A 144,179-nucleotide genomic window follows, 5' to 3' on the forward strand; every position below is an offset into this window, starting at 1 on the left:
AACTGCCCAAGTCATAGTAAAATTAGAGCGGAAACCATTAGTCCATTAGTAGAAAGATTCCTTGGAAGTTCAAATAAAATCAAACTTGATTATCTTTTGTCTGATCGGAATCACCAGACACCACATCAAGTAGCAAGATTCTGTGCCCAGGTCTACAAGCAACGTAAATCGCATAAGGCAGCTTAAACTACTAATTTATGATGATCTTATTTTTTTACTCTTATATTTATTCATCGTTCTTCCCCAGTATCCAGTCTCGACTGTTTTTAAACTGATTTGCAAATGGTTTTATATGTACTGGTCGCAGACTGTAATAATAAACTTGACTTGACTACCTCTGCACTAAGAACAGCAGAAATACCTGAACCTACTTCATGGGGTGAATTATCCTAGCTACCACCAGAAGAAGCTGAGAAATGGAGAAAAGCGGAGGGTGTGGTGTCAGTGTTGAAGAGAATGATAGCACATTGAAAGAGCTCCGTCTCTCCCATGCCTGAAATTTAAAATTTATGTTGGAAGGGTAAAGTAAAAATATTTCCCCTTCCAACGTAAAGATACACTAAGAGATCCGAAACGCAGATTCATATTTATTAAAGGCACTATAGAAAACCAAACTTACACATTTGGCTCAATTTATGCCCCAAACCAAAACAGCCCAATGAAATTCTAAAACAAAGTTCATTAGAATACACATGTATCACTTAGTATAATGTGCTCTAAACCATATTTTCATGACAAACCCACAGAAACAGCAGCAACATAATCTAAGAGTGTAATGGAAAGCAACAAAGGAACAGAAGGATTAAAAGTATCCTGCTCACTAGGTTGGAGGCAAGTTCTGACGACAACAGGGCCAACAACAAAGATTCTCAGGTCAAACTCCATGGTCAAGTAACAGATTCCCAAATCAAAGACTGTGACCCACCAAGGCTCAGGCAGCCAGAACCACAGAGCTCACCAACAGCCAAATCCAGAATACCACAATTGTGACTAGCTAATCCCATGCTAGCTGCAGCCTTATAAAGGGAGTTTCTCCTACAGGTGAGGCTGGGTTCATTAAGCTTCTTGCTCCAAGCTGGCTCATCTCTGCTACTCAGGAGGAGTAGATCAGATCCTCTACTGGCTCTCCTGACATTTCCTCAGCAGGGGGAAGGCCGTGGGCTGCCAGGCATGTGCTCCTGTGCTTGGTCCATGCCTCTGCCCTTACCCTCAGCCTTCGCTGCTCCTGGGGTTCTTTGGGAGACAGTGGCAGTTCTGGCAGCAGGAAGGTCCATGCTAAGGCCACCTGGCTTGATGACACTGTGGTTGCCAACCCTCCTGGAGATCCCCACAAATTACAACTAATCTCCAAATGACAGGTTTTAACATTCTCCGAGACATGGAGACTTCTTAGGCTGGCCTATGTGGAATTATACCCCACATAGGTACTACCTGACAATTGATGCCAACCCACCTAGAGAACTCCGAGAGTTACAAATTATACCCCACTGAGGACCCTCCATATTATGATTACCATACCTGGAGATCTCCTTCCATTTCAGCTGAACTCCATATGTCCTATTTTACCTAAATTGGAGACAATGTTGGTATTGGGTATTGGCAACTGAGTGTCTGAAGCACCTCCTTACAGTAGTTGCCAACTTGGGGGTTCAGGGGGCTTATTCAGGGGGTACTAAATTGGCTCCTGAGCGTAGGAAGAAAGTGCAAGGCATGTAAGTGATATATAAAAGTAATATATAAAATCCTTTTTCTTCAAATCTATATCCATAACTCTTGTAGGGGACAGTCTCTGGAGTTCAGGGGTATGTGATTTGGAGTGATCCAAAGATTGTTTTGGGTTTCAGAGAGCTTATATTTTCACCACTTCCTTATTCAAAGCCATGTCTAATACAAGGCGCTTGGAGGGAGGCCACATTCGAGGTCTTACATCCAGAACCAGAGAATGGATCAGCACCAGCACATGTCCTCTTGTAGGGGACAGTCTCTGGAGTTCAGATCTGTGTGATTTGGAGTGATCCAAAGATTGTTTTGTGTTTCAGAGGGCTTATATTTTCACCACTTCCGTATTCAAAGCCATGTCTAATACAGGGTGCTTGGAGGGAGGCCACATTCGAGGCCTTAGGTCCAGAACCAGAGACTGGATCAGCACCAGCACATGCCCTCTTGTTAAGTGCAAAATTTTGCACCTTTGTGGTTCATTCTCCCTTTTCTGACCAACCACAATAAAAATTAAAATAAAATCCAGGAGTCCTTCTTGAATTGAAGCAAAACAGATGGTTTTTATTTACCCAGTGGATGAGCCCTTTTTCTTACACAGAAGTAGACAGTCTCCTTGTGTGTAAAGGTTCAACCCCTTACAATAGAAGCGAAGAGCAATTAATACTTTCAGATAATCATAACAATATTACAATATTCTAATATTTGTTATCTTATTGGCTCATAGAGTATCTAGGGTTAGTTCTGATTTGAAGATGCAATTCTGGGTTGGCTCTTCTACTTGGGGGAATTCCAAATCCTGCAACCCCTTATCTTGTCCTCAATTTAGAAGGACACCCTCTAACCTCTTACCTACTTTCTTCTGGGCATAATACTTTCAATAGCGCCAATACGTCTCAATCTAGCAACCTTGATACCCTCTGATAACTGAAGTCTGTTGGTAGGGGATGTTTTTTCCCTCTGTGCCCTTTCCCCCAGTTCCTTCTCAGCCTTAAGGAAGATACGGCCACAGGTGGCCAAAACCAGCTTGCTGCATCAAATCAGTTTTCTACAAAAGGCTCTCTGGTACTGATTCCTATTGGAATCTTATAGAATAATATGACATATGCATAATATTTTATAAGTGCAGCTCTACAAGCAGTATATTATTAGTTCTCAGTTCTTGCAGAGTTTCAGCATACTTCTCTTGGTCTTCTTGTTTCAAGTGTCATATTCTTACAGGTTGCATTACAAGTACTAAATTGGCTCCTGAGCGTAGGAAGAAAGTGCAAGGCATATAAGTGATATATAAAAGTAATATATAAAATCCCTTTTTTCCCCCAAATCTATATCCATCACTCTTGTAGGGGACAGTCTCTGGAGTTCAGGGGTGTGTGATTTGGGGTGATACAAAGATTGTTTTGGGTTTCAGAGAGCTTATATTTTCACAACTTCCTTATTCAAAGCCATGTCTAATACAGGGTGCTTGGAGGGAGGCCACATTTGAGGCCTTAGGTCTAGAACCAGAGAATGGATCAGCACCAGCACATGTCCTCTTGTAGAGGACAGTCTCTAGAGTTCAGGGGTGTGTGATTTGGGTTGATCCAAAGATTATTTGGGTTTCAGAGGGCTTATATTTTCACCACTTCCTTATTCAAAGCCATGTCTAATACAGGGTGCTTGGAGACAGGCCACAAAATCGAGGCTTTAGGTCCAGAACCAGAGACTGGATCAGCACCAGCACATGTCCTCTTGTAGGGGACAGTCTCTGGAGTTCAGCTGTGTGTGATTTGGGGTGATCCAAAGATTATTTGGAGTTTCAGAGGGCTTATATTTTCACCACTTGCTTATTCAAAGCCATGTCTAATACAGGGTGCTTGGAGGGAGGCCACATTCGAGGCCTTAGGTGCAGAACCAGAGACTGGATCAGCACCAGCACATGTCCTCTTGTAGAGGACAGTCTCTGGAGTTCAGGGGTGTGTGATTTGGGGTGATACAAAGATTGTTTTGGGTTTCAGAGGGCTTATATTTTCACCACTTCCTTATTCAAAGCCATGTCTAATACAGGGTGCTTGGATGGAGGCCACATTTGAGGACTTAGGTCTAGAACCAGAGACTGGATCAGCACCAGCACATGTCCTCTTGTAGGGGACAGTCTCTGGAGTTCAGATCTGTGTGATTTGGGGTGATCCAAAGATTGTTTTGTGTTTCAAAGGGCTTATATTTTCACCACTTCCTTATTCAAAGCCATGTCTAATACTGGGTGCTTGGAGACAGGCCACATAGGAGGGCTTAGGTCCAGAACCAGAGACTGGATCAGCACCAGCACATGTCCTCTTGTAGGGGACAGTCTCTGGAGTTCAGATCTGTGTGATCTGGGGTGATCAAAAGTTTTTTTCTGCTGCAGTTGCTGCCCCTTTCTTCTTATTGAATTGTTCTGGGGGCATCCGATTTTGAAGCTGTTTACTTAAGATCTGGGTTTTGTAGGATGATCCAATATAGGTCAACTTAGAGTGCTGAGTCTTCTGAATCTGGAGGTATATAATATGTGCCCCTGCAAACTTCTTTTTGGAGTTTAGAGCTTTTCAGTTTTCCCACAATATTTTTCTTTGGCTTTGCCGCTTTGCGAATAAGGAATAAGGAATAAGGAACTGCGAATAAGGAACTGGGAACTGGGAACCAACTTCAGCTTCATCAGAGTTTCTGGGTATGAAAAAGGAGGCTCTGATTCAGAAGTGCAAAGAGTTAAATTTACCTCATAAGGAGAATAGTGTCGAAGAACTGAGAGTTATACTGATACAAAGCAGTGTGGAGCCTAATAGAACGGCAGAGGAGAGAGACCCTGAGGGACTGCAAAACCGTAGTCCAGAATATTTAGAGTTTCTGAGGGAAAAGTTGAACGTTGAAACAGAACAAAAACAGTTTGAGAGGGAAAAGTGGAATGAACAAAAGCAGATTGAAAAGGAAAAGTTGAACGCTCAAGCAGAACTTAGAACTCGAGAAATAGAACAAAAACAGTTTGAGAGGGAAAAGTGGAAAGCTGAAATGGAACTTAGAGTTCAAGAGATGGAAAGACAAACTAGTTTGAAAGCAGAAAGATTACAACTAGAAAGGGAGAGACTTAAGAATGGGGACAAAAAGGAGGGAAACTCTGAACCCAGAGCTGATTTACCTCGAGTTACCCCAAAAGATTTTATGGTGTATGTGTCAGGAGAAGATCCACAAATTTTCCTATCCACTTTTGAAAGGTCTGCTCAGAACTGAGGAATGTCAGGTTCAGTGTGTATATGAGCTGTACTGACTCCATTTTCTAATGCTTCTAGTGTCTAAGTGCTTTCTCCACAGGTGCACAAGTTTCCAAGCAGACTTCTCACCAAAAGAGATTGTTTTGTCTAACAACGTTCCACCCAAGATTGGCCTTGAGAGAGTCCAGCTTCCCAAGTCTGAAAGATGTTGTTTTGAGAACTGTGGGGGGAGGCTGGTTCAGCTGGGAACTGTTACTTTGTACCTCATGCTTTGCCCTTCATTGGTAACAATGCTCTTGTACCATCCTGAATCTCCTATTCAGGACAGTGGACTATAATGAACCATTTCTGCAGTAAAGTTTCCTTATTCAAACAATGGACTCTTGTTTGCTTGTAAAGGAGAACCTGTAGGAAGGACATTATCTAGCCACAGTCTGACAAGGAATACCAGAGACTCAATAGATGAAGTATTTAGCCAGTTTAATTAGAGGGGAATTGGCTGAGATCTACAACACATTTCCCTCAGATAAACCTGTTTTTTATGCTGAATACAAAGAGGCAGTATATGACAGATTTAGGCTAGGTGCTGATTACTTCAGAAAGAAGTTTAGAAGTCTAGTGCCTCAGAAAGAGAAGTCATTTAAGTTTTTTAGTGCCAAACCGACAGACTATTTTGATAAGTGGATTTCATCTGCCAAAGCTAACTCTAAAGAGGGAATAAGGGATCTAATGATTTTGGATCAGTTTTTATTTCAACTTCCTTCAGAGACCAGACTTCTGGTTAAAGATAAACTTCTAGTGAATGTCAGCCAAGCATCAGAATGAGCAGATAAATTAACACTTAATAGAGGAGGTTGGGATCGCCATGAAAAGAAAGACTATTGTTATAAAGCAGAGTTTAAATCAAGTAAAGGACAAGAGGGAGAAAGGAAAGGAACACATGAGAGTTCTGAGATTATAAAAGTCAGGATAAAAATACAGAAAGAAACCAAGATGGATACTGGAATTATAGAAGATGTTTTGTATGTGATCTGAAAGGGCATTTAGCTTACAAATGTCTAAAGAACCAATCCAGGCCAACAACACTTGAGCATGTATGGAGGGTCACTAGAACTGACTCAGATGATCAGCTTAAAGAACCTAGAGACTCCAAAAGCTCAACAAACACAAATAAAACATCTAGTAAGAACACTGCCTTACCCATAAACACTGAAGAAACAGTTTATTTGTGTGGGGTAAAGATAGATAAGGTTGCACAGGATACTGAACTGAGAGAGGTGGTACAAATAAATGGGTGAGATGCTTTAGCCATTCTAGACACAGGAGCCTCAGTAACACTGGTCAGGGTGGATTTGGTTGATAAGAAAAACCTGATTCCAGATAAGCAAATATCCTTGCAAGGTGTGTGGGGAAATTCTAAAAGAGTGCCACTAGTCCAGCTAGAAATTAACTGGAAAGGAAAGGAAGGATATTTTCCTGTAGCAGTTATTAAAGAACAGAAAATACAGGTAATATTGGGAAGAGATGTAATGGGAGCAAAAGCAAGAATTCAAATATGCACTGAGTCCGATGATTTTCTAAAAGTTGAAGCCAGGGGAGCAAAAGACAAGCCCCTAGGTATCTTGGCAACAGACACAATTGATACATTGAAGGAGGGAAAAAGAGAGAGACAAACTCTTGTCAGTAGTATTACTGCTGAAATGTCCCAAGAAACAAATATGAAACAAATATGAGTAGGGGGTTTTGCCATCAGAGTAATGGGAGATGTAAACTAAGGCAGAGTTTTAGGCAAAGACCGGAAAGGTGTAACTCCCAAGTACCTCAGCCAATGGGGAAAGGGAGAGGGAAATTGCGGACGAGGATAGGATGCTTGAAATCTGTCAATTATCAGTGATGATTTACAGACTATAAAAATCCTTGTTCAGGAAGCCTCTGGGTTCCTCTTTGGCACCTACAGGCCTGTATAATTCTATTGCTTCAATAAAACGGCTTGTTCCTCTCAGAGCCTCGATCTCTCTCTTCTTGTGGTTTGAAGCGGGAAGGGTCTAGTCAACTGGCCCAGCTGCCTTCAGGCAACAGCTTTCTGGTGCTGATGCCCGGGAAACTCTCTTCCTGGGGACCTCACTGCTCTCCCACTCTGAGGCCATCAGCCACCCTCCCGACTCTTGACCTACGGTGAGACCCACGGACGACTCGCCAGCCGGCACACGACCCCTTGCTTCATGGGCGCCTCGACCGCTCGTCTGTTGAACTGGACCCTATCTCTCTTTGTGGTTTGAAGCGAGAAGGGTCTAGTAGTCTGGCCCAGCTGCCTTCGGGCAACAGTCCAAGAACCTTGTATTAGACATTGCTTTGAATAAGAAAGTCAAGAAAATATAAGCCCCCTGCACCCCAAAATAATCTTTGGATCACCCCAAATCACACACCCCTGAACTCCAGAGACTGTCCCCTACAAAAGGACATGTGCTGGTTCTGATCCAGTCTCTGGTTCTAGAGTTGAGGCCTACTATTTCACCTTTCTATCAGAACCTTGTACTTTACATTGTTGTGAATAAGGATCTCAGAAATATAAGAGCCCTCTGCACCCCCAAATAATCTTTGGATCACCACAAATCAAACAGACCTGAGTTCCAGAGACTGTCCCTCACAACAGGACATGTGCTGGTGCTGATCCAATCTGTTTCCGGAGCTGAGGCCTCCTATTTGGCCTGCCTCCCAGAACCTTCTATCAGACATTGCTGTGAATAAGGAACTGGGGAAAATAAAATCCCTCTATGCATCAATACGATCTTTGGATCACCTCAACTCACACAGACCTGAACTTCAGAGACTGCCCTCTGCAAGAGGACATGTGCTGTTTCTGATCCAGTCTCTACTTCTGGAGCTGAGGCCTACTATTTCACCTATCTCCGAGAACCTTGTATAAGACATTGCTGTGAATAAGGAACTGGGAAACATAAGAGCCCTCTGCACCCCCAAATAATCTTTGGATCACCCCAAATCTCACAGCTCTGAACTCCAGAGACTGTCCCCTACAAGAGGACATGTGCTGGTTCTGATCCAGTCTCTGGTTCTGGAGTAAGGCCTCCTATGTGGCCTGCCTGCAAGAACCTTGTATTAGACATTGCTGTGCATAAGGAAGTGGGGAAAATATAAATCCTCTGAACCCCGAAACAATCGCTGTGAATAAGGAAGTGGGGAAGTATAAGCCCTCTGAAACCCAAAACAGCACTGAACTCCAGAGACTGTCCCCTACAAGAGGACATGTGCTGGTTCTGATCCAGTCTCTAGTTCTGGACTTAAGACCTTGTATTAGACATTGCTGTGAATACGGAACTGGGGAAAATATGAGCTCTCTGCACCGCAGAACAATCTTTGGATCACTCCAAATTACACATGTGCTCCAGAGACTGTCCCCTACAAGAGGACATCTGCTGGTTCTGATCCAGTTTCTGGTACTGGAGCTAAGGCATCCTATTTGGCTTGCATCCAAGAACCTTGTATTAGACATTGCTTTGAATAAGGAAGTGAGGAAAATATAAGCCCTCTGCACCCCAAAATAATCTTTGGATCACCCTCACGCACCCCTGAACTCCAGAGACTGTCCCCTACAAAAGGACATGTGCTGGTTTTACAGTATATCTGACTGAGAATAATAGGAAAGGGGATAAAAATTAACATTCTAGTCCTGGCTCCAAATCTGAGCAGACCCGAGACCAGGGCTGCTTTGAGAGAGAAACTGTTCCCAATACAAGCTTCTTGGAGGCAGCTGAAAAAGGAGGTCACAGCTCCAGAACCACTTTGTGGGGCAGAGGGCTTATATTTCCCCCACTTTCTTATTCAAAGCAGTGTCTAATACAAGGTTCTTGCAGGCAGGCAACATAGGGGGCCTTAGGTCCAGAACTAGAGACTGGAAAAGACCAAGCACATGTCCTCTTGTAGGGGACAGTCTCTGGAGTTCAGGGCTGTGTGATTTGATCCAAAGATTGTTTTGTGGGGCAGAGGGCTTATATTTTCCCCACTTCCTTATTCAAAGCAATGTCTAATACAAGGTTCTTGCAGGCAGGCCACATTTGAGGACTTAGGTCCAGAACCAGAGACTGGATCAAAACCAGCACATGTCCTTTTGTAGGGGACAGTCTCTGGAGTTCAGGGATGTGTGATTTGGGGTGATCCAAAGATTGTTCTAGGGTGCAGGGGGCTTATATTTTCTCAACTTCCTTATTCAAAGCAATGTCTAATACAAGGTTCTTGGAGGCAGGCCACATTCGAGGCCTTAGCTCCAGAACCAGAGACTGGATCAGAACCAGCACATGTCCTCTTGTGTGGGATAGTCTCTGGAGTACAGGATTGTGTGATTTGGGGTGATCCAAAGATTATTTTGGATTTCAGAGGGCTCCTACTTCCCCACTTCCTTATTCACAGCAATGTAAAGTACAAGGTTCTGAGAGAAAGGTGAAATAGTAGGCCTCAACTCTGGAACCAGAGACTGGATCAGAACCAGTACATGTCCTTTTGTAGGGGACAGTCTCTGGAGTTCAGGGGTGTGTGATTTGGGGTGATACAAAGATTGTTTTGGGTTTCAGAGGGCTTATATTTTCACCACTTCCTTATTCAAAGCCATGTCTAATACAGGGTGCTTGGATGGAGGCCACATTTGAGGACTTAGGTCCAGAACCAGAGACTGGATCAGAACCAGCACATGTCCTCTTGTAGGGGACAGTCTCTGGAGTTCAGGGGTGTGTGATTTGGGGTGATCCAAAGATTGTTTTGGGTTTCAGAGGGCTCATACTTCCCCACTTCCTTATTCACAGCAATGTGTAATACAAGGTTTTTCTAGCTGGGCCACATAGGAGGCCTTAGGTCCAGAACCAGAGACTGGATCAGCACTAGCACATGTCCTCTTGTAGGGGACAGTCTCTGGAGTTCAGGGGTGTGTGATTTGGGGTGATCCAAAGTTTTTTTCTGCTGCAGCTGCCGCCCCTTTCTTCTTATTGAATTGTTCTGCGGGCATTCTGTTTTGAAGCTGTTTACTCAAGATCTGAGTTTTGTAGGATGACCCAGTATAGGTCCACTTAGAGTGCTGAATCTTCTGAATCTGGAGGTGTATAATATGTGCCCCTGCAAACTTCATTTTGGGGTTCAGAGCTTTTCAATTTCCCCCCAAGATTTTTCTTTGGCTTTGCGAATAAGGAACTAGGAACTGCGAATAAGGAACTGGGAACTGGGAACCAACTTCAGCTTCGTCCGCATGGCCTCTCTCCTTCCCCTCACATGGAGCCAGAGGAGGCAGCAACGGTGGGCAGACAGCCAGTAGCAACGGTGGGCAGACAGCATGGACACTATGGTTGCCAGCTCCAGGTAGGGAAATTCCTGATTATTAGCTAGCATACACTTATTTCTGTTTTGTATAGTTGCATGACAGTGCCTATGTCTATAGGGTGAATTAAAATGGGCACAACTCTTTAAAAATACTGTGTTTCCTACATCTCATCTTCTTATTAGTAAATATGCTGTTTTAGCTATGTCTGCTTGAACCTGGCATAGTTTGGTATGGCTTTTGGATTATGTATACAAATCTGATGCTGAATGGAGTTAAGGAGGCTACATTCCTAATACTTTTCTGCAGTGAACCCTTTTGAATAAAATGGCTTACTTCAAAGCAGAAGTGTTTAGGCTTGCTCCCAGAGATACTCTGAGAAAAGATCTTATTCTGTTGATTTAAATGGGTCCACAAATTTTCAGAACTCTCAATATTTGCTTTATTATGCAAACAAAATGTTTGAATCAAAAGTTGTAGTTTTTTCCTGTCTAGACAACATAAAAGAAGGATGGAATAAAACTGAAAATTACAGTGTTACCCAGAATAGAATTACAAAATCCATTAATTTCAGTAGATTTAGAAAAGTGTCACTTTTCTGTGGTCACTTAAAATAAACATTATTTGGCATACACATTTCCATATAAAGCTTGCATTTTTGTGTTGACATCTTTGTTTGTAACACTATCTTTTGAATAAAATCAATCTATTCATTTCACTGCAATGGATAGGCTAGGTACAGTAATTACTGTTTATCCATATCCATGCTCCTGCGCATTTGCTAGGGTTGTTTCTCAGTAAACAAAAAGGCTGTACCAATTGTGTATTCAGATAACATAATAAAGATGCAATTTAAATATAGGTTTTCTTTCATGAACTGGAACACTGGGATAGTAGTCCTAAAATACCGCGGGTGTGTAAACATATACAAACACACATAATACATTAGACTTGTACATTTCTTTTGTTATTAAATACAAAATGGATTCTGGTTTTGGAAAAGGCGCGCTCACAACTTGCAAGTTGCTGCTCACAAATTGGATTTCTGGCTCACAACACTGCACTGCTTAGAGGCAACATTGCTTGTGAAGTATTCTGTTCAACACACAAAATTTACCTCAGCTTCCCTTTTACTGCCTATCTACATACCAATCCTGCCTGTTGAATAAACCTGCTGTTATCTTTTTGAACTTTGCTTAGCCTCTAGTGCAATTTCATTTTAAAGAAGATGTGGATTTCTGCTTTTCCCCTACTTAATTTGGGCTGACATATAAACCAAATATTTATAGCTTTTTGAAGTGTGGGACAAAAGGAATTCTAAGTTACACCCAAATACACACTACCAGAGGCTTTCCAGCTCCAGCAAACAACCGCGTCAATTTTGGAGGGAAAATCTATCTCACAGTGGGGGAGTGAATGCAAAACTTTATAAATGACATCCGTTCTCTTCAGCCTTTCTTCATTAGGAAAGTGCCCAATTTTGATTGTCCTTTCCTAAAGCTTTTCTAATACTGCAATATCCTTTTTGAGACAAGCAGTATACAGTTCTAAGTATAGCCAGACCATAGCCTTTGAGGAAAAGCAGGCCATAAGAGTAGGAAAGACAGGAAGGGGAAGAGGGTATTTGCCTGATTTTTCAGGTGGACTTTGTTTTGCCATGTTCACTGTAAATGAAACTCAGTGAAGACTATAAGAAAAGGAGGACTAACGCTGTCCCTTACTCAGGTTTCAGAGGGGGGCAAAACAAAGAGAAAGATAGAAAGATCAGGGACCTGTTTCCCCTATTGCTCTCAGCTGCCCTGGCACTATGCTTTGATACATACATACATACATACATACATACATACATACATACATACATACATACATACATACATACATACATACATAAACTTTATTGCATTCGCTCATAGCCTTAGCAAACAACACCAGGAGAAAACTGTAATACAAACAATCTCAATACCAATTCAAACCCTTAAAATGTCCATTTAAAATTAAAATACATAATAATTAAAATCATAGCAATAAAATAAAAAATTAAAGGCAACTTACTGTTCCTGTATTAACACATCAAACCCAGCATAGTACTTCGAGTTTATCCATCAACCACGCTAGCAACAGATGGTTTTATCACCCATGTGATAAACTTTGCCATTTGTGATGTTAACCATTTATTTTTGTCAGCAAGCAACATTATAAGTCTGTTTTGGTCCGATCTCCCTGAATATCATGATAAAATATTCCCAAGATATCATTCACGTTCTACAAATCTTGGCCACTGGAAAACCACACGGGCTAGGTCTTCAATCGATTTCTGGTCAAAGGGGCAAACACATTCATTATATGGGGTCCCATTATAATGACCTCTTAACATTGCCAGTTGTAAAATATCCAAACATGCTTCGGTGAATGCTTTTCTAGGTTCAAAATTTAATAGATCAGTAAAATAAGATGGAAAGATTAAAAGGAAGAATGTAAGCTGCCTGTAGAGAGAAGCTGTTCTCAGGGTACCCAATAATGTAGCATCCAGCTGAACACTTACATCCAACAATCTTTGTTTGGCTGCAAAAAAGAATGCCAAAAATGACCTTTTCAAAATTCTGCTTTGCATGTTCATTATGTGCTGACCAGGAACCAGAAATATGAAAGACTACTTCAAGATATTTAAAAGAGGTCACTTGCTCTAATGAATTCCCATCCATTGTCCACTTATGAGGATGGGCCCTTTTACTGAAAACTATAATCTTTGTTTTATCATAGTTAACGTTTAGTAAATTATTTTTACAATAAAAACTAAACTGTTTTAAAAGCCTTCTAGGCCAACTTGTATATGGGATATAAGTAATGTATCGCGTAAAGAAGTATTGAGATGGGCTAACTGGAAAAAATTGTGCTCCAGAAATTGGTTTCTGGAAATTGATTTCTGAGATCCACCTTATAAAATATCTTCTCTTGGTATTGCATAGTACCAGCATGAATCTGATAACTCCATATTGAATGTACTTTTGGATGAGTGAAATACTGTTTTTGTAAAAAATGTATAATAATTTCACTTAAAACTGATAGCTGTAATATATTTCCTTTTACAAAATGGCCTCCAATTTTTGATCCATCTGTATGGACCAAAACTTTGGCTGCTGTATTCCTTGTAGAAAGTAGATTGAGCATTCTGTTGTGGTGAAGGACCCTGACTGAGTGGAGTACAAGAAATTATCATGTACAAAGGATTTGTTTTTGTGCAGAATAATATAAAAATCTCATCTAATTAGTCCTATGTGGGGAATTAATTCCCAGGAGACTAATAGATGTGCATTTAAAAACACACATATTGTAAGGACTATGGGCTGCTCTTCAGTTTGTGCAATAATAAAAAAAAACTGCACCATTGAAATATGTTTCAGCTGTTTCCTGTTTAGTCTGCTAGGGAATATTTCTGTCAATAATTATTTAGTGAATTAATCCATCAACCATAAATATATTTTACAGACCATCCCTTCAAGATTCCATGGTAGCAAATGAATGATTAAAATGAAGTGCACTATATGTTATGAACATATGATCTATTTAACACAATGCCACACCAGAAGTTTAAGTTCAGCCTACTGGTATTGCAAGAAGATATGCTACTAAATTTTTTAAGGATCAGTTGGCTGGCTGAAAGGGACAATTTTACTATGATATGTTCACACATGGTTGGTTACAGTTCTTTTGCAGCCCTGTTGCAAAGTGGGGAAGCAGCCATCTTTTTAGAATGTGGTAAATTTAGTAGTGGATAGATGATGATGATGATGATGAATAGGGAATCAGCTACAGTAGGCTCAACTCATCCTGTTAGGATGGTTCACTACATGCACTGTGTTGTATTTCTTTAGACATTGTACTGAAAACAAAATGGAGGGGATCTGAAATATCATCGACTACTCATATTGAAGACTGATGTAGAGATTGAAGACTGAAGAGAAACTGGGGGCATGGCATCAGAATCATCGGGGAGGGATGCCTGTTGAGTGAGCCCTATCTTCTCCAAACCCAAAATCTCAGCTAAAATCACCATAACATTTTTGTTACTCTCCCTAATGTGGGTAAACTAATTGCTGAAAAGAAGACATCAATGAAAGCTTCAAAAAAATTGCAAGAATTTTTTTCAGCAACAAATCAAGCTGTGTCACAGAGGGAAACCACTGTGAACAACTCACAATGGCGGATGAGAAAGAGAATGATGCCACAACAATACTAAATAACCTTGAACCAGCCTCAGCATCACAACTGGCCAGGATGGAACTTAAGATCCTAAATCAAATGACTTCTTTAATACAGCCACTTGCTGACCAACTAGCTGAAATTAAAATAGGCTTAAACAAAACGTCTCAAAAGGCTGAGAGTGCTTTAAATCTTAGCATCACCATGCAAAAAGAAGTGCAAGATCTTCAAAAAAAAACTGTTCTAACTTGCAAGAAAGAATCCTCAACCTGGAGATAACAGACCAGCATCAGAATCTTAAATTTAGAGGCATCGAGGAAGTACTAACAAATAATGAAGATCTTCCATCCTTTTTGGCATCATGGCTGGCAAAGATACTTCAATTGGAAGAGGGTGTGGCTCCAGTAATATTGAAGGCATTCTGAACAGGATCGTAAAAACAACTCAAAAGAAATAGTCCACGAGACATATTGGCAGAGTTTCCAGATCAAAGAACCCAGAAAAAGATACTTGAAATGGCTAGAAGCAAAGACTCGATCTCGCTTAAAGGTATGCCCATTTATGTATTTACAGATTTACCCAGCAAGGTTCTCAGCAAAAGGAAAGTGTTTAAAGCAACAACGGAGGCCCTGAGACAAGCCAACATTCATTACAAATGGGTGAACTATACCAAACTTCTGATCATACATCAAGAGAAATCTTATTATGCCACCGATCCAGAATCGGGAGCTGCCTTTCTGCAGAATATCCACATAGAGTCACTGATGGATTTCGATAAGACAGCGCAGAAAAGGAAAATGGTTCAGTCACTTTCTCCACGTAAGAGAAGAAAGATCCCTTACAATTAAACTGAGCAAAATAAGTGGTTTATATAATTCCAATCTGATATTCAATCTGTAGCAAAAGGATTGTTATGGTTTGATTTATATTATTTTAAAGTTGCTTCTGGGATTTGGGGAGGGGTAAGAACAGATCTCCTAATGTTTGCTCTCATCTTTTTAACAGCTCTATAGTATTGGTGTGAAACCAACTGCCCATGTGTGGTTCCAACCCACCTGTTCCAGTAAGCTGTTATATCTGCAGTAGATAAATAGTATAGTATATTTTGAAGGGAAGGGAATAGAGGGGGGGAAGAGTATATAAACATTAGTATTCACATATTTAATAAATAAGGAGGGAAGACGGAGAGAGTAGGGGTGGGAAAAGAGATTTTAAAAACCAGATAAAAAACACCTATAAATAAGGAGGGGAGGGAGGGGGAGGGAAAGGGGAAAGTTGGGAACAAAGTCGTTACTGGCAACAAAGTGCCACTGTTAATATAATTGTCAATAATCATTTAGAATTCATTGTCATAACACTTCTAGCATAAAATAGGATAGTTAATAGCACTTAAGTTATAGCTTACAATGCTATGTTACAATGTTAATATATCAGAATTTAAATATATAGTTAAGATATTTGTATCTAAAGTAATATGATTACTTCGTATTTGATTGCACTTCAAAATATTTGTATTCAAACTCAAAAAAAAAAAAGATTGAGGAGAAACTAAAGGAAAACAATCCGTGGGGGTGTCTATAGAGCTAGAGCCAGTTAACACATCTAGTTCAGTCTTTTGAAAATATAAGAACATAAGAAAAGCCTTACTAGATCAGACCAGTGGTCTAGTTAGCCTGACAACCTGCTTCACCCAGCGGCCAAACAGTTGCCTAGAGATGGCTAAGAAATAAGGCACAGAGGCCTTCCTCGATGTTGTTTCCCAGCACTGATATTCTGAGGTTTGCTATCTCTAACTATAAGGTTCCCTTTGATCACCATTCTGTAGCCATTGATGTACCTCTTCTCCATAAATCTGTCTAAACCCCTTTCAAAGGCATCTGTGCTAGTGGCCATCACTATACCCATTGGCAGAGAATTCCTGAGTCTAATTACTTTTTATTTTTTATTTATTGTTATTTATTTGTAGTCTGCCAGTGTCATTCACAGCAGCCAAGTACTGAGTTCAGCTAGTGGGGAACATCACAGAACCGAACCAAGCAGTACCCAGCCACAAGCACAAAGCATTACTTTGCTTCTGTTTGCTTCTGTTGGACTAAGTTGCAACAGTGTCCCTTGCTTCAGTTCTGTTTTAGTGGAATGGATGTGATTCTCTGATGTGATGCTGGTCCCCTTGCTTCACATTGGTTTGTGTGGGGAATTCTATTCCCATGCGACAGTTTGGTTCTATTGGGTTTTCTGTGGTATGAGCTCAGCTTGCATTTGAGAGTGTGCTTTACCCGTGGCAGTCTTGCCCCAGTGTGTTTCTGCATTGGTAGTCAGCTTGGACTGGGGGAGTAGCTGGGGGCATCTTTTTTGAGGGCCCTGGGGTCCAATATTCATGAAACTTGGGGAGTCTTTAGATGAAAAACAGAAGTAGATCTTCTGCAAATTTGGTAAAGTTTTTTTGAAAAATGCCATCTGGATAGGTCCCAGATAATTTCACCATAGGAAATAATAGCAAGTGGCTGGGGACACCTTTTTGCGGGCCCATACAATTGGCTCCCAGGGTCTAATCTTTATGAAACTTGGGAGTCTTTAGAGGACAGCCATTAGATGATTCCCTGAAAATCTGGTGGAGATTGGTTGAAAAGTGACCCTCCCAGCCCACCGAATAGCCCTCAACTTGAGTTTCCCATAGGAAACAATGGCCAAATTTTACCAAATTTCTGCTAGAATACCGAACCAAACTAGAAACTCAATTAGGTATTCGGGGAATACCTAATTTTTTCTCCGATTTGGTATTTCCAGTTTAGATTTACTGAATTTTTTTGTGAGATCCAAGGAGGATTATACAGTGCAAGTGAAAATACACTATAATCAACAGCTAGGACATTCAGTGAGCAAAGTACAATTATGAACAACAGTTAGGACAGTTAATGAAAAGAGAGAATATGGTATGGTAGCAGAAATTTTGAAAAACAAGCATAAAGACAAGGATGGAGATAGAATCTTTCTGAAACAAATCATAACTAATTTTCATGGCATGTTTAGTAATGTGGAAAGCTCCCTAGTAGGTGTATGTCTATATCAGCAGACAGTACCCAACAAAGTAGCATATATTCCCTCATATAGTAGTAACCTGAGGAGGTTACTTGTACTTGAGTATTTGGGTAAAGAAACATTTCATTGGGTCTGTCCTCAATCTATTTTCTATCAACTTCATTGGGTGCCTTCAAATGCATTAAGAAAGAGAGAGAGAAAAAGTTTTCTCAATCAAATTTATTTACCATATGCATGTTTTTATAAACCCTTATCATTGAAAGTCCCAGTCTCTTTACCTCTTCCTCACAGGAAAGGTACTTCACCTCCATAATCATCGGGGTTGCCCTCTTCAAAACATTTTCTGGCTCTGTGATATCCTTTTTTAGATACAGCAACCAGAACTATACAAAGTGTTCCAAACAAGGTCACACCACAGATTTATACAAAAGTATTAACAATACTGGTTATTTTATTTTCTGTTTCTTCCCTGAAAAACTTCCCTGCATAGAATTTTCTTTTTCACTGCTGCCACATACCAAGATGCCTTCCACGTGGGGACAGGCTTGTGGAGTTTTCCTGTCACGATTGTGCAACTGCCGATCCAGCTGTCCACTAAAATCCCAAGATCTCTCCCCCCCCCACCCGCCCCCAATTCTCAGCCATTTCAGTCACCAACAGAATCTATAGGTTAAAGTCAGAATTTCACACTGAACTTCATTGGTACCTTGGGAATGTTTTTTGAAAAATGAACACACACACATATAATACACATGTTCGTATAAGTAAAACAGCCCATCTGATTTACAAGGGAAGAGGGAAAAATGAGACCTGAAACATTTCCCTCCCATGGACACCAGGGCCAGTTGCTGACTTGCTGCTTGTCTGTATGTTTATCACAAACTCTGCAGGTCAATGCTGCTATGATTGCAAAGTCTGCCTGCTCCTAACAGGGTCAGGCAAGACAAAGTTTGCATTTTCCTACATTTTAGAGAAGGATGAGTCAGAAAGAAGAGAAGCTTTTGCAGTTACACCTTTCAAAGGCCATTGAATTCAATCAACTTACTAGGGTATAACTCAGCTTAGGACTGTACTGCAAACTGTGAAGTAATGGATATGGAAATAAACTGTATTTTTCTGGGCCACATCTTCCAAAAAGGAACGATTGCTCCTCCTGAACTTCATACTTGTTAGAATAGGTTAAACACAAAACATTGCTGTTGTTTTCAAAATATCATGATTTGCTTTGCAGGTGGATTTAGGTTTAAATATATATTTATTTAAGACTTCCTTTACTCTAACTTCTGTACAAGGCAAAAGCTATACAGTGTTTTACTCTCTCTGACAAAAATGTAATGGCGCAAGATTTTAAACTCAATCATTTCTATGCATCTTGAGCAGATTAATGGTGATTATTTCGAAGTAGGGTTTGAAAAATATATGCTGTCAGAATTAAGTAAGAATCCTTCTGTGACACATTATTGATTTATAACATCCCCTTCACAGCTTTCAGGATGCTGCGGCATAATATAAAAGGTCAAATTAGCTGTGAATGAGCAAATGCATTTTATGCTTGCCCTTTAAAATACCGATCAAATCTATTTGAACAAATAGCAGGAAATATATAACCAAAATTTACTACTGGACAGGAAATTTGACAAATTCATTTCAAATACAAACAAGCTATACTTGCATGCACCAGTGGATTCCCACTAGGCAGTTGGCTGTCAGTGCAAATACAAACTTCATGTTCTGTACCAGCTTTGTCATAAAGCATTTTGTTTTTTTACTGGACTGCAAACTTTTGTGAGCCTAGATCAAGAAATTCATGAAAAATCAGATGAGTTCTGTTTTTGTCTAGCCACCACTCTGTTCTAGGATTCTTTACACAGGCTCCTTCAAAAAGGCTTTTTATGCAAAATCTTGCAAGATGAGAAATTAACAGGAAATGGGTATTGCTGAATGCATACTCTCCTGGGGTCAAAAAAGTCAGTTCCTTCTTTCCACTTTCCCCTATCAGCAGCAATGTCTCTCAGCTGCCTCTGGCCACCAACACAAAGCTATAACTCCTTATTTCTGTGTTTAAAAGTATAATTAGATCCAAATAGAAATAAAAAGTAGCAATGGTACAAATACATGGATTATATCAGTCTGACAATGATGAGAGGTTGCAGTCATACTTAAAGGGAGCCGATGGTTCTGATGTTTAAATAAATATGCTTGAAACTACAACCTAACCTAAGTGGCAACGGCCTCTGCTTGATTTCTCCCAAATTCATATTATGCTGAAGTTTAGCATTTATTGTATTTTGATTACCTTTGTTCACATGAAGCCATTTAACTAGGGATGCCAGCCTATAGTAGGGCCTGGAGATCTTGTGGAATTACAACTGATCTCCAGACTACAGAGGTCAGTTCCTCTGAAGTACATTGCTGTTTTGGAGGGTGGACTCTATGGCATTATAACCTGCTGAACTCCAGTCCTTCCCCAAACTCTGCCCTTCCCAGACTCCACTCCCAAAATATCCAGGTATTTCCCAACCCAGAGTTGGCAACCCTACATTTAACTAATTTATTACACTGCAATGACCTTCTGGGTCCTCTCACTTTTTCTTGGCTCTGTAAATAAGAAGGGCCCCCCAATTATATAGGGCCCCTAATAAACAAGCTATTTAATAGACCTGTACTGTTTCATTAGACAATAATTCCACCAAACTCAAATGTTGAGACACTATCTTGATCTTCTACACCATATATGATATTGAATGCCTTAACAGGCTTGTGTGTGTACATAGTCTGTACATTCTTCCTAAATCAGTCAAGCAGAAGATACCTATATAATATTTAAAGCATTGCCTTTCTTCTACAAAAAGGCAATGCTTTAAATATTATATAGACATCTTCTGCTTGACTGATTTAGGAAGAATGTACAGAATATGTACACACACAAGCCCATTAAGGCATTCGATATCATATATGGTGTAGAAGATCAAGATAGTGTCTGCTGGCCCCTCTTGCCCCCTGCCTGCATGTGAAAGCGAACCCCTAAAAAACAGCATTCTGGAGTGTACTAATGTATACAATGGAGATGTTTGGCTGTACATGTGAACGTCCAGAGGTAGGGCAAGCAGGTGCAGTTCTTTTCTCTTCACTTCTGAGGGAAGTTTACACAAGTTAGAAATTAATGCCTGAACCAATAATCAGTTTGTATAATGAACATATTTTAAAACGCTAAATGTGACCTCTTTCTTCATTTCAGTAAAAATCATCCTTAGAATGCAATGTCTTAGAAAACAGTATTTCCACTAGTAAATTTATCTGAGCAGTTATAAACAGGGGCGGCGCAAGGGTTTTCGGCGCTCGCAGCCAGCCGGCCGGGTGCCCTCCCCGGCCTGCATGATGACGTCACATGTGACATCATCACGGGAGCGCGTGAGCCACCGCCAGCCTTATCGCTGCAGCGGGTGGCTCTGATGGTGCGTGGGTGGCCTCCGAGCTCTCCCGCTCGGTTGCCTGCGCCGCCGCAGATATCTGCCCACGGCGGCTGTGCCCAGCAGGGGGCGTGTGCTGGTGGCGGTGGCAGCAGCACAGGGCAGGAGGGATAGGAGGCTGCAGCTCTGTGGCGTGTGCTCCTGCCCCCCGCACCTCCTCCAGTGCTCCCTCTGGCACCCCATGCCTAGGCCACCGCCTACCTGGCCTCAATAGGCGCACTGGCCCTGGTTATAAATATGTTACTGTGGGGGATTTATAATAAAATTACATTTCAACGTAACGGTCACTGTGGGTGTGACAGTTTTAGAAAATATTCCTTTTAAATCCTGTATAAAATTTCTGTAATCAGTCTCACTGTGATGTTATAATTAACAACAACAAAAACAATAACATTTGATTTATATACCGCCCTTCAGGACGACTTAACACCTACTCAGAGCGGTTTTCAAAGTATGTTATTATTATCCCCACAACAAAACACCCCGTGAGGTGGGTGGGGCTGAGAGAGCTAGAAGCTGTGACTGACCCAAGGTCACCCAGCTGGCTTCAAGCGGAGGAGTGGGGAATCAAACCCGGCTCTCCAGATTAGAGTCCTGCACTCTTAACCACTACACTAAACTGGCTGTGGTTACTCAAGACAGAATATAAATTTTGTGATAACCTAGGATTTTAAGAAAATTACTCAACATGAGCAGACAGAAAATAACGTGTAACTTTTTGGTCAACCATTAATGAAATACAAGGCAGATATCTCTTCCATAATCGTATAATAAAATGCTGTTTGAACTGGGAGGCATTAAGACAGTCAGAAAAAACTGCATGGCGTAATAATCATTCTATTGCCAAAAGATAAGGCTGTTCCCGATTACAGTCACTAAATAAAGATGGTCAAAAGACCATCGGGAAGGAAAATTCCACAATACTATAGTGCAACAGTTTATAAATCTTTTCAAGTGATTTTAACAATAATACATGATTACATCATATTACATATCATTTCTCATATCATTTCTCAACATTTTTCAGCAATCTTATCATTCATAATACACAGAAACAAGAGTCCTCTGCAAGAGGACCTGAGGGTGTGACGGCAATGCAGCAGGAAAAGTCTTTAAAGACTCAAAATAACGTGTCTTCTTTAACTTTTTTCTTTTTTTCAAATTTTGCCTCTGAACATGGAGATTTTTCAGATAAAAGCAACTGATAACCATCTATTCTCCATGAATGTTTATAATCCTTCTTGAAATCATCTATCTATCTAGAGCAGTTAGCTATGTTAGTCTGTAGTCACGAAACAGTAAAGAGTCCAGTAGCACCTTTAAGACTAACCAACTTTATTGTAGCATAAGCATTCAAGAACCACAGTTCTCAAAAGCTTATGCTACAATAAAGTTGGTTAGTCTTAAAGGTGCTACTGGACTCTTTACTGTCTGTCTGTCTGTCTACAAATCAACTTGCATTAAATAAAAGAGAAACATATATAGAGCAGGAAGAAGAACGCCTATGAGACTCTATTAAAACTGACATTTTCTGATTCATGTACCTATGTAGTTTAAAATTCAGAATCCCCATACTGAACAAAATCAAAAAGAGTCCAGTAGCACCTTTAAGACTAACCAACTTTATTGTAGCATAGGATTCGAGAATCACAGTTCTCTTCGTCAGATGCATGGAGGGCAAGAAGAAACTGGTCAGATATATAGGTGGAGAGGGGAGGGCGGAGTAGATGCAAACAGTAGCTTCTGATATGGAGATCAGTTTGCTTCTGTTAAGGAAGTCAGTTACTTCTGATAATGAGATAACCATTCATAGTCTCTATTCAATCCCAGTTTGACTGAGTCAAATTTACATATGAATTCCAATTCAGCAGCTTCCCGTTGGATTCTGTTTTTGAAAGGTTTCTCTTGAACTATGGTGACCTTTAAGTCCTTGATGGAATGTCCTGGTAGATTGGAGTGTTCTCCCACTGGTTTCTGGATGTCACCATTTTTAATGTCAGATTTGTGTCCATTTATTCTTTTGCACAGAGGTTGGCTGGTTTGTCCAATGTACAGAGCAGATGGATATTGTTGGCACATGAGGGCATATATCAGATTTGAGGATGAGCAGCTGTAAGAGCCAGAGACAGTGTAGTTGACGCCATTGGGTCCTGTAATTGTATTTCCTGGGTAGATATAAGGGCAGAGCTGGCATCTGGGTCTGTTGCAGGGCCTGGTACCTGTGCTGGTGACTCTGCTAGCCGATTCATGATTGTAAGTGAGAAGTCGTTTCAGGTTGGGGGGCTGGTAGGCAAGGAGAGGTCTTCCACCCGGGGCTTCTGAGAGAGAGGCATCATTTTCCAAGATGGGTTATAGATCACTGATGATACGTTGGATGGGTTTGAGCTGGGAACTATAGGTGACAACCAGTGGTGTTCTGTTGTTAGTTCCTTTAGGTTTGTCCTGGAGCAGGCTGTTTCTGGGTACTAGTCTGGCCCTGTCGATTTGTTTCCTCACTTCATTTGGTGGGTACTGTAGTCCCAAAAATGCTTGTTGTAAGTCTCTTAAGTGGGAGTCCCGATCAAGAGAATTGGAGCAGATACGATTTATTTATTTATTTATTTATTTATGCATCTGACGAAGAGAACTGTGATTCTCGAAAGCTTATGCTACAATAAAGTTGATTAGTCTTAAAGGTGCTACTGGACTCTTTTTGATTTTGCTACTACAGACTAACACAGCTAACTCCTCTGCATACTGAACAAAAGCAACATTAAGTACATCTACTTTGTTGAAATACAAAATCCACCAAAATATGCAGCAACACAGAACACTGGTGCAATTACTGTCCAATTTCCACTTTATTCGGATTACACAATGTAAGTCAGTGCAATCATTAGGAAGAGACATCTAATAATGTAATAAGACTAGGATTGCAGAAATCTGGAACAAAGCATAAATCTGAGCAAAACGTAAGTATTAAACATGACGTTAAATGAGCAGCAAGTATTGCATATGTAGAAATACAATGCACTGAGAACAAGCTACAGCGAAAAGTAACATATATTGTTCGCAGCAGTAAAGTCCACAGACCTGTTTGCTTTGTTGAAACATACATTTATTTATTTAATTCTATTTATACCCAGCCCTCCCCACAGATGGGCTCAGGGCGGCTAACAACATTAAAAAATACACTAAAAGTCACAAAAACATAAAATCAATAATAATTTTTAAGTCATTAAAATAGTCCAGGAACAGGCTATTTAAACAAATATTGGGAGTCCGTATACAGGCATAGTAGATGGCTGAGGGCAGCCCCAGAAGAAGTGATGGTCTTAGATGGAAGAAGGGGGACACCCGCAGGCACTCAGCCAAAGGACCGGCGGAACATCTCTGTTTTACAGGCCCTGCGAAACTGTAACAGGTCCTGCAGGGACTGTATCTCCAGTGGGAGAGCATTCCACCAGGCCGGGGCCAGGGCAGAAAAAGCCCAGGCTCTGGTTGAGGCCAGACAGATGTCCTTTGGGCCGGGGACCACCAGGAGTTGTTTGTCTGCAGAGCGCAACACCCTGCAGGGGACATAATGGAAGAGGCGGTCCCGCAGGTATGCAGGTCCCAGTCCATGAAGGGCTTTAAACACCAAGGTTAACACCTTGAATTGGATCCAGAACTCCACTGGGAGCCAGTGCAGCTGGCACAACACAGGATGAATGTGCACTCGGATTGGCGTTCCAGTAAGGATGCGTGCCACTGCATTCTGGACCAGCTGTAACTTCTGGGTCAGGCCCAAGGGCAACCCAGCGTAGAATGAGTTGCAGTAGTCTAGCCTGGAGGTGACTGTTGCATGAATTACTGTGGCCAGGTCCTGGGGCAAAAGATAGGGTGCCAGTTGCCTGGCCTGTCGAAGATGAAAAAAGGTAGACCTGGCAACAGTCGTGACCTGGGCCTCCATTGAAAGTGTGGCATCCAAGGTCACACCCAGGCTCCTCACCATTGGTGAAGGTTTCAATTGTACCCTGTCGAGGGCTGGGAGCCAGGTTCCCAGCTCGATTGCCCCATGATCCAGGCACAGAACCTCTGTCTTCAGGGGATTCAATTTCAAGTGACTCTAATGTAACCATACCGTCACAGCCTCAAAACCCTTGGCCAAGGAATCCAGAGTGAGATCAGACTGGCCGTCCATCAGCAGATAGAGCTGAGTGTCATCCGCATACTAGTGACAACCCAGCCCAAAGCTGCGGGCTAACCGGGCGAGGGGGCGCATATAGATGTTAAATAGCATTGGGGAAAGAATCGCCCCCTGAGGGACACCGCATACCAAAGAATGGCGAGCGGACATCTGTTCCCCGAGTGCCACCCTCTGTCCCCAGTTGCGAAGGAAGGAGTTCAGCCATTGCAGGGCTGTTCCACAAATCCCCACATTGACAAGGAGGTGGGTCAGAAGATTATGATCGACCGTGTCGAATGCTGCTGTAAGATCTAGAAGTATCAGCAGTGCCGACCTGCCCCGGTCCAGGTGTCGCCGCAGATCATCTGTGAGGGCAACCAGAGCCATCTCTGTACCATGGCCGGGCCTGAAGCCAGACTGGAATGGATCCAGGATAGAGGCATCATCCAGGTATACCGGCAGCTGTTCCACTACTGCCCTCTCAATTACCTTACCCAGGGACGGAAGATTCAAAACTGGGCGGTATTTGGCTGGATCAACAGGATCCAGTGATGGTTTCTTTAATAAGGGCTGCACCACTGCCTCCTTCAGTGAGTCTGGAAAAAACCCAGAACTCAGAGAAAGATTAATGATGTCAGCTAATGGTGCCTGAATCCCATCACCGCCAGTTTTCACCAGCCATGATGGGCACGGGTCCGGTGGGCACGTGGTAGGTTTCACAGCATGCAGGACCCTGCCTACCTCCTCCTGGGATAGTGGCCTGAATTGATCTAATATCAACCCTGAGGACGACCAAGGGGCCTCCAGTACACATACTGCATCAACTGTGGTGGACAGATCCCGGCGGAGTGACACGATCTTATCCGCAAAATAGTCTCCAAAAGCCTCACAGCTTATTACCAAATTTACATTTTTATTTGTCCCATGTATGAGGGACGTTAAAGACCGAATCACTCTGAAAAGTTGTGCTGGGCGAGAACTAGCAGACACAATGGAAGCTGCATAGTAGCCTCTCTTTGCAGCTTTCACTGCCATCTCATAGGCCATAAATGTCCTATAAGATGTTCTAGTTACTTTGTCACGGAGTCGCCGCCACACTCGCTTTAGCCGTCTCAGCTCCCGTTTCATTTGTCGTAGCTCATCAGTATACCAAGGAGCTACTCTAGTTCAGGGGCGGAGAGGGCGATGGGGAGCGATCTCGTTGATAGCTTCAGAGAAACGGGCATTCCAGTCCTCTATCAGCTCATCAAATGAGCCACCAGGGTCTGAATATCTTCTGAACCATTCCATTCTAACATAGCCCTATTACCTTTGTGCCCTGACCTGGATAGCCCAGGCAAGCCCAGTCTTGCCAGATCTCAGAATTGGATGGGCGGCTTCCAACAAAGTCCAGCGTTGCAGAGGCAGGCAATAGCAAAATACCTCTGTTACTTTCTTGCCTTGAAATACACAGTAGGGGTCACCATAAGTCAGCTACAACTTGATGGCACTTTCACCCACCATAATAAACTTTAACAATGCAACAAAACTGCCTTCTGGTAGCTTCTGACACCACTAGATCATTAGGTTATTAACAGACACTGTGACTGGTGGGATAAAAGGCGAATAGAAGCTATTACTGAAATAGTTCTAGTTTTTCCAATCAGGGAGCTCCAAAAGAGTAATTTGCATATCCCCCTAGCAGGGCCGGCACGCACATTGAGGCAGGTCTGGCCCCCCGCCTTGAGCGCTGAGGCGCCCGAGGGGGTGCTGTGGGCAGGGGCGCACACCACAGAGCTGGCGACGGCAGTGCTGGCGGCTGAGAGGGAGGGATGGGAAGCTGCTCACGCGCTGCCCCAGCAGCCTGTTGTGCCTGGTCTGCAGCTGCTGCAGCCTGCCAGCCCTCCCACCCTGCGCTGCTATCGCCACCAACACATGCCCCCGGCTGGGCACAGCAGCCGCAGGCCAGGCGCGGCAGGCGTCCGGGGCGGTGTGCAGAACAATGGAGTGGGAGGGCTGGGAGGACGCATGTGCACCTCCCCAGCCACCTGCCTCACCCAACTGGGAGCGTGGGCAGCCTCCACGTGCCATCCTAGCTGCCCAACGGCCAATGGGGCCGGCTTGCTGTGTAATGACATCACATGCAGTTGTCAGGTTTTCCCCTGGGCACTGCTGCGTCGGGCGCCGGGGCACCTGGCTTTGAAATCAGGATGCCGCAAGGGATTATGTAGGATCCCACAAACATTCAAATGAGGACAATGCCTAAAGGTATTTCATTGGACAGGAAGCTCGCTTACAACGTGTGAGAGACTGTCCAATGAAATACCTTTAGGCATTGTCCTCATTTGAATGTTTGTTAAGGACGCTCTCATCTGGACTCAACACTCCTGGTCCCCACTGGGGAACTCGTCATTACACTCTGCAAAGTTTATAATGTATAGAACAGTGTTTCATGAATTATTGTCTGTATGCAACATTGTATGATTGAATAATTGAAGACAATTTCTTTTGGAAAAGGTTTCATCCTGTATTGATTGATTAGGTTTTTACACCTGTATATTTATCATAGAGCTTGTGGTGGGTTTTTCAAAAAAAAAAACCCCATTTTTTTCAGACCACTACACCACGGCTGGCCCCCCTTTTTTGGTAGGGCTCTCTTGGCTGGCTGCCAAGCCTCCTTTGCTCCAAACTTCAGGCCCCTGGGCAGCGACAGCTGTGCTCTCTTGGCAGGCTGCTAAGCTTCCCCTGCTCAGAGCTTCCAGCTAGTCCCTCCTCCCTGTTTGCAGGTTGGGGCATGGCCCTGGGCTGTTTCTGCTGCCTTTCTTCCTCTGCCGGTAAGGTTGCTGTCTGGCTGGCTGATGGATGGCTGTCCCTATCTCTGGGGCCTTCTCCCCCGGCCCTGGCCCCCTCTTGGCTGTCCTTACTCTTCCTTCCAGGGCTCCCAGCCTTGCACCAGAGGGTGTGACTGGCTGGCTTCCACCTACTCCTTCTAACCCTCTGAGGCTTAGGTGTCTCTTCCCTTCCCTCTGTGGCTGGCAGGTTCTGGACCTGTCTATCTGTTGGGGCAGTGGGGCATCTGTCTCCCGAGGGTCTCCCATCTTCTTCTCCAGGTAAGTCCGGGGGCTGGGCTGCAGACCCCGGACAGCAGTGACATCATCATGCAGTCCGGGGTGTGCGCATGCGCATGCACTCTGTATGCATGCGTAGGGGCAGCCTCAGGTGCCAGCAACCCTGGTGCCACCCCTGCTCCCTAGTTTTCTCTGCAAGGATGAAGGTGGAATCTTCCCATTCAGGTTAAACTTACTAGGTAAGATAGTGAAGCAATACTATATCCAGAACATACTAAAACAAGTAGCACTATTAGAATACATTGGTTCATTCCAAATTCACATATTGGAAAGAATTAAAGGATAGGTGATTGGTAATGTTCGCAAATGGAAACAAAAATGTTAACCACTGATTTTGTTTGGAGACCAATATTTTAATAAATAAGAAAATATGAACAGGCTGATAACATTGAGCCATGGTCTTCTGTATTGTAATGATGGTCTGTCTGATTGATTGTGTGAACAGTTATAAAACAGTGTAAAACAGTACAATACATGCAATAAACTGGGTTTTAAAAATAGTAGGAGGAAATGTAATAAAGACAGGATTACACAATGAAGTTAAAAAGCAAGATCCGGGTTCAATAGCATCTTACAGAGGGATGTACTAAAAGGAATGACAGGATTGACCATTGAAAATAATGGGAGAGGCTTGAATACCTATTGGAAATAATGGGAACCAGGAATGCCCATTTACTTGCATGGGCTCCATTGAAACACATTACAGCAAAAAGAAAAAAGGTGCATAGAAAATGTGGAGCGTATTTTGAAGGAAGGTCTCTGGGCCCAGATAGACTATTCAGGGACTGGAATGACAGGCCACTGAGTGGAATGATGGCCCCTGGGTGTAACAGAAGGGGTCTGGGACGGGAATGACAGCCCCCAACTGGAATGACAGCCCCTGGAGGTGACAGAAGGGCTCTGGGACTGGAATGAGAAGCCCCTGACTAGAATGAAAGCAGCAGGCTGTATCAGAAGTGCTCTGGGACTGGAATGACAGCCCCCAACTGGAATGACAGCCCCTGGGTGTAGCAGAAGCACTCTGGGACTGGAATGACAGGCCCCTGAGTAGAATGACGACCCCTGGAGGTGACAGAAGGGCTCTGGGACTGGAATGAGAAGCCCCTGACTAGAAGCAGCAGGCTGTATCAGAAGCGCTCTGGGACTAGAATGACAACCCCGAGTGGAATGACAGACCCTCAGTGTAACAGGACTCTGAGATTGGAATAACAGGCCCCTAACTGGAATGACGGACCTTGGCTGTATCAGAAGGGCTCCAGGAGGGAATGACATGCCCGAGTGGAATGACAGACCCTGGGTGTAGAAGACAGGGTCTGGGACAGGAATGACAGGGCCCAGAGTGGATTGATGGCCCCTGGGTGTGACTGAAGGGCTCTGAGATTGGAATGACAGGCCCTGGAGAGGAATGACGGCCCCTGTCATTCCTGTCCCAGACCCCTTCTGTTACACCCAGGGGCCATCATTCCACTCAGTGGCCTGTCATTCCAGTCCCTGAATAGTCTATCTGGGCCCAGGGACCTTCCTTCAAAATACACTCCACATTTTCTTAGCAACTTTTTTTTTTGCTGTAATGTATTTCAATGGAGCCCACGCAAGTAAATGAGCATTCCTGGTTCCCATTATTTCCAATAGGTATTCAAGCCTCTCCCATTATTTCCAATGGGCAATCCTGTCATTCCTTTTAGTACATCCTTCTTTGGAAATCTAGTTTGTTATTAACCTGCCATCGGAGCCGGATCTTGCTCTTCGATGGCAGACCAACCCGGTTGCCCACCTGAAACTGTAGTTAAAAATTTCCCCAGACAGTAGAAGCTTTTATTTCCTTTATAAAAAATGTCTTCTTAAACCATTCCTATTTTGCACTTCACCCGGTGTCGTCAGCATCTCGTGGCTCTTGACCCCGCTAGCTACCCCCCCCCCCTCAAATCTATTATAATTCATAAAGTAATTGCTCGAAGATCCACATTTGAAGAACCTGGGTCCAGTCTGTACTGGAAGAACTGCATGGAATAAAATGCAGTTGGTGTTTAAAGCTTTAAGATCCCTTTTTTATAGCCATTGCTACATAGGCACACGGTTACATGAAAAGCTACATTTCCCCCACGCTCCGCGGCGCGCTTTATTGCAAACGAGAAGGCAAAGGGGGCGCGCGGCGTTCTTTCCCGGCGCACGCGCAGTCCGCCGAGATGACCTCACCCCCTTCGGCAATCTCCCCCTCTCCTTCCGCCGCCTGCTTCTCCTTCCATGTCGAACCCAAGAGGGCTACGACCGCGCGTGCGCAGTGGCGGTCGCGGCCGGGAATTGGTTCCTCGGCGGCGGCGGCTGCCGCTGGTAGCGCGGCGGGCTGAGGCGGTCCGCGGCATTTCTGGGGTCGCGGGAGCTGCAGATGCTCGGCGGTGCCTGCGCGCTCAGTTGCCGGTCGCTTCCTCCGTTCCCCGCCTGGGATGCTGAGTAAGGGGTCGTTGCAGCGCCTGCTGACTGCCGTGAACCGGAGGCGGAGGATGAAGCTTCTCATGGGGCTCGCCCTGGTCGCCTATGTCGCCTGTGAGTGGAGGGGGAGGCAGGGGCAGCACTCATTCGTTCGGCTCAGCCATGCCGCTTGGGAAGGGTGGGGGGCTCTCACGCCGCTTTCTGGCGGCGCCTTCTTTTTTTTTTGCTTGCAAGAGTGGCGTTGCACCAAAATCAGTCGGGAGAAAGGGTGTGCGTTACGTGTGCGAGAAAGTGATGGCAATTCTGGGAGTTTGTAAAAGAGGTTGACCGTCCAAAGCGGTGAAGTTTACAGGTCTCCCTGCAATAAAGTTACTTGGGGAGAAGGAAGGAAAGAAGGAAGGGCATCTGTGTTCCCATATGTGACCATCTTTTCTGCCGCTTCGTATTTTCGCGGTGACTTTAGAGAGTCTAAAACCCTCCAGCCTTTTTGACCCTGACGCTGTCACCAGGTTAGGCCTTGCCTGCGTATTTGGAAGCTGTGACAGTCGTCGATTTTGAGGCGCCAAGGGAAAAAACTTCTCCAGGCAGTAAACCATCTTATGCGTATACAATTTAGATTTGTAAGTCAACATAGCTATGAGTGTTTTTTAAAAAAGATCTTTGTTCATAGGGGAATCCAGGTGTGTTGTTTTTCTTTCAGTGGAACTGCCCTGTGGCAAAAGGGTGTCTGCGTTGTCCTATGTGTTTACTCCACATGCAGAGTTTGGCATTTAGTAGCTGCTGGAAGGCATCCATTCCTGGGTGTTGAGAATGCATACTGGGAGGTGAATCAGGCTTATGGCCAGGGGTAGCTAAGACTGGCTGAGCGTAGGGAGGTTGCCGATTCTTCAAGTGTCTTTTTTACATTGATCTTGAGATCTTGATTTTGGGTGCCTTTGCAAACTCTTTTATCTTTGTGAAGTATGGTAATGTCTTGTATCTGAATGAGATAACTAAGATAACCTGCACATGCATGAAACATCTACATGGGTTTCCTTGACCTTTAACAAGATTCTAATCTATTGGTCTGATTCTGTGGCTGTTTTCCTCCTTGTTGCTATTAGTAACAAAGGACCATTTTTTATATTATACACGCTGTTTGATATCTTGGCATAATTCACAACTATTCTTTGTCTTTGCAAAGGGGGAGCACAAGAGCTATAACATAAGGGCTGGAAAGCCAAGGAAATTGGCCTGTTATCCTGGCATCAAAAATCATGTATCTCACAACTGTGTGAAGCCTCACTGCAGTGTCCACACACTTCAACAACTACTATAGAGCTGATATAAAGCAAGGGCCCGCTGTTGTCATTAGGTGACAAGCTTCACAGCCGTAGATGTGATGGTGACAAGGTCAGAGGAGGTGTTGAAGTCTAGTGAGCTGTAGAAGTTGGTGCTTTTAAGAGTGTGTGGAGAAAGCCGTGCTCAATGTTTTAAGGGTTGATATTGCAAGGACATTTTGGAACACCCAGGCAAACATATGATGTGGGAATTGTCGGTATTTTATTTTAATTTTACTGCTTCTGGATGCTTAAGGTTTAATTTTTCTGGAATAATTTCCCCCACTTTTGAAGTTAACACTAGATATGTGCATGCACTGCTGCATATGTAGATGGGGAAGAAATGAGTCTCTGACTGTTCTTTTAATCTGCGCTGATCTTTATGCATATAGAATGGTGGCTTTTCCAGGTAGTGCGGATGGTTAACAGGAATCATTCTGAATGTACAGGGAGATCTTTGGGGGGGCTGGGACACAATGTATGAGCCTGTCGGTGAAGTACATGAAAATTGTGTGTCCGCTCTTGTTATGAGTATTCAAGTACACATGCTGCAATCTGTAATGATACCTTGAAGGCAAAAATGGGCATTGCCAGGTAAACCATCCTGTTAATGGTTGAATACCGTTTTCTTGCTTTGTTGGTAATGCACAAGACATGTGTTAAGAACATGGAAATAGGGTACTGAGATATTCAACAGCAAATAAGGAAAGGAGATCACATCAAGTAGACAGAAGAGTGTATCATGATTAAAGACATAGATCTCCCATGTTATTGTATCCTAATCCATTGTGTGTTAGTTATTCTGTCTATAGTTTGTATCGGGTAAACAGTTTTTGGTTTTTTATGTTTTGACAGTATTCTTTTCCAGAATTATCAGAGTCTCTGGTTTTCCTATGGACTTTAGGATTTTTAGTAGCTTTTGGAAAGCAATGTGTGTACCTTGATTCCTTTTGCTTGCTTAATAAAATAGTGGGGTTTGTTATTATTTTTACCACCTCTGGGTAGCATTGTTTTAAGAAGCTGTTACCTATGTCCTCATTCTTAATATACTCAACAGCATCAAAGTCCCCCAGTTTCTGCAGAAATTTTGTCTCTTTTATCTCCCTTCACTGTTTTAGAAAGTCAGTGCAGACATTATCTGGTGGTTCGTTGTAAACTTCCACTCTGCTTATCTGTATTAGCTTGAATGCTGACAAGGTGTAACTATACTTCATAGCTGTGAGCTAAATAAGTATCCTCTCTTCCTTGTGCCATGCAATAGTTCTTGGGTTTCCTTATTAGAAAGAGAGTTAACTTGTGTTCCGTTGTGCTTGGAAAATCCTGCATAATTATGTTTTGGTAATGTAGTGGTGGGATTCTTTATTTTCCGTAGGTGCTACACATAGACTATGAGAGAGAATGAGCATGAAAGTGTGCCACAAATGCATTATAGCCATTTGACATAGTGTGAATGTTGTGAAGGATAAAATGAGATAGCCATGCCAGCTTTAAAAGGATCCAGCTAGCTCTATATCCCTCTGGAACTGGTACAGTATGAGAAATTGGCGAACATTCCTAAATCAAAAGACTTCATAAAATGGTGCAGAGACATGAAGAGGGTGGAGCGTTCTATTCCTTGGCACTGGGTGTGTCAGTAAGTGACTAGCAGTGCAATCCTGTGTGGAGTTACTCCAGTCTAAGCCCATTGACTTTGTTCTGCTTATATTGGAGTAACTCTGCTTAGGGTTGCATTGAGACACCCAAGTTACTCTCTTATACACAGCTATAGCTTTGCATATGTAAGCTACAAAATAATGGGTTTTTCCTTCTCCTATCCAAACTAATACCTAGCCAGTCAAGTATTGCCACAAGTCATAATCCTTTATGGATGCAACTTGAAGCGCTGGATAGTCTGGTCTGGTCAGTTCTTAAAAGGAGAGGCTGTGATAAGTACCCTACTGTTACTGCTGTTTGTGTTGGTCAAAGGGGCTCATGGATTCCAGGCAAGACCTTGCATTGTGGGGTTCATGTATGTTCCTACCAAAGGTGTTCAACACAGCATCAAATGGGGACAGAGCTCAACTCCTGTATGGTGTAACCCTGTTTTAAACAAGGCAGAACTATGGAACGTGAATGTGTCTTTTCCCATCTCCTCTGATATAGCACAGGATTAGATGCACACATAATATAGATTCTGTGTTTCCACATGCTTCTGTGACAGTGCTAGGCATTTATTTTTTTAAGATGAGGCACTTTTCATCTCTCTCGAATTTTTCTCTCTAAACTTTTTTTTTAAATCCCTGTTTTTCTTCTAACTGATTCCGCTATGTCTGTCAATTATCTTCCATTTCTGAAACATCATATCTTGTTCCAATACTTTCAAGTCCGATAATGCTGAAGTGAAAAGCTTTTAGCAGCTAGATCGATCCACTTCTGCAGGTGCACGTACAGACAGTATCTGTCTAATGCTTTCCTATGAAATGATTAAATGCTTTATTTAGTAGCCACATGACCTTGTCTGTCTTCTTTCTTAAAGCATTTCCATTACTGGAATAGTCTTCTTTCTAACTATATATTGTGAAATGTTAACACTGACTTTTAAAAATACTTTGTAGTAACTGCTGGTATAAAAAGGAGACCTTATCCTGATTGCAGTACCAGCAGTTACTACAATTCCTGTTATAGATCTTCAGGATTCTAATTGGTGAAAGATGCCATGGAACAGCTATTCTGGATGTAGCTCTACGTATAGAAGGACATTAGCCCAAGAATATATTCCTTAATTTGAATTTCAATATTTTATTTATTTTAGAACTTGTGTGCAAACTGGGTTTTTTGCTTGCAAAGAGAATACGATTTGTTCTAATATAACAGGTATTTGGATTTTGCTTGTAAAATTCATAAATAATTGCAGCTCAGTTTTTCTTTTGAGCTTGCTGTGTCTTAAGAGACAAGACAATGTTGTATGTCACAGCTGCTGTATTGTTTTGACAGATATTCTTTCGGAGAATGAGGTGGAGCTTCACTCTTGAGATGTTTACCTTTTCAACTTTTTCTGTAAGATCACAGTTGTGCTAAATGGAACATTTGATTAATTATGTTATGTGAAAGGACCTACAGAAGCTTTAGTCTAAAGCTTCTGCCAGGTCATTGGATGCACAGCTGTAGATCCAAGCATGCTTTTCTGTGCGGAGGGAGAGCATTGCTGATGTATAGTGAGCCATTTATCTACCAGTCTTGTAGGGAAAAGGAACATGTTATTAGCAGTAATCAGCAGTCAGATTTACTCAATTCATCTTTATTACCTAGGATGAGAGAGAAACTGTCTGTAAGCAGAATGATTACTCTTGGATAAAATGGACTTTCCTTGCTCAGCCAGTTGCAAGTGAGGTAAAATTTCTGATTCAGCTCTCTGTAACACTTGGTAGCAATTATAGCATTCAGAAAAAGTTTGGCTCACCTTTTGGATTAGTAGACTATTCAAAGTCCTACTTCTCAGAAGTCCTACTTCTAACTCTTCCAGGGCAGAAAAGAGGCTCTCATAGAAACACTTGATTACGTGGCTAAGGCTCCACCTTGGAGATGTTGCTGTATGTGGTCAAAAAGTGGTGGTGCCTCCTCTCAACAGTGTTTCCAATTGTAGTAGGTTTGTTGTAATCTATAAAACCTGGCAGGAACCACTAAGAACTGAGTTGGTTTCTATCTTTGTAACCCTTCCCTGAGTTTTTGATCTTTCTAGAATATGAGAACCTAGGAGCTGTTTTTTTAAAATAAATTATTTATTAAAATATTTATATCCCAGATTTCCTCCCTCCCCCCAGGCTCGACGTAGTTTACCATAGTATGCCAGCAAACCATACAGTAGCAATTAAAGCAACCAAGATAAATACAATCACAATGAGTAACAACAGCTACAGATAGACAAAGCCCAAGTTAATCAGCTGTGCTCCCCCAAGTGATCGTATCAGTGCATTTGAAATAGGGCAGCCTTGTGTTTCTTTCTAAAGAGTGAGCCGGTTAGTGCCCTTCTTTCCTCCTTGGGCAGGCTGGCACCTGCACACAGGCAGAAGAAAATTTAGCAAATCTAGAGAGAGGGTATATTAAGTGGGAGATGATCTAAGAAGCACACCTGGTGTGTTCTTTCCGTGATATGCTGTTTAGCTGCCAGTACCAAAAAATAAATCCAGCCATGTTGTTCGGGGTCGAATTTTGTGGCCTTTGTAAATCAGTATGGATTTCAACTTTCTTATAATGATGCATTCCTTTCTCTACCTTCCTAATAGGGTGTATATTCAGTATCATGATTATCAGTTCTTGCTAGGTTTTGGCTTTGTTCATCCAGTAACATTGAACCACGAGAATACTTAAGCACATGGTGTGAGTACACCATGTACTGTATGAACATGTATGAACATTTTATTGCTTGTGAGAGCTCACTGTGTATGAAAGTTATGGGTGTGTTGGAGAAGCTGAAATGGTGGGAGAGAGAAATCACATCTTGTTGTCTTTATTTATAATATTTTTAGAGCCCAGTCATCTGGATAGATTACTGTCAAAATTAAAAGCTAGAGCAAAGCAATAATGCATTTCCATAAGGCATTTACATAAGCAGTAATTGCCATTACAAGTTTCACAAAAATGAGTACTACATCAGAATTACATAACAAGTACTTGAAAGTTTAAAATCCAAGTTCCCTGTGGAAGAACACCATTTTAACTTAGCAGTGGGAAACCAGGAAAGGGAGAAAGATTAATGGCACATTGGCACTTGGGCATATGTTCCTTAATTGTGGTATTGCCACCAAAAAGATCTCATTTGTAACCATGTGGACAGACTTTTCATGTTGTACCTAAGGTCTCAGGTGGGTTTGTGTGGGAGAAAGTGGTTGTTGACAACTTGGTCCCAGTCCTTTAGTATAGTGAAAGCCCAAAACAGCATTTGGAACTAGACAGGAAACTAGCTGAAAGCTCATGTTGTTGCTGTCGGATCAGTATTATATGCTCCAGGTGGCTGTGCAGTATCAGCCCCATGTAAAACATATAACAGAATTGTCTTTTGATTCTAATCTGTGATGGTGCTGTGGTAAAAAGCATTTCTAAAGCTTTTACAACAGCATTTCTCCTTTGCTGCTGTTGGCCAGGTGGAATATTTCAGTCTTATTTTTCATTATAATGGAGTACTTGTTTGTCAATACGGAAGTCACAGGTGTTCTATAAAATGCAAGATATTGGCTAAACTTTAACACTAATGATGGCTGGTTGTGCCTAGAAAAGAAAAAAACAAATTTGATCTTGGCCTTCCCAGTAGGTGTATTTGCACCATAACATAGAATGACATGGTAAAAAATGTCATAAATTTTAAGAGGCTTAATAATATGAAACTGCAGTTAAATTGGGACAGGGCCAGTTGGCGTATTGTCTGCTGTAATAAATAGTAAAATGAAGGTTAATGCCATCTACAAGCAGTGTTTTGGATGCCCTCCTCTTGCTAAAGGCAAGAGCTTAAGGTGACTTTGACGTTTTTTGATTTTGATCACGAATTGCCTTTTGTTTATGGAATCTAATAGAGTATTGTGACGGAATATCAGTTTGATCACAGTAACGCTGCCGCTACATTAATTCAAGCTTTGTTTCTCATATTTTCTGTGAAACAATGCACATTCATTTGGGCATAATGGTGGTGCTGGAACAAGAACAAGGCTGTCTCGTTTTCTCTAGACCAACTACAGTATGCAAATCAGACATTATTTTTAGAATCTTTGATGTTGTTCTTATGAATGACTTGTTGTCCATTGTTCTCTCACTTTCTTCTTTTCAAGTTGCAAAATTATTGTTTTGTTAATTAGCTGGAAGGTAATCTACAATCAAGCCTGTTTTTTGAGTGTTGCCCCATGTGGTTTCTCTTGTAGTGCTTTTTTACTTACTCTGTTTACCTTAAAAGACTAGGGGTTTTTTTCCCCTTGTGCCATCAAGAAAAAGAGGGGGCTATCTTAAATTCTCATACAAGTTACAGATGTGTACAGTAATAACCTTTCTAAAAGGATCATGGTGGTTTATCTAAAGTTCAGGGTTATCTCTTTCAGATAAGAACGGTATCATGGGGGTAGAGCCATTTTGGCTTTCTTGGTGTGTACAAAAATGACATGTTGAAAAAATTTCAGTGATGTTTGTACATAACATCTTGTCCCAGCAAACATGATCTGTCCACAATAGTCAAGGTGTATCTGATTCCACTACGCAAACCAGTTCTCATAACTTTCTTCACCACCTCCCTTAACCAGAAGCATGGAATTCATGAACATGAGTGTGTAATAATGTCGATGTGAATTGCAATGGTGCTTTCTACTTTAAATGTCATTCTCTGAGGGAATGCAAAGCAGGGTAAAGCGCTTGAAAGAGAATACTTAAAACATTCAGATTCTGCCTTTTGAAAGCCACCTATAGTTTGCTGTGTTGAATATTTTTTCAATTAATTGTCACAACTGATTTTTCAACTCTGTTTGGAGGACTATTTATTTTGGTTTCTATCACCCATTTCTGATAGTATTCTAGTAAATTGATACATATTGTGTGACTTTTTTTAGAATAGCCACTCATTAATTAGTCTAGCTTAATTTAGATATCTAAGATGGATGTATTTTGAAGTACGTCAAATTGCTGAGCAATGCTAATTCATTCCTTTTCTCTCTCTTTCTCTCTCATGCAGCTGTATGGGGAAATGTTCTCAACATGAGGTAACTTTTTAAAAACATTTGTGTGGACATAAAGTAGAACCGTTTTCCTTACTTGAACCAAAAAAATGCATATTTCCTCTTTTATCCTCTTTTTTGGAGAGGAGATGAACAGAATAAATGGTAAACATCAGAGGGATTTGTCATGCTAAAGCTGGCCAGCCAAAAAACCTGGGAGGTGATTTTGGTGAGAGGGCAAACAGGAAACAAGTTTTGGTTATTCTTTATATTTCATCCAGTTTTGCAAAAGAGATGCATATAGCTTGCCAATTACTCCCTTGAGACTAATTGGCCGGTAGTTGATTGGATCGGTTTTATTGCCTTTTTTATATATAGGTATAATCAGTGATGTTTTCCAAGTATCTGTCATAATTCTGTCCCGATTTACCAATGTAAATAAAGGTGCGAGCATTTGAGCCCAAAAATCGGGCTGTTTTCAAAAGTTCAGCAGGGAATCCATTAGGGCCAGTCAACAAAATGATTAAAGAAAAGATGGAATATTGGTTTGTAAGAACTACAACAAGTTGACAAATTCAGATATCTAGGAATTGTGTACCAGTAAATTCTTGGTCCAAGCATATTTAATATCTCAAACAGAAAATCACCTGAGCTTTGTTGGCTTTAAGGAAGTTCTTTATCCAAGAAGCTGAATATGTGCCAGCACTTTTTTTTAATTATTTAAATAATTTTTATTGGATGGGTTAATATACAATCAAATTAAAGACAAATACAATCCCTTTCATTTCTCATAAGTATATATTCCCCACCCCCTCCCCTCACCCTTTCCAATATTGACTTCCAACAGCACTCCCACCCCCTGTTATTATTATCCCTCTATCTCTATACTATATTTGTTCTTGTATTGTTACTGGTAAAGATCTCAACTATATCTTATCTTACTTAATATCCTTAATACCCTTCCAAAGACCATAATTGTCCTTTAACATCCCATTTCTTTTCCATATATTTTTTCAATTTTTTCCAGTCTTCCAAAAATGTCTTTGGATCTTGATCTTTCAAATTTCTTGTTAGTTTGTCCATTTCAGCCATGTACAACAATTTTTCTTGTCAATCCTTCAATTTCAGGTGTTTCTTCTTTCTTCCAGTATTGTGCATATAATATTCTTGCTGCTGTTATCATATAATATAATAATATCTTATCCTTTCTATTAACATCCTCTAAATGCAAAGATGATAACATTTCTGGATTTTTAGCAACATTATACTGAAGTATTAAAGACATCTCAGTACATATTTTAGCCCAAAAGTCTCTAGCCTTGCTACAAATCCACCACATATGAAACAGAGAACTTTCATGTTCCTTACATTTCCAACACTAGGGCTGTGCAAGCCCTGGTCGCTTCGGGTTTCCCGCTTCGGGTTTACCCAAACTGGGAAACAGCTTCGGGTAAAGTGTATTTCCGAAGCGGCAAGCAGCTTCGGAAATACAGCTTCGTAAAGCTTCGGGTTTGCCTCGGAAAGATTCGGGTGTCAATTTCACTTCCGGCTTTTGGGTGCCTTGGGAGGGGCAATTTCTTTCCGAGGCAAACCAAACTTGGTGGGGACCTTCTCCTACCTCTTCTCTAACAATCCCCCAAGTTTCGGGGAAAGTTTGGACTTTGGGGGGCATGTTATGGCCCCCCCAAAGACGGTACCCCCATCCTCCTCCATTCGCCATTATTCCCTATGGGAAAAACAGACGACCTTTCTAGGTTGCTAGGGGTAGCATTTTGTAAGCAAAATGCACCCAACTTTCAGGGGCCCTTCTCCTACCTTTCCTCCCACCCCCCACCAAGTCTCAACCAGCTCCCACTGGGTGGGATAGGTGCCCCTATCCTCGCCTTCTCCATTATTTCCTATGGGGAAAAAATGAAGAGGTTTGTCTGGCTAGGGGTGGTAGGGTGGTAGGGGACCTCTCCTACCTGTCCTCCCACCCCCACCAAGGCCCAACCTGCTCCCACTTTGGGGGGCCATTTTATGGCCTCCCAAAGAAGTTGCCCTTAGCCTCCCTCCTTTTATCCATTATATCCTATGAAGGGGGAAAAGAAGAGGCTTGTCTGGCTAGGGGTGGCATTTTGCACAGCAAGAACACAACACCGAGGGCATCGCAGCCGCCCCACCCCACCCCACCCCACCCCAAAGGAACACAACTCACTACACACCAGCAAATCTGAAAAACACAGTTACATGCAAAAAATCTTTATTTCCTGTTGTGATTCAAGTTACACAGCAAGAACACAACACCAAGGGCAGACACACAGACACTCACACACACACACATACACACACACACACCAGGAAAAACTCCTCCCCCCTCTAACCACACACACATACACAATGTAGAAATTAAAAAAAAAATTCACTCCCACTCAGTCAAGCCCCTAATCCTCCCCTCCACTCCCCACACCCACCAAGACAATCCCCCCCAAGAAAACTTAAAATACTTTAAACAGGTACAAACCCCCTCCCCCAACCAACAACAGTAAAAAAGAATCAAGAAAAAATCTGAAAAAAATTATTTTTTTAAAAAAAAATTCACTCCCACCCAGTCAAGCCCCTAATCCTCCCCTCCCCTCACCACACCCACCAAGACAACCCCCCCCCAAGAAAAACCTGTGAATCACTGACTCGCTCACCACTCCTGCAGTCCAGCGATGGTCAGGCGACAGGCAGGAATTCAACGGGGGAAGTCCTTCTCCACAGCAAGACTGCAGAGACGAGATGCTCGACCAGCCACAGCAGCAGCGGAAGTCTCTCAGTCTCTAGGAAAGAGCAGAATGGAAACTGGTTATTAAATAAGTATATTAACTCTTTAAAAACTACTTCTAAATTCTAACCCCTCAGTCCCAAAGTGTGAAAGCCAGAGTAAAAAACTAGGCCAAAGCCTTGGCGCACACCAGGGAAGCCACCCACTGTAGAAATGAAAGGCAGGCACAGTAAAAAAAAAACTTTAAACAGAGCAGCAGTGGGCCAGCTTCAAGTTAACCCGCCCCCCCCCCCACCACCACCTAGGCCAAAGCCTTGGCACACACCAGGGAAGCCACCCACTGTAGAAATGAAAGGCAGGCACAGTAAAAAAAAAAAACCTTTAAACAGAGCAGCAGTGGGCCAGCTTCAAGTTAACCCCCCACCACCACCTAGGCCAAAGCCTTGGCACACACCAGGGCTGGGCATGAGTCTGCCCCTAGGAAGCCACTGTTAAATTTAAAAAATAAAAATGAAATGCAGACTTAAAACAAATCCTTTCCCAAACCCTTTGCCCCCCAACCACCCCCTCCCCCAAAGATCAAAGAATCTTGTGAGTCAGTGAGACTCACTTACCAGTGAGATGCAGGGCCAGTCAGCAGCACTCCGCAGCAGGGTCCTCCTCTTCCAATTTCTGTCCAGGCAAGCCGCTGTCTCAGTGTCAGGGTAAATTGGAAGATTCCTAAAGGGAAGCCTCCAATTTATAGCCCTGCACTGCAGCATTTTAAAAAAGGCACTCTCCTGCCAGAGAATCCCCATTGGCTGGGTTGGAAGGAGAATGCTACTGCAGGATTGGCCAATCCTAACCCCTCCTCCCCCTTGCACTCATTGCAAAGTCTGCAAACAGTGCAAAGAATCCCTCCAAATGTGCAGGTTTCCTTGCTGCTTGCATTGGCAATGATCAGCAGCAGCAAGCAAAAGCTCCCGCCACTATTTCAGGGATGGGAGGGGGAAGGAGGAGGTTGGAGTGAGTCACTCACTCCTCCTCCCCCTCCCCTCTCCAAAGCCGGAACTGGAAGCCTTGAATAGGCTTCAAAACTGCCTTTTTTTTTTAAGCAGGGGAAGCTTTTGCTTGCTGCTGCTGATCTTCAAGCAGCTGCAGTAGAGATCAGCAGTAGCAGCAAGTAAAAGCTTCCCGTGCTTTAAAACAAAAAAACACAAAACCCGCGCTCGAGTGGCTGCTCCGAAGCGATCCGAAGCAACCCGAATCGCTTCGGATTGCTTAGCGTCGGTATTTCCAAAGCGGGGCCATCTTGCTGGCCCCGCTTCGGGAAATTCCGAAGCTACATGAAGCGGGTCGCTTCGGGTAACTTTACCCGAAGCAAAACCCGAAGCGACCAGCCCTATCCAACACTTATTAGATAGCTGTTTATTAGCTATGGCTAACTTTTTCGGTGTTAGATACGATCTATATAACATTTTATAGCCATTCTCTCTAATACTGGTACATGTTGATATTTTTAAGGTATTTTTCCATAATTGTTCCCATGCTTCCATCGTTATTTCGTTATTACAATTTATCGCCCACTTTACTGTGATCCCATCTGGTCCTGGTGCTTTCCCAATCTTTGTTGCGTCAATTCCTTGTATTATCTCTTCTTCTGTTATTGGAGCATTTAGTCTCTGCTCCATATTCACTGACATCTTTGGTAAGTCTATTTTCTGTAAATATTGATCTATTTTTCCCAGAATTACTGCCTTCCTTTGAAATAGTTTCGCATAATATTTGTAAAAGGCACTGTTAATTGTTTGTTGTTCTTTTAATTCTTTCCCTTCTTCAAATATTCTGTTAATTATTTTCTTCTCTTTTTTTTTCTTCAGTTGCCAGGCTAGGTACTTTCCTGGTTTATTTGCTCCTTCAAATGACTTCTGCTGAAGTGTCCTTAATTTCCATTCTAATTCCTTATTTCCAGTGGCTTTTACTTGTTCCTGCAGTATTTTAATTTCTTGTCTTATTGATTCCCCCCCCCCCCGGTTTTTTCTTTAGTTCCTGTTCTTTTTTATATAGTTTCTCCTGTATCACTTGCCATTTCTTTTGTTTTCTTGTCCTTATTGTTTAATGTAATTAAAATTCCTCTTATTACTGCCTTGTATGTGTCCCATACCATCTGGGTAGAAACTTCATTGTTATTGTTAATTCGAAAGAATTGTTTTGTTTCTTCTTTTATATAATTCATATTTTCCTGATCTTGCAATAAATCTTAATTTATTCTCCATCGTAGTTTTTTCTGGCCCATTGTAGCTTTCCATAATAGTGGGTTATGGTCTGAACTCACCCTTGGCAAAATTTCCACTTTTTTTGTCCATAAAGCTAATTCCTTTGTTGTCCAAATCATATCAATTCTTGAAAATGATAAAATGTCTCGCGGAGTAGTATGTAGAATCTTTACCTCTGGGGTTTTCCTTCCTCCATACATCTTCCAGTTTTTCCTGATGTATTAATTCAAAAAATGTTTTTGGTAATTTTCCAGATTTCTATTTACCTCCCTTTATCTTTCTATCCATTTGTAAGTCCACAACTCCATTAAAGTCTCCTACCATTATCATCTGATCATATGAATCTTGATCCAATTTGTCTGTTATTTCCCTATAAAATTGGTCTTTTGCGCCATTAGGTGCGTACAGACCTAATATCAATGTTTTTTTAATATGCGCCAGCACTTTTGAAGGCATCCAAGGCTCTTGTGATACTGTGCATACTGTATGGTTCCCACATCTGGTTCTTGGACCCAATAGAACAACTCAATAGACTCTAGCTAACCTGCTTTTGCAAACTATTCGCTCTACCACCATATATAGCTTCTGCAGTCTTACAACTCAAACTGGGCCTTTCAAATATTTGAAATATTTGAACATTGATCCCATTCCTGGATACCTTGGTCATCCGCAAAGCAAACTTTCAGTTAGGTCACAAGATCTACAGGAAACCAACTCACATGGATCGGTATTTACACAAAAACTCCAATCACCACCCCCGACAGAAAAGAGGCATAATGAAAACATTAGTGGATCGTGCAAGATGGATATGTGAGCCGCACTTTCTCAGTGAGGAAATTAATCATCTAATCCACGCACTTCAGGCAAATGGCTACTCCAGAAATGAAATCCAAAGAGCAATCAAACCCAGGATGAATCAAACAACCAAGGAAAAACAGTCTCCTACAGGAAAAGTGTTTTTGCCATATATCAAAGGAATTACTGATCAGATGGGAAAGCTTATGAAAAAGCATAACCTTCAAGCAGTATTCAGACCCGCCCGAAAAATACAACAGATGCTACGATCAGCAAAAGACAGTAGAGACCCCCTCACCTCTGCAGGAGTATACCGTATACCCTGCAGCTGTGGACAAGTGTACATCGGGACCACAAAGCGTAGCATCCAGACAAAAATAAAAGAACATGAAAGACACTGCAGACTTGGACAACCTGAAAAATCAGCAGTGGCTGAACATAGCCTAACTCAAACAGGGCACAGTATCTTATTCCAGGACACCAAAATACTGGACAACACTTCCAACTACTTTGTCAGACTGCACAGGGAAGCCATTGAAATTCACAAGCATAAGCAAAACTTCAACAGGAAAGAAGAAACCTTAAGAATGAACAGAGCATGGTTTCCAATTCTGAAAAACACCAGGCTAACAAAACACTCTGCACCCGACAGTAGCCCTGCAGAGAAGATTAGCACATCAAGCACCAATCCATATGCAAAAGAACCTCCTCAGGATACAGTGAAGCCTCCCGTCATTAGCATTCCACACCCTGGGAAACTTACAGGATGACTCAGCTCAACCCCACCCCTCCTGAGTAGATATAAATGACCTGCCAACATCTTTTCACATTGTGACACTGAGAGATCTCTGTCTTTTGGTGCTACACCTCTGAAGATGCCAGCCACAGCTGCTGGCGAAACGTCAGGAACTACAATGCCAAGACCACGGCAATACAGCCCGGAAAACCCACAACAACCATTGATCTGGAAAGCTATAGTCAGCTTTAAGTTCAAGCTGCTAAATTCTGAAGATCTCCCAGTTTTTACCAGATCAGCAACTCATGACTGCTGTTGTTCAAAATGGAACGGAACTGTGGATATGGAAATAAACCGATCAAGTCCATGGAAATCAAGGAATCTAACTGAAAGAAGACAATCATTACTTATATAGAAGCTGCTTAAACAGGACAGGGACTTCCTCCAAAAAGATGCTGCGTGAAAATGCTTCCCACTCCATTTGAGAATTTAGTATTCTACTCAGTTTGATCTGCCTCACTGTCTTAATATGCTGGCAGTTCCAAAATTGAGGCGGTCATGCAGGATCGCATGTTGCAATGCGCTGCCAGCAGCCCCGATGTAGGGCCGTTTCCTTAAGACTCTTCCAGATCAGCACTTCTGTGACTGTCCTTTGGCAGTGGCTGATTCATTGTCCCATGCCTTTTTCTACTGTCCAAAGTATGCAACAGCCATAGCCAGAGAGATATTTGTTAGGAGATGGCTACTGAAGTATGCAGCCATCCCTGACACTTCAGGTTTAAGATTACTTCTGGGTAGCCCGTGCAAAAGCTGCATTGTGGATATGGCAAACTTTTGTCTTACTGTGATCTTCAATTCTTAAATTTTGTTACAGTGTATGGCCTATGGACTGTTGCTCTTCACAGTAGCCTTTTCTGTGTAGAGCTTATGGTAGTATATACTAGGTTTTCCATTTTATTCCTGTACCGCAGCCTATGAAATAGGTTATGGTAAGAAACGACTGCTAATTCAGTTTCCCCTGCTGCTTCATGCATTGTTGGAATTTGAGCCAAGGGCTTGGATCCTGCAGTAAATTTGTGCTAATGGAAGGATGGGTCGATTTTTCATTTTGCCATCTCCTGTTGCAGACCTCCAGTTCAACCCCCCCCCCCCTGCATTATTCCTAAGGGATCTTTCCTTGGGGAGAAGCATATTGGAGGGCATTTAGGACTGTAGCAGAAGTAAGCAAGGAAATCCTGTTTGGTTAACTGAAATGCTGTCTATTAACAGAGATTTACCGTGGGATCTAAGTCTGCTCCCTGCTGGAGTCTCCCTCTCCGAGTTTAGTATTGTGTCCACAATACTGCAATGGCTTTCTTACTTCCTGTAATGACTAGTTCTTTTTCTACAAGAGGGATTACTATATGCTGTTTCACATCTTCAAAAGCTGGTGATGCATTCAGGTATCTGGCCTCTTAAATTCCAGGTGAAAGATTTAGCTGCTTCCCTTTACCTAAAACTTTTCTTATTAAAGTCAACTTAAGGCCAAAAGTTGCCCTTAAGTTGCTGTCAGGAAATCATTGAAATGAGTGATGGCATTGGATTCTGATCCATGAAAGTGCTTTGTTTCCTGATGCTATTGGTGAGTTCATGGGAAGGCAACTGAGAGCTTGAATATTCAAAAACAAAGTTACAAATGTCAGTTGGGAGATTTGTGTAAATAAGAGTGTATGTGGTAATAAAGTTTTGCAAATAAATGTGGGAGGAATTGTTTACCTGATTTCTCACACACTGACATACGTGTATCTAATTAATAAAAGTCCTTCTGTTACTGAAGGTGTCCCAGCCATACAAAAAAGTAAAAGAGTCCTGTTTTACCTGAAATAACTTCATTTTAGCTCTGGAGCCTCCTGTGAAAACCCTCAGGATGCAAAACACATTAAACAGTTCCTTTATTTTTCCATTGAAACTCATTTAAAATGAGATGCTCAAATAGATTGCGAAGTCACCCAAAAATAGGAATATAAGCTTGGTGAGTGCAAATTCTACTTATGTGATTATATTGTCAAATTTCCTGTTAGCAGAAATCCTCTTACGCAATTACTTGCAAAAGAAAGTGTTTGAAATCTGTGCATGAACTAATTACATGCTGTTTTTAAAAATCAACCATTCTGGAGTAGTGTAACAATCTCTGAACAGAATGTGATTTGGGTAGATTGCCTCCTATGTAGTCTTGATGTAAGGGAATATGGAATAGCTGTTGCTTCTTCCTCTGCCTGAAGGCAAATTAAGAAACAATAGCAGCCTAGATCAGTCCCCATTGAAGTAATGAGAAACACTCAGCAGCATTTATGCTGGAATTAATATAGGAATAGACTGCTGTCTGAAAAATGTCATCCAAATGAACTGAACAGTTGACCGTCTTTAATTACCTTTGGTTGGGTTAGCCATGCAGAACTCTTCTGAAGTTTGTCCAAGAGGCAAGTTATTGTTCTGCATAAGCCATATTCTTGAGTTTCCCTTCTCTACCTTTCTTAATATTGATCAGAGAGGAGTCATTTTGTATGTTTTCCAACTGACTTGTGCATGGAATGTCTTGCATAGGTAGTCCGTTCATATTAGCAGTGTGATATGGGGATGGGGCATGTTGAACTTTGCCGATCTTCCTCTCTGAACAATTTGTACAACTGTATGTGATAAAAGTTATAATAATTCTTCTCAAATAAGGCTTGTTCTTTATATTTAAAAGAAAAATCCTAGAGCAGTAGAAGTAATTAGATGAATTGGTTGCATATTCTTGTACAGAAGAATTCCAAAAATATTTATAAAATGTAAATTAAAAAAAAGAATGAAGCCTCTATATTTGGAGGTAGGATGATCTTGATTACTAGGTTCTGGAGAGACCAGGAATTAGGTATTGAATGGATCGTCTTTTGTGTCCTCCTTATGACTTTCAGGGAGTATCTAGCCATTGTTGGAGACTTATTCTTGGACTAGATGGACCTTTTGTCTGATCCTGCAAGTCTATTTTTACATTCTTCTGTTCTCTTGTGGCTTTATACCAACAGGTCTATCCAGGATAACAGTGATCAAAAGGTGGAAAACAAGATTGAAGAGGTCAGTACACTAATTATTTAATATTAGATTGGCTTTATTGTATTCTCTCCCACAAACTTGAAATGTTTACCCTCATTTCTCTACCAGATATGAGTGTGGCCTCTTTTCTTTAATTCTGTCTATTGAATGGATCTTTATCCTTTTATTTCCTTCCGCTGTAATGTTGCTGCAGTTTTTGAACTATCCATTCTAGTATGGCATGCAGTTTAGCTGGGCTTCTTGCCTATTTATTCATACTGAGAATCTAATTCATTGGCAAATGTTTTCTGGAATATTATTTATATATTTATATCCCAACTAGTCCAAGCTCTTAAGGTGGATAACATCTACATCAACAAAGATGAAAACAAAAATCTATTAATATACAATCAAAATATATTCCTGCTGCTGTTCGGACACTGAATATCTACCCCCAAGGATTGCATTATATATGAAATGGCTTATGTATGTTGTTGGATTTTTGGTCGCCTACTTAATAAAAAATGTAATGTTGCTAAAATACAGATATTTCAGGGGCAAGTCTGGAATTCATTATGTATCTGTAATAACTATGAGTAAATGGTTCATGTTGATTATCAAGTTGAACTGCACAGGCTTCCAGTCTTTATTGTTACGGCTTTTATAAGGGATTAATAACGGGCTTGGAGTAGAGTTCACAGAAGGAGTATTTGTTGCCTCCCCTTCCTATTAAAGTCCTCTGAGGCACCTCTGCCAGCTCCTGTGGGTCACGGTAAAGTTACCAGCTTTTTAAAATGGCCTACTCCTGTGCTTTTTAACAGCAGCCTGACTTAAGCAGTGTGCCAATCCCTGAATCCCTGCCATGTATGCAAATCTCTAGAGTTTCTAGCCAGTGGGAGGCTGCAGATTTGACAGTGAGAAAGGGGTAGGGGAAAGTGAGTGGGGAAGTAGACAGTAATGGAAAATTCCTCAGATGTGGCCCAGGCATCAGTAAAGCTGGATGGATGGGGCTCAGACATCGATAGACAGGCCGGATTAGGTTAGGAATCCTGTGGTTGGCTCAAAGAAATTGCATGGTAGTGACTTGTGCAGGGATTAAGAGAACAATCCTGATAGTCAAGTTAACACTATTCAAGGACCTGAGATTCCTTGGTTTAGTGAGCCATTCCAAGTAAAATCCATCCGTATCTTTTCCCGGCAGGAATAGGCTGTCATTTCTGTAACTTTGAGGGTATGATACTGCAGCCCTTCTAAAGTGGAACTTTAGCTCCCCTTCTCTGTAAAGAGTTACTATGCTGATATACCCCTTTGCTTGCCCACCTAACCACTCTTTATAAACTCTTCTAAAGATAAGACAATGCACTTATTCTTGTATTGTTGAAAGAAGATGTTAGTGTGAATCACTCCAAGAAAGGGGAGGAAGAGTAGAAATGATCTTGGATGCTTGTGCTACCCAACCCCCAACCCCAGTCCAGTTTGTAACTGCAGTATGTTGTCCAGCACAGTTGTTTTCATATTTAGTCTTATTGACCACTCCCAAATACACCCAAACCCAAACTTGCTTGGTCACTGAGCCAAGCTACAAGAGACGAATTCCACGGGGAGGAGCACATGAAGGGAGTCACAATGTTACCTGGGAAGCTGAGATTTAAAAGAGATGGGAAGGCTCTGTCAGTTTCCCCTCTCTACAGTGCCAGGGAGATGCTGCTCAGAGAGTTTGTTTATTTCCTCTTGGCCTCTTAGAAAAGGAGGTGAAACAGACAGAGCCTTTGGGAGGCAAAGAGGAAATTAACAAACCCTCTGAGCCACAATCTCCCTGGCTCTGTAGAGAGGGGAAATTGACAAAAGCTTCCCATCTCTTTTAAAACTCAGCTTCCCAGCTAACATTGCAACTCCCTTCACATGCTCCTTCTTGTGTAATTCGTCTCTTGTAGCTTAATTCACTGTTGCAGGGTGTGTGACAGATGGGGGGAAACTGAGGCAACACCTTGCTGTCACAGAAGCTTTTCCGGAATGTATGTGAAAAGCTTTTCCTGCTTAATGCATGTACGACAGGCTACACAGATGCAAAGTCGGTAACTATGCAGGAAATACAGGAGTATCTTGCCTTCAGTGTGTCAGTTTGTGAAGAATGAGGCAGATCTCTGCATTGACATTTGGGAAGCCTAGGAACAGCTATCTCGTTAAATAGTTTTCAGTGTCCTCTTTTTTAGGCATTATCCAGTATTTAGTTATCAATTAATAGTTTTATTTATGTTATTTATAGTCTGCCTTTCATATTGTATTATTTTTGTTTACATTAGCCAATTTGGTGTAGTGATTAAGAGTGGCAGAACTCTAATCTGGAGAACTGGGTTGATTCCCCACTCCTCTGCTTGAAGCCAGCTGGGTGACCTTGGGTTAGTCACAGCTCTCTCAGAGATCTCTCAGCCCCACCCACCTCACAGAGTGATTGTTGTGAGGATAATAATTAATACACTTTGTAAACTATTCTGAGCGGGTGTCAAGTTGTCCTTAAGGGTGGTATATAAATCAAATATTATTATTTATACTCCACCTTTCTTACCAAGACTCAAAGCAGATTTACACATTGTAAATCAATGCAGTCAAAAGGATGATATGTCTAGTAAGCAGTATCATAGGACTACTAATTGTAGAAATTTGAAATGGAGATGTATGAACAAAGCACAAGTATTAAACACAACATGTTAAACAATTCAGAACATGGTATTACATCAGTAAAAAAACAGTGCATTTTTCTGGGCTAATCTGTTGTGATGTAGTCCTATTTCCTTTACAGAAATACCCTGCTAAACAATTCTGTTTTACTTAGTTTGCGAAATGCACAGAGCGTGGGAGCCTTCTTGACCTCCTCAGGCAGGCCATACCACAGGGTGGGAGCCACTACAGAGAAGACACAGATATGGGCAGTGATCGATCTTGCCCACCTGTAGGGTGGCATCTGCAAAAGGCCCTTCTCAAATGAGTGAAGTGGCATGAAAATGTGAGACAATTGTAAGGGAGAAAATGCTGTACTATCTGTAAATCATCAATATATAGGGTGAGCTCATGGGCTGACCTTGCGTGTGCTCTCAAATTTAGGTTCAAAACTTACATACATTTTCCAGCAATTAAAAATATATGCAGTATAAACATATGCAATAAATGTATGCAGTACTAATATTCTTATCAAACTAACTTATTTTACTGTTTTAAAAACATAAAATGCAGAATTCATAACATTAATAGCCTGTATACCACTTGGCATATACAACTTGAATGCCTGTGCGGGGAGGGCAGAATAAAAATTGAAAACAAACAAACAAATATTATTAGCTGTTTAAAGAAACCAAGGTACAGAGAGCTGGCTTCAGTTTGTAATTTTCTGTATTTGTATGTTTGGGGGGGGCGTGCGTGCGTTAATCATCTGTTTTAAAATATTATTTTAGATCCTGTGATGAAGTAACATGCAAAATGTGTAGAGATCACTGGGTGAAACGTAAAAAAACTTTTTCTCCACTGTACTGCAGTTTTTTGTTCTCTGCTTTGCCTCTGTGTTGATGCCCCCCCTTTTGCTATTTTATTTGCAAAACTATGCAGAGTTGAAAGAGTTAACCACTCCTCCATTTCCGAATAGACTTGGGCTAAGTGAAGGTGACTTTAAAAATACACTGAGAAAACCCAGTTATGGCTCTCCCAGCATCTTGCTTGTTTTGAGCCTCAGTCCTCCCATCTGAAATAATGAGATCATAAAATTGTATTGTTGTTATTGTTGACAGTGAGGTGTAGTGGTCACAGTGCTGGACTAGGGCATGGGAGACCCATATTCAGATCCCCAGTCTGCCATTTAATGCTTGCTTACTGGTGACCTTGGGCCTGTCACACACTGTGAGCTAACTTACCTCACAGGATTCTTTTGAGGATAAAATTGAGGAGAGAATGTTGTAAGGCACTTTGGGTTCCTGTTGAGGAGAACTGTGGGGAATACAGCTGTCATACTCAAAAGCAACTATTTTATGTGCATTTACTTGGGAGTAGACCTCACTGATCTCAGTGTGTCTTACTTCTGAGCAAACACACATAGGATTGTAAGAGAGACAAACTTGGATCCATATTTTCTCCAGTGGGAAGGGGGGAAAATGTGAACAATAGCAGATTTCCCAGATGCCTAGTGGATCAAAGCCTGAGTTCCACTACTTCTTCCACCACCACCCTGTAATTGTGGACTTGGAGACACCTGTGAAAATATCAGCTAAGCAGCATTAGCATTTCATTTGTAATGGGGCTCTCCAGGGGGCATTTAAAAGGTTGGGACAGACTGAAACTCACCCACTTGCTTACCACTATACAGTACAGGCCCATTACTTTCAACTTTGCTCTCGTGTAAACAGAGCAAAAAGGCAGTACAGGAGAGGTCCATTTTTCCTAATTCTGTAAAGTCTCCTACATCTCTGTGAAGTTGCACAGTTGCATTGCGCTGTGTAATTTGCATGCATAGCTTTCATTTAATTAGTGAATCCCAGCCCTGTTTCCTAATGTAGCTAGGTACCAATTACTAGTAATTCTTGTCATCTCTTATGGTTTGTTGTTCTTGTGGAGAAGGATGTTGTGTGCAAGAAGATCCACAAATTGTTTACTTGTAATTTTTGCCTTTAGGTTGTTGCACCTTTAAGGGAAAAGATCCGAGAGCTGGAGAAAAGGTATGCATGCCTATTTGAGGATCTGTCCCATAGATAATTGTTTGTTTATTTCTGTAGAAACATGAAGAAATCTGACCAAAAATATTTGAGCTGTGATTTGTAACATTTACTGAACTCATATTTGCATGATTGTTCTTCAGAAAATACCAAAGTCTTGAACATGCTGAAGTCTGTGACATTGTTTGGAGCAGAACTTCTAGAAAGTTAGAGAAAGAGGGAGAGGAAAAAAGATTAAACCATTTACTCCCCCCCCCCCATACACACACAATTCTCCAGATTTTATTAATAAATATTTGCTGTATTTGGAGGCTTGTTATTTGCCATACAATGATTTTTCAGTAGCAGTCAGCATTTGACATTATTGGACATGGCATTTGAAAGCTGACACAACTAGTCAAACTTTCACTTGCTTCATTCATTTATTCAGTTGGAGGTCTGTCTCTTAAAGAAGGGCGGGGCGGAAATAATCTAATTTTGTCTCCAGAAGTCTAATGCTGAAATCTTTCAGATTTTGACATGAACATCTGAAGTTCAAGCATTTGCCGATTTTTTTGTAATTTTCAAAATTTTATTTTCATTCTAGAAGAGGTTATCCAGACTAAGATGAAATGATATCACACATAAAAATGTTTATGGGGTAGAGGAAGCTATATAAAATTAATGCTTGATGTACTCTTTTATCAAAACGTTGTCTTCTTTCAGAACACTACGCTGTGTTTGTTGTTTTAAAAACCTACTGTTCTCCTTTAGAGAGAACCAGTGTCTTAATTAAAATATGTATTACAGAGATTGTGGATTGAGTTAGCATAAATGTTACTTTGGCCTAGTCCTGTAGTATGGATTTTTTTTTTCAAATATAATTGTGACACAGGTAAAAACTTAAAACTATTGCTACTTCTCCCTCTGAGGCGGAGGACATCTAGGGTGATTCCCACCATCCAATCAGGGAGGCAGGAACTAACTTTCTTCCTCTTCCTGTCTAGCCTGTGGGACCACCCTCTCTTCAGTTCTGTTCCTGCCTCCAGGGAGAGCAGTTCTGCAGTAGACTAGCTCTGCTGCCCTTTTTCTCTCTTTCTCTTTTTTATCTTTCTTCTTCCTCAAACCATTCTTTACCTTACTCCTTACTTACTTCATTACTTTACTCTCCTCCCATTTCCTCTTCTTTTACTACTCTTGCCAAAGAAAGAAAAGAAGAGGACGATATGGTCTCTAGAGAGTCATCGGACTCTGAGGAAAGTTTCATGGAGGAGAATATGGGCTGTTCCCACGGAGCTGTCCTACCGGCAGCGGGAACAGGCCCAGCCCAGCCAGCACCAGCATGCCTCTGAGGCTGTATGGGTTCCCTGGCGAGGAGAATATGGGCTGTTCCCATGGAGCCGTCCTACCGGCGCGGGAACAGGCCCAGCCGGCACCAGCATGCCTCTAAGGCTGTATGGGTTCCCCAGCGAAGAAATGGCCTTGGAAGAGACGCAGGCCTCTCAACAGCCCCATCTTCCACAGAGGGAGCTTGTTAAAACAGCGTGCCTCAGTCAGCCAGCTGAGAACAGCGCCACCTGGCGGAGCTCAATTTTGGCGGGAAACAACGTGATGAGTGACTTCCCGCCTAATCTCAAAGACGCGCTTGCCAATCTCCTGGCAGGAGAGACACGGCTGAAACGTAATCCAGACACCCAGAGCTCCAGCCGACAAGCCCAGGAGGGCCACGCAAGTGTTCCCCCAAGCGTGTTATACCTCCAGAATTCCTGTCAGCAACTAGACTGACTATGAGGGAGGAAATCCTGTTACTTTGCCAGTCAGAAGCACCTTGGCCCTATCAAGATTCCAGGAATCTCCTCAGCCCTGGCACCATGTGAATGTGCCCATGCCAATCTCCTGGCTGGAGATTTTACAGCAGGCCTGTCCCTTTGGATTTAGCCCTGCTTTTACAACAGGATCTAGCCCTGCCTTTCCTTGTCAGATGGGTAATGTATAATGGGCTCAAATTTGCTGGTGTCTTTGAACCTTTCAACTCTTAAGACTAACCAGGAGGGAGGAAATAGTGGTGTGGTGTCTACCTCCTCCTCCTCCCATGAGTAAGGCTGTAGCTCTGTGGAAGAGCTTCTGCTTTGTATGCAAAGGATCCAGGTTTGTTCCCCATTAACTCCAGTTTAAAAGATCAGGTAGATGAGGGGAAAAACCTCTTCCTGAGACCCTGGTGACCTGCTGCCAGTCTGAGGAGATAACACTGACCGATGGTCTGAGTCAGAATAAGGCAGTTTGTAATGTTTATCAGTCAAGGATCCCCACAGAGCAGGGGGATCGCCCTCAGATAGAGTCTGTAATGACAAGGAGAAGGATGAATTCCTTCAGATGTGGAAGAAGAGGAAATATCCCTACCAGAACAGTCAGCCCAGCTGTCTGAATCTGAGGTCTACCAGTATTTACTGTCTAAGACATTCTCAGCCTTAGAGCAGTAGAAATTACCCTTGGGGGAGTAGGACCCTTAGACTGGGAATACCAAATCCAGCCCAGGGTAACAAGAGTCTCTTCCTGGTGAAGGTTCCTCCCATTTCCAGAATATATGGGGAGAAGGTTCAAGGCTGAGTGGTCTAAACCATACGCCAATTAATAATCCCCAAACTTGGTCCCAAAACAAAACTGTACTCACTACCTTTCTTTGCTATGAGTTGTTGCAGGTACCTGCGATGGAAACTCCAGTGGCTACACTTCAGTCATCTGGCCTCTGGTCAGAAGATGGGTAAGGATCAGTCAGAGACCACTTAGACAAGAGGAGAGAGGTCATGCTAACAAGAGCTCACGAGGCCGTGACCATGGCTATTAAGGCTACAGCTATTGTCTCAATTGCCTCAAGAGTATCGGGAGTATGGATCTGGAAACTGATCCAACTCCTCCTGTACAACAGTAGCTGCCCCCATTGAAGGGGCAAACAGAAATGTAAAGGCCAATACCTTCAAGACAGACGTCATCCTGGATACATTTACCTTTTTCTTCCAGGATTATGGTCTTGACAGCAGTAACAAGCCAGCACGCTTGACTAAGAGCATGGCCAGCAGATTCACACTCTAAAAATATCGTCCTGGCTTACCTCTTTCAGAGAGACAAGCTATTTGGGGATGCCCTGTGAAAGATCTAGATTGAGACCTAGGACAGAAGAATATGTTGCCAAAAACACTCAATCTGAGAGGCGATCCATTGGCCCTCAGCCTTTTATTCACAACACACACTACTAAGGTCCAGACAAGATTCCAAATGACCATCCTGGGGTTAATCTAGGCAGCCCTTTAATAAGGGGGGTCCTTTCAAGACCCCACTTGTAGTATAGTGGTTAAGTAACTAAACAGTGATGCAGTACTCTGCAGGTTCAAATCTCACTGCTGCCATGAACTTGCCACCTGGTCTTGGATAAACCAGTCCTCTCTGTCCCAGATCTCCAGCTGTATTGTGGGGATAATGCTTACCTTGTCCCAAAATCAAACAGACAGTTCTCCACACGTGGAAAGAGATCCAGCCTTAATACCCAGATCTCTAAGACAGGACTTGCTAGCTGTCCCTGTGAGAGGCCAACTACTCTTTACCATCAAGCCTAGGTTGACAAGCAGGCAGGCCTTACAAATAGTCTCACAAGGCTGTTCCATACAATTTGAAAGCTGCCCACCAGAAAGGGGTCTACTCAATCTTCTTCTCAGTCCCTAGAAAGAATAGGGACTGGAGAGTGTTATTAGACCTCAAGTTTTTGAACAGGTCTTCAAATTGTATCACTTCTGAATGGAGACTCTGCACTCAGTCGCAGTGACCAGTCAATCAGAAGAACACATAACATCTACAGATCTCACAGAAACATACCTCCATGTACCAATTCTGACAGCCCTTCAACAATACCTAAGATTTTATGTTAAAAACAAAAACAAAACCAGCAGTTCTGAGCCATCCTGTTTTGGCCTGTCAGCAAGAGTATTCACAAAATTCATGATCAACCTCATCATACGTTTCAGACACAGGGGGTATTCATGTTCACTTGCACCCAGACGATCTCCTGATCGGTTCAAGTTCAAGAGAAAATCTCACCACAACACTCAATTCACCATTCACTTCCTACAAGCTTGAACACCTGGGTTAGATCACAGTCACCAAAAGGGTTTTTTCTATCCCTCCCCAAAGAAAAGGTCAGGAAGACCAAACAGCTGACTGAGACTGTCATCAGAGTACAAAATCACTTCTCACGACACTACTGAAACTGATGGGTTGGCTAGTGGCCACCTACAATGCAATACCTTTGGGGTCGTCTATAGGCAAGACCACTTCAGGCCTTTCTTAGATCTCATTAACAACAGATCATGGAGAAGATAGATCTTCCCATTCAGATACCGCTTCAGATCAAAGCCCATCTGAGCCAAGGTCACCAACCCAATGCAAAGCAAAAGATCATGACCCCTCAAGAACAACAAATATTTACAGCTGTAAAAACCAGGTTAGGCATGTCTTCCTATCAATGACTTAGAAAGGTGAGCAATTTGTCTTGCCTTGCTCCAGTTCAGAGCTCTGTATGGACAAGGTTGCAGACAAAACATATATAAACAAGCAGGGGGGATTTAAGACCTCGAGGCGAAACAGGTGGCAGCAAGGATACTTACCTGGGAGGATGGTCACCTAGCTTTGATCAGAACTTTACACATCAAAGGCATATCCAATGCCTAGGCAGACTGGCTGAGGGGACAACAGGGGAATAGTCCCTTAAGAAACATCTCATAACATTGCACTTCACAACACCTCATGGACCTGTGTGCGTCCCAACACAACCATCAACTATCGGGGTACATGACAAGATTTGTTCTACCTACAAGCAGATGCCCTGACATGGTAGTGGCCATTAGGCCTCCTCTATATATTACTACCCTTACCAGTAACAGACCATGCCTCTCCACCCTCCAACAGATGGTGATATTTCCACCTCTCATCCTACTGACCTCTCCGGTCAAGTTACAGCAGGGACCGATTTGACTCTCTCATTTAGACTTACTCTGCTCAACCATGTGGAAATAGAAAGGAACACCTTCGTAAGATGGGGATATTCCTGAGAGGTGGCCAACACTCTCCTAGTATTCAGAAAACAGTTTATGCTCAGAATTTACAACTCTTATTGGGAAGCCCTCACTCAGTAGACATATTACACAGCCGTGACCAAACATCCATTTGAATCGGTCGAGGATGTTCCCCTGAGAAGGCTGAGAATGAAGACTATCTTCCTCATTCGCGTCTGTCAGAAGATTTAGTCAGACTTGAACTCTGTATCTTTCCCAATGGTAAGGTGATGCCTCGTACTGTCTTCCAAAAGCATATTCCAAACGGCATAGTTTGCAAGAGATAAGGCTACCATATTTTTACCTGTACCCTAAATAGACTAGGGAGAGGCTCTGACACAACCTAGATATCAGAAGGAGGCTCAAGGCCTATCTGCTCCAAACAGTGCAAATTAGAAAGTCAGTCTTACTGTTCTTAAATATATCTCCCCTCAATTTAGGGAAGAAAATGTCTTCAGCAGCGGTAGGTGCCGATAGCAAAACATACACTATTGAAACTCCTAAAAAAAAAAACCTCTTCGTAGAGGTTCCTTGTGGAATATCAGCTCACTCTTTGAGGAGTGCTACTACCAGTGCAGCATTACACAGGAACACTTCTGTAGAAGTCTGCAAGGCAGCAACAAGGTTGTCAGTCTTGACCTTATTAAGATGCTACAAATCAAGTCTATATGATTCGATGGACACTAACTGCAGTAGAAAAGTACTGCAGTGTATGATCGTGGACGAAGACCGCATCCCACCCAGAAACTAGAAACTGCTTTGGGAGCACCCAAGATGTCCTCCGCCTCAGAGGGAGAACGGACCTTTGGACACTTACCATGAAGGGTCCTTCTCCTCTGAGGAAAGGAGGACATCTTGCCCTCCCCGGGTCTCCGTCTCTCTCTACCCCTGCTGCCTCATTCTTCTACCTCCTCCGGGTTATGCTTTATTTACAGTACATGTTAATGCAACAGGTGTTTTTTCTCTCAGTATTGACAGTTGCTGAATGATAAATGCAATGTTACTGCTTTGTGGAGTCACCTGAACTGAAGAGAGGGTGGTCCCACAGGCTAGACAGGAAGAGGAAGAAAGTTAGTTCCTGCCTCCCTGATTGGATGGTGGGAATCACCCAAGATGTCCTCCTTTCCTCAGAGGAGACGGACCCTTCACGGTAAGTGTCCAAAGGTCCGTTCTGTTTTCCTGCCATAACATACATATTTTATAATGCTAGTATAACTAGCATTACTTCCACCTCAGTATTAGTTTGTCTGGTTGCACCTACTAAAATAAGAGTGTTAGAGGTCTGTCTATAACATAGACTGCTTCCACACACGTTGGATAATGCACTTTCAATGCTCTTTAGTGATCATTTGGAACTGGGTTTTCGTGTGTGAAACAAAAAATCCACTTCCAAAGGATTTCTAAAGTGCATTGTAAGTGCATTATCCAACATGTGTGGAAATGGCCATAAACAAACAGCATCCCTGACTCTCAAATGGATCTTGGATGCTTTTTGACAGAGGTAATCTAGGCTGGATACTTCTAAAGAGATAGCAGGCTTTTAGGCCTGAGAGATGTCAGTATCTCATGTCAGTATCTCATTAAACTGCAGACACAGAACTAAAAAGCTGCAAGAGTGCTGATTCTGCTCCTTATTACTGAGCATCCCACCATACTGATACTGGGTTTTTATCATCTACCTTGAATCCATGATATAATATTCCTACCACAAAGAAAACATGACATAACATTGTTATTCAGTAGCAACATGACCTCTTAAAGCCCAATTATATGTAACTCTATTATTTAATACACTTATAATTACTTTTGTGTCATTGCATTCAAGGCAGTTTGCACCCTAAAAAAGAATATATATATATGTGTGTGTGTGTGTGTGTGTGTGTATACACACACACACACACACACACACACACACACACAAATAAGAGAACAGAACAGCAAAGAAAGAAGAAAAAAACAAGAACATTCAGGTTCTTCCTTTTAGATACATTTTCTAGCTGTTCCATAATGACCAGATAGAACGTCCGACTTTTAGTTAATTTTGTTGATTATTTCCTCCTTTTGGTTTAATTCATGAGCTGCTGTTTACTTAAAACCCTTGCTCAGGGTTTTGTTGTTTCAGCTGTTTGCCTCTTGATGTTGTATTGTTGCATATTTTTTATGGCTGTTTTCCTGATACTAACACCACCCCAAACAGTTTCCTCCATCACAATTTCCTGCCTACAGCACTACACTGGGGTTTTGGAAGGAATTTTAAAGGTCTGAGGGGATAGAATCTGGTCCTGGGTATAAATCCAACCAAGTCTGGATTGATAACTGAGAGCTAATAAGGTAAACTAACAGGAACAGTCAAAAGTAAACAGGGATGAAGTTTATTCAGAAAGAAATACGTAACTGAGGCATGGTTTTATAAACAGTACATGCCCAAGGAAAACCCTCTGTCAGGCAGATTTATAACATAACAGTACACTGCTGCAGCTTAGTTTCACACCAGACCCAGCAAATTCTGTTGAAATACAAGTCTGTGATACCTTTTTACACTCTGTTATTCAGACAGGAAAACTTAACTAAAGATCTGATATCTCTACAGATCTTTACTTCCCTGATTAAGTTGCCTTTCTCTCACACTCCCAACTTTCCACTGTCCAATCTCTAACTGTCAACCCTCAAAATCTAACCTATGTTCCAACTGTCAGATCTTACTCTGTCACAGGTCCGATTGGCTGGTTCAGATTGCTACTGTCACTGGCTCTGCTGTTGCTAGGGAAACTTCTGCCCTCTATCTGTCACAATGGGATTGTGTCTCTGGTTTGTTTTTAATAGTGTTATATTATATGCCACTTAATGAGCATCTTCTGGAGATTTAATATTTAATAAATATTAAATAGAAGTAGCTGTTGCAAGAGTCCATTCTAGGAGGGGAGAAGCCAAATGGTAGTTTATCCCAGGCAGGCCGGTAGAGTGTAAGGCAGGGTTCAGGATGTGTGGAGTAAGGTATACTAGTTAAATGGACAGATAATACATGTATGGAAAGAAATGTCATGTGGAAATGTTTCTTTTCCTGATAATTTACAGTTCAAGTTTCAGAATTTGTCCTGAATGGATCCCTGTTGTCTACAAGGATTGGGATTAATTCAGAGTTAAATGTAGGCCTTCAAGCCTTGGGTAGATCCTTCCTACATCAGTTCAGTAAACTGTAGATGGAAGGATCATGGGTGGGAGCAATGGAATGGTTCCTTTCCTTTCCCATGCTGCTGTGGAAATACACGAACGGACCACTTTTATTCTGAAAACCCCAAAGTTGTGTGCCTTTAGACTAGCTATATCTGTACCAATAGTTTTAGGTAGGTAGTTGTGTTGGTCTGCAGTAGAAGAGGCAAAATTGAGTCTAGTGGCACCTTCAAGACCAACAGGGTTTTCAAAGTATAAGATTTGTTAGATATTTAAGGAAGGGAGTTTTGACTCTCAAAAACTTACATCCTGAAAATCTTGTTGGTCTTTAAGGTAGCACTGGACTCAAATTTTGCTGCTATACTAATGAGCAGTTTCGCATCAAATTTAAGCCTCTACTTTTCTGAAATAGGTCTTCTGGAGTTTGGAAATGTTACAGGCGTTCTCTGGCTTTAATGGGATCTAGTGTTTTTCATCAAGAGCTTTTGAGAAGAGCAAAAATGTGTGTTCAAATAATAGATTAGCTAATATTTTCCACCATGAGCAGTAGTAGATTTAAAAAGTTCTCCTGCAAGGGTATTGTGTTGCGCTAACAATAGAATTTCCTTAACCTCTAGTAGGAAAATTTGTACAACATAAAGAGAACATCAAGATCCAAAATGAAACAATTATATATTGAAAGCATATTTAGAAGTTATTAAAAATAGTTAAAAAATAGCATAGAAAATTTGGTAAGAGATTTCCTTTTAAACGAATTTCCATTTTCTTATGATGAATAAACAAATGATTTCAATTCTCTAGAAAACAATGTTTTTGTTCATGTTTACTTTGTGAAATTTAACATTTGGGGAAAGTGATGTTATTTTACATTCTGTAGTCATCTTAGATATTTTATATAATGCATGTTGGACAACAGTGAACTGACCTGGCTTAGCAAAAATATGGCAACAGTAAAATTTAAAGCATACAACATAGTAAAACAACAAGAAAGTGGCCTTGAACTCTCTTTAGTTTTTTTTAAAGGGTACATATATACAAAAGTAACTGTTCACCAACTTTATTAATCATCAAATCCTTTTATTTCTGTTTTGAAATGTTTCTTAGTTTTACTCAGAAGTATCCACCGGTGAAGTTCCTATCTGAAAAGGATCGTAAAAGAATTTTGGTAAGTTAGTAACTTTTTTTAAAAAAATCATCTGTGCTGCACATATCCCTATAGGATCAATGAGAAGAAATGTGCAAAACTGATCATTTCTGTGTGGCCTGTACGAGTGCTCTTTTTTAAAGCCTTTCCCCTCATCTCCCCTATTCCAAAGACTTCCGGGTGTTAGTAGCACAATAAAATATGAAGGGTACTCAGTGAATAAATTAGGTGAACCTGTAAACTATTCTTTGGCAAGTCTCCAATAGAAAGTAGCTCCGTAATTCAAAAATGGAAGCTGAGAATGCCCTAATCATGCGTCCTAATTTAGCGTGCATTATAGTATAATTTTAAAAGCACTTTTGAAAGATGAAGAATTGGTGAACGATCTACGAGCGCCTGGTTTCTTAGCTTTGTTTGGTCAGTACTTGAATCAGAATCTACTTAAAGCTTCACATAAATTGTTTTTGAAAACTCAAGAAGAACAGAAAGATATAAATAAAGGTCACCATGGACCCTAAGGCAGGAAGCAATCTGTTGCATACAATACCACTTTTCTGTACTCAAATGCAGAATCTGGATAATAAATTTGATTTTTGAGTTTGGTGGGTGGATGTTCTATCTTGATTCATTCAAAAATATTTATTTATTTTAAAAATAATATACCTCATCTTTCTGCCCTCATAAGGACCATCAAAGCAGCTAACAAATTAAAAACGTACATAAGATCACATCTTAAAAGCCAATAGCCAAAAGCAAACAAACAACATATCATTAAAACAATTAGAAAAAGAGCTCAGATACACATACAGTGGCATAAAAACAGCAATGTAAACATTGGGCAAGAAGGAGGGATCACTGAAGGACCACCAAATGAAACAAAAAAATTCTTCACCTGCTGGTGAAAGGCAGCAACAAAAGATGACAGATAAATTTTTTTGGGAGCAAATTCCAGAGTTTTGGTGCCACATCTGAGAAACCATCTCCTGGAATGCCACCTACCTAATGTCAGAAGGTTGGGGCACCCAGAGCAGGCCCTTGGAAGATAGCTACAGTAGTTGTGTATGTTCATTTGCATCACTTTAACAACAGTAACAATAACTGCGCTTATATACCGCTCTTCTAGACAAATTAGTGCCTCAAGTTAGTGTTATTTTTATCCCCACAATACAGCTGGATTGCTGGGGCTGAGAGGAGTAACAATGGATAACAGCAACAGCAAAGAAAATAGAAAGATATGATGGGCGAATAAAACAGTATAAAGAAAATTTGCAATTTCGAAGCAATCAGCAACTATTCTAGAAGTTACTAGGAGAAAATGCAGTGCAGAAGAACATCACCCCATGTAAAGAAGATGCTCTGAAATTTTGGCAAGAAATTTGGGAAAGCCCAGCAGAACATAACAGAAGTGCCCCATGGATTAAAGGTGTTAGTAAAGAATGTAAAGGGAAATGGATGAATGATGTGGCAATAACTGAAATGGTTGCTGGACAAGCGAAGAATGTGAAGAACTGGAGAGCACCTGGATCAGATGAATTGCATGGGGTTTGGTTAAAGCATCTAACAAGTTTTCATCAACGCATGGCAGCGCAATTCAATGAAACGCTTCAAAATTCCACCAGTGAAGAATGGCTCGCGAAAGGCCGCACATTTCTGTTTGTGAAGGATGAAGGCAAAGGCAATGAACCTGGAAATCACGTGCCTTCCAGCAACATTCAAACTTTTCACAAGGATGTTAGCGACATCAGTATATGATTATTTAATGGAGAACAATATGTATCCTGTTGAGCAGAAAGGCAATTTTAAAAAGTCAAGAGGCACTAAAGATCAACTGCTAATTGACAAAATGGTACTGAAAAATTCAAGAAGAAAAATGAATTTGAATATGGCGTGGATTGACTACAAAAAAGTATTTGATTCAGTGTCACACAGTTGGATTAATACCTGCTTGGAAATGATTGGAATTAGCTAAAACATCAGGCTGTTCATTAAGGAAAATATGTGAAAATGGGAAAACATGCTGTAATGATTTTTAGGGGTATGCAGCAGGGAAAAGATTCTGTTTTCCCGCTTCGGATTTACCCGAAGCGGGAAACCGATCCGGAATAACCCAAATGAGTTTTCGGAAATCGTTTCGGTATGCTTCAAAATGATTCGGAGCATACCGAAGAGAGATTCCCACCTCCTCCCTGAGCCCCCCTTCCACCAACCCCACTCACCTTAAAGGCCGGAGCAGGCCTTCTGCTGCTGTGGCCAGCAGGGCAGTGGGGAAGGCTGCAGCTGGCGCTGCCCACACCACCACTTCGGCCTCTGCAGCGGCCGGCAGGACGGCAGCGAACACCGGTGCCATCGCCTGCGCCGCCGCTTTGGCCTTTGCAGCGGCCGGCAGGGCGATGGCAAATGCCACCCGCCACCACAGAGGCCGAAGTGACGGGTGGAAGCGAACATTGGCGCTGCTGCCCATGCCACCGCAGAGGCCGAAGCGGCAGCAGGGCAGCAGTGAATGCCGGCACTGGCATTGCCCACGCTGCCACAGAGGCCTAAGCAACAGCTGGCAGGGCAGCAGCAAATGCTGGCGCCACCGGCACCGGTGCCAGAATACTGCCCCAGGTAAGGGGGGTGGGAGGCTGGGAGGCCAGGCACCATTTAAAGCCCCGAAGCTTCCCGAAGCAATCCGAATTGCTTCAGGAAGCTTTGATTCGGTATTTCTGAATCAGGGCCATCATACTCTCCCTGATTCGGAAATACCGAATCTTTACCAATCGGACCCGGTTTGGTGTTTTTTCCTGAACTGGGAACCGAAGCGCACACCCCTAATGATTTTAAGTGTATATGTGTCTTTAAATGCTTGATGTGGTACAGATGAAGTGTGGGGGTGAAAGAGAGGAATGAGTGACTGATATGATTGGTTGATGACAGAGTGTGGGCAGAGTGAATGTAGTTTTTAGTTACTGAGGGAGAGAAAAGATTCAGTCGGGGCAAGAGAGGCAAGCTAAGTGCAGCCTGAGAGTGTCCATGTTTTTTTGAGAGAAAGGCAACCTGTGTGGAAGCCTGAACTGTGTGTGTCTGTGAGACTATATATTCATTCTATTGAGGCAGGTAAACTGTGTGTGCACCTGAGAGAGAAAGTCTATGTGTATTTGAGTGAGATGTTGATATCTGAAGCAGGCAAACTCTGTGAAGCCTGAGAGAAGATCTGTGTGACTGTGTCTATGACAGGAAACTTTAAGAACCAATAACACTCTTTCAAACCATCAAGCTTAAGAAATAATATGAAACCAATATGCTTCTTATAAAAATAAAAGTTTATTTTGGTTTTTTTATATCCCAGAGGATCTGTCATTCCTATATCCCATTTCTGTCCTCAGGGCCACATAGTACCACAAAGGAACCTGACGCTTGGGCATGTTACTAAAGGGGAAATTTAAATAAAATATCTTGGAATATAATATTTCTGGTGGCAGCAATCTACACAGAGGGTGTAAGAGAAAGATTAAAGGCAAAATCTACCCAAGAGAAAGAAAGGGTCATAACACATGCTTGCTAATGGCCTATGGTGAAGAAACTGGGGAAGTTTGTATCAAAAGAGATATATTTCAAGGGGATTCCTTGTTGCCTTTATTATTCAACATCTCATTAATCCCCTTGATAATGGTCCTAGAGAAAATGAAAATGGGCTATTATATTTCTCATCAGGCTGGGAAAATAATCCACCTCCTGTACATGGATGATTTGAAATTGTATGCAAAGAACCCCACTGAACTTGAATCATTGCTTAATACAGTGAAAATGTACAGTGATGATACTCAAATGAAATTTGGCTTAGACAAATGTGCAGTACTCTCCATGCAACATGGAAAAGTAAAAAATATTAACGGAATAAAACTTGGAAATGATGACATTATGAAATCATTAGCAAATAATGAAAATTATAAATATCTTGGAATATTAGAATTAGATAACATCCTGCATGTGAAAGTAAAAGAACTGACTCAGAAAGAATATATTAAGAGAGTACAAAAAATTCTGAAGTCAAAATTAAATGGTGGAAATACAATCAAGGCCATAAATACATGGTTGATTCCAGTGATCAGATATCCAGCTGGAATAATAGATTGGACTCAAAGCAATTTAGAAAAATTGGATCAAAAAACGTGAAAACTAATGAACATGCATCACTCTTTACACCCGAAAAGTGATGTTGACAGGCTATGTTTACCATGAAAATTTGGTGGAAGAGGACTATTACAAGTACATCAGGTAGTGGAAGAAGAAAAGAGAGGCCGGAATGATTACATCAGTAGAAGTACAGAAAAATTACTTCAGGTTGTGAAAACAGAGAACATATTAAAGACAACCGAAACAAAGGCTGACTACAAGAAGACAGTTTGAGAATAGATTAAATGGCTGGAAGAACAAACCCTTACATGGGCAACATCTAAAAAATATTGAAGGAAAAAGTGACAGTAGCCTTACTTGGGCATGGTTGAAGATGGGTACAGTCAAGAAAGAAACTGAAGGTCTGATGTTCGCAGCACAAGAAGAAGCATTGTAAATGAATGTTGTGAAAGCCAAACTTCAGAAAATCATTGAAAATCCAAAATGTCGACTTTGCAAGGAAAAAGATGAAACTGTGTCCCACATTATTTGTGAATGCAGCAAAATTGCACAGATGGATTACAAAGCTGGACATGACAGGGTCGCAAAGCTGATTCATTGGTCATTGAGTAAAAAGTATAATCTGCCAGTATCAAAGAATTCATGGGAATATCAGGTGGAAAAAGTGCTAGAAAATGATCAAGTCAAGATCTTATGGGATTTTAGAATACAAACTGATGGACGCCTTGAACATAATACAGCAGACATAGCAGTTGTGGAAAAAAACCAAAAAGTTTGGCTAATAGCCTTTCAATTCTGGGGGATGTCAGAGTCGAAGAAAAAGAACAAGAAAAATGATTAAATATAGAGATCTGGCAATAGAAACCACTTGACTACGGATGAAGAATACAACAGTAGTCCCCATTGTCATCGGGGCACTGGGAACTATTTCGAAAAACTTAACAATTTATATGGAAAAACTGCAGCTTTCTGATATAACACCTACAGAACTGCAAACGACGGCATTACTTGGAACAGTGTACATTTTATACCGATACCTGGCTGGTACTTAGGTCTCTGATAGAAACTTGTATCAGCTCAGCAAGGCCAGTCAATGATAACATGTGATCTTTATTATTGATTGTGTTGTGTGAAATTTGAATAACAACAACAACAACAACAACTGCACTTATATACCGCTCTTCTAGACAAATTAGTGCTTCCACTTAGTGTTATTATTATCCCCACAATACAGCTGGGGAGCTGGGGCTGAGAGGAGTGGCTTACCCAAGGCCACCTACTGAGCTCACTGCAGTAGTGGAATTCCAACCAGCAGAGTGCCGATTTGCAGCTGAACCACTTAACCACTGTATAAAAAATACTATTTTAAACCAAATAAAGTCGCCAGCAAACCTAAACAGCTGTGAAAACCAGAAGCCTCCTTCAGTCTAAATTCCAAAACCTCTGCAAATCTTTGGCTACAATCCACCATCTGAATCTCTATAGTGCTACAACAGCTTGTTAGGAATGAGGGAAGGAGTTTAGATTTAGCTACACTGAAGGTTTTGAGTTCCATCCTAGCCAGCTATATGTCAGTGTATAGGTTTATTGCTGTCTAGAATTGAACTTTGTAGAAAGATTATAGCTATATGTCTGAAAAACTACATTGGTTAAATCTTTAATGTGGACTTAAAATGTATGGAAATGCTATTTCTCAAGTGGCTGTTACAAAGTGGTACTTAATTCCAGCTGTGAGTGATTGAATGCCATCTAAGAAAAAATACATTAGTAAATTTTTAACACTGATGACATTGTTTAAAAATGAATTATTGTTTGTGCATATTTAATGTCTGTGTTTATAGTACCTTTTTTACTGGCTGGTTTGTCAGACATTTGAATTAAATAATGCTAAATAAAATAAGAGGAAAGCTGGGCTAAAAATTGTTTAGCTCGTTAAAAACCAGCATATCATTTCCCCATAATCTAATATAATTTTCTGTTCTTAATCAGTATGAATATACTTACTAACAAATAATTGGCGAAGGCAGTACATTATCAAGGATATTTAATATTTTCAGAAACCACAAGGAAACTCACTGCTACTTACTGAGAGAATCAGTTTGCAGTTACAAATCCACAGTGGCTGTTTTGGCTTCCTTAGCTGGGCACTGAATTTGGCTGTTACATAATCGACCCTGAAGAAGTTGTCACATCAGACTGAAGCCCATTTGTTTGCTTCAGTAGTTCAATAGTACTCAGTTGTTTTCTATGCCCTCTGGAATGTTGCGTGAAACAAGAACTTCTAAATGACCCAAGCTATAGAGGCTTGTGTCTCTGTCTCTGCTGCTTCTGGTCAGACCTAACAGTTCTCATTTAGTATCTCTGTGCAGAGTTGTTGGAAGCTTGTTAAAAACTCTGAGGTACAAAGGAAAGAGCATCACTCGAGACAGTTTTTTTTTCCATTGGCCAGAGATATAAAAAATACATTGTGCAAATGAGGAAGTAACAGTTTTATCCTTAACCTATATTACATTGAAGTTTTCCATGGGGCCAGTACAGATGTGCAGAAGTAGCATGTGGTAGTCATTTAAACAGATGTCAAGTCAGGCTATCTAACTTGGTCATGTATGCTGACTGGCTGCAGCTCTCCAGCATCTCAACTGGAGAAAAGGTGTTACACCTGCTATCTACGCTGGAGATAGTAGGGATTAAATCTTGGGCCTTCTTCATGAAAAGCATGTTTTGTATGGCCCCTGTTCTTGGGAATACAACTTCAGACTACGGGTCCACAGAAGGTTTGGCACATCCGGGGAGATTATCTTTCCTTGATATGAAAGCTTTCCATGTGCAGAGACCTTTTTTACATGCAGGAGCATCCATCCAGAGTGCAGACAAGAGATATTCATGACTCTTTGTAGGTGGTGGTGTGAATACTGCATTCTGGGAACTATTACCATCTGTGTTTCAGTTGTGAGAGGGTTGCAACATTGTATACTGTACATAAGAAACATAAGCATTTGGGACACTGGAAACCTGGTGATGTCCCTGGTTTCTGCTTTCTACTGAATGAAAGCAAAATTTATTATTTAAGGTGTTGGGAGACCTGTTTTAGTTTGCCTAAGAAACTATTGTACTAAAACATTCTTCTGATTTTTGTATTTACTTCAAAGTTAACAGTTCAGAATTTTACAAAGCTGGTGGATCTATGAAAGAAAATAGAGTACGTTTTTGAAACTTGAAACACACAAGCAATGTTGGGGTTCTTTTGCCTCCTCTTCCCCTTTCCCCCCTATCTAATACGCTACCTTCTGACAGCTGCTTTTGATTCATTTCATATTTGTGGACTTTGTCTGCTATGTCTTTTTTATGTAAAAGAGAAGAAAAATTTATATGCAAACTATCCTAATGCAGATAACTGGAGGAGCAGGGTTTGTGGGTTCTCATCTTACTGACAAACTAATGATGGATGGCCATGAAGTTACAGTTGTGGACAACTTCTTTACGGGCAGGAAAAGAAACGTGGAACACTGGATTGGCCATGAGAACTTTGAACTGATTAATCATGATGTCGTAGAGCCCCTCTACATCGAAGGTGAGTCTCTTGAGCTGCACTGTGTCTGCATGAAAGCTGTCAAATGTTCTCTCTTACTACAACCTCTGTGGCTGGCAAAAGTTCTTTCAAGAAATTGGGGTGGGGGTAGTGTGCTATCAATGCCATTGTGGGAATTGGGCAGCTGAACGACTCGCAGTGGCTGGAAGCTGAAAGGGGGTGGAAAATGCAGCTGTGAAATTTTTTAGACCTAGTTGCATTTCAGAAGTAAGAACCTTTATCAATTCAGAATGACACTACTTTTAGATTAGATTAATTGGAACCATTCCACCCACAGAACCAATCTGCAGATCCTCATTCATTCTCAACAACCATGTGAGGTAGGCTAGGCTAGGAGTGTGTTACAGGCCCATGATCACAAAGCAAGCTTCGTAGAGTCGGGATTCTAACCCAGGTCTCTCAGATCCTAGTCTAACACTCTAACCACTACACCACACTGGCTCTCCAACAGCTTGCCTTTGTCTCTATTAAAACTAATGCCTACTCATGCATGCATTGTTTCCTCTAACGTAATGGTTTTATATGTTCAGTCTTTTTCTTTTGTATTGGAACTGGAATGAATATGCATACATTGCCTACAGAGTTTACATTAGTGTGTCACTATGGTCTTGCTTCCTTACTATATGTTGACTATACAGATACTATAGAATATTCAGATAGATTTGGTATGTAACCATCTATGCACTAACAAGCTTTAAGTGCATTTTTAAATGAAGTTGTTGTTGTTAGACTGAGCATTGGCTTTATTTCTGTAACTGTAAGACCGTGAAACATCATAAACATTAATTTTGTAGCTGAGACTGTCACATTCCTTTAAAAAAACTCTTTTCCCATGTCACTGAAACTGTTGTAAACTGGGAGTAATAAGATTTGTTAGCTTGTCTTGACTACTTTTGCTTTTGGATCATGGAGGTGTAGCTGCACAGTTGGAATTTGCTAATGGCCTGCAGCACTTCACATACAATCAGTAGCTTTTGGTTAAATAATACCAGTGGGACATTATTAAATCAGGAGCCTGTTTTTAGTGCCAGGTTCCAGCCTTGACTGGGTATGTATATAGCTTATTTTTATTGTGCGTTTGAAAGGCAATCCCAGTGTGACTGAACAAAAAGACATTGCTCAGCTCAAAGTGTCTGCTATATGTGAGCAGCAAGGGGAAAATATAGAAGGAGGCAGAAATTCACAGTTGCCTGTAAAAGTGTACCCTTGGAATTGACATACCAGTTCTAGACAAACACTTCCCTGTAACGATGGTTTGAAAGTAAGCTTGCGCACCTAAAATATTTATCCACTCTATTTCAAACAATCCATATGGAGCAGATGAGTTTTCGTTGCAGCAGTGTAATTTATTTAATTGAATGAAAAGTTGTTTGGGTGACTGTACCAATATAAATTTGTCAGTTACAATAGGATATGGGAAAGTGAATTGATTTCCTTTTTGCGTGGTTTTCGTATTACAAAGATTTGGTATTACAAATGTTTTTCATAGCTCTCTCTGAGAATGAATTTTTAGGCTGTGTAGCTTTTTTTATATCCGTCTGTCCAACATCTGCTGTCATAGTAAACTACTACCTACTTATTGTAGCATCTGTTTATTGACTTCAGCAGAGAATTGACTACTATTGGATTCACACCTGAATGGTCCTCCATTTGTTGTATCCATCCCACATTTCTTTCTGTTCAAATGAATGGCAAAGGTTAGTTCATGTATGCATATTTATCACTTGATAACCGCATCAGACACAAGACAAAAATTGCCATGGATTTCAATAAAGTGAGTTCACACATTCATACAGCAAATTAGGAATTGAAAAATCAAGTAATTACATGCACACATGAACCAGCGCATGGCTGTTCAGAGGAAATGTTCAAATTATCCACATTTTCTAATTCTGTTTTTCTTAAGATGTTCAGTTTGTGCTACATTGTCCAGTGCAATCTTGCAGTGGCAAGATACAGATGGAAATGTTATCTACATCTTACATGTGCACATGACTTTATCTCTACAGAATGATGTCAAGGTTGAAGAATTGTACTACTTTCACTGAGAACTGCAAGTGATTTTTCCTAACTTTCTGATCTGATAAAATGTAATTTTTTAAACTTCTGTTTTGTAGTGGACCAAATTTATCATCTAGCATCTCCAGCGTCTCCTCCAAATTACATGTATAATCCTATCAAGACTTTAAAAACCAATACCATTGGAACACTGAACATGTTAGGTGAGTTTAAATCTCAGTTAACTTATTTGTTCAACAAACTCTAAAATCAAATTAAGCTTTTGGTCTGATTTTATTGAAGTGAGGTCCATTCCAAATTTAAACATGTTTACTAGCATATCAAATTACAAATATTCTGCTTCTATAATAATTGGTGGTTTTCTGCTACGTTTAGTGTTTATTCATTGTCAGTTGGTTGATTTTTATATTGGTGTTATGTTTAGTCTTTTCCGCACAGGGCTTTTTCATCGGTTCTGGCCCTTTACTGCATCGATTTCTCTCCAGACTTCTGCATGCATGGTCAGAATACCCCAATTCAGTCTCCAAACTGCTTTCCAGACTTTTTTGCATTCCACACAGAGAAAAGCTGCAACTGCCATGCAATCAGTCTTTCCCCAGCTTTTCTGTAGCTTTTCTCCCTGCACATATACCCTGATATTTTTTTTCCAGCAAAGTCAAACGGGGGCTTTTTTGAAGTGCAGAATGCTTTCTTTGATGTGAGGCCTTGCCTTGGCCATGCCTTTTGTCCTCCCCTTTATTCCCCTGCATCCTGATTAATTGAACAGCAACCAATTACGTTTTTGTCCTGAATTTTTAAAAAATTGAATAACAGTGTATTGTTGGTGCTGTTAAAAAAGACTAAAACACCTTTGTAAGTTTTCTGAGTAATCGGTTGTGGAAACTGGGTCCTCAGCCCATGGACTGAGGAAACTGACCAATCCTCAAAGCCCATAGCAGAATCAGGGCATTTTTCTAGTGCAGAAATAAAAACCGGATACCACTTTAGTTCAACTCCCTGAGAGTGAAGAATTAAAGAATCAAAGCAGTATGTGGCCAGAACTGATGAATAAAGTGGATAATCCTCATGGGCTGAATATGGAGAAAGCCAAATTAAAGTTCACCATGCGGAAGAGGCCTAGGTGATACTTATCTTTTTAAACTACCTGCCTGCAGGTAGTTAAAATTTACATTCTGATGATCATGGTGACTAGCATGACGGTGTTACTAACAGAACACTCTTGGTGTGATGGGAAGGAGGAAAACCTATTTGTGCATACCATATAACTATCATGCCTTCCTGCATGCCCTGTAGATATCATGCCATTTTCATGCAGACCAGAAGCTTGAATCCTGTGTGCTGTCTTGCTGCATGTTGAGATAGTTACAATCTTTGTACAAGCCATGTTCTCTGAGATACATTCAGTAGATTTGTGGCTCCATGGCTGTAGCAGGTTGAAGCTCATAAGTTTGAAATGATATTGTTGTGGTGGGCTAATACCATTTGCATTACATGGCATAGTGGATAGGTGTGCAACAAAATTTCCAGTAAAAAAGCCAGTTTTGCATCAGAAACAGAAGACTAGTAAACATATTCCAGGGTAGACATCATACCATTATGCGCTTGTCAAAGCAGTCCATGGCTTTCTGTTGTGTTGTTTATTTTCATCAACTCTGATTCAAAACCAAAGAGTAACCCCATTTTCATTTCACTGACATTTTGTTTTTATTTTTTAAGGATTAGCAAAGAGGGTCGGAGCAAGACTTCTTCTCGCATCCACCTCTGAAGTTTATGGAGGTAAGAAGAGGGCTTGTCTTGGCATATTAATAGCAGTTGATTTGGGTGGAAGCCATCTGTGCTTATGGGGAAAGCCCAACCATCTGACAAACCTCTAACATATACACTTGCTTTGTTTGCATCAATGGGTTTTCGCTATGCAGTGTTTTCTACTAATTCAGCCATTTGCTGTCATCCCTTCATAAAGCCTGTTCAAAACACACACACATTTTAAAAAGCTGTTGACTTATTCTCACTCCCGATATGTTAGTTCATCTTTTCTTGACCATTAATCCGTGCTAAAACAATTTGGAACATGTGTATCGATGGGTCTTTCAACTGAATGAAAATTGGTGGTGAATTCAGAATAACTTTTCATCAAATTAAAGTAGGCTCATATGTGATTTCCTGGCATAAAGAAGTTGATTCCATCAGCGTTTCAAAGTTACAATTGGACAGAAAAGAGAAGCCAGGATTAGAATGGAGTGTTGGTAGCTTTGTGTGTGTGTGGTATTAAATAAGACAAAACAATCATGCTGTGTGCCAAAATTAAGACTGAGCAAATGATAGAGTATATTTTATCAAATCTTATTTAGATAAATGGGTGATCACCCTTTAAATCATTTCCTCTGCAAAAGTGCATGTGTGGCCTATTAGTCATGTGATCAGTATAGAAAGCATTGTACCTTCTCTAAATTGTCTTCATTTGCCCTTACTGACATCAGCTCATAGCCAAGCAGGCTTGGTTGTCTAGTTTTGACACATCTCTTTTCTGTATCTGATTCCTGATAAGAGTGGGATAATTCAAAAAGAACTGAAGGTGGGGGGAAGAGATAGGAATGCTACTTTATAAGCAAAAAGCAAATTGGGAGGGTGTTCTGCTCAGCTGAAATTTCAGCTATTGGGGTTAATGTACTTTCTATGTTACTAGATAATGTGCAAAACTCATAACATCTTTGTCCCTTCTTAAGATCCTGAAGTTCATCCACAAAATGAAGATTACTGGGGTCATGTGAATCCGATAGGACCTAGAGCTTGTTATGATGAAGGCAAGAGAGTTGCGGAAACAATGTGCTATGCATATATGAAGCAGGTATCTGAAATATTTGTATCAGAAAATTAGAAAAAATAAAAATTAGAAAAATACAGATGAAAACCAAATTATTGCTTTTAATTTTTTTTTACTATTTAGTAGCCAAAGAAGTTGTCAGTAGATGTCAAGCTGGAGGTGCTATGTATCTTGAATAATTTTTGGTGAATATCCCAAAGTTATGTTAGTCTCTCTAAGAATCTTAAGGCAATGTGATTTAAAACACATGGGATTAGATGCAGTGGCTCCTTTTCCTTTGGGGATGGGAGGAGTATTTATTTTGAGGATAGGAAGTAACCATTGGATCCAGTCTGTGGTCTGGGTAACTGGATTTATACATATGGAAACAAAATCATCCTTAAAGGATTCTAAAAGACTTGAACTGGTATTTGCTGCTTGAAAGTCTTAGACGATATGAAAATTAGCTTTTTTAATTAGGTGCTGTTCTAAAATTGCATCTGTAATTCCTATTCAGATCTCTACGGAAGTATTTTTCACCCTTTCCAACATGGAACCCACTAAGCATGGGCCCCACTAAGCTGCAAGTACATGACAAGAAGTTATATGATGTCAGAATCATGTGACAGGAAGAGGGCACCAGAGTTAGGATATCACTAATGGCAGAGGCAGACTATTGGCAGCAGACCGAAATGCTGGGCACAGGAGAAGCAAGTCAAGCACTAGGTTGCCATAGTGAGGAATAAGTTAAGGGGCAAAACTGTGGAGTGATCTTACCTCATTGTCTTGCTGCTGTTTTTAGCAGGCATGCAAAGAGGCAGGAGGCGTGGCACCCTGGCTCCATAAGCAGCAGGCCCTTTTAAAAAGCAGCCAACAATACAGCTCTGTAGGGGCTCACAAGTAAGGGGAGGAGTTGCTCTGATGCGCCTGAGAATCAGCCTAGACCTCTGCTGCAGGGGACATCACCTGGAAATGACAAGCAGCGAAGTTTTATTCTTTTTAATTGCTTTCCAGTTGGGATGTATACTGTATTAGTTTCATGCTACCAAAAATAACATAACTGGGTATATAAATATGGAAATAACCTGATCAGAAGATGTTACAACAATCAATTAGCACATGCACAGAAACATAAATTACAGTGTGGGAAATCTGGTTTGGACTAGCCCATTTGTTTAGGTAAAAAAGGTAAAGGTAGTCCCCTGTGCAAGCACCGAGACATTACTGGCCTAATGACGACATTTTCTTGGCAGACTTTTGTTATGGGGTGGTTTGCCATTGCCTTCCCCGGTCATCTACACTTTACCCCCAGGAAACTGGGTACTCATTTTACCGACCTCGGAAGGATGGAAGGCTGAGTCAACCTTGAGCCGGCTACCTGAACCCAGCTTCTGCCGAGATCGAACTCAGGTCGTGAGCAGAGCTTGGGCTGCAGTACTGCAGCTTACCACTCTGCGCCACGGGGCTACATTGCTCATTGTTTATGCTATTTATTTTTTAAAGTCCACAGTGTGGTTGAGGCATCATTAAAAGAAAAGCTGGAAAGCAGATGGTAAAGTTCAGTGGTATATTCTGCCATGCCATATTGTGTCAGCTGGGTGTAAAATGATGCATTATAAACTTCCTTGTGAGGGAACAGCAGGTTCTCCAAGCATCTAGGCTATGAACATTTTGGATATAAACAGTAAGGTGGAAATTATACTCTTGCTACACAGGAGAAAATAATGTATGGAGCCAAAGTCTAAGAAATTGAAAGAAAAGTTCATACTGAATTTCTCTTTTTAAAATCCACAAAACTTTACATAGATCCGTATTGTAGATCATATTTTGTAAAACAAGACTCATAACACATTTTTAAAACATCTTCAGAAATAGCTTTCATGAGTTGGAAGTTTAGCTGGATTGTGTTCTGGGACACTGATTCTGCCCTTCCGCAAAAGAGATGTACACAATGATTTGACTGCCAAATTGATGTCCATCTCTTTTCTTGATGCATCAAGAGCCATTCTGCTGCAGTGGTAGATGACTGGTGTGTGTCTGGCCATGTTCTGTCACAAAGCTTTGACTCAGTTGGAATCTTTCAGCTGAACCTCTCAGGGTGGCTGTGAGGATAAAATGGGAAGGATAGACTCATAAGCCACCATGACCTTCTTGTGGACAGAGACAGGTGATAGACATATGATAGAATTTGGCCAGCAAATATAAGCTCTTTCTTTTGCTTTGATACTAAACAGAAAGTGTGCTGGCTTCCAGTGTGCAGTTGGGACATTTTTGTTAGGTGTGTCCTTTTAGAAGCTAGCTACTTACTGGATGTTTACTCTTAATCACAGAGTCCATTGTTAGTTCCAGAGTTTCTTCAGTTAGCAATGGTTAAGAAAAACTCTGCTGGCTGTCTTGTTATTTCAGGAAGGTGTAGAAGTAAGAGTTGCAAGAATATTCAATACTTTTGGTCCTCGGATGCACATGAATGACGGCCGTGTTGTCAGTAACTTTATCCTGCAGGCTCTTCAGGGAGAACCCTTAACGGTATGTATTCACCATCTTGCCTCCTGGGACGTTCATTGGATATGTGAAGAAGATACAAATCAGCAGTTTTTGTCGTTTCTTAAGCAAAATCCATCACTGAGAGCCAGTGTGGTGTAGTGGGTTACTTTGTCAGACTAATATCTGAGTCTCCCAGGTTTGATTCTCCACTGCCATGGAAGCTTGCTAGGTGACATCAGTGCCAATCACGCTCCCTCATTCTCACCTACCTCACAGGGTTGTTAAGGATAAAATGGAGGGGAGGAGAAAGAGGTAAGCCACTTTGGGCCCCCATTGGGGCAAAATGGTAGAGTGTAAATGAAGTAAATGAATTTTATGGGATGTCATAATTAGCGGTAGGGAAGTAACTGTGAAGCCTGAGCCTAGAAGGCCCTCATCTTTGCTATAAAATATTAAACGTTTGTGGAAAAGGTCCCAATAAATGGACACCAGTTTGGCTGCATAGTTCAGGAGTATTATGCCACATAATTGTTTAAAGGCAGCAGCGGCACCATTAAAAATAAAGGAATTGGTGTTTTATAGTGTCCATTGTTCATCCCTGTGAAAATTCCATTATATAAGCTGACTAATGCTTTCTCCAGTTAGCAAGTTAGCCTATAACTTCCAAATAGTGAAGTTTGTCTTCCACACAGGGCATGTTCACACAAGCATGTGCTTCACTTGTGGTGCAATCCTCCTGAGCCCATTGGGCTATTACCCTTCTGAGCCCGTTGAAGTCAGTTGTGCATAGAAGGGTGTCGCTCTGCTTAGGATTCACTGTTGATTGTTCAGCTATCGACCAATTATACGAATGGTCTGTGTTAAAACTGTTAATTGAGTTGATGTTAGGTGATGTGAAAACTGATCACACGCATGGAGATCTTCACTACAGTCAAGAAGTGGCCAATGTACAAAGTGGCCACATAGATGGTTTCATCAACCGCTATCCAAAGCCCTGAGCTTTTGTTAGCATTCCTTGGTCTATAAATGCTGTAAGCATAGAAGAATGAGAATTTCCTATAAAGTTTTAAAATTTTCATTCTTTGTTGGATTCCTAACTTGCTGTTTGTAACATCAGCGCTTGCATGTTAAAGATGCGATCAGTGGTAAAACAACACCTCCTCCCCCCCCCTTTGAGAAAGTATTTCAAATGAGAATGTTCTGAGGTATTGCACTCATTTTGAAACACAGTAAAATCTCCTGAGATTCACCCAAGAGAGCTGCAGAAGATTGAAATATCTTCTTTTCCAGCAAACAGTTGAATACCTATAAAGCTTTTGTAGCCTGCAGGTTGACGAGTGTTGCTAGGACACTTGATGATCCCAGTTTCTCAACTTAACATTTGTTTAGGTACTAGGAAAAGAGGCTGATGTAAATTTTCTTCAGGCTGTAAAACTGTCAGGACAGTCATTGGAAACACTCTGCTTCACTTCTCTTTCCTCCGCATCACTTGACTATTTCAGCCTTACATAAATCAAAAATCAAGTATTTGTTTACTGTCAAAAGATTTCCATCTCATTTTTTAAAAGGTAGCTTTTTCTGGCAAGTGGTACATTAAGAAATGCTGACTGCGTTGTTAGAACAAATTGAAGTAGAGAGACAGTGAAAAGTGGCCAGCAGATACTGAGAAAAAAAGCAAAAGAAAACGCAATAGCAAAGCAAGGTTCGAGTCCAGTCACACCTCAAAAGACAAGAAAGAGTTTCCAGGGTATAAACGGTCATGAGTCAAGTTCCCTTCGTCAAATATGAGTAGGAATGGAGATCTCGGAGTCTTTTTATCCCAGTCAGCAAAGTTAAATAGCCAAGTGAGATAGCGTGGTGCAGTGCTAAGGGTGTCGGGAAAAGGATCTGGGCGATGCAAGTTGAAATCCCCACTCTGCAAGGGAAGCTCCCTTGGGTGGCCCCTTCTTAACCTAACCTTACAAGTCGTGAGGATAAAATGGAGTCGGGGAGATCAATGTTGTAAGCTACATTGGGTATAAAAAACAAATGGGACACAATCCAGATCCATCTCTAAAGCTGGGGGAACCAAAATCTAGGTGTTAGGTTACCCGTTTAGTCCATTCTGAACTCTTTACGGCAAATGCTTTAAAGCGTTCTTGAACAGAATTTCTGCCATTATAATACATCTAATCATTTCCATAGGTTAAAGCTAATGAACTGGTAGAGGCACTTGGAAAGTAATTTGATAGGTAAAAGCGCTATGGTTGGATTCTTTATTTTGCTTTAGACCCATTTTCTCAAATGCGAGTTGCCATTTGGGTGCCAAGGCAAAAGTGATCATAATTGCTTGCAGCTTCTTCTCTGTCCTAGATTATGATACGTCAGTAATGTAGATTTTAATTTCTTTCGTTTTTTTCCCCCTAGGTTTATGGGCCTGGCAGTCAGACAAGAGCGTTCCAGTATGTCAGGTACAAGCTTTCGATCCTCCTCTGAGTAATATAACTGAAGGATGGCACTGAACAAAATAAGAACATGAATGAAGTGTTGGCCGGGGGGAGGGGGGGCGCGTGTTTTAACATCAGTTGTGTAGTGACATCAGCCATGTTACTTTTCAACTCCTGATTTTGTAAGCTGAAGTCATTATTTCTGCATCTCTCTGAAGTTTCCCAGTTGCTCAGAGCTCTGGTTCTCAAACTTACACCCCAGGCACACCCATTTTGATCCCCCCACCCTTCGAAGTGTGGGGGACACTGCATTTCTCCACCTAGAGGCTTCCCTCATCAGAGCAGTACCATTAAACCTTTACCAGCGACACTTTAAAAGCAAGGTTACTAGTAATGTTTTGTTGATCATACATGGCTGACCAAGTCAGCTCTCAGAAGGGTAACTGATTCTATAGAGCCACAACTTGAAAGGCCCTGGAGCCAAAGATCTAACCAGTCTGACCCCTGGATTGGAAGGGGCTTTGCTCCTGAGACAGGAAAAAAACTTGGTTGGTTCCCTGGATTAGTTAGTAAAGTATAGCCAGAGGCTGGCTGAACAGGAGTGGGAAGGGACCAGGAAAAGCTTTGAGTTGTCCAAGGGTTATTTCCACATGGATGTTTTGCTCTGCTTTGGCTTCCTTAGTGTAGTGCTGGTTTGGGGAGTATCTAGTGTTGTCCTTTATTCATCATACTTCTGGTTTTCTTTGCTATAATATTTTTTAAATCTGGTTTGATGTGATGTTTTTGGAAAGGTCACAGTGCAAATCACCTTTGGATACTGTGTGGATGGGAAAAAATGCATTTTTTAGTCTCTCAAAGTGGCGTGATTTTCCTTAATTTGGTCCCTGCTGTGGTCATCCTGCACCTGAGGCTTTTTATTAAAAATCAGTAATATTTATCAAACTGTAGCCTGTAGATAGATAGAAGCTGAGAACCCAATATATTATTGCAACAGCATTATTTTTTTTGAGCCTCTTTTCCTTTTTTGCTGTAGACTTATAGTTTCTCTTTATAACTCTGCAACCAAAAGGAATCGCTTTATGCTGAAATCCCTTGCATTGGAAAACAGAGTGAAAGCCAGTGCAGTTTTTTACCACAAGTAATTACGATGACTGCATTAGCCGTGCTTTTGGTGCCAAAGCCATCAGTTGTTTGAGCTGCAGTTCCCAGTGTCCAATCAGCACGTCTTCTGGCTCGTGCTTTCAGGTGATCTGGTAATGGCCTCAGTTGATGGCAGCTGTGTGAGCTCTTCCTCATCAAAAGGAAGATGATTTCATCCACTTCCCCTGAAGCAGAGTCCCTCCCCTATTCCAGGAAAACTGAGAAGACTCCGTTTTTCATGTTAGCCAGGTGGCATGAGAAGGGGTTGCCTCCTCTGTCCTTGCAGAGGCCTCACAGGCCCACTGGAGTATCATTGCAGACCCTACAAGGAATCCTTGGAACACCAGTATAATACTAATAACTATTTCTGGACCTTTTAAGGACTGCTAATCCCCTCTGCACTTGAGAAACCAGGTTCTTGCCATTCCTAACCCAAGACCTGAAACTTGTGATTTCCCTATGAATGCACCGTTTATGAAATAATGCTGACAAATCTCTCTTAATAGATTAATATTTTTAAAATACTGTAGTAGTGAGACTAAAAATACCGGCACCGCTATATCTTCAGCTTTTTCTAATGCATCGCTGCCATCTTGTGTTTATAACATGGATATGCAGTTTATATATGTAAAGGAGGAAGTTGGGTACAGGAGCTTTCAGTTAATCCAGCAGAGGTTTATTTCCACTCCTGACAGCTGCTACACAGTTCTCTATCGGTGTCCATTATGTGTAGATTATTCCATCCATCGACTCCAGCAGGCAGCAGCCAGGGACCCATTGGGAGAAATACACAGAGAAGCCATATGGTTCTCTAGCTCCTCCTTGGAGGGGCTCTACAAAATAGCCACCGGAGTGACTTCTGACGCTGTGTATGTAACAAGTTACAGCAGGTAATCCAGGCAGCAAGCCATTCCAAGCCAAGATTCATACGCTGCGGTTAAGCATTCCACATAGAAGGAACCATCTTTCACTAACGGAGAAAGTTGGACTTGCCATAAATGGCCCTGGAAAGTGACCTGGCCTGCTGTCTGGATCTGGGGCCACAAACACCTTTTCTCTGAACTTGGACTTTCTACTGCACTTCTTACTTTGCTTTCCTCTCATATGTGGTGTTCAGCAGCTAACTGGGAGGTTTTCCAGAGGAAGAAGACCCACTTAACTTGGAGGAAGGCTTCAAACTTTGATTAGTGGAGTGGTGGGTTGCAGGTTTCTAATACATTATTCTGGGGTCCACAGTGGTTTGTTTACTTCTGGGGCTGGTATTTATTTAACATCTGCCACTACTTAGAAGTGTTTCCACATGGAAGACTTAAGAAGCATGCTGAAGGATCAGGCGCTGAATGTGTAAGGAAATCAATCTTGACTCAAATGCTGTTGCCCTCTTTTTGCAGCGACCTTGTGAATGGGTTGGTGGCCTTAATGAACAGCAATGTCAGCACCCCCGTTAACTTGGTAAGCAAACCCTTTGTTTCCAGCCTTCTTCTTAGTGTGGATCTAACCAAATGGAAGGGGAGCAAAACAGCATCTTTATCAAATGCAAGTGGTGTTAGAGAATCTTGATGGCGCTGTGCAGTTTGGTGGGCTATGGCCCTGCTTACTCTGCTGATTAGTTATTTGCTGTGTGTATATGTTCCAAAAGATGGAAATGAAACACAAAGTAAAATTAGCATTGTGACTGTATTGACATCATTATCTACAGAAACAATAGTGTACTGTGTCCTTAGCATCCATTGGCAGAATTTCATAACTTGCTGGTAAAGTCAGCTTTTATAATATGCTGCATGCATCTCAAAGAAAAAAAATTGTCTTAAGCTCTCTGAAAATTCTTTTGTTTGCTTTTTACTGTAGCTCTGAAACGGAGCAACACTTAGCAACATAGTTTAGCCTACTAGATATTATCATGTTACAGAAAACATTTTAAAAATGTTTTTTAATTAATTGCCATTGTATCCTCAGGGGAATCCAGAAGAACATACTATCCTAGAATTTGCCCAGTTAATTAAAAAGCTAGTTGGTAAGTAAGAGACATAAGTACTTTAAAGCAAAAAGTACATATCACGTACCTGTATTTGCTGGCATATAGTGTCATTGAATGGAATAGTTACAAATTGGGGTTTGGGGGTGGTGAGAAGGAGGCTTCTTGGTGGGAAGTTAACCGTGGTGTTAATACTGGTGCAGATATAATGCAGACCATAATGGAAATGAAAGGGACTGGTAATAGGAAGGCAGGAGGAGGAGTGTATACGCCTTTAAAGCTCTTCCCTGTTCTCGTATGCATGGTTAGGAAATCAGGCTCTGGGCCTCTGTGGCTTGTTGACTATGTATTATATTTTGGAGACAGTGAAGTCTTCGATGGAGTCTATTTTGAAATACCTGAGAAAACTAGGGGACATTAGAAATTACCTTATGTGGCCTGCTTGATAAAAACTGAAAACATAAAAAGCTAGCAAATAATAACATAGCTGTGTGAATTTACAGGCAGTGGAAGTGAAATCCAGTTTCTGTCAGAGGCTCAAGATGACCCTCAGAAACGAAAGCCTGACATCAGGAAAGCCAAGTTGCTACTCGGTTGGGAACCTGTGGTATGTATTGCTAGCACAGCAGCACTGTGTGTGATTGAGCTTCAAAATGTAGCATCTTTAGTAACTGAATGGTCCTCAACGGTCCTTGCTCTGCAGAGCAGATCTGTGATTTTTTTCCCAGTTCCCCATCCACCCACTCCGGTGTTTTCCGTGCCTTCACATATCTCTGCATCTCTGTAGCAGTGCCATGTCTTAATGATGGTTTGTATAATCTGGTGACTGAGCAAGAATTTTAGTTTCTTCTCATATTGACACATCTATGTAGTTTTGACACACTTAGTTGTACTGGCTTGTTTTTAGGAGGTGCACTTTGTGCTGCCTACGCAGGAAAGAAAACCCTGTTTGTTCAAAAGATTGAAAGTCCCTTCTTAAGAGTACTAGTTTCCGTTTACTGAAATGAGTGTGTGACAGTTCAGAGCCTGAAACAAGGTTTAGGATGTTCAAACCTGAGGGAGTAAATAGCAATAGCCAAACTGGTCAGTTGGATCTGGTGTACCTACTTATGGGCGCGTGCACACACACACACACACACACACACACACGGCTACTGGTCCATCAAAGTCAGTATTGTCTGCTCAGAGTGGCAGCAGCTCTCCAAGTCTCAGGCAGAGAGAGGCCCTTCACATCACCTCCTACCCAATCCTGCTGACTGGAGATGCCTGGGATGGACCCCCGGACCTTCAGCATGTCAAGCAGATATTCTACCACTGAGCCACAGCCCCTCCCCTTGTACGGATCTAGTGTTTTAACTGAAGTGTGGAGGGGGAAGCAGCCCCTTCACAACACCAGTCATTGGTGAGAAAAATCAGTCTTTATGGTAAGTGCCATGTGCTGCAATGCACCTGATTCACAAAGAGCAGTTGGCGGGTTGGGGGGGGGGTCGGATTTGGGCATCATAGACATTCTAGTAACAGGAGCCGGAGTGGCCAGTGTGTCCCTGGCAGGGTTTCTGGCCTTCAGCTAATTGTAGAAACTCACCAGTTTCTTATCCCATAGAGCTTCCCAAGCTCTTCAGTATATGCCGGGGATCCCTATGGAGGTTCCACTCTCCCATATTCCACTACCCAGCTTTTTGAAGTAGCTGTGCAAGTTCAGTCAACTCTGTGCAGAAGACGCTGCAGTGGCTTGACTGAGATTTTTTCCTGTAGTCTTTTCCAATATATGGGTTTATTTGTTGAACAGGTAAAAGTAGTCTTCTGGACTGTATTTGTCACTGATGACAAATACAGGATCAGCCACCTTTTTTCTGCAATGAATGCTTCAGACAGTGAGAAGAGATACGTTAGGAGGAGGGCATACCTTTTCCCACATCTCCTCCAACAAATAATCCTTTGCTGCTACTTTGGGGAAGAGAATCGGGCCTGTGGTAACAAGAATACAGGTTGTTACAGAGACCTATCAGATGCCAACCTCACACATTATGGAAGCTGAATAACAGATAACTATCAAGTCACACAGCTTTCATAGGAATGAACTCGGAAGAATATTTGAAGGCTAGCAACCAAGCCCATTTTTAAAAAAAACGGCTCTAGAAAACAGCTCCTGCTGGTTTCCTGCTCCAGGAGTGCTGCCAGGGTGGCGCACAGAAGCACTCCAGGGCCCATTGCGCTGCCCTGGCCTGGTTGGAGCTTGCTGCGGGGCTGCCACCGCACCACCTCCCCATTGCCTCTGTCTCTCCAGAGGCCTCCTTTGGAGGGCTGTGTCTTCAGTGTTGCCGACAACCTCACTGAACCTGCACCAGGATAAAAAGTAAGTCATCGGCAACACAGGTGGCCTTTTAAATAACTTGTGGTATACAAATATATAATGGATTGCAATTGCATCTATCAAATATAACCAATTTGTTATACAGCTATGATGATGAAAGATTTCATGACCGGAGAAGAATTTTCGTAACTTCAGCGCTAAACAGTATTGTTCATTTAGCTTTATCTTCTCTCTTTGGAAATAGGTCCCCTTGGAAGAAGGCTTAAATAAAGCAATTCATTACTTTCGCAAAGAACTGGAATATCAAGCAAATAATCAATATATTCCTAAACCCAAACCTGCCAGGATAAAAAAAGGAAGAACAAGACATAACTAAAAAAACTACTCAGTTCCAATAAGAAATAAATTCTGTATCTTATATTTGAGAAGGTGTAACTTGTCTTTTTTAAAAAAGACTTCAGAAACAGGTATCATGAAGAAAAAAAACTGGAATTTCACTCTGAATCTTGCTTTAAAGAAGTGGATGTGCCTAAATAAGAAAACTGCAATCTTTGCCTTGCACTTTTTAAATCTGTCTTTTTATGTAAAATAGGATAGATGCATCTTTTTTTGAGTATCCTCAAGTTTTATACCTTGCTGTGAGATCATTTTGTTGTGACTGTCATTGACAGTTTTATTTACTGGTTTCTTTGTGAAGCTGCAGATAAGATGAGAAAATGCCAATTTATTTATAAAGCTGGTACTTTAAAGGAGAGATACTATGCATAAAGGAAAAAAAAACAGGCTTGCAGTATTGTCAGGTGACTCAAAACACTGGCATTTTAGTATTATAGAATTATAAAAATGCTGTATGAGAGCTTTATGTATTCTTTAAATCTTTTTTTTCAAATGTTTAGTTCTAGTTGCACACTTGAATTTGAAATATTTTCACTGACTATCATGGATAAATGCTATTTTAAATCACTACTGTGTTGTGTATATTCCCGGGGGGGTGGGGGGCGGGAAGGTTAATGTATTATTGGTTACCAGTGGTTGAAGATGCTATTTTAATAAAATACTGAAACAGAGAAATGTCAGTTTTTCAAGTAAACTTAAACCTGGTGGGGGTGAATGTGTTTGCCTCTTGCATAATACTGTGATACCAAAATACAAAAAATGTAAGGGACGTTCTTCCCTCTCTGAGTTCTTCATTAATATTTTCAAGAGATATTAGGTTGTACATGAAATAATGTCAGTGGCATAGACGAGCCTCAGGTAAGCAGTGATAACCCCATTAAGATGAATGGTAAGGTCAAGCACATGCTTAAACTTTCATATAATGCTTTCCTCGGGTCTTACAGGAGAAGAAACAAGTTTTTTGCTGTACTAATACGCACATTCCTACCATCCGCTCTAAGGGCTAAACTATACAGTACTGATACCGCAGCTGTGGCAGAGCTATAGCTCTTGTGCAAGCCTCTTTCTCTCATCTGTCTGCTTATTTTTCCAGTGGGGGACCCAAAGCTGCTTACAGCATTGTTCTCCCCGGCTTCATTTTATCCTCATAACAACCCTGTGATGTAGGTAAACCTGCAAAAACAGATGACCCAAGGTCACCTAGCCTTCAAACTTGAGTCTCCTAGATCCTAGTCAAACATTTCAACCACTACATTACCCTGGACATACAACCTTAAGGGGTTAGAGAACTTCTCCGTAGACATGGCCCCAGGCAACTCTGTTGCGGCAACACAGGATAGCAGTGTTTGCCGCTCTGGATATTTGTAAGCAGAAGACTGAAGAAATGATTTGGGGCATGAAGGGCTTAAACAACAAGGCTTGTTTTGTTGCCAATGATGGTGTGCAGAATAGGGCTGATGCTTAAAAGTAATCATGTTGTGCTGACTTTTAACGGGGGGATTGAAGTGAAGCTTGTTGTGTATCCCCGCTCCTCTCTTTGCAAGTAATTGGTTTGGCTTTCTCTACTGCAGCCCAAAATGCTGCACCTGAGGGCTAGGACTCCAGTCTGTAGTTATTGTATAGCACTTATTTTAAAACAACCATGTTTTTTTAAAAAAAATGTGAATAGATTAATTCATAAGAACACTCTTCAAGGTCCAGGACTTTGAAATAGGTCTTGTTATCTTTTATAACATTGATGAAATGGTTGAGTTTATTATGAAACTTTAATTCTAACACATCTACATTATGTGCTACTGAATGAATATAAAAAAGTATAATTACATTTTCCTCGTGTTTAACAATATAGTTAAAACTTGAAAAAGAGGGAGGGTAAAGTAGGGAGGGGGAGGTCCTTATTGCTCTTCAGGAGGTTCTTAATCAGAGAATAAGATTCAAGGTTAATAATCGTCGTAGTTGACACTGGCTCCGTGCCTGAAAGTGTGTGGGTTTCGTGGACCAATTGGAGCATCTTCATCATAATGGTGCTGGTAATAACCACCATAATATTCATGGCCACTAAGTCCCAAGTTTGACCAGTAGGAGACATCATCTTCAAATTTCTATATTCAAAGGGGAAAAACAGTGATATTTAACTAAAAGCTGTAATGTGTCTGTTGTCTGCTTCAGGAACAGTAACTACTTAACTGTATACACTGGACTTTTTGACTTTTCTAAAACACCTTTTTAAATGCATGTATTTATACCCCATCTTTCCCTTGTGGTGTATAATTCCAAATTAAAACAAATATAGTAAATCTCCATTAAACACCTTCCCTAAGAAAATACCTGCAGCTTAAAGCTCCATTAAAAGCCTTTGCCTCAAACTACCTCCTGAAAACTTTGAAGAATGGTGCCATCTTACCACCTCGGGTAGCCCGTTCCACAAGATGAGTGCTTTTACCGAGAGGGGCCAAAGTCTGGGAGTTGCCAAGACAGCAACTTTAAGCGGGAGACAACCAGAAGGTAGCAATTGGGACCATAAGTGATATACACGTCTCATTCACAATGAAGGTTAATATATGACTAGTTATCTGACAAATCAGAATCTTCAAAACTTCTTGCTGAACCTCCAGAAAAGTGATTAGACACCAACACAATAATGAATCAGTTCCTGCATTTGAAAGTGGATGTCAAGGGCTAGACTGGCTGCTATCATGTAAACTGAGAACATGCCGATGCTTCCAAGTTCTATTTGGCTATCAATTATTACAAAGTTAGCATTTTACATACTTTGCACTGCATTCACATTAAACCAGCACTTCTGTCTGTTTTAATACCTTTTTTTGTCCTGGTTGACTATGGTCACATTTATGGACATGAAAAGCTATTGGAAGTAACCAGTTTAAAATCTTAGTTGCATCTTTGTGGTAAGGAGGCTGCAAAACTTCAAGTCATATTTTGCCTTGAAATTTGCAGCTGTATAAAATTGAAACGGGCCTATGCTTCCAACACTTAAAATGTATTAAAAAGATTTCTATATCTTTTCAAGCCTAAAGTGATTTCTACCATATTTTTCTAAGATCAGCAATAAAAGCAGATAGCAGGAATAAAAAGTTGGGGTCAGATTTATGTAAGCAAAAGGAGTTTTGGAAAGAAATCACCAAAACAAGGAAACACTGTGACCGACTTAGTATCACAATCTTTAAGGACACTAAAGCCAGAATCTACTATCAAACTACTTTTTTATACAGAATCAGTAAATAACAGAAGGCAAAAATGTCTACATCAGCCAGCTGATAGCATTGTACATTTCATAGTTTTTAAAGTGCAAATGTGCTTGTAAACTAGTTTCAATGTGCGAATACCAGCTTTAAAGGGACAATGCCTCCTTATCAAACAGTAATCTGTACAATAGATTGGAGAGTAATATGTGAAGATTTCTAACTTATGGTACTTGGTAACTGCTGTGAAGAAGGGATAACGGAAATGGGATATTCCTCACTAGCAAACCTGTTGCGGTTACTGATGATATGAAAGTTTTGTATATATGATTGCTTATAAACTATTGACTGCATATTGATAAATTTCTACTCTGAATTGTACCACATAAATCCTTTATTGTATAGATTACTATTTGATAAGGAAGCATTGTCCCTTTAAAGCTGGTTTTTGCACGTTGAAACTAGAAGTTTACAAGCATGTTTGCACTTTAAAAACTATGAAATGTATGATGCTATCAACTGGCTATGTAGACGTTTTTGCCTTCTGTTATTTACTGATTCTGTATAAAGAAGTAGTTCGATAGTAGGTTCTGGCTTTACTGTGTCCTTAAAAACTGTGATACTAAATCAGTCACGGTGTTGCCTTGTTTTAGCAAAAGGAGTTTGTCAAGTTCATCATAACCATGTAGTTATAATGGAGTTCAAGAAGATTGATTCAAGCTAGTTAACTGAACTAATCTAATTCTAGAAGGAGAGGCAACATCTAATTGTTCTTGATACTTTCTACCATTTTTAGGAGAAACAGTTACTTTGGTTTTGAGAAATACTGTAACACTTGTAATAGTTTGAGTGAACCGCTAGAGGGCAGAGTACTACACAATGATCATGGTACATTTATCACACGGCTGCAAAATAATTTTGTTGAAATCATTGAGCTCCATGTTGCCAACTGTTCTTCAAGAAGAAAACTTTACTATACAGACAAATCAACAAAACATCAGAAAGATAATGTTACAATTACCTTGAGTAGAATCAGGTTCCTGAAACAGTTATCCAAGTAATGTTTTAAAGTCTGCCACCTATCAAGGATTTAAAAGAAACTTGGCAGCTCTACTTCCAGCAATGGGGGGAATAAGTAATGTGGGACAAAATGCCTACTATGATCATCTTTATATTTCTTACTGATTATATTAGACTCGAATGAAATATAAGAGAACACTCTTCGAGACCCTTGTCCATAGATACGCCAAAGGAAAAGAAATAAACTGTTTACAGAAGGGACTCCATGACCACGTGACCCTGTAATGTTTAAGGGTCATAAACTATCCCCTGGGTCATAAACTGAAAGTTTTGTGACTTACAGCTTCATCAAAGCCCAAGTAAAGGAATTGCTGGTACCACTGTTGTACATCAGGTTGACTCCTGTCCCAAAGCTGGCGTTTCTGACGTTTCAGGCTGCTTAAGAACATCTTGGCCTTATCTTCTTTCACAGACACTTCTCCCTTCGCTGGAACTGGGGCTGGAATGAGAATAAGAACGCACAAGTTTTATTATTGCTATTTATATGCTGCTGCGTTGCAGTGTATGGCCTGGATTTCCAGCAGCAGAGGGCAACTTCCTTACCTCCCTCCTCCTCCTCCGGTCCCAAACACCCTCTGAAATGCTGCTTCTGGGGAACTGCACATTACCCACCCCAGAACAGCATAAGAAGGAAATTTGTGATCTGCAGCAGGAGGAATTGGCACACATATACCCCAATCCATCCTCTGCTGGATCCAAGCTTATGTGAATTACATACATTCGCTTTGAAGGTGGGAGACTTTGAATAAGCAGTGTCACTGAACTGCACTGTATATATTTTATGCAAGCTATGATGACAGTATTGATATTACCATTCTGTCTATACCAGTACAATCAAAGCCCAGAACATGGTTCCTCTTAGTTGCATCATTGGTTATGCACTTGCAGAGTTTGTTATAGGAAAAATCCTCATTTATATGATACCAAGTTTCCTTCAAAGTCCTTTGTTAAATCTGTACAGAGAGATGGACCATTATCCATGTCCCTTAACCTGGGATTCTGCAGTCTTTTTTTTAAAAAGCCAAACTATGTCAAAATTCAGTTTCCCTGCTTGGACTGAGCTACCCCAAGTAGAGTGTTAATATTTGTGATTTAGAAAGTCTGTTTGACCCACCCTGACATGCAAATATAATTTTGGCTTTTAGCCCAGCCCAGGAACTTGTTGGATAAAAGCAGGAGCCCGCCTCCTTTTGTGTTTGGAAATGGTACTAGAGACTGTTTAACATTCAAAAAGAAATAACCACTTTATTTAACAGGCAGGGATTGAATAAGTGTTGTCAGGGGATAGAAGTGCGGAGGTAAAATTTGGTTGGTATTACAGAATACACTTTGAGTAATAGGCAAAATAGTATCCTTGATGCTTATTTTCATATATTCTTGGTTCTTAATAGTGAGAGGTGTTTTACTTAGTAATTTAGTTCTAGCAACATTTTTTTCAGGAAGTTACCTATGGCAGTTCAGGTTTTCTAGAGTTAGTCACTTTCTTTGAACACCTAACTCGCTCCTTTCCTACTTTGTCTCCTGAGTAGTCTAAAACAGTTTTCCTTTCACAACAGACCAAGGGTCCTCCTCAGAGCCAAATCCACTTCAAAACTGCAGGAATTAATCTTCGTCTCCTCAGAAGATATAACCCCTCATCTTTTTACCTTGAAAGGAAGTCTCAACCTGCTACCCAATCACACTCGCCCAAAACACACTTCCAGTTCTCTGGTGTCTGTGTAAAACATAACTTAAGCTTATGCTAACATTTAGACTTTGAAGTCTTAGATAGAGTTCTTCCTCAGGACAGTAATACTACAGTAAAGGCAAAGGAGTCTTCTCCCTTACACTAAAGATGAATCAGTCTGACTTTTCTTGTCAGACTCCCTGATTCCAAAGTCCTGTCAGAAACCAATTCACTGGCTTCAGGCTGGTCCTAACTGACAGAAACTCCAGTATGGAATAAAAATAACCCTGACCAATCAGAGAAGAGGGAGCAGCCTGTCACTCAAGCTCTCCATTCTAGGGAATAGTTAACCCTTCCCATCCCAGCTCTCTGATTTTGCTGCACCGGGGAAACCTGCTGTTACCATCACAGCATTACCTGGAAGTGACATCATTGTGTAGGAGTCAAGGATCTAGCATTCACCCTGAACTCTACAGTTTAACCACAGAATTTTTAGTGAATGCTAGAGTTTCACCCAATGCAATGATACCACTTCTGGGTCATGCCATAAGTTATTCCCTAGCATCACCAGTGACAGCAATCACCCCCACTCTCCCAGAACTTTCCCTCTATTGTCCAACAGGGTAGTGGCAAGAAGAGCTGGTGGGTAACAGGAGGTCCCTCCTTAAGTGGCTTGGTAGTGTAATCCCAGCAACAACTATCATAGATGCGGGTCTGGAACTACATATTCCTGTGACTATGGCCACCATTTCCTCTCTGAAAAGCAAACCTGGAAGATAAGAAGTAGCATATAGCAAAGGTACTTGCCTGTATCTCCACCTGCCAGTTTTCCTCCTACAATTTTCTAGTGTTCGATCCTACCAGCTTTTCTGCTGACAAGAAACAATCTAGAAGCTTCTTTTAAATGAATAACCATTAAAATGGTTATGCAGGGATTATGGGGCGCACCAGAGTAAAAGCCATTTGGGATAGGGGTTGCAATGAGGAGGGGAATTACGCAAGATCAAGTGGGAAACTGAATGCTTTGAATCCCTAGCCTGTGTCTTGGCCAGAGTTTTAGATTTGTTCTTCCATTACAAACATTCAATGGATATGGAATCTAGATGGTACTGTAGGGTATATGAGAGGGAGAAAACAGTGGAAAGGGCTTATTCTCCCTGCAAACCCTTTGCCTTCTAAAAAATGCAATTAGAATGTGTGTTTCTGGCCTAACTTAAATGTTGACACAGAAATTAGGAGAAAACAAGGGGATACCCACAAGGACTTGCAGGAGGTGTCTCATTTTCCCCTCCCCCGTAGCCTATCCCCTTTTCCTGCTTCCTTCTCTCCTTCCCACCCGCTTTTGTCTGCCACTATCTTCACCCCTCCCCCACAAGCCCCTCCTATGGCCCAGTTGTGTCATGCTGGCTGAACCAGGCTCAGTTGCATGGTGGAGAACCTGCAAGGATTTGTACTTCATTTTTCTCTATATCCCCTTCCCCACACTATTTCCTCATCCTCCTAGTAGCCTCCATATGCTCACCTTTCCCTATATCCTTCTCTCCTTCAAACCCACCAAACAACTTATCTTTTATTTGCCTCCTCCATCTTGATCTATACTTATTAATTTGCTTAATTTACATACTGCCTTTCTCCACAGCGGGGACCCAAAGCAGCTTACATCATGCTTCTTGCCTCCATATTACCCTCACAACAACCTTGAGAGGTAGGTTAGGCTGGGAGTGTGTGACTAGATCAAAGGCACCCAGTGAACTGCGACAGTGGAGTGGTGATTCCAATCTGGGTCTCCTACATCCTACTCTGAAACTCTAACCACTGCACTGCACTGGCAGGGTGCTAACAGTAGCGAGCAATTGGGCCTGGGTGAGTCATGCAAGTTATGTGATATCAAGTCGTTCGGTGGTTGCTTCTGGGCCTGGACCCAATGAGTCCTCCCTCAAAGGCCAAAACAGCCCTGGAAAGGGCCCTTCCCTCACCTTCTGCCTTTTACTGACAGAAACCAAACCTGAAATACTGTTATGGATGCCTAGCAACAGCCACTGAGGGCATCTGTTTCTTAAAGCTTTTATCATCTTGTGTTTTTTAAAAAAACTCAATACTTTTTTAAGATTTCAGAATTTTCTGCAAATCTCAGGTATTTTTCAGATATGCAGGACGATCTGTCTTTACCATTTATGGCGCCAGACTCCAGATTTAAACATCCACAGATCAGAGCCACTTGACTATTAGTGTCTAAGATGTGATAGAGATGAACCTTACCTTCTCGTCTTTGAAGCATCACCTTAAGTTTATTTCCTCTTGAAAAACCTAGATGAATCAAGTGAATGCATTAGATTTTTAAAAGATGCAAAATATTTACTTAAATACTGCATCCCTATTGAGGAACATAACTGCATATATATTCGGAGAAGGGGACCCTACAAGAAAAAATACCTTCAAGGCAAATCAAGGTTCCTTTCTCTGCTTATTGTGTAGGAGAACAGAAACCCCACCCACTCACCTTGTTTGAGTGATTCAAAAGAAACATTGGTAACATCCCTCCACTTATCTTGCATCTAACAGACACACTCTACTTTTAAAGGGCAGGCTCAGCAAGCAGATGCTTGCTTTTTAAATTTGTTCAGTTGTTTTTCATTGTGTGTCTATTGCATTTTGATGTATTTTAAAATACTTCGTCAATCTTCAGGAGAGCAGCCTATCAATTTTTACATACCTAGATAAAACAATAGTGCTTCTGGATTTCTGTTCTACTATTCTCTTTGCACACCACCATCTCTAGTCTGCTGTGGGTTGACAGTAAAACCATATTTGCTATAACAGAATTGGGGTGAAGTGTGATGAATGAGTGGAATTCAGAACCAGTGGCTAGACCTTAATTTTTCTCTTTCTCATAAAGACATGATCCTTGGTTTTTTATAACAGTGATGCAACCACTTAGTATCAAAATGTACGTACTACTACTGTTCCTGTATTTGGAAAATGGGGATTTGGAATGGCTTTGTTTTTCAGCCTGGTTCTGACAGGCAAAACCTTAATTAAATTATTCTTTTTTCTCATTAGTGCCTCTTGAACTGGGTAAAAACTCAGTCAATTCATTTCTACTTGTTGTGCTATTAAAAGCATTGGAACCCCACTTAGATAAAAGGTGGTATACACTTTAAATTTAAAAGCTCTTAGAAGGCTAACCTTCCCTGCCTTCCAACTTCAACAATATTATAATAAGCGTGTGCTTGGAACCATTTATATTAATGTATAATATATAATACACCTGTAGGGGTGCCAACTCTGCTTGGGAAATTCCTGGAGATTTGGAGGAGGTTCATAGGGAAGGTGGGGTTTAAATAAGGGCGGGGGAGGGACCTCAGCAGGGTATATTCAATCGCATAGACTCCACCCTCTAAAGTAGCCATTTTCTCCAGGGGAACTGATCCATATTGTCTGGAGATCTGTTGTAATTCTGGAAGCTCTCCAGGCTCCACCTGGAGGCCAACAACCTTACTGATGAAGCACGTGGGGTGAGGCAAAACATGGAAAAGCCATGATCTCTGTTTGGAAGGCTTACATGCAAAGAAAAGATAAAAGACAAACATTTGCTGGATAAATGGTGGGAGGGGAGAGGACAGGCTTTTCTTTCTTCCCTCTCTCCAAGAGGATCCAATGCCCTAACAACTGTATGACAGGCAGATATTTCACTGGTGCAGCCTTTCCCACAACTGTATGTCCACATTGGGGACTGTTCTGAATTCTGATCTGACAGAGTAGCTATTGGAGGCATTGCCAGAAAAAGGCTGGGTGGGGGATTTGTTCAAGAATCTTTGAAAAGGGCAAGGAATTAAGGTTTGTCAAATCTTTTTTTTTTTTCCTCCTGGCAATACTTCCTCTGCCTAACTAGGTGGCAAGCAGAAATACAGCAGATAAAGTTTTTCCATTCTATCACGGCAGCTCCATGCTGGGGAAACAGCAGGATTTGAGTCCAGTGGCACCATTTCAGGGTATGAGATTTCAAGAGTCAAAGAAGGGAGGGAGCTCTGACTCTCAAAAGCTTACACCCTGGAGATCTTGTTGGTTTCTGAGATGCCACTGGACTCAAAGCCTGCTGTTCTACTGCAGGCCAGCACGGCTGAACTATGCTGGGGGAAAGTATTGTCACCCGGTAAATCCCTTTGGCACAAACGCGCTTTCCTCGAGCGCGTTTCCCTTGACCTATGAGCCGCATCACCCCCCGTTCCCCTCCACTGGTAAGCGCATCTATCTGGGATCTTGGCCGGGTCAAGGGCAGGCAGACCCGGGGGCGCACGTGGCCCTCTCAAGCCACCTCCCCCCCCTTCTGCCCCGTGTGAACGAGCGCGTGGGGCGCCCTTCTTTGACTCACCGGGGCTCAAGCAGATGACTAGGAAGAGCAGCAAGGCGGCCAAGGAAAGTGCCCTGCGGCCGGGCGAGCAGGAGAGCGGCGGCATCTCAGGAAGACCGTCGCAAGCAAGAGGCGAGCGCAGCACCTACGACTGAGGGCGAGAGAGAAAAGGCTGCCCCGTGAGAGCAAACCGGAGAGGGGCGCCTGGAAGGGCAGGAGAGCCGCCTGGACAGAGCGGAGTCGGCCAGGCGCGGGCACACCAAGTTTCCCGCCCTGGCTGTGCCCCACGCTGGCTGGCCACCAGTGAAGTGTTGCTGATGGACGCAGTCCAGTGTTTACAGACTGAGGGGAATGTTCTTGAAGGAGGACTTTTCACAGAAAACAGCCAGCAGGTAGGCCGTTGGCCTCTTTCCAGGAACCCTCGCTTTCTGAAGGCTTTCTAAGGAGCCACAGCACCTACCTCCGTTCTGTCCCCAGAAGGGTAAGCGTGTTAATTTGTTGCAACAAAAATAAACAAGAGCTTGAGGTACGTTAGAGACAAATTATAGTGAGGGTACACCCATAGCATCTGAGGAAGTGAGCGATAATCCATCAGCGTCTGTGCTGGAATAAAATTGTGTTAGTCTTTAAAGTGTCCTGATTAGTCCTCCTTCCTTCCCTCCCCCGCCCCTCATTTGCAGAATGGCTCCTAAATACATGCTAAATGGAAGTTCTTCTCACTTCCACAAGCCATGCCTTGAGAGCTACTCCCCGCTGAGAGGCGCTTCATCCAAAATCTGAGCATTGTTCTTACCACAAAGGGCTCCCCAACCTTGTTCAGCCTTTTCAACGTTTGAGAATGGGTAGTAGGCACCACCAAGACTGCCAGTTTCCTGTTGTCTACTGCTTCTCTGTTGGGGAGTGGGAGGAAATTCCCAGGCAAAATGGACAGCAAAATGGGCATCCCCAGTGAGATAAGGTCACTTGTAGTGTGATCTGAAATAGATGAAGCTCTGGTGTTCATCCAAAACTCTTATGATTAAAGTTTTGGGCAATTGCTAGAGCAGCCCCTGCATAAATGATGTCACTTCCAGGTGATGTTAGAAGTGGCATCATCACACTGGTGATACCAATTGCTTCCACCCAGACTGTAAATCCCCATCTCTGGCTGGTTGCCAGGCTGTGCTTGTGCATGGCAACCCTAGCGCCACCACAAAATGGCTGCCATGAAATCAATCACAAAATGCTGGAAGGTTCCACAAAATGCTGAGAGGTTTCAAGTCAAGCATCCTCCTACAATTGGGAAGCTATGTATGAAAGTATTCTCCCTGCCAACTCAAAGGTGATACTTCCTGGGTTCTTGTGAAGCACCTCTTGTTCCAGAGAAATGGAGAAAAGCCAGGATTAGCTCTTTGCTTGGGGGAAGATATGTTTTGTGTAAGAATCAAATGGGCATCAGAAAAGGTACTGATCATCAGCACCATATTTGGGGTTCTGTGGTTTTAACATAGAGTTTTAGGTGAACCCTCGAGTGTTATGCCAACATGGTGACATAACTTCCTGTTATTTTCCAGAAGTGACATCATGCTATTGGCACAGCCCTGATTTTCCAACTCATCTTTCCCCTGCTACCCCACTAAGCAGCAGCAGGTGGAGGGCAGGAGGAGACTTGGTATGCTTAGATTAATAACTGAATAAAAGAGTAGATGGAGTTGTTGCTCCAGAAAGGGAAGTTCTTACGTTTGTGGAGTGAAATTAGATGAAGAAAACCTACAGATGCTGACTCAGGACTGGTACACAGGAGCTCCACTGTCCTTTGGGAACAGAAAGTGCAGTTATGGACTCCTGCTGTCAATAAACAAGCCATAAATGGTGGTCTGAGCTCATCCTCATGTTGGATAATCATATTCTTCAGAGATACGAAGCAGGTTGCTCTTTCATGAGAGAAGTTAGTATTACTGGAAATAGTGTGTAAGTATCAGTGGTTTCACCAAGTATTCCTTTTCACCAACATTTGGCCTGGCTGTTTTCGCACTGTCTTCCATTCTGACCTATAACCAACTTTACCAGACCACATACTAACATCCCAAGCAGAATGATGCCTTGATCCAGACTATAGAAAAAGAAGTATGTGACTTTCTAGGAAATTACAGTAATAATTTGTATTAACACCCAGAGCAAGTTGGAGACTTAAAAGAAAGCAGACACTAAGACATTCTGTTCCCTTTAGGATCTCTGCCAAAATTAAATAGGAATCCAGCCCATTCAGTATGCCAAGCTGTGACTTCTAAAAGCCTACTTTTTAAAAAGTCAATATATATTCACCTGTCAAAATTAGTTGCAAGAGCCTCTAATTATCCCACAAGAGGCTTCTCTTGTTATTCAGTGCTGCAGTAAATAGCTACTTTATAATATTTTCATAGTACTATGCGTACAATTTTATCTTCACCATTGTATGGCTGTAGGACTCTTAGCTTAGTTTTTAGAGCGTATGATTTGTATCCAGCAGACCCAAGCTTCACTTTCTATCTTTTCAGTTTATTTTTAAAAAATCATTTATGCCCCAGCTTTCTCTCTAATATCGACTCAAAGTGATTTATATCATTCTCTTCTCCATATTATTCTCACAACAACCCTGTGAGGTAGGTTAGGCTGAGAGAGCGTGAAAGGCCCAAGGTTACCCAGTAAGCTTCCATAGCAGAGTAGGGATTTGCACCTGGGTCTCCCAGATCATAGTCCCACACTAACCACATACCTTTTGCGAGATATATTGGAGAGCCAACTATACCAGAATACAGTGAGTATCATTGAGGTACCATGGCAACAACAAATGTGTTTTCTGACATCCATTTCCTTCCCCAAAATGCATCTTCTCCAAAGCAGAACTCCAATCCAAGCTTTCATCTGCCTCTTTGGTGCATGAGATGCTACAAAAGGCGCCATGGGTATCTCTTGTATGTCTGCACAGAATACCTGTTCAGAAACTGCTGCCTCCATCATGGGAGAACTCTTTGGATAGAACCACCCAACATTTTGTGAATGGCCCCATCATATGGTAGCCATTTTGTGGTGCCACCTACTGCCCGTTCTCAAAATTCCATAAGTGCCACCAGTTGTATAAAGTTTGGGGTCTCTAAAATAGACAATACCAAAATAGATCATGGTTCTTGCTCTCTTTCAGGGTTCAGGTCTCCATGCCAGTAGAATCGGGCTTCTTCCAACAATATCTTCTTTCAAGTTTGACTGTACCCCGTTGGCTCATTTTTACCCCCTCCTATTGCTATGCTATGCCTTACTCTAGCAAACCTTATGATTGTTTTGTGTGCTCATGTTGTGTGCTACATTTAAATAAAAGCATGTTAGTGAGCCCTTAAATTCTGCATGCAGAAACAAAGTGTTGTATTTTCAAGCAGAAATAAGACAAGAGTTTTACAGTACAACCCTAAACAAGATTCCATTCAATGGATTTAGAAGGGTGTAACTGATTAGGATTGCATCTTGTTTATACTACAACAAAATCAAAAAATTCTGGCACAAAATTCTTTTAAAATGCCACTTTTACAGAGAGCAAATGGTACAAAATCAGCAATTAAACTGCACATTACATCAAATAATAAATATAAATTTGGACAGAAGTCTAAGTAAGGACAACAGTTTCAGTTTTATTATTTCTATACTAAGGAATGTTCTTTGATTATAAGGAGACAGAACTTGTAGTTGCATATTACAAACATATAACAGTAGGCTGCTTTAATTCCTTTTAATGAGTTTTCCTAGATTACTCAAATTGAACTGCCCCTGCAAGTCACAAGTTAAATGCAACTTGACATTTCAAACTGGTTTTTAAAGTTTGGTCCCCTCAAAGTACAAGAACATTAAAGCCATCAGTCAAATCCACCCTGTTTTGACTTTCACTTTATTGTATGTATGCAGAGTTTTGCTGATGCATCAGAGAAGAAAAATTGTATCCAAATAAGAATTTTACATCTATGACTTCTCTTTTATAATGTTGCAAATATCTGTCAGCCTTGGAATTGTTTCACTGGTATGAACAAGAGCGGTGCTATAAGAAAGCAGAGAGGGAGGAAGGGTGAAGGGGAAGTGTTTCATCGGGAAAAGAGTACCAAGTCCAATTTGATGTGCTGTTGATAACCTTCAAAGCCCTTCATGGCCTAGGCCTAACATATCTAAAGGACCACTTCCTCCCATATGTCCTTGTGAACCAACTATGGTCTTCAGGCTGTGACCTACTGTTTGTTCCTGCGGCTTAGTGAGCACAACTTAGTGTGTGAATGTATGTTGTGAAATAATAAACTTATATGGAGCCTGTTTACTTTAGTAGAGAAAATAAGAGTCCTTTTATTCTAGGAACTCCACTCGGGATAGGAAAGAGGACACAAACTAGTCTAAGCTAGGATGCTGGTGGATGCAGGAGGCAAGTCCTTTGTCCTCCATGGTGACAAAATGGAGAGAGAGTGTCTGCAAGCAAGGGAGAAGGTGGAAGGAAGGAAGTCCCCCTGAGAATAGCAATCTACAGATCAAAGGGATATCAGTAGAGGGGAAAGATGGGATGCACATGTCCTGCGCTCTCTATCGATCGCTCTAGTATGTCCCTCTCTATAATCTGAGACAAGGGACAGCATACAAATACTTCACTTATTACACAATGAACGTGAATTCTAGTGGACTCCACCTCATTCCCTGCTTTTGAGGTAAGAAGAGACTGGCAGCCCTAGGTGCAGTAGTTTGTTGGACTATGAGTGGGGAGACCGGAATTCAAATGTCTACTGGGCCAAAGTTTCTGGCTGACCTTAGATTTGTTGTTCTTTCATTTTTTAACATTTTTAATTTCATGATAAGCTGAGGAAAGTGCACCTTAACATTGTAATCCTTAGTGTGACTAAACTAAAGCAGACTGGATTTAGGATATTTTCAGTCAGAAAATTACAAAGTATTTTAGTCTGGAAATGACAAACTCAGAAGAAGTAGTGTTTTTCTAATAACGAGGTGAGATGTAGCACAAACAATCAGAAACTACAATGCAAAGTCTGACTGAATAATATCATTCAGATGTCACCATGTGAGGAGCAATGGTTACGTGGTATTGTTACACCTTCCATTTTTCCTGGCTTTTGCTGTAACAATGGCTGCTTCCACACATGTTGGATAATGCACTTTCAATACTCTTTAGTGATCATTTGGAATTCGGTTTTCATGTGTGAAACAAAAAATCCACTTCCAAAGGATTTCTAAAGTGTATTGAAAGTGCATTATTCAATGTTTGTGGAAATGGCCAACATTAGGGCTTCTTTCTCCACTTCTGGTTTTAGCAGTGATGGAAGAGAAGAGGGAAGTAACTCACATAAAGACTCCTCTAATTATCCTTGATGACATTCATTGGTACTACAGATTGCAACAAGCAACGTTGTTTCTCCTAGAATGCATTGCCACCTGATAAATGGAAGCCTCTACTTAATAGAGCATTTATGAAGCTGAGTCCAATACCCAAAGCAAGGGGGACTGGACTAGAGTAATTGTCTGGAAAATGATAGCTTTTCCTATACTAAGAACTTTCCTAGCCTGTCTCTGCAAAAGCATAAAAGAATGCTGTATAACAGACAGACCTGCAGGGTAGTTTATTTCAATTTACAAAGAACCAGCACCAGTAATAACTATAGGATGATGATGCAAAAGAGATCTGCGAAATGTAGATCACTCCCGTTTTGCGCTGAATGCTTTTGAAAAAGTATCTTCTGCTGCTGATTAGCACATATTTTCATGTCAAATGTGTGACAGCACATGTGACGTGCAGTGTAATTTGCTGTGGGTAATCACTTGTAAATTGAGGGAAATAGAATAGAATGCTCAAAAGCCTTTCTTTGACTGAAAAGAAAATCAGGAAAGTACAAAGCACTCATTCTCTGCAGTGAACATCACATTAATGTAGAGTGAAACTGTGGTTCCCAAGAGGCTATTATATGAGCAATCTGGGCAGACTTAACATATTGGATACTGAAATTTTCAGTAGGAAGACACATCCTTACTTAAAACATTTTTAAAAAGCTATTATTATAACTTAACACTGCTGAGGGGAATTTTCTTTAGTAACGCTTATGACTTAGTTTTAATTCATTTTATGACATATCAATTTTTTTAAAAAAAAAATGCTAGCGGTAGTAAAGGCAATAACCTGGCATACTCTGGGCTTGAACCAGGCAAAATTAAGCACTTTTAATATCCTTTTCAAGAGGATTTTAAAATGCTTAACTGTAGCTGGATTATGCACTTTGATTAGTATGGAACTGGAATTCACTGTTCTAACAATTCTTTTGAACCAAAAACTAGTAAAAAATAAATCTACAAATCAGGCTATCTAGATTTAATCAGGATATGTTTTATAGATGCATTGCCTGTGACCTTCAAAGCCAGTTTTGTGTAGTGGTTAAGAGCATGGGACTCTAATCTGGAGAGCCGGGTTTGATTCCCAGCTCCTCCACTTGAAGCCAGCTGGGTGACCTTGGGCTAGTCACAGTTCTCTGGAGCTCTCTCAGCCCCACCCACCACACAGGGTGTTTTGTTGTGAGAATAATAATGGCATACTTTGTAAACCGCTCTGAGTGGGCATTAAGTTGTCCTGAAGGGCGGTATATAAAGCAAATATTATTATTCAGCTCTTAGTTTTTTATCTGATGTGCGTTCTTATATTTCACCAGGTTGTCCCAAATGGACTTTCCCCAGCTAATTAGACTGAGATTTGATTGTGTGGGATGACAGTTGCTTGTCCGTCATTCACGGAAAAGAGTCTTCCCTCAGCTCCATGTTGAAGCTCTAATCAACAATGAAATGAGGAAATCGTATGGACAGTTGACACAACAACAAAAAATTGTAATATTTTTTACCACCTGTGTGGTAAAGCCAATCATCACAACTATACTGAACAGTGAAGGGACTATTATATTCTGGCCATCATGTAGTAGTAGAACTTTCAGTGGCCTGCTATGACTGATAAGTGATGAACGTTGTGGATAAAATATCTTTTGTCTCTGTTCCCACTTGGAATTTACATACAAAACCAGTTCTTTCAGATTAAACCTCATTCTGAGAGAAAAATCTTACAGATGCGATGCTCGAAAAGAGTTCAGTAGCACCTTTAAGACTAACCAACTTTACTGTAGCATAAGCTTTCGAGAATCACAGTTCTCTTCGTCAGATGCGATGCTAGCCACCTGAATTCTTCACCCTTGCCTTTCCTAACTTAATAGAAAGTGTGAGTAATATTTATTGGATGGATGGATATGATAAAAGCTAAAGGCATAATATCAGCTGTTTTAAAGAGGCAGTTGCAAACCCAGTTCTGGAAAAAAAGGCCCCTCGACCCCTCTGAACTGAACGACTATTTTAGGGTAAGGTGCTTGATTCTGTGGTAGTGATGCAGTTGCAGGTATTTCTGGGTAATAGCCAGATCCCACAGTAACAACCGGATCCAAAGATTTCTGATATTAACAATTTATTTCAATTTATGGTGTTTATAGGTATATTTAGAAATGTGTAGAATACGAGTCAAATTGATTGACTTTATGTTATAAGAGATATAAGAGCAAGTAAAGAGTAACATATAGAGTATAAGTTAAATTGGTTGATTTATAAATGTATTCATCACTTATGAGTACTCAAGTTATGTATAGGGAGGGATAAATTGTTTGTCCCATATTGATGACATTAGAATGAATAAGTTAGAGTACAGGATATTGAGAATATTACCAGTATTATTACTATTGAATAATATGCCAGGAATGTATTAGTTAGTTGATAAGTGAAGGGAAATTGACTTAGCACTGTGTTATAATAGACTAGCTTAGAAGAGTGTGAAAGTATATGTTTAATTGACAAAATAAGTTGAAATGAGTAGGGGAAGAATAGACAAAGGGTTGGAAAACTGTTGGAAGTCAACAAACGGGGGGGAAAGGGAGGGGGTTAGAACTGGAATATTAAAGTAATTTGATTGTTATAAATGACAAAATATTTCTAATTCCAATAAAAATTAAAAAAAAAACAATTTATTTCAATTTAGATTAACTGTAATAACTAATAGGGCATTTTGTTTATTAGTTCATATGCACATGTGTGTATATACATTTTAAGAATTATTCTTTTATATTCTCCACACTAATGACATTTCCACATGCGTAGAGAGAGAGAGAGAGAGTTTGTCTTTGTTTTTAGTATAAGTGGAAATGGCTTAAGAGAGGCATTTTTCTTGCACCGTTGCAGAATGACAAGTATTTTTGCCCATTTGTGACTTGGCATTTTCTGCCTTTCTATTCATGGCATTTAACTATGCTTCTTAAAGATTTCCATTCTATGTGATGATCTCATTAAAACAACAAGCTCAGTTTCATATAGCATAATGAAAAGATTCTAGCGAGGAATCTCTTTTAACGGTGATGCTTTGACTCTTGCTAACATTTAAAAGTTCATGAACCTACACTGGTCTTTTCAAATATCAAAAGCTCACATCATTATTATCTACCCACACATACATTGCTAAATGGCACAAAATTATATTAAGACATATTTATTGTATTTAGTGAAATATATAGGGAGGTCAAAATACATTTTAAAACTAGCTTCTTATGTATGCATTTATGTGCATGCCATCAAACTGGTGTGAGCCAGTTTGGTGTAGTGGTTAAGAGCATGGGACTCTAATCTGGAGAAACGGGTTTGATTCCCCATACCTCCACTTGTAGCTGGCTGGGTGGCCTTGGGTCAGTCACAGCTTCTAGGAGCTCTCTCAGCTCCACCCACCTCACAGGGTGATTGTTGTTGTGGGGATGATAACATACTTTGTAAACCGCTCTGAGTGGGTGTTAAGTCATCCTGAAGGGTAGTATATAAATTGAATGTCATTATTATTATTATTATCGTGTTGCAACTGACTTATGGCAACCCCAGAAAAGGGCTTTCGAGGCAAGTGAGGAGCAGTGATGGTTTGCCATTGCCTTCCTATGCAGTGTTTTCCTTGGTGGTCTCCCATCCAAGTACTAACTTGACTTAGCTTCTGAGATCTGATGAGATCGGGCTAAACCATACCATCGGACTATACCATACCATTCCACATTCTCTCTGCTTTCATACTTACTTTTAAAAAGAGTGGATAGATAAAAAAGAAATCTTTATATTCAGAGGAAGTATACTTAATGAACAAAACCAAAAAAAGTAACTTCCATTTTCCTTGCTTATGAGGTCACCATGCTGCTCATTGACCACGGTCAAAGAAACAGTCCTGGACTTGCCGGACCTCAGCTCTGATCCAGAATTTTTTTTTGTATGCTGAATACAGCCACTAGAGAACCTCAGCTGACTAAAAACATTTAAAGTCTGTGGCTTTAAACATGTCCTGGAAGAAGAAGCCACGTGGTTATGGAACAATCATGCACAAAAAGTATGCTTGGCCCAGATAAATCCATCCAGGTTCATCAGCATATGGAAATCAGTCGTGAAAGATAGAGCAGGCTTTCCTCCTATGACCAATGACCCGTGCATTACTGTGCATTAGATAAATAACTAATAAATAACTAATTACTGTGCATTAGAACATATAATGAATTTTCACCTGTCTCCTATGACCAATGACCTATCCAGATGAAAAGGATGTATCACTCATCCATTCTACATCATGGAGAATAATCATGCATGTTCAAATTGCCCTTATATAGCTAAACTCTGCCCTGCCACTCATTATCTGGCAAAACCTCCTCTCTTGTCACAGGTGGGTAAGGGTGGAAGCTGTGTATTATCTGCTTCTAGAACATATGCATAGGAAGGGACGTGGCTATGATGGTAGAGGCCATCATCTCTTGTGGGGAAAAGAATAGCACTCCATGTTTTTAAAAGTTGGCAATCAGAATACAACAGGAAGAGAGGGGGATGGTGCTATTATGGCCAAATATGCTACTTTTGTTTCCCTACTGTATGTCTCTCTTCTTCAACCAGTCCAATACTTAAATATATTGCTTTTCTTGAGGTTACCGTTCTATCTGTCATGTAGTTGTTGTTTTTTCCCTCCTTCCCTATGGTAAATCATGCTTACAGGAAGAAGAATATGATCTTTAGAATTCAGTCTCTGCCAGAGCCATTTTCTCAAGGACATCCATTTATCCTTGAGCCTCTAGCTACTAATGTGATCATCTTAACCCTCCTCCCCCATCCTTTTGTTAGAACAAAAGACAAAACAGTTTTGTTAAAATAACTCTTTAAGTGTTTTTTTAAAATTCTGCTTCATCCCAGGAGTGATAATTCTGTGAAGAATTCTAACACACAAGTTTCAATGTTAAGGTTGAATGAATATTTAGCTTAAAATAAAACAGTGTTAAGAGAGATACTTTAACCACATGCAAAACATCTGTGTTGTCTAGTTCTGCTTTTTCACAGTTACATTTTATTTGACTTTCAGAGGGGAATCATATTGGGCTACAAGACCAAATTTCATAGAGTCAAGCAAACTCTGTCATATTACTCCCTCCACGCATCTGATGAAGAGAACTGTGATTCTTGAAAGCTTATGCTACAGTAAAGTCGGTTAGTCTTAAAGGTGCTACTGGACTCTTTTTGATTTTGTCATATTACTGTGCATTAGAACATATAATGAATTTTCACCTATCTTGAAAAAGGAAAAAAATTAGTTTAGATGGTAAGCCAATGCAAAACAAAAATACATGCTTTTGGAAACATAAGAATGCAATCCAGGCATTACATTTTATGTCAAAAGATCCTTTACATTCTTAGATGTGAAGAAGTTGATCATATCATGATATATTTCTAGATAATTTTAATGCTTCACTGCTCATCATTGATCATCTATACACCATAGTATGCCATAATAGAAAAGAACTTATTTAAAATTGTTATTGAGAAGCTCAACCACATGGCAGTTGAATGCCAAAAGCAAACTACTTCATTTGCCAAAAATTCACCCTTCCATAATCTATATTGCAATGTGCTGAGTCAGTGGTTTTATCCATTTTAAAATAGTTTGTATCCAACAACATTTTGTATCCAGCTACAAATTCTAAAAGCTTATTCTATGCAGACAGGGCTGATACTTTTTAAAACCTTATTTCAAGAAAGATTTTTAAAGCTCAAAATGCATCACATTTTAAAGGCCTGAGAGGCTTACAGTAGCTTTGAATTATAGTGTGAAATGCAAAAAAAAAACACAATGTACTCAATGTGGAGTTACCATTCACCCATTCATTCATTTCAATTAGGCACATGCACAAAAAGTTCTTGGTTGATTGTGCCTAAGAACATAATAAAGAAAATACAAAATGCAGCGCTTCTAACATAAGACAAAATAATACTATGTTCTAGATCTACAGTTCAAAGAACGGAAAGATTTGACTGTTTTTCCTTGTTTTTTTGGCTATTACATGTGGAAAAGGCTTTAATTTTGCTACAACAGAATTCTCAAGTCGCTTTATAGAAGGTGATCTCTGTTTATCAGCTAAAGTAATTTAGGAATAAATCTCTGTAGAGGGATGACTGCAGCTTTACTAAACTACTAACATATACTATGAGTTGAAAGAAACGTCTTGCACAAGCTAAATTTCCCTGAGCAAACAAATAATATTTCAGCACACCAATCTGTGACATTTATACTGCTTCCCTGCCTCTTGCCTCTGCTGTCTTAATGTAATAGGAGGGAATTAGGACAATATCCCCCTTACGTAGATCTTATTTAAATTAGAATAGGTGATAAAAATAATATCCTATTCTTATAAGAAACACTTTTTAAAAAATTACCTTTCAAGTAATCTGCTTCCTGTCTTCACGCTGGCCAAAAGAAATTTTAAAAAAAATTCTGTTTCAGAAACAAGATGTTCTTTCCTTAAGCACACCTTGACTTTTGAAAGTGCAGCAAGAAGTAACCAAGAAGTACAGGAATAATATTACTTTTTTTTTTAAACCCTAGGACAAATATATGAAGAGCACATTTATTCCATTCCTCAGGAATCTGTTCTTTTGCAGAAAACTTGAACTAAGCACTTTAAAGATGAATTTGGAAGAATCACATTTCAACTCAATCAGTAGGGAAGAAAGATGATTGCAAGCAGATGTATACTTGTGTTCTCATCTTAAAGGAATCTGGGAGAGAGGGGGGGAAGAATGATGAGCAACAGATTTCAGGGTGTGTTTTTATGTTTCTTAATTTCTTGCAGATGATGGAGACAAGCATATTTTTGCAGTACAAAATATATCAGTACACAGGCAGTATTCCTGTGACCGTTTGGCCTTGTTAAAAATAAAGAGCTTTGCTCCTTCTGGATATTAAAAGAGCAGTGGTATACTGGGATGTTTTTAGCAGCCTAGACAGAAATAGAGTTGCCAATTTTTCATTTAGGTGGAAAAAAAACTTCAGGAACATCTGAATCTAATTTTGGCAAAGTTGTGGTACAGTCAGTGTATAATTTGATAGGCCGTGTGGGGTGATTCCTGGTGGTACTTTCAGAGCTGAGGTGTCAAAAGGAAAAAAAAACTCAGACCAGCTCTGACCTTGTTGTTTTTCCAGCATCAACCCTGCTACTGATTAACTGCCAAAATGTGAATCTACTGCTAGGATCAGTTTAAAAAAAGTCTAGATGTCAGGACAGTTGTTACAAACTGCAAGCCATGTATGTGGCTTCTGTCTATTGTGTATTTCAATTTTAAGAATTCCCTTCAAATCTCAATTTAACTTTTGTAACCTTTTGTCTTAGATGGGAGACTACCAAGGAAGACTTAGGGCTGCTGTGTAGAGGCAGGCAATGGCAAACTACCTCTGAATATCTCTTGACTTGAAAAACCCCGGAGGGATTGCTTTAAGTTGTCTGCGATTTGACAGCATTACACAAACACGCAGATTATTATGAGCCAACAAATATTAAAATTAATCTATTAGATGGGCCAATGTAGCATATTGCTGTAGGAGCAGAATTTTTCAACTCACCAGCACCAGATAATCAGCCCATCAGACTTAAATCTGGTCTGGGTTGACAGCCTGTTGGATTCATTTGAAGCATTAAAAAGAGTTATCCTCAACTTGGACCCTAACAGGGAACAAGGCAAAGTAATCCAGTATAAGAGAACCTTCCATTTTCATGGTTCACCCCCCACCCCCCGCAAGCTCTGGATTGTGTGTGCACACTTCTCTCATGCCACTGTGGGAGCAGCAGTGGTTAGTGAAGTCTTACTAGGACTTTGACCTGCAAAGCATTTCCAGTTTTTAATCCTTTGTCTTTTGGATATGACAAAGGAGAAGATGATTACTTTGAAGTCACTTCACTTTAAGGTAGAAATGCCATATATCCATCTTTTGGTTTCTTCTTTCAATTCAATTATGTCTTGTAAAGCATTTTTTTCCTTTTAAAAAAGGAGAAAATTGTCATCAGAGGAAAATGTGAGCAAAGTATTAAGTACTGGGGTAGGCCCCGCAAGTGATTCAGCCAGGCAGTGACTTCAGCTCATAGTATAGTTTATTGTACAAGAGAAGAACAACTGGCCCCGAGGGGGCCACAATATATACACTCCCAACTCCACCCCATATCCATAACAACCCAATAAGAACGTGGGCTTTAGGATCCTTCATTTGCATGCACTAAACAAAAGGCATCCTGTTTACTTGATTGCAATTGGCTCCTGTCCAAGGAATAACGATTGGTTGCTGACATCCCAATTCCTGATAGGATTGGTTACCTTAGGAGCCTAGTTCTCCCCAAAGCTAGCTCAATACATAACACAAAGCATGGCTTGTGATTAGCACAAAACTACAGAATCCTGTAGTATGTGATATTTTGTTAGATATTACATGTACCTGTTTGCTCAAAGCTTTAACATTTTTGTTACTGGCTATTTTTCCACTATGTCCACAAATAAACCCTATATTTATTACACTCTGCGATTAACGGATGGGGGGAGGGGGAGATATTCTTCCTGTTTTCTTGGCTTCTCCGTCTCTGTTGGCTGCTCCATTTGCCTCCTTGCATTCCTGTTTACACAGGAGTACTTCACAGCTTCTGTACGAATAATTTAAAGACAGGAGAGCTGTGTCTAGTTCCTTCACTTACACAAGCACACGGATGATGAATGTCCCCTTTGTGTGGTACACAGGAGAGGACAACTTAGTTGGGGTAAGACGGGAACCAGATTATAGTTATTTCAGAGAGGTGACACTGGTAGGATAAAATCATTGTTGCTTGTGCTATAAACACTCATGTCACCTCAACTCTGTCAAATAATTATTCCTGTGAGATCTTTGCAAAGTTCTTTTCACTTAATGCTAGGGGGAAAGTGGCTTATTATAACCAGGGCTGAAATAGCTAGAAATACAGACAGCGCAATATGTATATTATACAGATTATATGGTAATTATTCCAATAAAATAAATTCATTGTTCATTGCTTATCAGCTGCTTTTGTCTGCTCATGACAAGTACCACAAAATTAGTGACAAAGCAGTAGTATGATATTCTTACCTGGTCTTGTAGCATATCTGCTAATATAGATGATTTTAAAGAAGGGTTAGATTAGTGGAGGAAAGCTCCATCAAGGGCTACTAGCTATGATGACCAAGAGAACCACCATATCCAGAGGCAGTGGCACCCAAAAGGCTAGAACAACATACATTTATTCATCCCAGGATGTCACCTATAACGAATATACCAAAGAGAGGTGTCAGTTTGAGAAAATGGTGTACTGCCTTACCAGCTTTTATTGTTCTCTTCTTCCTGAGAAGAGATCCACTTTCTCTTTATTGCCAGTAAAGAGATGCCAGTAAAGATTCTCTTTACTGGCATCTGGAGGAAAAAAATGTATGAACAACTGAACTGATGTCAAGGAAGATTGCCCATTAAGGCTTGTCATGCCTCAGGTAGGGTGAGCCACCTTACGCTGCCACCACTCTGGGATTTAGGGCCCCTTGGGAAGGCCCAGAGTACCCTCCCAACTCTTCTGACCGCTGTAGCTTGGCCAATAAACAGGCATGAGGACCCAGCAGAGTAACAACAAACAAAAGGATTTATTTACAAGGAGGTCAGTTAATATCAAACAAACAAGCAAGGTGCCGCAGCCTTAGCAACAACAGATGGGTGAAAGTAAAATAAAAGGCCCTAGCCCGACTGAACTCACTGTACCTCTGTCTGCCAGGCCTGTCTTCTCACCCTACCTTAGGGTTGCCAGCTCCAAGTTGGGAAATTCCTGGAGATCTGGGAGGTGAAACCTGGAGAAACCTGGAGAAAGTGGGGTTTGTGGAGGGAAAGGACCTTGGCATGGTATAATTCCATAGAGTCCACCCCCCAAAGTAGCCATTTTCTCCAGGTGAACTGATCTCTGTGGCCTGGAGATCAGTTGTAATTCCGGGAGATCTCCAGCCACTACCTGGAGGCTGGCAACCCAACCCTACCTGGATGAGGGCCTCTATCCCTAGCAGAAACCTCCTCTGGCTTGCTCCCTGGGAGAAAGAATGCAGGCTTTTTCCCTCCCAGACTTATATAGCATTAGCCCCCCTGTGTTCTGATTGGCCAAAAAGGGCATCAAAACGGCCCAGGGGCTCTTGGGAATTGTAGGCAGGCCTACCCCCACTGCTAACAGGCTTCTGAAGCCTTGCTAGGCCTTCCTGGCACAGCCAGATCATGACAAGGCTACTAAGGAAAGTCTTGGTTAGACAATGAGGTCTGTGGAGGGGCACCATTTGCCCAGCTTTGGTAGGCAAACTCCCATACCTGTATACCCCCATATTCCCTCAATGGACCAGAGAGAGCAAAATGATGCTGTGATGCCATTGCTAGATGTTCACCCAGAAGTGAAGACTCTGTGTTGACAGAAATTCTAGGAATTCCCCCGATCACTGTGGTCTTTACCTTTATGGTATTTACCATAAAGATTGGAAGAATTCCTAAAGTGTCACTTGATGTGGTGATGTCACTTCCAGGCAATCAACTGGAAGTGATGTCACTGTGTCATGCACCACTTCTCCTTCTCATGTCTCACCTCTAAAAGCTCCTAGGATGGCCAAGTGCCTGGCATGATGTTAGAGAGCCAGGCAGAAGCTGTAACAGCATTCTCCTGCCCTCCTCCTACTCTACCAGAGGACCAGGGGGAACTCTGTCTTCCTCCCTCTCCTGCTTTTAATTGTTTTAATTTGAAAAGAAAAATAAAAGATAAAAAATAAACCTCATACATAATTGAAATTAACTTATGTTGAGGGGCTGGGCTTGGCTGGGATAGGCCCTCTTCCTTCCCCCCTCTGTCAGCATGGCCCTTTTTACCTGTCAGTCCACCCCCTGGTGATCTCCTTTGTGAAAACTTCATCCAGACACTTTACTTGGTTTAAACACTTTCAGTTGGGAGAGGTCAACATACATCTGAGGCAGTTTCCCCCACAAGGTGGACCACTAGATCAGCCTCCTTACAGTCAATTACTTCTAATTAAAGGGACTTGACTGAGTTCCTTGAGGATGTGTCATTGGAAGAGAGAGGAGACCCTGGGGACAAAGCAGATGAATATGCACAAACCTTGCAGAGGATGCATTCCTCTTTGATGCTGCAGTTATTTCTGCTTAAGGAATGCTGCAGGAATTTTTTTTTATGAAATCACTGATAATAGCAGCAACCATTTACAGAGCTGCATTTCCTCAGATGAGTGCCAGCATATTATACAAATTTAAAAATTCCTTATGCAGGCTTTTACACAACTGACTTGGATGTGTCTTATGTACAGTTTTATCATGATGAACTGTTGGATGTTTCAAGGGAACAGAAAGTTAAGCTTTCAGCTCTTCTGTATATGGTTGATCTTTTGAGTGGAAAACAAGGAAACCATTTGTGGCAGCTACTACCAAAATTGACAAAGTTGGTTAAAATACAGCTTACAATACCTGTTTTATCCTGTACATTAGGACGGTCATTAGGACGGGTGTCTTTGTAGGTGTAACATGAAGGGGTGGAGCTGTGTAGTGCACGTGCACGCGAATATGGAACACGCAACAGATGTGGGGTAAGTGCCAGGTCACCCCTCCCGCTGGAAGGGTATAGGGACCTGGCAACCCTCCCCCCGCCTTGAAAACTCAGTGAGAGGTCTACACCCCTGCTTCAGACAGAACACATTTTTTAAACCAAAAAAATGCTGCCTGAATAGTTTTACAATAATATTTTTTAAAACCAATAATCAGAACACACAATGGTTAAAAATATTTTTGGTGGATGAATGCTGTTTGTAAGCCATATTAGTACTAGGTGAACAGAATCTTCCAAGACTCAGATAGGAAACACTGGTCCATATAGATAAGACATAATGCTACTTAGTCTCAAAGCGATTTTGATTATATTAATCCTGTTCTAAAAGCTAGACTAAATGGAATTATCTCCTGAATTTTAAAAACTCTTGTTAATGCCAATGTTAAAATATGTTTTTGTTATATCTTCTGTTGTTGGTGGTGGAGAATGCCCTCAAGTCATAGCTGATTTATGGCAACCCCTGGCGGGGTTTTGATGGCAAGAGGCTAACAAAGGTGGTTTGCCAATGCCTGCCATTGTATCTTTTGTTATATAGTTACAATTGTTAGATTTGTGTTAACGATGGAACTATTTTTATATCTTAATTCTAACTTTTTACCATCCTTGACAGCTCGTGCCACCCACCAAATTTCATCTTACAAATGAAAATCCAACTATTTTTAGTAGCAATTTAAGCTTCATGATTTCAAACCTAAGTTTCAACATGTGGTATCAAAAATGTATTTTGCAACACTAAACTGATTGCTTATCCGTGACCTCCTACAATAAAAGCAAATCAGATGTGAGGCTGGGTTGATCCATGAATAGGTCTGCCTAGCAGTTCTTAAATGGAAGTATCAGTGGTGTGGGCTTAACCCTTTCATCTACATGGTTTCTGATATCAAAACCTATTCTGGACTATTATTATCTTCAGGAGAGGGCCCCTTTTTCTTTTTCCTCCTGGGCTATGAACAGTAGAGGGGGATGTTGGATTTGATTGTTAGAACTACATAGAGAGAAAGGGTTAAAACTTCCTCCCTCTACACACACTCCATGACTTTGATTCAAATAGGGTTGCCAGGTCCCCCGGTGGAGGTGGGCAATCCTCCACTCCCTGTCTCTGCCCCCCACCGCCACTCACCTGACCAGTAAGGGGGAAAGGCCTGGGGAATGGGCCCAGGAGGCAAAAAACCTCCTTAAGTGATGTCATCACTCTCAGTGGCAGGCATGCTCTTGCGCTGTACATGTGTGAGAGCTTTGCATGCATGAGAGGAAGACACCCCAGTTAAGTGCCAGGTCACCCTCTTCCTGCCGGGAGGGTAAGGGTACCTGGCAACCCTAGATTCAAATCTGGGACTTTATAGCTGCTCTTTCCATTTTAAAAAATGCTGAGAAAAATCTAATCATGGTTCTTCCAGCATCTTGTTGACTTTAACTTTTGCCTTTGTAGGCTTTCCTTCTGCCCACCTCGAACATTTGCTGCTTCTGCAAACTGGTTTGGAGATAAATTCACTGTGACACATCTGAATCTGTTATGGCAGCCTCACCATTAATTTCTGCACACATCTGCTGGAGTCTGTGTTACTGCTTGGCCTTCACATTTATCTTCATCTGTTCCGTATTTTACTGTGCTTGTCATTATGCCAGCAGCCATTTTCAAGCACTGTAAACATTTGTTAACCATCATGTAGTCTTGCCACTTCTTCACCTGCTAGATCATAACCAGTTGTTTCAGGCAAAGGTTATAGCAGTGTCTTACCTACCATTACTGAAGTTGCATATCTTTATAAAGATATTCTCTTAAGTTTCTCAGTGAAGAATACAAATGGAAAGGGTTTTGAGTGCTCATCCTTAATTATATTTCACTTAGATTTCTGCTTGTTTGTATGAAAAACTACTTGGTAGCCCAATTCCATGCATGTTAAATGTATCCATAATTCCCACAATGTTCAATGGGCCTCAGTAAGCATATACAGGATTGCAGGCTGAGCCGTTTTGTTCTACATGGGGCTGCCTTAGATGATGGCTTTAAAGCTGTGACTGGTGAAGTCTGAATTGGAAAACTTGCTTGCTAGCAGCAGCAACATAAAGAGATCCATTCCGGCTACTTTAAAGTCCTTAATGGCCTTGCCACAGGGTATCTCAAGGAACACCTTCTTCCATGTAATGCTACCCATTTACTAAGATTGACTGGGAGAGTTTTGGACTTGATTATGTATAGTTACAGACAGCAAGGTTGTGTACAGATATAATATTTTAAAGTCGTTAGCCTCATGTGAAACAGCTGTAAATTTTTTAATTTCTCTGAATTGCAATCATGAAGCCACCTCCCTTTCTGACTTTGCATTGTGCTGATCTGGGTTGGCTGCCTTTGTGCAAATCAGCTCATCACACTGTCAGATAAGGAGGCAGCAATATATTTTGGCACCTCTGATACATACAGATTGTTCACAAACGTGCATGATGCAGTATGAAGCTTCAGTTACCGGGAAAAAAAGCCTCATGTGGCATCACCAGATGTCAGCAAGTTCAGGTGGGTTTTGTGCTCATTTCTACTCCAAGGCAGGTGTTTTGGGGGTGGGGGGTGGTAACCGTGTGGCGCATGCACTTTGATCCCTTATCAGCTAACAAAATCTGCTGATTATATCAGTGGTACAAAAATGTCTCAATCTGACAAGTGGAGTATGTACAAACAGAAGATAGGTGTATCACTGTGCATCTCTGTGCATTCTGTACACAGAGGTACACTGAACTCCTCTGTGGAAATGCTGATTGTAAGGCCAGGTTACTCAGAGCTATAATACATATCATGAATGGCCACATGAGCCTGAGGAAGGGGGATGAACAGGACCCCTCCTCCAAAGCCCTATCCACTGTTAAAACTGGTGCAAGAGGGAAGCATGACTCCTGTCCTTTTCTCTCACAACATTTGGAGCGACAGAGGAGTTGTTAAAGATTAGTCCCCACATGAACATGTGACAGTCAGTTCAACATACATGACCTGACTCTTGTCACACGTACAAGTAGCACAGGCAAAGGCATGGCTACTTTCACTGGACCTCCAAGTATGGTGCTTTTCTTTTCCCTATAGGAGTGATTGGCAATCATGAACTTACATGGGAGAAAGTTTAAAAGTATGACTAAAAGATATTGCTGGTTTTGGGGACCAAACTTTTTTTTAAGGCTCCTAATTATTCCAGTAGCCATGCTACGTGCATATCCACACCTTGTTTTATGGACAAGTGAGAGTTCCATGGAATGCTGGGGAAACAGTGGAATATTTTAAGTTGAGTTATTATAGACAGAGTTTCTCTCTCTGCTGCACTAGTTGTCTATTTACATGGAATTGCAACAAGGCACAACATTCCATAAGGGCTTTACAAACACTGCATTGCAAGTGCAACCCAAAAGAGCACCTGGAAATTGGGGGGGGGGGTATTTTCCTGTATAAGCCAGCTTATCTGCTGTGCTTATTTAGAATGAAACACATATGAGTTCTCCAGAACTGAGGAGGAACATCAAAAAAATCAGAAGAGGAAGTTGTAAATGGAGAGACATAGAAGAAAGTCTCAGAAAATGAAAGTTCGTGGTTGATTTCAGATGAGGTATATATGCAAATGAGAATATGAAAGAAAATTAAAGAAAAAAATAGGAAAGTAATAGGCAAACCTGCCCGAAGGTGTTGTGGTGGTGGAAATGAAAACATCAGTTCCTAAGAAATTATACTCTCAAACATAAACATGATTATGTGACAAAGGCTAAATTAACTGCTTATTTGCATCAATAGGCCAATTTCAGAATTTTTGGAAAAATTGAAAGTCTTTTTTTACTGTAGCTGATAAGTTTTTTCTTAATATGCTGAATATAAAATGGCTACTATAATGTATTTTAACATAAATAAGTGAGGGGATGGACAGAAGAAATATTATGTATTTAATAATCTGCTATACATTCAGTTTTTGACATGCCTATTCCTTAATGTTACTTTTTGTTATATCATATAGTTTTAATACTTTGTTACATATTTTGTTTTTGATATTATATATACTGTCTAATGTTATTTTCTGTTATAGTTTGCGTTTGATATTTTTTCTACTGGTCAATGCTATCTTCTGTTATAATAAAATAATTTTTTTTAAAAGAACTTATTCTCTTCTTTGTATTAAAAAAGGACCAGGGATTCAGGGAGGGAGGAAGCAGAAATTTGAAATTATACCCACCAGGGGTCATTTCGTAGAAAAAAAGCTGGAGGAACTCATCAGCATAACTCATTAGCATAATTAATTAGCATATGCCACGCCCCTTGATATCACCGGAAGTGTGTCAATAGCGTGCCTGATTTGCATATGCCACACCCCCTGACATCACCTATCCTGGCTGTTTTGGACCCAATCCTGGCCATTCAGGGCCTAAATTGGGCCCAAAATGGCAAAAAGGGGCTGAAAATGGCCAAAAATGGGCCGAAAATGGTCAGGATCGGGCTGCTGCTGAGTGGGAAAGTGATTCACCACCTGTCAGAGGTCCAATCCAGGCTGTTTTGGCCCCAATCCAGGCTGAAATGGGCCCAAAATTGCCGAGGGTCAGGTGGGTGGGGCTACCTGACATGTGACCTCTTTGGGGAACTGCCGGAACTGCGTTCCTGTGTGTCCCCCCCCCCCTAAAATTAGCCCTGATACCCACGCATGTTATTACATGAGCATTGAGGAGGGATTTCTGTGGGTTGCTCACAATATAATTCTCCCATTAAGGAAAAGGGTTGAGAGGAAGTCTCCAGCATCTTGCCATCACCCTTTGCAAATCCATTTTTCCTCCTCATGAATCCACCCTACTCGTTCCCTCCAGCTGCTGCTGCTTCCCACTTTTCATCCTCTCACTTAAGGACCAGCAATGGGTCTCCAGCTCTCCCTAGTGAAAAATCCATTCAAGAGAGCACAAGGTTGCCTGACAACCACGCCTTGCCCAGCTGTGCCCATTACTCAGCAACCAGGCGGCAGCCTTGTTTGTCTTTGCTTATATTGTCTGCAAATGTGAATGCACGTTGCCCTGGTACTTGCTTCCAGGGCACTAGAGTCTTTTCTGCATGGGGATTTTTCATCGGTGCTGGCCCCATACTGCATCTATTTCTCTCCAGGCTTCTGCACACATGGTCAAAATACCTTGATTCAGTCCCCAAACTACTTCCCTGCCTTTTTTTCATTCCACATGGAGAAAGGCTGCATCTGCCACAGAACCAGTCTTTCCTCGACTCTTCTGCAGCTTTTCTCCCTGCACAAATATCCTGATGTTTTTTTCCCCCAGCAAAGGGGTAGAGGGTTGCAAGTTTTCCCCCCCAGCAAACCAGGGGTTTTTTGAAGAGCAGATTTCTTTCTTTGTTGGGAGGCCTGGCCCTGACCCTGCCTTTCACTCGCCTCTTTATTCCCCTGCATTTTGATTGGTTGAACAGCAACCAATCAAGTTTTTCCCCCTGCTTTTTTAAAAATTAAATAGCAACATTGCAATGTTGGTGCCATTAAAAAAAGACAATTAAAAAACCCTTGTAAGTTTTCTCAGCAATCACTGAGGAAACTGACAGTTCTTGGACTTAGCATACTGAGGAGTCTCAAAGCCCACGGCAAAATCACATTTTTCTAGTGCAGAAATAAAATAAACCAGGCACCACTTTGGCTCAGTTCCCTCAAAGTGTAGAATTAAAAAATTGAAACAGTGTGGTGCCAGGACCAATGGATGAAGCGGATACATTCCTCATGGGTTAAATACACAGAAAACCCAATGTAAAGTTCCTGGGACGGAGGAGGCCATCCTAACCACTTGATTTCTCTTAAAAACGAAGAACTTTTCCACCTCCAGAAGACAACCGGAGCACTGTCCTGTTTAAGAGGTTCTTCAGCACCATGTGTTATTTGTCCCTTACGTTGACGTTGCACAGAGAATTGCACTATTAATATTGTGTTACCTATACTGCACAGATGCATTGTCTAATAATGGTATTGAAAAACTGCACCAGTGCAAACAGAGCTTTCATGTTCTCTACCTGAGACAACTCTCCTAATTCCTTACTTATACCGTAAGTGTAAAAGGTTGTTGCATCTTCCAAAGATCTGGATGCTGTTATCTTCACAAAGTTTAAGCTCTAATCTGTAAGTGCTGTTCGGGGCACAGAGATCCAACGGGTTCCCTTTCAGAACCGGCTACATCCCTGTTCTGATGAAAAACTGGGCTGAGATTTTATTTTTGAGATTATAACCCTGCTTCCCAACACAGCTGCCAAAATGGCTCCTAAGGACTTTTATGGATATGGATTTGTTCTTATCAGAGTTTTCATATATTTGGTTTAAGGATTCTGAAATGGTTCCATGTCATTTGTTGTAAAAATTTGATTTCTTTTCGTAGTGGTGTTTCTATTAAGCAGATTTTTCTAAAACTTTTCTGATGACCACTGAAAGTCTGGATGTAAATGAATCCAGACAATGTAGTTTGCCAGAGTTGTTTGTTTCTATTAATTCTTAAGAGATTTTTATGCATCTACTTTTATTACAGCAACTATTTTTTCCCTTTTCATTAAATGTAATAGAAATTCCTAAGAGGAGCAAATCACTAGAAATTTAATCTCTCTTTCATACTTTGAGACCCATTTTATTACTTCTCTGATACCTAGAGGGATAATTATTCTTCACCAAAACAAAGTCTGTAGTTTACAGAGTATTACAATTTCAGGAGGAAAATAAAACAGCAAGAGAATATTAATTACATGGAGGGAAATGATCATGGGTATATGCAATTCTTCTAGCAACCAGAAAGGGAGGAGGTGAGAAAAATACATATAATTTTGCTTACGAGAGCAGATTTTTTTTAAACAGAAGGAAATTAACTTTCAAAGATAGTTTCAGGTGGGTAACCATGTTGGTCTGCAGTCAAGGAGCAAAATCCAGATGCAAGAGCACCTTCATCAAGCATCTCCTGGGTATTAGTTTGCATTACAAGTTATTCTTTACTTATCACACACCACAATAAATGATGCACATCTATATTAAAATATGTTGAAGAGAGCAAAGCCTGAGAATTGTGTAGTACATGAGCACCAGGATGCCCTAGGCCAGGGGTGGCCAAACTCGCTTAATGTAAGAGCCACATAGAATAAACGTCAGATGTTTGAGGGCTGCAAGACATGGTAAATTGAAGTGACTTCAGATGAGGAGGTGAGTTTGGGGGAGTGTCCTGGAAATGACATCATTGTAAGGGGTGGAGCTTGGGAAGAGCCATCACCGGACTTTTTACTTGGAAGTGACATCATAAAAGTGACATCACATCCTTGCTAGGCTTCACCCCCAAAGTCCCCAGATGTTTTCTGAGTCAGACCTGGCAATCCCAACATTTTTACTGAAAGTATGAAAGACATGGGAAGAAAGGAGGGAGGAAAATAAACTAGACTAAAATAAAATGTATGGCCACGGCGATACGCAGAGACCTCCAGGAGCCGCACAATATGTCTATAAGAGCCACATGTGGCTCCCAAGCCACAGTTTGGCCACCCCTGCCCTAGGCAGTACTGGAGCTTCACTTCATTTTTGCTTCAAGATCTGGCAAGCTAGATATAGCTTAAAACTGAACAACATCTGGTTTTCCACCCCCCAAAAATATATTTTATTTTCTGTAACAAGCTAATATATTATAGTGCCTTTGTCCCTACAAAGTGAGCATGGAACAAAATGTTTATATTCATTTATAGAATTATTCCACTGTAGGCTGCAAAATGTTTCTTTTATATAGTATTCTAAAAAGAAACAATTCAAAATCATTTTGGTAATTGAACCAATTACAGGCAACCTATTTATTATAAGAGTTGTGTGTCTAATCATCTTTCCTTGAAGATTTAATTCTGTATCTTTTCATTTTAATTTCTTGCCATGGAAACTATTTCCCACATTGCTTTTACCACAAATTACTTGGGGATTAATTAGTTGTGGCAAGCATTTTGAAAATCAGAAGGCACTACTATATTTCTATGGAAACAGTTACTCCTTTCGAATAGATACATATCCAATTCTCATATTGCTAAGTAAAGGTATTATGAGAATCTCTCTTAATTACCTTTCTCCTTATTACATTTATATTTTGTATAAATTGTGTCCTCTTGTTCCTTTGGATTTGCTCCTTGATTATTGTGAATTAGTCTGTAACTGTGTTTGGCCTGAAATGACACATCTGACTGGAACCAAGTTATTTTGAATAAGAATATAAATATTCCTTAATGGCTTTGGATGGTTCCAGAGTCAGAGATAATTGTCCAGAGATAGTGTCTAGAAAGTTCTCTCTGTCTTGTTTAAGGACCTATCAGAGAAAAAGAGTTCATATTCAGATAAGCTTGACTGTGGTTAAGCTAATATGTACACAAAACTGGCTTATTGCTGGATTTGTGCTCTTGATTTCCCCTTCTTTCTCATGTAGAATGTAAGAGGGGGAAAATCAAAGTCTGAAATAAATTGGTTATCTGTGACATATGAATGCAGATGTGTGTGTTAACCAGAATGAATTTTTTACTCCATGAACTGGTTCTAAATGTTACTTAAACTCTGGTTTAGACTCCCAGTTAGTGGAGGAAAGCTAAATCTGGCATAATTGAACACATTACTTATATACATCATGGGTAGCTAGTTTTTAGCTAGTTTTTAAACAGCATTCCTTCATTCTTCTCTATGTGAGAAGAGAATGGTAAAGAGTAAAGCATGCACTTGAGCCTAGTATAATACTTGTGGTTCTGTTCGCCATCTGAACGAGGATGTAGAGTGCCATAAGGGTCTCCCTGGGAAAACTGATTTGTGTACGGGACGTGCTGGTGTGTAAAAGACTATTCACCTCTGGTTGTATATTTCTAACACATTTTTAAGTCGCTTGCATTCTCTTATGCAAGGGGAAGTAGGCCAGGAAGCAGTGTCTTGGGAATGTCTCACTGTTTGGGGAATGGTGAAGAACTTAAGGCTGCTGAGGGAAAGAACTCTCTCTCTCTCTCTCTCTCTCTTTGATAGACTCACAAACACACACAGTATACTTGTTTGCTCTTTGGAATTTCTAGGACTAGATTTCACCATGGGTGAGAGATGATTTTCATTGTAATCTGCTGTGACACATACCTGCGGGGTACGGATATGGGGTTGGGCAGCAGCAGCCCAAATATTTTATTTAATTGCTTATTTAACTTATAGCAAAGTACATTTACTCATCACAGGATCTAATGGTACACAAGTGCCTTTCAAAATAGGTGGCAGTTCAACCCCCTTAATCCAGAGTAAGTAGGTAACTATTGTCTCTCTCTCCCTGATCTGGTGTCTCTGGGATCATTCGCTGCTGAAGTGGTGTCTATCAGAGAGCCAAGCATTGTAACTCACCTGTTGCCTCGGCTCCAGATGGTCTCTGCTCCCTTGCAAAACTCAGCATGGTGTTTGCAAAGCGACAAATGCTTTCAACTATGAACCCACTGCTCCAACTGAGGCCTCCGCGTCATTTCAAATCCAGCCATGCTTGCTTCTGATGAGGCAGACTATGCTGCAGAGATGATACCTAGGGCAAATCCACACGCCCTTGGTGCATCCTGGCATTGCGCTAAATGTTCGCTGAACATTTGGAAGTATATAGCGTCTTTCTAGCGCGATTTCAGAAATGCCCCATGTGCCCGTGGTCCCTCCTCCTGCACATCTATTTTGAATCCCTAATGGGAGAAAGATGGATTTAAAAATGACCAAATAAATACATTTGCAAACCCCAAGTCTTGAAATTAATTCAGCTACCTCACTAAATTCAATTCTGCCCTCACCCTGGTCTTTAATGGGACTCAAAAGACTCCATCTCCCCCCAGCAGTGTGTGAAGGTCCATTTTACAGTATATTTGTAGCATGCAATCCGTAGCACACAGTCACTTCAAAAATGTTAGAACTAGGAATAAAATAGACGAGGAGACAAATACAAAGTTACTGTTCAGGTCACTATATTCCTGACCTCTGGTTTCAGTAAAGATTAGCAGACGAATATCTTTTGTGTGTCAGGTACAAAGATCTTTAGCTCAGGAGGCATATCAGTTGCTATATGGTACTTTCCAGTAGCTCCCTAGGTTCTATTTGGTTCTGTCTGTGGCAGCCTAGACTAGATTCACGGTCAAAGAGGCGCCCTGGAGGTAGGAAAAGCAGCACCACAAAACAAGGTGTGTTCTTACTCTGATTTATTCCCACTGAAAACTTAGATTCATTCCATGTACATCCCAACCAGGGTGAGGTAGGAAAGCTCTGTGTGTGCATGTGTGCGTGCATGCACGTGCACGCACGCATGCGCACGTGCACATGTGCATGGAAAACAGCAAATGAATATCTGCATGTGTTCATGAGTTTAAGCTGTTAAAATGCTAATGTTAAATGTTATGCTAATGTTAAAAGGTACTGAACATGGATTTTCAGGTGCAACTCTGGCCACTTTAAAAGTTGGAGTATGCCACATATACATAAACACCAACCCCCAAGAAGACTTTCATATAGAGACATCCATTTTCACTGTACTGGTAACCAGCTTCCATTTCCTACCAGAACAAGAAAATAAGCTATCTGAAACTAGGCCGTATGTAGAAAAGTGGTGCAGCAATACACATGGGACTGGGGTAAAATATGTAAAGAAATCATCCCATTGCAGCATGTAGAGGGCAGCATGCATCTGCTTATCCCTATAAAAGCAAGGCTATATCTGAGATTCAACTAAACTATCTTGTGGGCAAATACAACAATCTCCAGTTTCTGCAATTTTCACACGGAGTAGCTTTCAAGTGTGCATCAAAGCAAAAGAAAAGAAACTCATCAACAGCCACTGACTAGTTATTCATGAAGTGGCTTACATGAAACAAAATTTAAAAATTGAAGCAGACTTGCAAGGAAAAGGTAATATAGCAAATTGGTTCATTTCTAGAGAGACACAGCCTTCCCCATAGAAACTTGCTTTTGGAAATTATGTCCTGTTCTCTAGTAGCATTTACATGAGTGTGTGTAAGAAAAGAAAATGAAATATGATCCCTGCAAGCTCTTTGTCAGACATTAAGAATGTGAATAGTATTTGCACTGGAATAAAGCTCTTGGAAACGCCAGACCTGCATGTGTCTTAGCTCTATTGTTATAATAGGGTGGGCAGTGGCAGCTGGTAGGGCAGAAGAATCCTACACTACTAATTAGTAAAATAAATAAAAAATTAAAACAAACTACATATTGTCTCAGATTGTGACAATTCACAGAATTCCTGCTCTGCAAATATGCTGTTATTGGACTGACTGTTTTGACCTTAACAAAACAGTACTAATTTGCAACATGGGTAAATCAGCAAAATAAAACAACAGTAACCAGGAAAAGCACCCCCAATTTCACAGAACAACACAAAGCCTACACTGCTTCTCCCTTCCTCAAAAGCATCCTCACAGCAGAAGAGAGACTTGCTGAAGCAGAAATGAGCAGTCTGGTTAGCCGAAGCCAGACCACGCCCATACGGACCCATTCACCAGGCTTGTCTGTCTGCCTTACTGCCCCCTTGCAGCTCCAGTTTTTCTTCCACACATGAAGAAACTTCCTTTCCACTCCTCCCCTGCCTTGAACGAAAGAAATGTTCTGTATGTTAGTCTTTGAGGGAGAGGCTTTCCTGCCCAGTTCCACAATCATAAGAATGTTTAAGGAGGAGGCTGACATCTGTCATCCTCTGGAGTGGGGAAAAGGCAAGAGGGAGCCAAGGACAGCTGACCTTGGTGGGGTCAGCCTCCCGGAAATCTGGCGCTTCTACCAATGAATCGCTGGATTTTATCTCTTTTCACTTGTGGCCCTGTAATTTTGAGGGGGAGGTTCTTCCCTATCTAATGATAGTGATCCAAATATAACCATGTTGGTTGCTAAATTTCTGACTACCATATTTTCCTTCAGAAATTAATTTATTATTCTATTAGTCATTGCTCAAGATCATTTGATCATAAGAGCTCTAAAAAGGAAAGGAAAGGTGTTCCTTAAATCACAGTTTCACATTCAGAAAGGATCAGTTTGGTTCAAGTTATACCTGATCCGATCTGAGCCTGCTTGCAGGGAGGGTAGACTATACATTTAATAAATAAATAAAAATGAATTAATTAATAATAAAAATTAAGGGCCACTCGAAGCAACCACCATGTGGTAGCCACTTATAATTGCAGGTACTCCAAGGACTATTCCACTCCTGATATTACGGATCAGTAATAAGAACAATAATATTCCATGTCTATAGAACAACTTGAAAAGTAAGCTGTAGTGCTTTCTTGAAAATCAACTGAATCTAACTGGATTTCTAATTGGATGCCACTAGATTTCAGCACAGATTAGGCTTACCTAATCTTGGTGGGCAAAATCTCACCCCCACTCAGTGTTCCCGCTAATATGAGCACGTGAGCAATCGCTCACAGATTCTGGCTCCTCTGCTCACAGCTTCTCAGCTGTAGCTCACAGATACTAATCCTCAGGCTGCCCTGTCCTCCCACTCAGCCAGCATCTGCAGGTGGACCCTATAGGGATGGAGCAGGGATCAAGCCTCATCCCACTTGTCTCCTCCCTTCCTGGCTGTGGCTGGTTTGGCCCCCAGGATGGTGCCAGAGAGCGCCTCCAGCCATTGCTGGCTCTCTAGCTGGGGAACAGAGCACAGCTGATTGCGTCTGGCCTGACCTGTGAAGCCTGAAATCGCTAGGATCCCCTCAGCCCCAGAGAGCGGAGGAGAGGAGGTAGCACCTCAGCCACCACCATGGTGAAGACGTCATTTAACTTGGCCTTGGCGAAGGAAGCTGAAGAAGTAAGCACTGACTCACAAAAGCTCATCTTGAAATAAACATGCTAGTCTTTAAGGTGCCATTGCTTGTCTGCTTCATTTTGCAGCAACAGACTAATACAACTACCCCTTTGTAATCAGCATGGACATATCCAGTTTTATACAGAAGTATACTCTGATTTTGTGGCCATTTCACTTAATGGCTTTTATTGTTAAATTGTTTTGATTGTAATCAAAATAATTTGATTGTGATTTTTTTTTTAAAAGGAGATGCACTCAAAACTTTAATGAAGTTGTTGTTTCGGCTCACAAAGTAGATTTTTAGCTCACAACACTGCAAAGCTTAGTGGGAACATTGCCCCCACCCTTGATATTGGAGAAGCAGGAGAAAAAATGGGGGTGGAATGGTATATATGGGCCGTTTCCACATGTCTTACTGGCTCCGGTATGTCACACAAAACTCCCTCAACGACAGTATTTTCCTGGCACGATTTCCCGGTTCTTGCGCGAAATCGCACCAGGAAGGCGCTGTCCTTGCAGGAGCTTTGCGCGACATACTGGAGCCAGTAAGACGTGTGAAAACAGCCATGGTGACACTCCAGGAATCTCTCCCAATCTCTGTGATCTCTACAATCTCTACAGGGATTGGGGGAATTCCTAGTGTCACAACTCTATTGTCTTAACTCTTCCAAGGTAGTGAAGAAATGGAGTTTCCTTAGAGAATTCAGAACTGGCCATTTGCAAAGTTATGGTAAATCAATGAGATAGTAAAGAGCATAGACCTAGAGTGTCACATCCATTTACCCTTCATTGACTCTTCACTCTGACAAATGTCTGGAGATGTTTAGGTCAGTGCCTGGGGAGGGTGGAGTTTTGAGGGAAGATTGGTGAGATTCCTAGAGCATCACATTCCCCTAAAACTTTGTCCTTCTCAGGCACCGTCCCCCAAATCTCCAGGCATTTGCTGGCAACCTTAACACAGATCCATCCCTGTATCTGTTGGGCCTACAGTGCCCCTCCATATAATTTCTGCCTTCCTTGGGAACATTCTTCAAGAAACTAGATACATATATCCACCAGTGAAGCCTTGTGTGGTGGGGAGGTCCCCTGAAGCTGCATCTTCTGACATGGTTATGGAGAACATAAACTATCTTTTGATATGTATAAACATATCTAGAACATTAAAAAAATCAAATGCCCCATATCTAACACCAACTAATTATTTATGCATGGGGGGGGTTGCCCTGAAGAAAATTTCACACTGTCTCAACAGGCCTTTAGAACAGCTGCTATCTGGAAGCCTCCAAAAAAAAAGCAGGGAGGGAGAACAAGAGCAATTCAAGCCCACTGAATTTTAATGGTAAATGTGGTGATATAAAACAGAATATTTGCCTAACCTACTTATTTTCTGTACAGAGTACCAAGGAAGAGGCTGGGAGAGACGCGATTGCTAGAACACAGTTATCTGAATATAAGGCTTGCATCTGCTTCAGTGCTGTTCAGTTCTTCCCATGACCTTCTCCACAACAGAGATCTTTGCCTGCAGCTGTGCAGAACATTCCAAGGTGATGAGGAGATGGACTTTCCTTGGGAAATTCAGAAACAACCATTTTCAAAGTTATGAGTTTCCAAGGCAAAAATCTGTAGGAAGACACAAATAGATGATCATCCCTGACAAATCAGACTTGATAGATCTTCATAGCATGTAACCTCTGCATACACAGGGTGGTGATAGCCAAACACAGCTGTCAATGATCTACGTGATTATGATTGATACATGTTTTCATGCTTTTCCTGACACCCAGGGGTCATTTCGTAGAAAAAGAGCTGGAGGAACTCATTAGCATAACTCATTAGCATATGCCATGCCCCTTGCCAGCACCAGGAGTGCATCATTAGCATAACTGATTTGCATATGCCACACCCCCTGGCATCACCTATCCTGGCTGTTTTGGACCCAATCCTGATCATTCTGGGCCAAAATTGGGCCCAAAATGGCAAAAAGGGGCTGAAAATGGCTGAAAAGGGGCCCAAAATGGTCAGGATCAGGCCGCTGCTGAGCGGGAGAGTGATCCACCACCCGTCAAAGGCCTGATCCAGGCTGTTTCAGCCCCAATCCAGGCCAAAATGGGCCCAAAATGGCTGAGAGACAGGTGAGCAGGGCCACCTATCATGTGACCTCTTTGGGGAACTGCCGGAACTGCATTCCTGTGTGTTCCCCCTCAAAATGAGCCCTGCTGACACCAATGTACTTTCCATGCAGGATTTCAGTCATTTTTGTGGTTAAGCATGTTCAGAAGACTGAAAGTAAAATGGTGAAGAATTCAAGAAAGGTAGCAGACTATTGTGGCAAAAAGAAACATGTTTTGCAGCACCTTAAAGATTAACACATACCACAACACAAATTTTCATTTTAAAATGCAGAAACATTTGTATAGCTCTTTGTAACTGGTCATTTAGTGCCACAAGATCATAGCTGGCTTTTTATTTATTTACTTATTACAACAACAAAAACTGCACACTGTCAAGTTGCATCCAATTCAGGACCGTGGTGTTTTCAGGACAATAGACAAACAGAGGTGGTTTTGCCTTTGTCTTCCTGTGCATAGTAATCCCAGTCTTCCTTGGTGGTCTCCCATCTGAGTACTAACTGTGACTGACTATTCTTTGCTTCCAAGCTCTGATAAAATTGGGCTAGTCTGGGCTATTAGACTGCTATTTCTTATTGGGCTGGATCATGTCCCCTTAGAAGATAGTCTATCCCACTGACACCACTACTCTATTTGTTAATTTAGGGTTTAAAGGATGAAGCATGAAGTTAGTTCCATGTTACAGGTTGGGGTGGGGGCGGTCTTTAAGACCAGAAATGTTTGAAGCTAACCTCTAAATCAGACATTTACTTTTCTAGTGGTAAGGAGGGAAAATATATTATGGCTAGTCTCACCACTTCTGCAGCAACAAACTAAGCATTAGAAAAACCTAACTTCTTTCTCAACAGTCTACTGCTCAATGGAGCAAAATATGGTCTTCAAATTTAAACAACTCTCCAGTAGTTGTTACCAAACTACAAACTTTGAAGATCATAAACAGGTGGTATTTAACTCCTAAAAATCTATCTCAAATGTACTCCTCTTTATCCCCTCAATGGAAAGGCTGTGGAGAGGTTGGAACATTCTCTCACTGTTGGTGGGAATGCCAACATGTCGTTAATTTTTGGAAGAAAATCCTCACTTCAATTAAAGACATCACTAACTACACAATCCCTCTAAAGCCTGAATTAATCTTTTTGGATCAATGGGACGACCTACTCATTCCCAAAATAAGAAAGGACCTTATAACAAGCCTGCTAACAGCTGCAAAGAGCGTTATTGCAACTTATTGGAAAAGTAATAATGTTCCAACATTATCTGTCTGGCATAACAAGATCTGGGATCATTTCATTACAGAAAAATTGAGTGACAAAATTTATCAAGCCGAGCACTTTCCCAAAAGCACTAATTTTCAGGAGAAATGGTCTCCATTCTATGAATATCTGGAAAACAATAATATCTGGGCGGTATCAAAGTTTCACAAATCTGTTTTTGAATTGCTATAATGTAGTTATTAGAATCTAAGCCTTATCACTGTTACTTTACATTGTATATAGTATTGTTATTTGGTTATTGGTTGTGTTTTAGTTACCAATTGTTACTTGTTAATCTGTGCTATCTTGTAATTTATTGTATGCATTTTATTAATAAAATTTTGTTTAAATTAAAAAAAACAAAACAAAACAGTGTACTGCTAAAACCTCTGTTCTAGAGATCAGACCCTTGTCACTTGGAGCTGTCTTTCTGAACAACCCTCATTACACCTCCCTTCTGTCCAAAGGCATAATGGTCTAGCATTATCTAGCCTATCTTTTGCAGTGGCCGCAGACATGTCTCTTGTAATCAGAGTCTTACTTCCGCCCGTAGCTCTTTTTCTAAGTCAGTTCAGCTCTGATCATTCCACAAGCTCCCCTTCAAGATAATCTCGTGCCTCCCGTTCATCACTTGCAACAGATTTCCTTTCAGGTTTGCAGTTCCAGTTTGCAGCAGATACCATTTACCACCTGTGTAACCTTTACAAATCTCTCCTTGAAATCAGTTTCTTTCCTGAGACTTTTTTCTAAATTCTACTACTTTTCCACCAAAAGGACAACGAAACTGTACAGTGCAACTTTCCTTCTTTGTTTCCCTTTGTCATCTCTTCCTTTAAACTCATTTTCATACTAAATGATTTGGTATTAGGACCACATCCTTAGCTTGCTGTTATTGCGCGATGTAAATCAAGTATAGCTGAAGAATGTTGACTGAACAAAGGAAAAAGAGGTTGCCTCTTCCACTGGCCTACACAAAATAAGCTTGGAGGAGAAGTTTGAACAGTGCAAGATGAATCAAATTTGTAGTGCAGTTTACCTAAATTGTATGAGATTAGAGACATAAATCCAAAGAATTATCCCTCAGGTAACTTTGGACACATGTTTCTCATGCAGCAGTTTCCCTTGTGGGCATCAACAATGAACTGCCGCTGCATCAAAGCATCTGCAAAAAGAGCACAAGGTAAGTGAGTTAAGCACCTGAGCAAGGAGATAAGTGTTACTTTATCATTAACTTTCTATTGAATATAGTTTAAGTTAAAAACAGGTTGCGCTTACTATAACTGTTTTTCATCTAGGCCTTCTGTGCAGACACACAATGGGCCAGCCACTTGGAACAGGATTCTATAGCTTTAAGGCTTCTCAGGGGGTGCCCCTCCCCTTCACATCATGTGCCAACCAGGATTCCCGTCAAAATGGTCACGTGATGCAGAGGGGCCATCCTCTCTCCCTCAGTTCTCTTGAGCTACCTCGAGACTAGACATGGGCACGAATGGAAAAAACAAACAAGCTGTTAGTTGTTTGTGGGCCCTTAAAGATCCCTTTAAACTATCAGCTGGCAGGCAGCAGGGGGAATTCCCTGCTGCCGCCTGCCAGCTGATAGTTTAAAGGGCCCTTTCCTACCACATACAAGGGGCAGGGCCCTTTAAACGCCCCACAAACTGACCTTCCCAATGTCCAATACCCACCAAATTTGCAGGGGACATAGTCCTCACTGTCCTCCGAAGTCCCCCTAAGTTTCAGAGAGATTGCAGCCCAGGAAAGGCAAGATCCATGGGTCCTTCCCTTTGTTATCATTTTCTCTTCACAGTGGCAGAAATGGGACTGCCTGTTGGAGGGCAGCTATTTGAAGGGTTACAAAATGATCTTCCCAATGTCCAATTCCTACCAAATTTGCAGGGGACATAGTCCTCACTGTCCTCTGAAGAGCCCTCAAGTTTCAGAGAGATTGCACCCTGGGAAAGGCATGGTGTAGGGGTCTTCCCCTTTGTTGTCATTTTCTCTTCACAGTGGCAATAACGGGACTCTCTGCTGGAAGTACTTTGAAGGGTTAAAGCCAGAAGGAAAGCCAGAAAGAGTTCAGATAGAGTTCAGTCCCTGCTGTTGCCAGGGGAATTGATTGAAAGGCCCTAGACTGTCTGGCTTGACAAACGGCTGACGAAGGCAACGAACAAGGCTTGCAACGGCCACTTGTTCGTTTAGATTGGAGCCTCACGAATGGCTTGTTCGCGAACAGATGAATGGGTTGTTCATGGGTTATTTCGTTCGTAATGCTGTTCGTGCTCATGTCTATTTGAGACCCTCCATGGGAAATAAAGATATTGAGAACTCTCAGTGGGCTGGGCAGGAGTGATGGAATGTGTGTGTGAACATAAGCTCTGATTTCGTGTTGCTTCTTCAGCAGTCCAACCTCTTGCTCATCTCCCCTACAGTGCTTCACTGTCTTCTACTTGCTTTGAGAGACGTACTGTATTGAGCCACTTACTACCCACTTCTTTGCCATCTTCCCATCACCTCAAACTAGCACACACCCCCAGCACCTTCTCCATCCCTTGGGTCATCCCTGAATGGGTCACGATACAAAGTAAATTTGGAATTGTGGGTATCAAAAGGGTTGGTAACCACTAATTTGAACAACAGTTATAAGTAAATGCAATCGTCTTTTCATGATTGGTCTTCAATGAAGTCCCGCACTGGATGTCTAGCAAGGTATTCACCGAGGAGGTGGGGTGACACTCTCACCTGAAGAGAAATTGTAGAACTGCTTGACCCACTGCAGTCTCTTTTTTTTTTTGCATTGGCACCCACAGAGTAATGTCTTATGAAAGTGTCCAGAGAAAACTCTGCTGCCCAGCAGACGTCATTCAAAGGACCTTTGGAAGAATGCAGCCAAAGCAGCCTGAGTGCTCTTAGAGTGAGAATGTACATGGCACGTGTGCATACTCAGTTCAACTGCAGTCTTCATCCATCTAGAAATGGTTTGAGAAAATGCTGCCTTGCCCTTGTTGGGACCAGAATAACAATTGATTGTCTTTTGGAAATAGTTTTGTTCTTTCTAAATAAAACAATAAATAAAACAATACAGCTCGTTTCACATCCAGTGTGCGCAACATCTGTTCTCTTGGTGATATGGAAGGGGAAAGAAAATCAGAAGAACAATGTCTTGTGACAAATGTAATTTAGACACCACTTTCGGTAAGAACTGTAAACTGAGTCACAAAACCACTCTTTCAGGATTACACAGTATAAGTCCACACAATCAACAGCTGGGACGATCAAAAAGCAATATAAAAGGTATGCATGACTGAGATTCAAATACAATTCAAATACAGGAATACAGCAATGAAACATTGCTGGAACAAACATAAAAAATTGATGTAATCTACTAAACAACACAGAAACTACCCAGTAAGATCATATCTGTATTCACAGACAGTACCCCGTAGTATAGTCTAGGTCCCTGTTCCTTTACCAAACCATCTCTCTGCAACATTTCTTTACAGCACAGCCCTATTACCTGAGTAAAAAAGCCCTCCTGAAGAAATCAGTCTTGCATACTTTGTGGAAAGCCAGGAGAGTGGGAATTTTCTTGCCCTCTTCAGGTAGGCTGTTTCATAAGGTGAGGGCTGATACAGAGAATGCGCATGTGTGGCAGCTTTGGATTTCCCCCAACTGCAGGGTGGTATCTGCAGAAGGCTCTGTTCAGATGAGTGAAGCTGCCGTGTCAGAACATAAAAGGAGAAGTCCTGCAGATACGAGGGGCCAAGGCCATGAAGGGCTTTGTACGTGATAGCCAGAAACTTGAACTGAGCCTGATAAATGATGGGTAGCCAATGGAGTGTCTGCAGAATAGCAGTAATATGCATGTAGAGTGCATTAGTAGTCCAGTCTCAATGTTACCATGGCATGAATCCAAGTGGCCAGATCGGCTATGTCAAGGTTGTGGGCCATCTTCCAGGCTAGTCTGACTTGGGAGAAAGCCTTTTTTGCAGTTGCATTTACTTGCTTCTCTAGCAGCAATGCTGGTCCAGTATAACCCTTAGGCTCTTAACTGGGTCTGCCAGGGTTCTATTTCAATTTGGTTACTTGCTGCCATTTCATCAAAGCTACTAGGCAACAACTCAGGATTTCTAATGCATCACCAGGGAATTTAGATAGAGAGATATAGAGTTGGGTATCATCTGAATATTGATGACATCCAATTCCATAGCTATGAATGATTTCTTCTAAAAGCTTTACATAGAGGTTGAATAATATGGGGGTAATATTGAGGACTGTGGAACCCCACAAAATAATTCCCACACTAACGACTGCAACCCTTGGAGTCATTGCATGAGGAACAATTTAAACCGGTCCAGGGAACAACTTCTGATACATACCATATCTAGCACTGAACCCAGACTGAAAAGGGTCTGGAGTAGAGATGGGCACGAACTGGGAAAATTCCAAAACGTGCAGTTCGTGGTTCGTCACATTTCACAAACCACGAACTTTCACAAACTTGCCCTGGTTCGTGAACTGGTTCATTCAGTTTGTGAAAACATCACTTACAGGTCAGCAGAAGGTCTGCAGAGAGCACATCCCCCCCGTTGCCTAGGAAACTAATAGATCGGCGCCAGGCTGTCTGCAGTGACAAGCCAAAATATGAACCAAATGAACAGGGCTAAAATCTGACATGGTTCATGAGAAATGAGCTCCCACGAACTGCCAGTTCATGAACCATGAACTGGTCCAGTTTGTGATGAACTTTGGTTTGTACTTCAGTTCATGTTCGCCTCGAGTCTAGAGACCAGAGTTATCCAAGAAGACCTGGAGCTGGTCTACTACTGCTCTCAGAATCACTTAGAGATTAGAGATAGAGCAATAACTGGCCACATCATTTTTATCTAGGTATATTTTTTTTAGTAGTGAGTGGATGACTGCCTCTTTGAGTGGCTGAGAGGTGGTAAACTGAGTTAGTGATTGATTTATGATTATTATCCAGAGCTGATTTATGTAGTCTTTATATGATTTTAGCAGTCAAGATGGACAATGATCCAGTGCACAAGTAGTGGCCTTCACAGATACCAGGATCCTGTCAATCTCTAACCCTGTAACTGGGTCAAAATTATTTATATGGGGATTGGATGATATATATTGAGCATTTATTCCAACTCGCCTATATTACAGCTGGTATCCAAATCAGAGCATATTCTTGTTATTTTATCAGCAGTACTGCTGATTTGAAAAAAAAGAGTCCCAAAGAAAAAATTCTTCCAAGGAGGAGAGCAGAGAGGTATCCTCGATGAAAGGAAGAAAAGTCTTTTGGAAAAAAAATTCTTTAACTACTAAGGCATAAATTACCTCAGATGATATCGAAGAGAAGGATAGCTGAAGAGCTCCATTCTCAGAGGCAGCAAAGAACAAATTGAGGAAGAGGGGGTGACCCTCCCAGATTACATGACTGGTACAGAATTTGAAAGGGAGGAGTGCCCCTTCAGAGGCCATAAAGTGTAGAATCCTTTTAATGTGAGGCCTGCCTGTTCAAGCACAGCCTCAGTGTGGGACTGCACTGAAGACTGACAATAAACCAGTTGCTAAACCAGTAGCAGAGCACAGTAGGAAGTTAAGGGTTGAGGAGAAAGTTGACTGGGTTAATGTGTGTTCAGGTCATGAGAAAAATACAGTTTCTAGATACCATAACAGAGTAGTTAGACACACAGGTACCTACGGGACTGCCTCTCACCCTATACTCCCTGGAGGCTGCTTCGATCGGCAGACAAACAACTACTGGTGATCCCTGGCCCCAAAGAGGTTTGCCTTACCTCAACCAGGGCCAGGGCTTTTTCGGTCCTGGCACCTATATGGTGGAACTCTCTGTCTGAGGAGTCCCAGTCTCAACAAGATTTGCTATCATTTTGCCAGGCCTGCAAGACGGAGATGTTCTGCCAGGCTTATGGGGGTTGAGGTGGACGAATAATCCAACCGGCCCCTCCCAGTGGGGGCAGGATATGTGCCCAACCCTACACTGGCTGAGTTTTAACCGCCCTGCCCTGCGGGCTCGAGGTCCTATATAGGATGCAAATATGAGCTGCTTTGTTTCTGTTTAAATGCTGTACTTTCACAATTGCTACCAATGTTTTTAATTGTTTTAACTGTTTTTGTATCTACGTTCTTATGATGTAAATACGCTATGAGCTCACTTTTGGGGAGAGCGGACTATAAATTAAATAAATAAACAGGTGAGTAGAGGGGAGATGACCCTGAACTTGGGCTTGAATGGTGCTCTAGTGTAAGGCATAAATGCCATTATACTAACAATGTTATTAAGTCCAGCATCTATGTGAATAGAAGGCTACTGCAGGAGTCCAATGTGGGCACATTTGATTTCAGAAAAGGAAACTTGCACTGTCCTTAGGCAAAAAGTCACTTTTTGTAGAATGGCCAATAAATAGTGCATGGACAGCTAACTGCAGTATCAAGATATACACAAAAGACTGATTTATCTTCTGTGACAAAGATGTAAAGGAAATAAGACAGGAAGTCAGTTGGGTTTCTAGCTCCTTGTTGTCTTACAAGACACTATTTGTTTTTTAAAAAAATACATACGACTTTTTCTTTTTGCTTAACTTTAAGTTTGCTAAAGCTACAAATAATGAGCGCATAATTTCCTCTTGCCTTATTTCTGTTTTTACAATTGCCTGAGCCAAAGTACGTGTATAATAGATTGCTTTTCAGAAAATCTGGCATTTGTGTCTTTTCCTCTTCTCATCAATGTGCACTCATTATTTTCAGCACCGCGGCCATGCAAATGTGCAGTCCCTCGGCTGCCCACTGAACAAAGCCCTTACTGGTTAGAAAGCAATGTCTTATATATGGTTTTATCCAATGCCCAGAGATCTCTCTCTCACACTTGGTGCAGTACATGAAAGAGAAGTCTGTGTCCCTCATTCTTCCAGCGGTGCCAGTACCTGAAACAGCTAGTCAGAATCTTCCCCCCCAGGTGCCTCTCCCCACTTCCTGACGCTTTGCTGTCAGTGAAAATATTTACTGCTGCTTTGGCTGTTCCTTCTGCTCCACTGGGCCCAGTGTTTTTGCCAGCAATTGCCTGCTACACAGATTCCTTTTCACTTGTGCTTAGAAGGGCAAAGTCGAGTTTAAGAGACAGTTAGCAGCAAGTAAGTTAACGGATAAAGCACTGCAAAAAGCTAAGAGCCTGAAAGCTAGTATAGTACTAGGAAATCTTCTGGTGCAAATCTCACCTCAGCCATGAACTCACTCAATGGCCCTTACCATGGAACAATATGCAATACACACCGAAGCATGTATTTTAACATGCACAGCCTTCCCACTATGGCATAGTGTCTAGAGAAAAACAATTTCAGGAGATGGTGACTTCCCCAAGAGGGAGAGGCCATTTAACTTTTGCTTCCAGCTGTTCTGCAAAGAGGAAAGTAGCTGAGAGGTAGAATTCCATTAGTAATTTTACTTTTGCAAACACATTTGGAACCCTGGAGAAAGTGACTGGGAAGAGGAAGCAAAGAAGTTTTAGGCAAGGGAGGGTTAAGCTAGGGTTGCCAGCCTCCGGGTGGTGGCTAGTGATCTCCCGGAATTACAATTGATCTCCAGGCCATAGAGAACATTTCCTCTGGAGAAAATGGCTGCTTTGGAATGCAGACTCTATGGCATTATAACCTGCTGGGGTCTCTCCTTCTCCGAGCCCTGCCCTCCCCAGGCGCTACCCTCCAAATCTCCAAGAATTTCCCAAACTGCAGCTGGCAACGTTAGGTTAGGCTGCTTTTTCCCCAGAGAAGTCTTAACATTCTAACAATTCAGTGCAGTTTCCAAGGAGAACAATAAGTTAGAAAAATTTTTTTTGCACAATTAAAAACTAGTTTAAAATCAGTTCAAATATAGCCAGGAGACTTTTATTGGAAAACAGTGTTAATTTCTGTGCTCCCTTCCACCACCACCACCCCGCCCCTTTCAAGTAAATGACTGCAGAAACTTTGGTAAACACCTGGGAAAGATTATCAGGCAAAAACATAGAGAACTTTGATCTAACGTCACCTCATGAGTCATGAAAAAGAAAGTTCTATTTTATTTCTGAATTGAAAAACTAGACCATACCATGGGAATAGGCTTGCTGCACAGGCCTCCACTAGTCTGCAGAAGGCCCTGTTCAGATGAGCGAAGCTGCCGTGGAGCAGGCATATTGGTAGAGGCAGGCAGTCCTGCAGGTACGGGGCCAGGGCCATGAAGGGCTTTGTAAATTGTCCATTTCTCCCCCCCCCACCCATGACTCTCGGTGGGTCCCCCAGCTTGTATAATCAAATTCGTATGAGTTGCTCCTATTAAAAATTGGCTTAACTTCAGGAAAATTTCTTTTGACCTTTGTAAACACATCTGAGCTTCCATTCTCCTCCCCTCCCTTCTTATTGGCAAGCACTTCAATGCTGCTAAATAAGGATACTTAAGTCTCTCTATATACAGTAATTTCCAAGCGTTTCTTTTCTTTTGTTTTTCCATTTCTGACAGCTGTCCTTGCTGTGTGAAATACAGTGGAAATAAATGTTCACAAACTTTAAAAAAAAAAAGTTAGTTGTTTCGTCAGTTTTATAAAAGGATAAACAGTTTTCTAAGGTCACTCCAGCACAGTAGAAAGGTTCTTTTTGAGCTAGATCTCCAAGGAAGTGTATTATGTCAATAATTCCATTATTTTAAAAATCCAGAACTTGACAGAGTTTGGTAAGACACATTTGATGCAGGGTAAACTCTAGCATGCATTGTTCTTTTTTATATTTTGGAAGCAACAAGTACATTAAGCATTCCTTAAGCCTCTTCAAAACAATGTAGTAAGTATTACCTGGGGATTTCGGGGTACACACGAACATTCTGTCACAAGAGCACCACCGTATCCAGGGCAAGGGACCTTTGATCTGTCTGTGCTTTAACATACACAAGCTGGGACAATACTTCAGGAAGGGATGAATAGGGGCAGGCAAAAATAAAGTCCAGTAGCATCTTAGAGACCAACATTTTTTCCAGGGTACAAAGTTTTGCAAGCCTAAAATCACTTTGTCTCATCAGTAATATTTGATGAAGTGAGCTTTGACTCACAATTGTTTATGTTCTGGAAAAAACTGATGGTCTTGAAGCTGTTACTGGACTTAAATTTTGTTCTGCGGGGAAGGGCTGTGGCTCAGTAGAAGACCTCTGCTTTGCATGCCAAAGAGCCTGGGATTAATCCCCAGCATCTCCAGATAAAAGGACCAGGTAGGAGGTGATGTGAAAGACCTCCACCTGGGAACCTGGAGAGCCGCTGTCAGACTGAGCAGACAGTACTGACCTTGATTGATCAATGTCTGATTCAGAATATGGTGGCTTCATGTGTGTGTGTGACTACAAACTAACATGGCTACCCAACTGAAACTATCTTCATGGTAGCAGATAGTGAGGGAGACAGTTCTTAAGTTTAAATTCTTATTGGACATATACAATTAACAGAAAGGAAAGCAGAATAATGTAGATTGAAAGAAAAAATTAAAATATTAAGTTTGAGGAATTACTGAGCTATGAGTAACTAGATGGCATATTAAATCGCACCAGTATTTGGGAATAGACAACAACAAGCAAACTGGATGAATCCTCGTGGAAGTGGTCCCAGTTATGTTAGATGTTCCTCCCATTACTTAGTTCAAAGTCACAATCCACCCTGTGGGGGGATGGGGTAGGTATGATGGCTAGAGCTGATATTTCTCCCTGAGCAGCACTTATAGTGGAGGAGAAGAGAGCAAATTAAAGAAGCAGAGCAGAAAGTTTCATATGTTGCTTGAGCCAGCAATCTCAATGCAGTTGGAGAACTTCCAAAGTAACAAAGGGGAGAATCCTGGTGGGAAGAGAAGGTCTCTGTTAGACATAGGCACGAATGGAAAAAAATCGAACAAGCTGTTCGTCGTTCGTTGCCATCCATGAACAACAAACAACGAATAGTAACAAACATGACCCTGTTCACAAACATGTTCGTTGTTCGTGGCCCCTTAAAGATACCTTTAAACTATCAGCTGGCAGGGGGAATTCTCCCCTACTGCCTGCCAGCTGATAGTTTGAAGGGCCCTTTCCTGCAACATGCAAGGGGAAGGGCCCTTTAAACACCCCACAAACTGACCTTCCCAATGTCCAATACCCACCAAATTTGCAGGGGACATAGTCCTCACTGTCCTCTGAAGACCCCCCAAGTTTCAGAGAGATTGCACTCTGGGAAAGGCATGATCCATGGGTCCTTCCCTTTGTTGTCATTTTCTCTCCACAGTGGCAAAAATGAGACTCTTTGGTGGAAGCTACTTTGAGGGGTTACAAACTGATCTTCGCAATGTCCAATACCCACCAAATTTGCAGGGGACATAGTCCTCACTGTCCTCCGAAGCGCCCCCAAGTTTCAGAGAGATTGCACTCTCAGAAAGGCATGATGCATGGGTCTCCCCCTTTGTTGTCATTTTCTCTTCACAGTGGCAAAAACGAGACTCCCTGTCGGAAGTACTTTGAAGGATTAAAGCCAGAAGGAAAGCCAGAAGGAGTTCTGACAGAGTTCAGTCCCTGCCGTTGCCAGGGGAATTGATTGAAAGGCCCCAGACTGTCTGGCTTGACAAACGGCTGACAAAGGCAACGAACGAGGCTTGCAACGGACACTTGTTCGTTTAGAATAAAGCCTCATGAATGGCTTGTTCGCGAACAGACAAATGGGCTGTTCGTGGGTTTTTTCCATTTGTAATGCTGTTCGTGCCCATATCTAGTCTCTGTCCTGTGATCTTGACAGTGGCAGAAGAGAACTGAACCTTACATCACTAAGCCTTGTCCTGTAGTGAAGATGGAACAGTCTGGGATGGATATTAAACCTAATTTGCTCATGCCAGAAGGACAGTTTTATACCATTTTTATCTAGGCATTTACTATTGGTGCCAAATTCCATTTGTGGAACTTTTAGATCCGTTCTGTCATTGGGCCAAACTTCAGAATTCTGCTTCCAATTGGATGAATTTTGGATGGAACGTCTAGGAACTTCGCTGTTTGGGGTAGAAAAGTCAGAATCCCACTTTGGATTTGCAGATTCAATTTTTTCTTTGTGTAATATGCCAGTAGAAAGAAGATACTATATGACATAATGGGAAGGAGAGATGGATCTAGGTGGTATTATTGAATGACTTGAGTGAAATGTCTGACTAATGCCTGTTGACAAAGACCAAGAGATGAGATGAAGGCTTGAACCTAGCTCTAGATCAGATTTCCAATTATATCTGCATTGTAAGGCGGATTTCTGAATAGTCCTAGAAGGTTAGTTATTGCACTGCAAGCCTTGATTGTTAATCACTTCCTGAATTTTGATTAGTCAGAATACAGCCATTAATTAGAGCCACAGAAAGGAGCCACTGATTAGGGGTGTCAAACCATTCATGAGCATCTACATATTTCCTTATGTGCTAGCATCTTGAATCTCCCACAGTCTCAGATATCTCAAGACCTGGGAATCCAGGGGATTCTCAACATGCAACTCAAGGGTTTTTCATGGGGTAACAAGTGAAATACTTCTTGGTTTGTTATGTACATGGAAAATAAAAATCAAACATGAATATGTATTGTCAAAGGCTTTCACGGCCGGAGAACGATGGTTGTTGTGGGTTTTCCGGGCTGTATTGCTGTGGTCTTGGCATTGTAGTTCCTGACATTTCGCCAGCAGCTGTGGCTGGCATCTTCAGAGGTGTAGCACCAAAAGACAGAGATCTCTCAGTGTCACAGTGTGGAAAAGATGTAGATCATTTGTATCTACTCAGGAGGGGTGGGGTTGAGCTGAGTCATCCTGTAAGGGTTTCCCAGGGTGTGGAATGCTAATGGCGGGAGGCTTCACTGTATCCTGAGGAGGTTCTTTTGCATTGGTACTTGATGTGCTAATCTTCTCTGCAGGGCTATTGTCGGGGATAGAATGTTTTGTTAGCCTGGTGTTTTTCAGAACTGGAAACCATGCTCTGTTCATTCTTAAGGTTTCTTCTTTCCTGTTGAAGTTTTGCTTATGCTTGTGAATTTCAATGGCTTCCCTGTGCAGTCTGACAAAGTAGTTGGAAGTGTTGTCCAGTATTTTGGTGTCCTGGAATAAGATACTGTGCCCTGTTTGCGTTAGGCTATGTTCAGCCACTGCTGATTTTTCAGGTTGTCCAAGTCTGCAGTGTCTTTCATGTTCTTTTATTCTTGTCTGGATGCTACGCTTTGTGGTCCCGATGTAAACTTGTCCACAGCTACAGGGTATACGATATACTCCTGCAGAGGTGAGGGGGTCTCTACTGTCTTTTGCTGATCGTAGCATCTGTTGTATTTTTCGGGTGGGTCTGAACACTGCTTGAAGGTTATGCTTTTTCATAAGCTTTCCCATCTGATCAGTAATTCCTTTGACATATGGCAAAAACACTTTTCCTGTAGGAGACTGTTTTTCCTTGGTTGTTTGATTCATCCTGGGTTTGATTGCTCTTCGGATTTCATTTCTGGAGTAGCCATTTGCCTGAAGTGCGTGGTTTAGATGATTAATTTCCTCATTGAGAAAGTGCGGCTCACATATCCGTCTTGCACGATCCACTAATGTTTTCATTATGCCTCTTTTCTGTCGGGGGTGGTGATTGGAGTTTTTGTGTAAGTACCGATCAGTGTGAGTTGGTTTCCTGTAGACCTTGTGACCTAACTGAAAGTTTGCTTTGCGGATGACCAAGGTATCCAGGAATGGGAGTTTTCCCTCGATTTCTTTCTCCATTGTGAATTGTATGTTCAGGTGGATGTTGTTGAGATGATTCAAAAACCTCATCAATTCTTCCTCCCCATGGCTCCAAATGATAAATGTATCATCCACAAACCGGAACCATACTCTAGGTTTGTGGGGTGCTGATTCTAGAGCTGTTTTTTTCAAAATGTTCCATGTAGAAATTTGCTATAACTGGGCTGAGTGGGCTCCCCATGGCCACCCCATCCATCTGTTCATAGAATTCGTTGTCCCATTGGAAGTAACTGGTTGTCAGGCAATGGTGGAATAAGGCTGTTACATCCTCTGGGAAAATCTGATTAATAAGTGCAATAGTGTCTTTTACTGGAACCTTGGTAAACAGGGATACAACATCAAAACTGACAAGTATGTCTTGTGGATTGAGTTTCAGAGAACTGATTTTGTTGATGAAATCTGCTGAATCTTTGATGTAAGACGAGGTTTTCCCGATGTGGTCCTGCAGGAGATCTGCCAGATGTCTAGCTAATTCATATGTCGGTGAACCAATGGCACTCACAGTGGGTCGGAGTGGGACTGAATCCTTATGTATTTTGGGGAGTCCATATAGTCTAGGTGGACAGCTGCTGGCGAAACGTCAGGAACTACAATGCCAAGACCACGGCAATACAGCCCGGAAAACCCACAACAACCATCAAACATGAATAGTATATCATCTGTACAAGTGCAGGAGGAGAATTGGTTCACTATAGGCTGTCAAGAAGTAAAAAGAATTGGTTTGATACTATTAGCTTTTTCACTGGTGCAAAAAGGAAGACACCCCCCGCCCCCGTTTTACTCCTGAAATGGTTATGCTAGACATAATGGAAGCTACATGGGCAACAAACCATACAGGACACAGATGAAGTAAAGAAAGTATTCTGTGACACCACTTCTTCTTCCTCTTTTGTCAGTAGAAAAGCTAGTAGCATTTATGTATGAGGTCCCACAGCCATCTATCTTGTACCCTGTGCTATTTAACATCTATATGAATGAAAGCATTAGGAGAGCTCCTCCAGGGATTTGGAGTGTGGCACCATAAACATGCAGATGGCACCTAGCTCTATTGCTCCTTAACAGCCAAGACAGGTGGATCTGTGGAAGTCCTGAACTGTTGCCTGGAGAAGGTAATGTGATGGATAAGGGCAAATAAAGTGAAGCTGAATCTAGACAAGATTGTCATATTGAGAACTGACTAAGAAGTTCCATCTTGTTTAGCTGTTCTATGATTTGCTGTTAGCCTGAGTAAGAACTTATCTGTATCATTCTAGACTGCCGTTTTGTATGCTTTCATGCTCTCATCTATCTGCTGTTTTTATAGCCATATTGGATTGATTTTGCTTTTATTTTTTTTATTGCTATAATTTTTTTATTGTTCTGTTTTACTATTTTAATTGCAAGCCTCCTCAAGAAGTTCCTGAAGAGGGGGGATACAAATTTTCCAAATAAATAAAACTGAAATATTTTATTTCCTTTTTCATACAGATGCTTTACATATATTTAAAATATTTTTACAGCTCATTCTACCTATCATTTCAAACAAAGCTTTCAGGGCTGAGCCAAAGAGCTACTTAAGGCATGCCATTGAATTTGGACATGCTCCAATAGGATTCTTGCCTTTTTCTCAAAATTGCAGATTCCCAAGCTAGATAACAAATGTCTTTTGAAAGTTTTCTCAGTGTTCAAAGTTGTTTTTCATGTGGCTGAGAGGGGTGACAGCTTGAGGCCTAGAGTCCCATTAGGCAGCTGGAACAAATTATGCTGGGTTCAGATCCCAATGAAGGATGGTATATGTGAGTTAAAATTAAGTGAGGTTGTACTACATTATCTTATAAAACTAAACTATAGCTTTCCACTGCACTTAGCAGACCCCCCAAAAATCACTTACTCTTGCATACAACATTAGAATGTTGCTAGGAGGTAAAACTTGATACATTTTCTTTGTTTGCAACCACTGACATTAAAAATTGGGGAATATTTGTGCGTGCTTTTGTGGCCCACTGTCAAACATTTGAGAATTGGCTGTGATGTTTATTGTGACACCACTATTTTAAAAAATGTGTTTTTATTATTACAGATGCTTCTGTTAAATTGTTATGGCCAGCAATTTTAACAACACTTGGTTATTTGCCTGGGTTTAATAGTTTCTTGGTTTAACTGGCTATTTACTTGTATCAGATGAACCACTGTTTGAACTTAGCTGTTTCCTCTCATATCTGATTTATTTTTGCTACCCTTTTACAGGGCATGGTTTCCAGTCCTGAAAACACCAAACTAACAAAATACTCTACATCTTACAATAGCCTTGCAGAT

At 41.3% G+C, this 144,179-nt stretch overlaps 2 protein-coding genes across 2 annotated transcripts; one reads left to right on the forward strand and one right to left on the reverse strand.

Annotated features, from left to right (window-relative positions):
- The first annotated feature begins 30,462 nt into the window (after positions 1-30,462).
- Positions 30,463-86,151, forward strand: UXS1 (UDP-glucuronate decarboxylase 1). The gene is made up of 15 exons (XM_054973434.1): positions 30,463-30,767; positions 38,658-38,685; positions 48,223-48,271; positions 52,886-52,929; positions 62,283-62,343; positions 69,829-70,009; positions 72,145-72,249; positions 73,763-73,822; positions 74,773-74,894; positions 77,256-77,375; positions 79,740-79,783; positions 82,291-82,351; positions 82,856-82,913; positions 83,378-83,481; positions 85,433-86,151. The coding sequence occupies exons 1-15, from the start codon at positions 30,668-30,670 to the stop codon at positions 85,562-85,564; spliced, it is 1,269 nt and encodes a 422-aa protein (XP_054829409.1). The 5' UTR covers positions 30,463-30,667; the 3' UTR covers positions 85,565-86,151.
- A 1,168-nt stretch (positions 86,152-87,319) lies between these two features.
- On the reverse strand, positions 87,320-107,862 carry ECRG4 (ECRG4 augurin precursor). Its single transcript, XM_054974637.1, has 5 exons — positions 107,669-107,862; positions 95,906-96,035; positions 93,793-93,840; positions 90,149-90,306; positions 87,320-87,686 (listed from the first exon to the last, which is right to left on the reverse strand). Exons 2-5 carry the CDS (start codon positions 95,988-95,990, stop codon positions 87,525-87,527), a joined length of 453 nt encoding a protein of 150 aa, XP_054830612.1. The 5' UTR covers positions 95,991-96,035; positions 107,669-107,862; the 3' UTR covers positions 87,320-87,524.
- Positions 107,863-144,179: the final 36,317 nt, after the last annotated feature.

Source organism: Eublepharis macularius, chromosome 3, assembly GCF_028583425.1.
Source record: "Eublepharis macularius isolate TG4126 chromosome 3, MPM_Emac_v1.0, whole genome shotgun sequence".
Taxonomy (NCBI): Eukaryota; Metazoa; Chordata; class Lepidosauria; order Squamata; family Eublepharidae; genus Eublepharis; species Eublepharis macularius.

Excerpts from the sequence above, each read along its gene's own strand:
- ECRG4 (XM_054974637.1), bottom strand. The coding sequence starts at position 95,990 with ATGCCGCCGCTCTCCTGCTCGCCCGGCCGCAGGGCACTTTCCTTGGCC. Across the intron at positions 93,841-95,905 it reads AGTCATCTGCTTGAGCCCCG|GTTTTTCAAGAGGAAATAAA; the intron begins GTGAGTCAAAGA and ends TGATTCATCTAG. Across the intron at positions 90,307-93,792 it reads GATGCTTCAAAGACGAGAAG|CCCCAGTTCCAGCGAAGGGA; the intron begins GTAAGGTTCATC and ends TTCTCATTCCAG.
- UXS1 (XM_054973434.1), top strand. The coding sequence starts at position 30,668 with ATGCTGAGTAAGGGGTCGTTGCAGCGCCTGCTGACTGCCGTGAACCGG. Across the intron at positions 52,930-62,282 it reads ATCCGAGAGCTGGAGAAAAG|TTTTACTCAGAAGTATCCAC; the intron begins GTATGCATGCCT and ends AATGTTTCTTAG. Across the intron at positions 82,352-82,855 it reads TCAGCACCCCCGTTAACTTG|GGGAATCCAGAAGAACATAC; the intron begins GTAAGCAAACCC and ends TTGTATCCTCAG.